This window comes from Anabas testudineus, chromosome 14 (genome assembly GCF_900324465.2).
Source record: "Anabas testudineus chromosome 14, fAnaTes1.2, whole genome shotgun sequence".
In the NCBI taxonomy this organism is placed as follows: Eukaryota; Metazoa; Chordata; class Actinopteri; order Anabantiformes; family Anabantidae; genus Anabas; species Anabas testudineus.
In genome coordinates, this window is record NC_046623.1 from 13,260,175 (window position 1) to 13,390,319 (window position 130,145).

The 130,145-nt window shown below is 40.7% G+C and overlaps 7 protein-coding genes across 10 annotated transcripts; 2 read left to right on the top strand and 5 right to left on the bottom strand.

Moving 5' to 3' along the window:
• Window positions 1-1,170: 1,170 nt before the first annotated feature.
• LOC113169901 (tyrosinase-like) lies at window positions 1,171-3,935 on the bottom strand. The gene is made up of 5 exons (XM_026371677.1): window positions 2,992-3,935; window positions 2,509-2,725; window positions 1,899-2,046; window positions 1,624-1,805; window positions 1,171-1,450 (listed from the first exon to the last, which is right to left on the bottom strand). Exons 1-5 carry the CDS (start codon window positions 3,811-3,813, stop codon window positions 1,185-1,187), a joined length of 1,635 nt encoding a protein of 544 aa, XP_026227462.1. The 5' UTR covers window positions 3,814-3,935; the 3' UTR covers window positions 1,171-1,184.
• A 1,552-nt stretch (window positions 3,936-5,487) lies between these two features.
• Window positions 5,488-21,566, top strand: grm5a (glutamate receptor, metabotropic 5a). Its single transcript, XM_026371675.1, has 18 exons — window positions 5,488-5,584; window positions 5,857-6,150; window positions 6,242-6,375; window positions 6,778-7,039; window positions 7,243-7,357; window positions 9,513-9,762; window positions 13,300-13,535; window positions 13,683-13,804; window positions 13,882-14,006; window positions 14,089-14,257; window positions 15,111-15,237; window positions 15,672-15,789; window positions 15,877-16,063; window positions 17,014-17,172; window positions 17,252-17,377; window positions 17,538-17,720; window positions 17,840-18,009; window positions 18,762-21,566. The coding sequence occupies exons 2-18, from the start codon at window positions 5,935-5,937 to the stop codon at window positions 19,663-19,665; spliced, it is 3,603 nt and encodes a 1,200-aa protein (XP_026227460.1). The 5' UTR covers window positions 5,488-5,584; window positions 5,857-5,934; the 3' UTR covers window positions 19,666-21,566.
• A 1,348-nt stretch (window positions 21,567-22,914) lies between these two features.
• rab38b (RAB38b, member of RAS oncogene family) lies at window positions 22,915-27,272 on the top strand. Its single transcript, XM_026369995.1, has 3 exons — window positions 22,915-23,300; window positions 24,633-24,910; window positions 25,759-27,272. The coding sequence occupies exons 1-3, from the start codon at window positions 23,072-23,074 to the stop codon at window positions 25,906-25,908; spliced, it is 657 nt and encodes a 218-aa protein (XP_026225780.1). The 5' UTR covers window positions 22,915-23,071; the 3' UTR covers window positions 25,909-27,272.
• A 2,429-nt stretch (window positions 27,273-29,701) lies between these two features.
• LOC113170245 (transcription regulator protein BACH1-like) lies at window positions 29,702-34,805 on the bottom strand. The gene is given in 6 exon segments (XM_026372262.1): window positions 29,702-31,206; window positions 31,314-31,520; window positions 32,410-33,042; window positions 33,044-33,907; window positions 34,278-34,526; window positions 34,618-34,805. Coding segments are annotated over 5 exon segments (2,328 nt in total). The 5' UTR covers window positions 34,618-34,805; the 3' UTR covers window positions 29,702-30,831.
• Window positions 34,806-36,033: 1,228 nt separating this feature from the next.
• map3k7cl (map3k7 C-terminal like) lies at window positions 36,034-43,574 on the bottom strand. 2 transcript variants are annotated; one of them, XM_026372617.1, is made up of 5 exons: window positions 43,287-43,574; window positions 42,400-42,481; window positions 40,581-40,639; window positions 39,705-39,820; window positions 36,034-36,820 (listed from the first exon to the last, which is right to left on the bottom strand). In XM_026372617.1, the coding sequence occupies exons 2-5, from the start codon at window positions 42,473-42,475 to the stop codon at window positions 36,640-36,642; spliced, it is 432 nt and encodes a 143-aa protein (XP_026228402.1). In that variant the 5' UTR covers window positions 42,476-42,481; window positions 43,287-43,574; the 3' UTR covers window positions 36,034-36,639. The 2 variants fall into 2 exon arrangements, with proteins under 2 accessions (XP_026228402.1, XP_026228401.1); XM_026372616.1 differs by having other exon boundaries at window positions 42,400-42,510.
• Window positions 43,575-47,401: 3,827 nt separating this feature from the next.
• grik1a (glutamate receptor, ionotropic, kainate 1a) lies at window positions 47,402-71,295 on the bottom strand. 2 transcript variants are annotated; one of them, XM_026371981.1, is made up of 17 exons: window positions 71,214-71,295; window positions 65,100-65,267; window positions 64,659-64,916; window positions 63,231-63,412; window positions 62,583-62,636; window positions 62,191-62,361; window positions 61,938-62,081; window positions 60,388-60,495; window positions 60,104-60,148; window positions 56,315-56,431; window positions 55,850-56,053; window positions 55,187-55,410; window positions 54,448-54,566; window positions 53,126-53,343; window positions 51,356-51,581; window positions 50,234-50,484; window positions 47,402-47,662 (listed from the first exon to the last, which is right to left on the bottom strand). In XM_026371981.1, the coding sequence occupies exons 1-17, from the start codon at window positions 71,293-71,295 to the stop codon at window positions 47,495-47,497; spliced, it is 2,739 nt and encodes a 912-aa protein (XP_026227766.1). In that variant the 3' UTR covers window positions 47,402-47,494. The 2 variants fall into 2 exon arrangements, with proteins under 2 accessions (XP_026227766.1, XP_026227767.1); XM_026371982.1 differs by lacking the exon at window positions 60,104-60,148.
• Window positions 71,296-73,805: 2,510 nt separating this feature from the next.
• LOC113169708 (T-lymphoma invasion and metastasis-inducing protein 1-like) lies at window positions 73,806-118,395 on the bottom strand. 2 transcript variants are annotated; one of them, XM_026371322.1, is made up of 29 exons: window positions 118,179-118,395; window positions 104,515-104,609; window positions 103,105-103,760; window positions 102,242-102,528; window positions 100,821-101,093; window positions 100,490-100,721; window positions 99,707-99,879; window positions 98,928-99,152; window positions 97,569-97,754; window positions 95,425-95,571; window positions 95,261-95,335; window positions 92,536-92,706; window positions 91,718-91,822; window positions 90,816-90,897; window positions 90,491-90,577; window positions 88,543-88,755; window positions 87,499-87,632; window positions 79,884-80,108; window positions 79,509-79,577; window positions 79,258-79,383; window positions 78,909-79,017; window positions 78,289-78,468; window positions 78,057-78,175; window positions 77,868-77,976; window positions 77,142-77,200; window positions 76,726-76,822; window positions 75,941-76,028; window positions 75,651-75,823; window positions 73,806-75,543 (listed from the first exon to the last, which is right to left on the bottom strand). In XM_026371322.1, the coding sequence occupies exons 3-29, from the start codon at window positions 103,751-103,753 to the stop codon at window positions 74,885-74,887; spliced, it is 5,052 nt and encodes a 1,683-aa protein (XP_026227107.1). In that variant the 5' UTR covers window positions 103,754-103,760; window positions 104,515-104,609; window positions 118,179-118,395; the 3' UTR covers window positions 73,806-74,884. The 2 variants fall into 2 exon arrangements, with proteins under 2 accessions (XP_026227107.1, XP_026227108.1); XM_026371323.1 differs by lacking the exons at window positions 87,499-87,632; window positions 88,543-88,755; window positions 90,491-90,577; ... (12 more) ...; window positions 104,515-104,609; window positions 118,179-118,395 and adding an exon at window positions 82,311-82,859.
• Window positions 118,396-130,145: the final 11,750 nt, after the last annotated feature.

Sequence of the window (130,145 nt, forward strand, 5' to 3'; positions counted from 1 at the left end):
CAGGTCCAATGATCCCACAGGTGAAATTAAAGATTTGCTTCAAATTGTTTTGTTATTTTATTTACATGGATATATAATGTATAATTTATACAGTTTGTTTCCAAGTCATCAATGCTGTATTTCTTTTTCTTTTTGTCAAAACTACATAGTACAGTTTTATTAATGAGAATGTACTGTAATATCAGAGAATTCCAAGTGCGAAGAGCACTGTATTATAAAAATGCTATGCTAGGCAGCATGTGTCAAGTAAAGTGGGCTGTAAGGGGCCATGAAAAAAGGGTTAAAGTATTAGGGAAATAACCAAAAAATAAACTTTTGTGTTAAACTTGTAAAACTAGAGTGCTATGTGTACATTTTTTAATCTTATTGTGAATATTGCTAATGCAGACATAAAGTATATGCCTGGCAATACTGCAGAACTATGAGTTTTATGAGAGTGGTATTAACGCCGGACTCTTCCAACTGCTGGGACCTGACCATGAAATGAAACACTTCTCATGAATTAAAGTAGTTATGACCTTTCAAGTGAAAAAGTTGAACCACATGCAACTTTGGGGATTGCAGTGACTTTTACAAATGTCAAGTTTTTTTTTCCCAACTATTACGTAACTCCAAGCTTAGAATATTAAGCAGCATCTTAGACCTTGATATCTAAGCAGACATTATCACACCAAACCACCATGAACATAAATCAATTTAAATGTGGTTTAGTGAACTCCCACATGAAAATAAAAACAAAAGCCCCCAGGGATTTAGTAAATGCATCTGAAGAGTTTGTGTCTTACTCCAGATGACAGTGAAGGGGGGGCATGAAGTAACCATATCTTCACAATAAGTGCCTGCGAACATGACTGATGCAACAAACCGCATAACCTGATCGAGGAGGTAATCAGCTAAAACCATGTTAACCCTGGAGAAAAAATCTGAAAAGTCATCGAGGAACATTTCAATGACGGGAACCATCAGTGTTACACACACCATGCCTAAAATGACCTAATGGGTAGAACTTGACAAGAATGTGGGTGAAACGTGCTGAGAAGTTACATGTTCAACATATCCAATTTGATTTCATGTCAATCATTCCTTTAATACAGTGTGAATACACAAAGATTATATACTCCTTAGAGTTAGTCGATATAATATAAAATTCATATACGTGTACGTGGCTTCACGGGGCTGTCTCGTCACATAACTGTTTGGTAGTTGGGGTGGCCAGTTTCCTCCTTGTCACTGCTCCAGATAAGTGGCTGCCTTTCGGGAAGGGCGAATAAGTGCTTCCACTTCCTCACGTGGAGCCAAGGCAACTTTTTGTATCGCCGTGTTCCTGTGAGAATAGCAGCGGCGATGGCCACAGCCACGACTCCTCCCAAGAGCGCTGAGAGCAGCAAGAAGGGCCACACGCCCTGCAACTCCTCCAGGTAAGGATGAATGGATTCTGATAGCCTCTGGTCTGGACAGAACAGAGGTAAAGGTAGGTGGTCACACAAACGTAAGCAGGTTTGACTTTATTTTTGAGTGACAAGTGAAACCTAAAGTATTTTCCTTTTAAAGTCTTTCGGGACTAATTTCTCCAGATGCAAACAAACAACGAAAATAGAAAACCCCACACATAAGGGCACTTACTGGCATCTAGCAGGTAGGAATATTCATATCCCAGATCTTTGCTGGAAATGAAGTATTCCCTGTTTCTGTGGAGAGGCAGGAAGGGTACCATGTGGTACCCACCGTTGTGCCCAATAGGAGCATTAGAGTCTGGAAACTGGGATGGAGATGGTCGATGCCTCCGGAGCCACTGCTCGTAAATACTTTAATGGAAAAAATTCAAACAATAATACAAATGTTAATGAGACTGTGGGTGTGTAAATGGATCTGAATTGAATGTGTGTGTGTCTCTGTACCTGTCAACAAAAGCGTGGTGGAGAAGGAATATAGGGTCATTTGCGGAGCCCTGCACTGAGGTCATGGATCCGTTCATGAACACATGGAGAGCAGCATGCATACCCCTACGAGAACTGTTTCCTAAGCCAGTCCTCGGATCCCCGAATCCTGTATTGAAAGAAGTGACAGTGAGGGAAGCATGTAGTAGCCAGCACAGTCTATGTAAAACACAGAATGATTGTTATGATTGAAGTAGTTTTCAATAAAAATGGAAATATACGAATGGGGTTTTGGAATTGAACCTGTCAAACTGCTAAGCAGAAAGGTTTTTATCACCCCTTCATCTACTATATAATTTAAGACCAAACAAACTATATTTATGTCAAATAAAGCCAGACATTATAGTGCAAAAAATCATTAACAGCATACAGAGAAACCTGTACTCTACATAAACCGGCACATTATAGGAACAAGCCTACTAGAATGAGATTAAGGGGTATTACTACAGAGCTGTATAGAATTTAAGTTACAGCAGCCAAGTTAAGTGACAGAAACTGTCAGAACCAGACAGTGTGGGGGCTGTGTTTGAGGTTGTGGGTGTGTGTACATAGGTGGTCCAGCTTATCTGACCTTCTAAAGTGTTCCTGAAGCTCATGTTGGCACTACGGTCCACGGGTCCGGTGTCATAGTTGGTCAGACTGAGAGTGAACTCCACCTCTGCAGAAGTCGGTAATTGCTCAACCAAGTCGTGATTGTGGTTCCCAGGGTTACGACGCAATGGACCTTCTTCCTTGGCATCACACAGCACACCTCGGTTATCGTACTCCTGTGCTCTGGAGCACAGGACCTGGTAATGCAGACACACAGAAATGTATGCAACACAGAGCTTTAAAGTCCCAGCACTAATCCATTAACGTGAATATTAGTCAACCGGTGTTGTTGCACATAGTTGTGTTCATGTTCAGTAAGTATTTTAATTACACACCTAAAGAATATCCAATACTTTTTATGTTTATCATCCTTGGAGGTCTTACTTTGGCCACTTTACTGCTAAATGTTGCCTATGGAAAAATAAAATAAAATAAAGTGGATGGGTTATTTTAGTTTGTTTACCTTCCAAGAGGAGAACACAGATCCTGGACTGAGTAGATTGGGATCCTGGGGGTTCCGGCCCCCCATCAGCTCGTCGGTACACACGTCACAACCTTGGGCATCCCTCCAGTCCCAGTACGGGATGCTGAAGCCCATGTCTCCCGTCAGCTTTCTGATCTCATGTTCCCAGTGCAGCAGATAAACACGATGCCACGGCAGAAACGCAGGGGCCCAGTGGGCAAAGTCCACATTGGTCCACACGTTCCCAGGCCCGCCTAAGAGCGCGCTGCGGGACACGTAGTAGTGCATCCACACAAAAATATCATACACGGACGCGTCAGCAAACATCGGATTGGAGCCGTTCTCCATCTCCCTGTAGGTCCCTGTGGCCACCACATAGTCTCTACTGAGGGTCTGTTTGGCCAGGTTCAGGTATGACACGAGTCTGATCCTCTCGGCCCTGGTCAGATGAAAAACATTCCTCCTCAGAGACTCTCTCCTCTCATTGCAGTTCACACCAAAGTAGCCAAACCTACAGTCCCCGCAGCTGAACCCCATGAAGTTCCCTGCGCACTGGCAAGTGCGGTTGTAAAACACCAAGGGCCATTTCTCTCTGTCGTCCAGCCCGGAGAAGGGGTACTGCGGCCCGTGGGGCTGGTCCTCCACTTGCACATCCTGACAGAAACCCCGGCCCGACCTGGCTCCGCAGGCCGATCCGTCTCCTTCCCAACGCGGGCAGCACTCCTTGGCGAGCAGGGCTTCACGGGTGGCGCACAAGCGAGGGAACTGCTGGAAGCTGGGGACGAAGCACACCATGAAACTAATTATTGTCAGTGGCCACATCACAGCAGCGTTGTATACTGCTGCAGAGACACCAAGCAACAACAGAGGAATGAAAAACAGTCAACTACGCCTCAAACACGGTGGGAAATCCATGTGACGCGTTCTCGGCCTTAAATTCTTCAGGATTTTCTCAGGCACCCCTTCGTCTGCGTTGAGCCAGTCACATGCCCCCTTGTCACAGGATGACCAGTGCTCCATGAGGGGTAAATTGACTACAAAGCACACATCCCGAGATTAAAGCCAAACTCTTTGCAGAATTTATGGTGCTCAGTGGAAGTCTGATAAAAGTAATCTAAGATTTACCATCTATCCTGTCCCTTAGATCTTGGATAACCATAGATTATTCCAACACAAACAGCCCTGTCACACCCTGCATGTGAAGGCCTGGGGACACTTGATGACCACACTGTTTAATCTTTTAAAATCATGTTTCTTTAACATCTATTTTGCTTTTGATCAGAAATAGGCAGATGATGATTCCGCAGAAGTCATGAGCGTGAAACAGGCGCTGAACTCATGATCTCTGTTTAGTCGCCCCAAGACATGTAGAACAAACCTCTCTGTGATTAGAGAAACCACAAATACAATCCTGTGTTCTCAATAAGAGAGAGCCATCTTAACCCATATTACAGTATACATACATTAATATGTGCATTCAAACTCTAATTTTATTACTTCATCATTATAATGATCACATTTGTGAGGTTTCCACAGACACTGTGGCCTTTGTCATCCCCTACATTGCAAACAGGGAATTAAAACAAATGATTTGATAAGAAAAAGCTTAGGGTCAAAGTATATTAAAGCAAACTTTTGTCTAAGACAACAATATGGGGCATTTACAGTATTTTCCCAGAATAAACCTTTGAAGTACTTGGAGATTTCTCCGTGTTGTTGTCTCACATGAGCTGCCCTTTAATGTTCAGTTCATTATGAGCTGTTTGCAGGGGCTCTCCACAGGGAGTTCATGTCAGTGAGTGAGTCACCACCAGAGGGCGTCAGAGGACCGTGTTTATTATTTTATTATTTTTTAACCCTTATAAATTCTGTAATCTGGCTTCTGTTATTTAATACAGAAACATCTTTGATCACATATTCAATCTAATTTCCAGACTTCCAAAGATATACAAAGTTTTTTTTTGTGACTGAGGTTTGTTTTGTTGTTTTTAGAGGTACTATAATTGATAAGCCAGTTTGCATCACAGATGGTGGTTTACTTGACAACACTGAATCTTTTTGTAAATGTGTCATATTTAAATCACTTTATGCTGTTTGCTCAATAATCCAAGTTTTATTTCCAGTTGGCTGCATAATCAACTTTAACGTTGATTATGAGTCAATCGGCCACAGACATGTGACGATTCTCCTTAATTAAGATTTATTGATTAACTCATGTCCATTGTTGCTAATTTATTTGCTTGTTTATTTGTTCCTTCAGTCTTTTTCACGTTAAACACGCGTCGGTGGTCTCTGTGGGTCGCCTCCCGGAGCTCTCCGCAGTTGGACCCATTTAGTCACACTGTTGATGCTCCATGCTTTCCACTGTTGGAGTAGGAGGAGGAGGTGGAGGAGAAGGAGGGGGCCGCCGTGCGTCACCAGGCTAAAACATGTTCCAATAACGGGCTATAATATCTGCTGCTATTTGCAGTTTGCTGTAGCCAGGCGCCAGATTGAGCCCGAGCAGAGACCTGCAGCGCATCTCTTGTTGCTCCTCTTTGATGGAAACTATCTCAACATGAATGACATCTGCGAGGCTGCTGGGAGAACAGAGGTAGGCTGAAGTTGTCAGTTAGTTTGTGCATGCTGAGCGCACATTGATCATGTATATATAGCGTTTATTGTTAGTTTACCCCACGATGCACTTCAAGCATTAGTCCAGCTTCATGGACAGAAGGGAGATGTCATTTTGAGGGAAGGTTATTATAGTGAACAGAACCCAGGACACGTGTTGACTTGATTGAGAATGTCTTCATTTACTGTCTGATAAACACATTTTAAGAAAGCACTGATGTCATTTATTACCTGTGTTATTGTCTTCTTCAGGAATCCAACCCCTGGCCCTACCAGAACCATGCCAAAGACCACGCATTCAGCTGAGCCTCACCTCTAAGAGGACAGAGGATGGCAGGAGGTGTGAGAAGGAACGCAGACATGGGAAAGAGACTCGTGTTATATGTGATGCTGTTGCTGGCAGTGAGTGTGTTGCTGGGAGCTGATCTGAAAAGCAAGACTGGTGTCAATGCCCAGAACAACGAGAGAAGGGTATTGGCACATATACCTGGTGACATCATCATAGGAGCTCTGTTCTCCGTCCACCACCAACCACCTGCAGACAAGGTACATGTTGTGTGTGATTACATGTATTTATTTCTCCACGTGTGTATATTAAAGAGATATTAGTAATCGTGCTAAGTGACACTTTGCTCAGGTCCACGAACGAAAGTGTGGTGCCGTGCGTGAGCAGTATGGGATCCAGAGAGTAGAGGCCATGATGCACACTCTGGATCGAATTAACGCGGACCCTGCTATTCTCCCAAACATCACCCTGGGCTGCGAGATCAGGTGAGAGAACAGAGGCTGGCTGCAATAAGCAGTTAATGATCCTTGCTGTTGAGATTATAATGGACCATGACATGAAGGAGAACAAAAGATGAGTTTGTTTGCAACCAACTGTGGCTCGTCCTTTTGTCTGAAAGCACAAAGCTTGGTCAGGAGGTGAAGGGACAGCTGTAATTGTCACTTTAAGCAAACGTTCATGGACTCAGCCAGGTGAAACCTCATATTAGCTTTGGCTAAATGTACGATTGCAGACTTTTTACTGCTCTTAAATTGTCTTAGTCAAGTGTTTTTTTGAAAGCATGAGATTCAGCCTGTGTTCTTAAAATGTTCTTTAAAACCATCCTCATCTTTTAATCTCATCTTTCCTGCCAAGACAACAATGTTACCTCAATCTTTCTACACCAGGGACTCCTGCTGGCACTCTGCTGTTGCTCTGGAGCAGAGTATTGAGTTCATTCGGGACACACTAGTGTCCAGTGAGGAGGAGGAGAGCCAGGGCAGGTGTACTGCAGAGGCAGGGAGCTTGCTGCTTCAGGGGAAGAAGCCCATTGTGGGTTTGATTGGACCAGGATCCAGCTCTGTGGCCATTCAGGTGCAAAATCTTCTCCAGCTCTTCAACATACCACAGATAGCCTACTCGGCCACCAGCATGGACCTCAGTGACAAGGTAGGAATGGTTAAAGACACACTTTGAGATTAAATAACAAGGCAAACAAACATACATACATCAATTACAAACATGGTAAAAATACCAAATCAGATCATAACAGGGGTTATCATGATGGATGCACATGTGATGGACAGGCTGTCACTTGAAAACATGTTTAAGCATACAGCCAGAATTTTGAACATGTAAATTCTTTCCAACAGAGCCTGTATAAATATTTCATGAGGGTGGTGCCATCGGATATGCAACAGGCCAGAGCCATGGTGGACATTGTCAAGAGATACAGCTGGAGCTACGTGTCTGCAATCCACACAGAGGGTATGTGTGTGTGTGTGTGTGTTGCTGCTTTATATTTGTCTTTCTTACACTTTCACATTCTGTAATTCAACTTTTACCTTTCTCTCTCAACCTCTATATTTACGCAAGGTTACTAATGTTGGACAGGGGACGGTGCCTGATTGGTTTCTTAGTCTTCTTCCTTTTGCAGCAAGCACACTGGAGCCAAAATAACTGGAGCCTGCGTCTTTGTGCACATACTCAGAGATACACAAATACACAGAAACACATACTATACTGATGCACTTTTTCTTTTTCCCTCTACTCTCTAACTTTTCATTTAAAGCGATAAATAAATATGACACACAAAAGACAATCCGCGTAAAACCTCAGATTTTAGGGGGATTTTACAGTAAAAGGTTACTATATGTGTAACACAAATATGACAGTTATATGAAATTTGTTCTGATTATACTTTCTCTGTAACCCTGTTCATCATTGGCAAAGCTTCTCAAGTAACATCTGCCATGTGCTCTGGGTATCACGGCTCTCTGTCTGCTGGTTACAGTGATGCTTTAACCACTGATCACATCCTCACTGCAGTTGCTCATTTTCAGATTTAGATTCTATTTATTTAAGCTTTTTTTGTGGTTGTTACAAAAGTAACATTGCACAAATGAGTTTGCATCTTGTTTATATCACAAATGAGGTCTATATTTTATGATCTCCAACTCTGTCTGTCTATTCCCAAACAAAACACATAGGATTGACATCATTGTCAGTATCAGTCCAAATATTCCGTGCTGTTCCTGTCAATTTACTGCTGCTTTTTTTTTACCCTCTTAGTGACTCAAGGCCATTATGTGCATAAAATAAATCCCTCTTGATAACAATATGCACTAAATCCTGACTGAAGCAGTCCAGTTTATTCTATGAAATATTAAGAGGAGGGTTAAAATAAACAAATCTTTCGCATGCCAAGTGTTGTATTCCAGGATAAAAAACCGTATGCCATGTGTATCTCATGAAAAAAGCCCTCTGCTGAAATGTTTATGTTGCAGACTATTGTGCTAGTTTAGTCCAAAGGACAGTGGGAGGATGTGAAAGTGAACATTTGTTATTCTGTGTATGTTATTATACACACACACTTAATATATTTATGCTTAATATACGTTCTTTACTTGATCTGATCTTGGTGTTTCTGATCTCTAAGATTGGTTAAAAATATATTGCAGCTTGTTTGTAATCTAACCCCTCAGTTTTAATACCTTATCTGTCAAATGCAGGTGCATCTTCCTTGTTACTCTGCATGGTATTTGCATAAATTAGTGATGAGGGTTACAATCCAATACTGTAAATTACATCAGCTCTCTTACATAAACAGCTTTTCATTTAGTTTCCATAGCATACAAAAGCTCAGTTCTTTAAAATCAGGTTTAATTTTTCGGAAGTAGACACATCAACAAATTCCACGTACTATATGTTGTGGCTATAAGAAAGTACCTGTATCTATATATCTGTGCCATTAGATTTCTTTTGGTTCTGTGGGCAACTAACCTATTCACAAGGCTGCCCACATAGTGGGTAACATTACCTCTTGGACAGTTACAAAATTACACACATAGAAATAATTATAATGAAACGAGAAATTGCAGCATCAGCAACATTAACACAATGTTTAATTGATATGAATGAGTTATGAAAGCCTTTTAAAAAATGCAAGGCTACCACTCAAGCTCACATGCAGGGAGGGATGCCTCAAACATGTCATGTACACTTGCAAAGCAACAGTAACTAGGTGACCTCATTTCCAGCAAAAACAGGGAAGTGAAACCCCCTCATAGTTCTCATAACATGGACAAAATTATCAGAATCTCAAGTGTTGTGCTGGTTTCTCACCCTGTGTGTATATGTATACAAACACATGTTGACGTGTTTGTGTATATGTGTGTCATGAGGTTACATGAGCGCATGTGTACTGGAGTGAAAGTGTGAGGAGCACAACAACAATAATTGCATAAATTGTTGCGCAACATAGCAATGTCAACAAAGACTCTGGAATAGCAGGAACTGAATCTTAAATAAAGAATAAAAGCAAATCCAGACAGGTTGGCTTGTTAAAAGTTTGGCTTTAAAGATCAATCATTTGGATGTGTATGAACATCATTCTATTGTTCACATGTGGTAATTTCCATAGGTAATTATGGTGAAAGCGGTATGGAGGCATTCAAAGACATGGCAGCCAAAGAGGGAATCTGCATCGCCCACTCTGATAAGATATACAGCAACGCAGGGGAACAGAGCTTTGATAAGCTGTTGCAGAAGCTGCGAGCCCACCTTCCCAAAGCCCGAGTGGTGGCCTGCTTCTGTGAGGGCATGACGGTCCGAGGCATACTAATGGCCATGAGACGACAACGACTGGTGGGGGAGTTTCTGCTAGTTGGGAGGTAAGTGGTGAACTTTGTGTCGAGTTTAGAATCAAATATGGAAAATACCATAGGTGCTTAAAGGTTTCTTAGTGCTGTGCATTCATTTTCAATCCAGACTCTCTTCAGATGTCCAGCATCATCAGACGTGTTTGTTGTCATTCATCATCATCCTTATTGTCATCTTCATGGCATCCATCAGCTTCATGGTGATCTAGGAAACTCAAGGTATTTTAAAATAAACATTTTATATGCAATATAACAATAATACTGTGATATGAAATAATATGATACACAAAACATTTTCGTTCCTTTTGAGATTTGGACAATTGAGAAGAAAAGGTGTATGAATCATCAATTATTAGTCTTTATATATAATTATCAAGTCATATTATATTGTAAATGTCACTGTTAACAAACAACTCAAGAAAATGAGGGAGAGCTGATAAAATGCTGGGTTACATCACACATTAAATAATGACATTTATTAAATTATCTTGCAGAAAGAATATTTTCACTGATTAATAGGTTAATTTGGGAAAATAAAATAAAAACTAAGCATATGGTGTGGGAGAGAAAATATTTAATAACACAAGGGAGAAAAAAACAAGTGGGAAAGTGGGGGTTGATTTAGCAGGAGATTTCACTCTTTCCGAGAAGGACATGTTTTATTTTAAGGTTTAGCTCTCTGGCTCATCTCGTCCCTGGTGCCTTTCCTCATTAGGAGCCACATATGTAGGCTGTCGCTCAAATCTGACAGCAGGAAACATAAAATAACCTTGAACTACATATTGCAAAACACCATTCTCTGTTAACCATATTAACAGATTTTCCATACAGCTTAAACGGTGAACTCGCCTCTGGAGAGTAATTATTTCAAATTCTCTCTTGTCTTGCTTTCATGTTGTCCAATTAAAAGTTCTGTCCATCTTGACGGCATATAAGTCACCTCTGTTTAGTTTATCACCTCTGTCTTCCTTGTGAGTTCCCTACACAAACTATCCATTTCTCATCAGCTCAGTGAATTAATCACTAGATGTGTTTATCTGTGCAGTGCATACATGCCATTTATAGAAAAAAGGAGACTGAAGGAACGGAGTGTGTTTGTGTTTCTTAGTTTGGCTTTGTTCTGTTGCCAACAGTTGTATCCAAGCTACCGTATGCCTTCAACAAATCATCATTTTTGCATGGATCAAATAAGCAGAAAGGTGCTAAGCAATTATACTAAACCATTGTGCGCCATATGGAATATTCCAACCATTTTTGGATGGATTGCATGAGCCACGGTGCCAACATTTGTTTTTCCCCAGAAGGTAACGCTTACTCTGTTTGGTGATACCCAGATCTTTCCCCTGCCACCAGGTACCATCTGTATTTCTCAGCGAAATATCTGCACAATTATCAAAACGATTATCATGAAATTCATGATATTCACAACCCACTCAAGATGATTCACATCATCTCTCAAGGCACTTTAGACAGGACAACAATAAGTGAACACACTGCCTGCAGTGTTTAGTGGCCTTTCAGACTGTCTTTAGTTCAGTACATTCAAACTTTTGTTAAGCTGTCACATTCAGCTCAGTATATAACAAGCCTTAAGCAGTGGTGGGGTTAATGACTCAACAGCCTATTCTTAAACAACAGAACTACAGGAAAGGTTTGTTTCTCTATAATGTTGATCAGTTCTGTTGAGATTTACTGAGGTCTGTATAGCACAGGTCACAAAGATAAGGCAGTGTGGCACTGTGTAACTTACTTTTAGACATCTAATCCATTACACATCGTCACCTATTTTTATTACATTTCATTTCCACCGATCACAAGGCCATATGTAAGATTATGTTTCAGTTTGTTTAATCCCTCACGGGTTACTATACATTGACCTGCTCCATAATCCCCTACTGAGTTTCCCCCTGCAATTACTGCCATTTGTGTTCAACACCTGAAGCAGTATCTCTGTTCTGTTCAGATTGCTATTTCATGTTTTTTCGCATGTCTTTTCTCGTGTTTCATTTAATTTTAGAATCAGGCACCTTTTCGATCTCGGGTTTGTACCATTGTACGGCTCTAAAGTGTCATCTCAGAAAAGGTCTGGCTGGAAGGTTCACCAGTATTGTGCTGTTTGAGGTGAAATGAGAGCACTGAGAATATGTCTTCAGGCTTGTAGGTGGTGTGCATACAGCATATTGCCCTCCCAGGTCGCTGTGTGGGTTTCAGAGCTCTCGTTCAAGAGTGATTCAAACCATCCAGAGTCAAAGCCCTCCATGCTTTTCATATCCATTCCTGCCTTTTTTATACCAGTGTACCATTTCTGAGCTCACTTCTCTAAGGATGTGTTATAAAATGATCTCCTACCTCACCCAGAGAACCAGGCATCATAAAAATAACCACCCACACTAGTGTTGTGTAACTCCAGCTTGGTTAGAGAAGTTTTCAAAATGACTTCTTTTTCTTTCTTTTTTTTTTTTTTGCCAGTCAGAAAAAAGAGTGTGAGTGAGGTGTTTACACGTATTCACATGTGGAGGTGTAATCAGCTTTGTGTTTGTTGATTGTAGACAATTGTCCAGAGGGAGAGATAATAATAGATGGAGTAGAGTCCAACAGTTCATTGATGAGACAGTGTTTTAGAATAAAAATCATATCAGATGTGTCTGTGGATGCTGTCTGGTGTGTGTTTGTGTTTGTCTGGTGCTTTAAGTTTAATTAGCATCAGGTATGGCTTTGTAACTAAAGTCAGATGGTGCTGTATCTAGTATCTCTATCTCTAATATGAACATATTATTAATGCCTTACATAAGATTTCCAAGTAACAAACTAATATGTTCTGCCTTTGTTAGAATTAAAAATATATTCGACTAGTTTACAAGTACAGAATGTTTCTCCAAAGCGATATCTTGTGTCTGCATTCAGGAGATATTTGCTCCTACATTTGTTCAGAAAATTATTATGCTCTTCATTACAAGTGTCTCAGTGGACTTTATGCACTGTCAGTCCACAGAGATCTAATTAATCAGCATCCAGATACAACACAAGCAAAGTTATGCACACTAAAGTATGTTACCATAGAAGTAATACATACAAAATGAAGCACACAACACTGTCCTATCCTATCTGGCCAAATTCTCGTGTCTTAGGCTGTTTTTTTAGTAACAAACATGAGTACACAAGAGAGGTCTAACTTGGAAAGGCCGGAATAAATCGTACCTTTTATTATTTGTTTCTCCAACGCTGGTCAGGTTTACCAAGTGTGGCTTACAGATAATGGACAACAAGACGTTTTCCACAAGTCTTGCTGAGGCGACAGTGCTGTCTAAACAGTCAAATCCTTGTGTGGGTTGCAACAGTGAGCAACAGCCACCAAAATGCTAAAATGGTTTATGCACAATGTTTTTTTTTTTTTTTATATAAAGCTATAACCTCTCAAGTAAATAGAAAGAAATCTGTATACTGTTATACGGCATATTTAATCAGTAGTTTAACTCCAGCAAAAGTCGAGGCAGAGTATAAAATATTATTTAACTGTTGTACTTTTGTGTCTACCTTTCTCCTGTCCAGTGATGGCTGGGCAGACAGGTACGATGTAACTGACGGCTACCAGAAAGAGGCAGCTGGTGGAATCACTATAAAGTTAAAGTCAGCACACGTGACCTGGTATGATGATTATTATCTGAACCTGAAGCCTGATACCAACCTGAGGAACCCCTGGTTCCCTGAGTTCTGGCAGCATCGCTTCCAGTGCAGGTTGAGGGGACATCCAAAAGAAAACACCATGTACAACAGCACCTGCACATGTTAGTACAACACAGTGATCGTGTCCCACGCGTCTCCTTTCACACATTCCACTGGTCGTTTAATTCAAACATTTTCACCATCAGTTTACAATATATTTATTACAGTGATTGGGTTTCTGCTTGTGAGCAGGTCTCTGTTCTCCACAGGGAGAGAGTCTCTGCGCCATCAATATGCCCAAGACACCAAGATGGGCTTTGTCATAAATGCCATCTATTCCATGGCTTATGGGCTGCATGCCATGCAGCAAGCTCTCTGTCCAGGATATAAGGTACTAGTAAACAGTATGCACATGTATTTACTTTCACATTGGGTGTGGCTGTATTGATACTGTTTGCTCTTTCTCAGGGTTTGTGTGAGGCCATGCGACCCATTGATGGCCGCAAGCTTCTGGATTTCCTGATGAAAACCAACTTTACTGGTGTATCTGGGGAGATCATCCATTTCGACCAGAATGGAGACTCGCCTGGCAGGTAAAATGGGGTAATTAAGGAGAGGAAAGAAACAATAAATGTGTGCACATGCTGTTTCATGCATACAGTAAATATTCCACAGGTATGAAATCATGAACTTCAAGCACATTGGCGAAAATGAATATGCTTACATTCACGTGGGAAGCTGGGATCAGGGTGGCCTGAAGATGAATGATGAGGAAGTCTGGAGTAACAACAGTGACATCATCCAGTCGGTCTGTTCTGAGCCCTGTCAGAAGGCACAAATCAAGGTATTTAGATAAATGTCATGTTAATGTTGATATCAACAAATTGTAGATTGTTGATTGATTGTAGTTTTTTAAAAAGGTTTCCTGTCTTCATACACACACATCACAGAACAGATCGTTTTACTGAGAAAAACTGCCAAACAAGACTGACACAACAGTCTTATATGAATTTCTAATGAGCTCTTTAAAATTGATCCAATCAATTATCTGAGGAATTTACACAAGGATTTGGCAACGCTCTTTGTTTAGGTTTTTTATCATCTCCCATCTGGGTTTTTCTAACTCCCACCAGTCCCTCCAAATCACGGAGAACACTGCAATCTGCCTCATCTCTACCGTCCCAAAAGTGTTGAATATGAAACCCTTCATACACACTGTCTCCCTGCAAGAGGAAAATTGTAGGGAATTCAAAACTTCTCATGCATGAGGTTTTGGGGAGATCAGCACGTCCATGCCTCCAAGCTCTACAACTAGCTTTGGCACAGTGAAACCACTCTTCTCTCTCTTCTCTGTCATTGCAGCACTAACACAAAAGCAGAGATGAAAGCGTCATTCAGATCCATCTATACATCTCATAAATGTTACTTACCATGTGAAGTAAATAACCACTAACCCATCACGCCTCCATATATGATTCATTTTCTGCTCTACTTCTATAGTGTGCACTGCTAAGGCATGTTTTTTCAAGGCTCTATACATCGTTTTCTTCTGCTCATCCCCTGATGAAGGAATCCTCATTTTCTTGCCCTACAGGACAGTCAGAGTGTAAGATTAGATACAGCAAAGTGCCATTGGAGCTTTGAGACCTTTCTGCCCTTTAATACTTGAGTGTGTGTGTGTGTGTGTGTGTCTCCAGGTGATCCGTAAAGGAGAGGTGAGCTGCTGTTGGACCTGCACTCCTTGCAAGGACAATGAGTTTGTGTTTGATGAGTACACTTGCCGAGCCTGTATCCTTGGCTCCTGGCCTACAGATGACCTCACTGGTAAACACACTTTGTTTATGTCTGTGTTACTTACAAATACAAGATTTCCAACAAGGCCAGTGGAGCTGCAAATGTGGGTCACACACTGACGGTGCACCCAAAATCCCCTTACATACCACACAGACCACAGAACACTCAGCACTGCGAAGAAATCAGCACAAATACACATGTACTGTACCCACACCAAGTGACTTCAGGTCCCTGCCAGGAAACAGGATTTGACTGAGGCTTAGATTTCTTAACTACAAAATCTACCAAAATTGAAACCATTTCCTTCTATTTAATAAACACTTACTCTGTCCCACTATGCAATATTTAGACATAAAGCCTTTATGTACATCCTCTTTACGAAAGCAGCAATGTGTTTATGTTATTTCCACTGTTTTATTTCTCTTTGTCTCCTTATGTGCCGGTGATGTCTTTGTATCTCAAAGGTTGTGAGCCAATCCCGGTGCGATATGTACGTTGGGGGGATCCAGAGCCCATCGCTGCGGTGGTCTTTGCCTGTCTGGGCCTCATGGCTACACTTTTTGTTACTTCTGTTTTTATCAAGTAATTAAAGCTTACAGTTTTACTAGCCTTGTGTCTTGTATCTTTTAGCAGATTTGAAACTCTAAATATAATGTGACTGATCTATAGATTCTGGGACACTCCTGTGGTCAAGTCATCCAGTCGCGAGCTCTGCTACATCATATTGGCTGGGATATGTCTCGGCTACCTGTGCACCTTCAGCCTTATTGCCAAGCCCCACATCATCTACTGCTACCTTCAACGGCTGGGAATCGGACTGTCCCCTGCCATGAGCTACTCCGCTCTGGTCACCAAGGTACTGCCTTTGCTGTTTTGTTGCATAAGAGTAAGAGGAACAAATCTACACAGTTCCAACAGTAGAGGTTAGAGCCAAGTTTCGCTTCCTGTGAAACTTTGCATGTTAAAAACCCATAGTTCATTGTATATGAAATTCTTTAATCCCACTGATACGTCTACTGTTACTGATTCACCAATTACACCTCCCGATTCAAGGTTAGATTAAAGAGCTTTGAGCTATTTTCTGTTTCTTTCATTTTTGGACACATGTCCATGTGAAAGAGGATGTTGGGACTAATATATGCACTTTAATAGTAGAATACGGAGTCAGCATAACAAAACGGTGAAATAAACATTGACTGTTGCTTTTGATAATCACTCACTTCTTTCAGGAGGAGGTAGATTAGAAGGAGGCACATACTGTATAGTACTCAGAGCAGTATCCTGTATATATTAGAGACTTCGGGAAAGGAACAAGCTGCTGTTGATGACACCTAAATAGGCTTTGGCCAGTACAAGTCAACTTGTGACAAGTTTCAGATGAGACTAAACAACTTAAAATTAATGTTTTTTCAAAAGTGGGATTATCTCAGGGTGATGGGTAATTTGTTTTAAGAAGATTTAGAAAAACTGTGATGACTTTCTCACTTCACCTTTGTACAACTACACTTCTTCAGATAAGTTGTCTGCTATGATAAACATGCCCATGGTTTTTGGGTTTCTTAGCAGAAATAACAGAGCATCTAAGGATAAGAGCGAGAGTAAAAAGAGCTACCTCCAGAGATTGGATGACTGCCAATTGTAAAGTATGGTAGAAGTTGAGGATCCATGTGTGTGGGCCGAGGTTGATGTTTAAGATCTACTGTAGAAACTGAAAATGGGATTATTGCTATGAATCAGTGCAAGCAGCATTATCCATTGTCGATGCAAGTGTAGCCTGCAAAACCATTTGATCTATTTTTGATCCAGACCAACCGTATAGCACGGATCCTGGCAGGCAGCAAGAAGAAGATCTGCACCAAGAAACCTCGCTTTATGTCCGCCTGCGCACAATTGGTCATCGCCTTCCTACTCATACTGCTGCAGCTGGGGATTATCGTGGCACTTCTTATCATAGAGCCACCACAGGTATGTTCATATTTTAAATTGTGGGGGATTTACATTTATGCATGCAAGCAAAGCGACCTCTCCTTTTGTCTCCCTTTAGGTGATCCATGACTACCCCAGTATCCGTGAGGTACACTTGATCTGCAACCTGACCACTCTGGGGGTGGTGGCGCCTCTGGGCTACAATGGCCTCCTTATCCTCAGCTGCACTTTCTACGCTTTCAAGGTATTTCAGCATGACAGCATTTAATAATAAGCAGCTGCGTTGTACTTGTGTAGTTAAATATGTATCTGCCTTCGCACTGCCTTTCTTTTCTATGTATTCTGTTCTTTTTACTTAAACATGCACTGCTGTAAAAATTATATTCTTCCTTCTTATCCCACAGACTCGTAATGTACCAGCTAACTTTAATGAGGCCAAGTATATTGCCTTTACCATGTACACCACCTGTATCATCTGGCTGGCCTTTGTTCCTATTTACTTTGGCTCCAACTACAAGATCATAACCATGTGTTTTAGTGTCAGCCTCAGTGCCACAGTGGCTCTCTGCTGCATGTTTGTCCCAAAGGTAGGAAGTCGAAACATTTATTCACATCCAGCATTAAATAGCATTACAATTAACTTTTGGTATGATATTTGCATCCCTACCACCCACATCCCTATTTTTTTTGTCACTTTCATATTCAGGTTTACATCATGCTCGCCAAGCCTGAGAAAAATGTCCGTAGTGCTTTCACAACATCCACAGTGGTGCGCATGCATGTGGGTGACGCCAAGAAAGCTGCCAAGTCTGGCAAGTCGTCCAGCAGCATGGCCAACTTGTTTCGACGTTGTGGTTCAGCACAGGACAACATCAGGTATATAGGAGACATAAGTAACTCCTTGCTATCTAGAGCTTACATGTTGCATCCACTCCCTGGGAATATTTATTATCTCTTTTGGTCTATCTTATAACGCTTCTTGTGTTTGCCTTCCTTTTTTGTTGATAAGGGTAATAATTACACGACAGTAAAATATGTTTTCAGGAAAAATACACCACAAGCATTGCAAGTAGAGGAAGAATCATGTTAATAATGGTACAAAGAAGAAGCCCAGAGAAGAAAGCTGCAGGCGGGATTTGACATAGCAGACATGGCAGAATAACTCCCTGCTAGATTTTATTATTGTTAGCCACTTCAAACAACTCTTCATACAGTGTTTTTCAGCTCACATTTAAAAATTAAATCTCTGCTGAGATATTTTCAAGAACACAAGTATCTCTCTTCCTTCCTAAACAGTCTGTGGTAACTCAGAGCTGAATCCACTGTAACGGGATGGATGTGTAGCCAAGAAAAACTGCTCCCTGTGCTGAGAAAAGGCTACCTCATTTGGGTTAAGTAATCCCAGATGAGACGCACAGCCTTTAAGGATTTCTCTTTCTAGGGAAGATAAAGGGAAAAAAAAGAGAGTGATGTAAAATTAAACAGATAGTATAAGATAGATTAGGGGATGGTTGAAAGACTAAGAAGAAGAAGTAGAACATGGACCTTACGTTGGATGGATAGAGTTCTTTCCTCAGATTTATTGTTATTAACTAACTCAGTGCTTCTCTTTCTTTCATGTCTTCCAGCTCCAATGGGAAGTCTGTGACATGGGCACAGAATGAACGCGGCTACAGACCAAACCTATGGAAGCGGATGTCATTCCATGTCAAGAAAAAGGATGCAGTGGAAGCAAACCAGACAGCCATCATCAAACCTTTCTCCAAAGGAGGAGATACGCCTGCAAACCCTGGTGTCAAAGAGCATTATGAAGAGCCACGGGTGTCTGAGACCTTCACCTGCTCACCTTCTCAGTCACCTCTGCCCACTATCAGCCAACATGCAGGGAAAACTAGGGGTGTCCAGGGAGGAGAAGATGGAGAGGAGGCACAAGCTTTACCCACATATGTACCTGAGCACCCCGCTGGGGTCAGAAGAAGAGGTGGTGATAACACCATGGTGATGGGTGACACTAGCATCATAGCTGTGGGGGACATTGGCATTGGGATGATTGGTGGCCAAACTCAGGGCACCACCATCATGGACCAAATCAGCTGTGTGGTTAACCGGTTCACTGCCAACATTAGTGAGCTCAACACCATGATGTTGCCAGGTGCAGCCGCCGTCAGCCCCACTTCCACCACGGCCCTGCCTGCAGCTACAGACACAACCCCCTGTCCTCCTCAGTACCTCCCGTCCAGGAGCAGACAGGCGCCGTCCACCGTCACCACATACGCTGAGGTTGCAGCTGTCTCTAATTTCTGCGAGAATCGCCCGGCGGGTAAGATTTACGAGCACCTGACAGGGACTTGTGTGAGTAGCAGACGAGCCAGGGATATGGAGGAGCTGGTGGCTCTGACACCTCCCTCCCCATTCAGAGACTCATCTCTGAGCTCCAATGGCAGCTCACCCCACTCACTTTCCCCAGCCTCTGAGGCTGAATATGACCAGCTGCTGCTGAGACACTACAGCCAGAGCTCCTCTTCTCTGTAAGCCTGCTGTCTCTACACACTTTTTTATTTATCCTTTATTTGGAGTATTTAAATCTCCATAAAACATAGCTTAAGACTGTACCAAACTGTTGGATGCCTTTCTACACGTGGATATTCTGAATGTTTAAGCAGTGTTTTTTTATATATATTTTCATTTTTAGATTGGATTGAATGCACCCACACATGCCTCCAGTGAGAAAACTAGTGGCAAGACTGCAATACCAAATGCTGAAAATAAGCAGAGTAGTGCCAGTACTTCATCTTTTAATTCCAAGTGACTAAACAACTTGGCAAACTGAAACACGCATATGGGCATTTTACTGGCATTTTTAATGCTACACTGACACACGTGTCAAACTCACTTTTAAATTTTGAAATTCCAAAGAAAATACAGTTTCATTTTAAATCATACGTGGGATGAAATCTCTAAATGGCTTCAGTTTTTTTAGGTAACTGCAAAAAAAAAACAAAACACTAAAGATACATTTCACTTGTGTATTTTGCATCATCTATTATCACAAACACATAAAATGTGATTTGCTTTAGTTGCTTATATTACTGCTGTACATGTGATGTTTTTGTTACTGAGAAATAGCCCTGGTCTTTATTTTGAGACCAAGCTGGATGCATATTGGATTTCAGCATGAAGAAGATGAATCTGTCTAGAAGAAAAATCCCATTTTTTTTTAATGCTGGACGACATTTTGTATCTTGATTCTAAGAGAAGGAGCAAGTGTGCAGATGCTGCAATGTGCAAATCAAGAAGCTGATTTTTTTTATATGTGGGGTTCTCAGTGAGCTTCCCTTTTCTTGGAAGAAAACATTTACAGAGACTTAAACCCTTCCCTTGCTAACATGACAGCACCTTGTTATGTTGCAACAGAATGTAAAACTTAGATGTGACTTAGCTGAATGTAAGATGACCTGTTATCATACAGTATGGAATGGACCAAAATCCCCTTCCAGTTCAGGATGTTTGTGAACCAAAATCCTTTCTGACTTCAACTCCTACCTGCTCAACGAGCGCTGTCATCTACTGGCTCTAAATGTTTTAAAGTTTGCATGATGTCAGGATTTGTTTGCACTCTTTATAGTACATATTTGTAATAAATTACTTTTCAATGCTGTACACGATTTGTAATCAATAACTTTTTTAATGCTGTACACGTCGAACCAGTTAAGATTTAAAGATACAGTACTGTAGCAAGGTAATGATACTATTTATGATATTGATGTGCTTTAGTAGTTTCTATGTAGGAGAGGAGTAGAACTGGACGTGCCAGATTTTTCAGACGTCTATTGCGAAACAGCTTGTTTCCAGCCTGGCTTTTTACCTACATATGTGTCTCCCTGCACCAAACTACATTGTTGTAAAAAAGCGTTTCTGTAAAGTGGCTCACTTTGAGACTCTCATGTGAGCCTTTTTAGATTAGCATTATAAGTAGGTTATTAGATTTTATATTTGGGGACATTTTGACCATATTATCTGCTCCGCCAGTTACAGTTAATATTTTTTTTTATTATTATTATTTATCAGCATTTTGCCTTCTCTAAGGATGTAGATGAGTTCTTTGTAAGGTGTAGATACATTTCAATTTCTAATTACAGTGTAGCTAAGCATATTCATGCGGGAGCTAGCTCACCTTTGTTTATCAGATCAGTCTGGTTTCATTCCTTTTTTTTCTGTATGCTACACAAGCAGGAATGTGTTCACAGTTTTTAAAATGTGCAGTAATTTTTTTCATTAGATTTCAGCATAAAAAACATTTTAGGCAATTGCTATATTTGCATGTAGGTGTTTGTCATCTGAAACTTTACAGGTGCAAAGAATTCACTGATATAATGTACATTATTAGTGGACATTAGTCGTGGAATTATTTGTCTTTATCTGCCTTTCACATAACATGGATTGTGCTGCATTAAAAGTTTTCATCTAAAATGCAATTCTTTTTTGTTTTCCAATGATTTTAATTCACTGGAAATGCTGATCATTTGCATTGTAAGTTTTCTGTTCACAGAAATTAATTTTATTGCAAGGATAAGCAATACCTTATTTCACATCAGATATTTCTAATCTAATTTATAACTGCAGCTGGAAGAAAATCTCTCCAAATGACCAATCTACCATTTAAAAGTCACAGGAACAATCTTCTAATGGAAATATTTGTCATGTTTTAAAGAGTCTTGTTTCTTTTTAATGCCAAGAACTGAATTGTATGCAGTGTTATTTTTACACTTCCTAAGTCAATGTTACTTTTGAACCTTTTCTAAATAAGAAGATAATTGTGTCAAATCACCATGCGATAATGAATAAACCTTATGGGAAATAGGGTTTCTAGGGCACTCTTTATTAAACGTGAGATGATTTCCTATGCTGTGCATTGCAGACCAAAATTGTTCAGTGAAATTAACATTCACAAGATGGTAGGCAGCGTTTATTCATAGTTAGAGCATAATAGCTTTGGTGATCCCAGGGAGCAAGTACAGCCACAGCGGACCGACTCATTGTTTATTGTTGAAATTGGATGGTGGTCGCCTTCATGCTGTTACAAACTTACTTACTGAGGTATACTCACGCTTCATTTCTGCTTGTTGTGTTGACTTTCTGCATCTTCTATTCTCTGGTTGTGTTTTTTTCTTTGTTAAATAGGCTAACATGTTTACACGGCTTATAATCCAGTTGATTGAAGCTGCATTAATATTGTTTGAAGAAGAATCTGATTGGGCACAAAGTTTCAAGTTGCCCTTTACATATTACTTCCCTGTTCTGCAGTATTCAACCTCAAACCATGTTTATAGTAACATTTCTGATTTCATAATAATCAAATCATTCTTTGAGGCTTTTTTACATAAGCACCAACCTTGTGGAGTCCTACATGCAGAGATGCCTTTCCTGCATCTTACAGTTGCAGGTACTGAGCATAACTGGCATCAACTGTAATGTCTGACTTATTTGCATTATGACTGAATATATGACCTGCAAGTAAACATTCATTTAAGCATTATTTCCTCTTTGGTCAGATAACCCTGTGAGGAGTTTCGATTTAGCATTTGAAAGGTTTGCAGCGCACAAAGACCTGTTGCTGTGCGTCACTTCACTGGAGTTCATGTTTCTAAATAAAGATATACATTTATTATCTGACTGTTTAGACATTGGTTAAATAGTGCGACAGCGTTTCACACTAAGGACCCACAAAGTTTCTCTGACAGGAACTACTGTAGCCTCAGTGCAGCGTCTCCAACAAACCACTGGTCTTGGGTGGCGAGGCGCGCTCCGAAGCACAGCCCCCGAGCAGGTCACACACGCTCCCACACGGAGGCGGCTCCTAAACCCGCACACAGAGGGCAAAGCGCCGGGACAAGGGGACGAAGACACTGACCGCTGCTGCTCAGAGCAGACAGGTGGAATGACCCATCAGCCATCACACTTCAACGGCATGCAGAGCCTCCGGAAGGAGCACCTGTACAAGGTGCTGGTGATCGGAGACCTGGGGGTCGGGAAGACGTCTATCATCAGGCGCTACGTCCACCAGACGTACTCCAGCAACTACCGGGCCACCATCGGAGTGGATTTCGCACTAAAGGTGTTGAACTGGGACTCTGAGACTGTGCGGCTTCAGCTTTGGGACATTGCAGGTGGGACAGTGAAGGATATGTTTACAGTGTTTTATCTGCAGGGTTTCATTTCTCTCATGTCTACATCTGCGCGTTCAGTGCGTCTCTGACGGGTAATGCGTCTGGACTAGACACAAACCATTTACAGCTTTTTACAGAAGAAAAAACATGAAAAGGTGACGTTTTGCAATTCTGTCTAAGTTCCGTAAAAGTAGATCATTAGAGGAGATAAGGCTTATCTTCAAATTGACAGTGATGCATGACTGGTGAAATGATGAAACATTCACAACCCAAAGATGCAGAGTCACTGTGGAGCGTTACTGTGTGACACAGACACTACTGTCTGTCTCTCTCTGTCTCTGTCTTTCTCTCTGTCTTTCTCTCTTTCTCTCTCTCTCTCTCTCACACACCCACACACACACACACACACTAACTTTTGCTTAGGGCAGAGGAGCATGCAAGCATTCAGTCATTCATTCAAGGTATGATGGTGCATCATGTGATTGGGCTCATGTGAGGCAGATTTTAAGGGCAGTCACAGGAGTGTCATTGTGGCCTAACTATAAAACAAAACATCAGTACCACACACACACACACATGATGCAGGCACATGCTTTAATTGTTTAATTTGGATCCATCAAATTAACCTTTAGTCTTGTTTACCTGCTTGAAATTCATTGTAGGGAGGAGTAGCAATAAACTGCGTAAGGACTTCATGCTTAATATAATTTATGTTTTTAAAGCTGTGTTATTTTGAAGTAATATAAATTGTGCCATCGCTTTATGGAATGACAGTGTGTCAAGTGACATGTGAGATGTGCGTGAGGATTTGTCGTAATAAAAATCATCCATACATTGTCTTGTGCATAAAAAGAGGAAGTCAGATTTTCCATTTCCTCTTACGCACAAGGCAACTTGTAGAGTTTTGTGCTTGTCAGAGTTCTTCTAGAAGAGGCAGAATTAGACTCTCACACATGAATATTTATCTACATAGGGGTAAACTTCTCGAACGAGAGGGCATTAAAGGGAAAACAAGCAGGATGCAGACAAACCAGTTCAGGTTTTGACTAACAAGTTCACTGCAGCTTGGGCAAAATACAGATTTAATTTAAGTATTTAGCAGATGCACAAGCAGATGCATTGACTAGTTAAGTGCAACGTGAGAGTAAGACCATAGGAATGTGCTGTTTCACGAGAATACAGGCGCTGCGAACTTATTGCAGTCTTGACTCCAGCTGCTTTTGTTGTTGTGCAGTGAAACAATGAGAATATCCCGTGAGGCGGATGGCTGGGAATAACAGTGCTGCCATACTGGTGAATGAAGCTCTCTGTGTATGTGTTTGTTCATGATAGGTCAGGAACGCTTTGGAAACATGACCCGGGTGTACTACCGTGAAGCCATGGGAGCCTTGATAGTATTCGATGTGACACGGCCCACAACCTTTGAGGCTGTCATCAAGTGGAAAGAGGATCTGGACTCCAAACTGATGCTAGCTAATGGACAGAGCATTGCCACTGTGCTGCTTGCTAACAAGTGTGACCAGGGTAGGGAGTTGACCAACAATGGAATCAAAATGGACCAGTTCTGCAAGGACCATGGCTTTGTTGGGTGGTTCGAGACCTCGGCTAAGGTGAGATCAGAGTGCAAGCTGCCTGTCCTGGCAAATGGGTCTCTAACAGTTGGTTTAGCAGACAAACATGAAATTATATTGAATTTGTCATATGCTGCAACTCTCAGCTCAACTTCAGTCATCAACCCGACTATGAGGAGGTCGACTTGCAGACCTTTTCAGTGTATAGCTGACACACTTCATTCAGGGTTTCTCCACTCACTTCCGTTAGTTAAAAAAAAACATCTGGAATTTCATATCCTTGTGGAAAGTGGCTCTGTGAGATATATTTACAGCAGGGTCGGAGCAACTAACTGAACATCTTCAAGCCTGATGTTCTCCATCTCATAGCAAGTTCTGCCTCCAGTCAAAGAAAAGCTTTCATCACTTAAATCCACTGATACGTTTTGAGATGCACAATAATTCATTTGAACCTCCTCCTGTGTACTGTTTCAAACACTCATTTGTGTTGACACAAATGTGTTGGAACAGCATAAGCGTGCTGCCGTTCTCGTGGCGTTGAGTCTCAAAATTCTGAAAGGTCAGAGGTTAGAGGGTTCAGATTTAGGTAGAAGTGTTAGAGGTGGGCTATGCAAACACACATCCCTTTTGGTAGCAGTTGCAAAAATGTTAAACAGCATTCATATGAAGCTGTTTTTCATTTTGGATCATTGATAACAGAACTTATTAAAGATGTTTCTTCTATATTTCACACATCATATGTTTCAGTGTAATAACATAAACAACATGTACACCTAAAAAAACTATAACTATACTATAAAACTATAAAAGTTAATGAAATTGTACAACAAGAAAGTGAAAACTAATTGTAGCACTATACCTAACTGCAGTTCATCTCTCTCCATTAGGACAATCTCAACATCAGTGAGGCTGCAAACTTCCTGGTCAAGCACATCATGGCCACAGAGAGTGACATACTGAAATCTGTGGTACCAGACACAATCTCACCACAGCTCTACTCCGACAGGCAGATGAGCTGCTCTGGCTGCTTCAAATAATTAAAAGACTGCGTGAAGGCGGGACAGAACAGGATAAAGACAGGCACAGGACAGACACATCACTCAGCCTTCCAAGGAAATCAAGGCACCTGTGAGGCAGTGCAAACCCGAGCTGAACTTTTTAGTTTGTTGTGTGTTTGTACAGCAAGCCAGAGCTTGCAAAGCGGAGTCACACAGACTCAGAATTTGCACAATTATTTAAGATGGTTTTAGAGTTAGGAGGGGTTTGGTAAATCGTCATACTGTGAGTGTAAAGTTTTTGACATCAGACAAACAGTATAACTTGGTGCATGGCTCCAGGTTTAATAACCAGTTTGACACCATAAGAGGGAGCAGTGCTCCACGATCCCATGACTTTCAATAAAACTGCACACAACATTAGCTTTTTGGCATTATGTTTTAGATTATTTAAAGTGTCATAACAGTCTGCCTTGCTTTTAGGCTCTTTAAAGTTACATTTTCTCTTCTAACAATAGACCAAATTCATTCAAAGGAGTAAATGTGCCTAACGTGGGTGATGCAACACAAAAGGTTTACAGTAATAACTGAATAAAAGCAGGATCTTGCTCAACTTATATCTAACCTCACATTGTGGTGTGTGATAATGTCCTAAGCTGGGCGTGAGACACACAGGTTATAATGTTTTTTTTCTGCAAAAGCCAAAGAAATGCACATACATTGTTATTTTTTTAACAACTTTAAGTTATTTTCTATCTGCTTCTCTGAGTGTAGTGCTAGTTGTTGTTGTTTTATGTTATGTTGCTTAAAATCCATCCTACAACTGACTATTGTGCAAGCCTTATTTAATGAAGCACAACACATTTCTATTTGTGTCAACAGCCTGGTTGGGGTGATTTGCTGCAAAGAAGAGATACTTTTAATGTTTACTTAATGTTAGTTAATGTTACTTCTGTCAAGTGTCCTTGGGCACAACACTGACCCCCCAGTTGCCCCCAGTAGATCAAGCCAGCTGGTAAACTACTATATCTGCACTTTTATGTGAATATAGTGTTTTTTACATGTGTCCACATGGATATTGAACAACCATATGGCATGCTGTAATTGATGTCTTCGTATTGCTGTGCTTAGACTCTTGGTGCATACACTGCAGCCTGTGTGGAGAGAGCAGCCATGCAGCATGCACGCAATTATAACTACAGATGGGAATAAAGTTGGAGACTTGCTAAAGATATTGTCATAATAAACATGAAATGTGTGCATGTTCACATGAATATAACTGTGTGAAGGTACTGTAGTAAAGGGTAATGTCAAAAGCAAAATGGGACACTTGGTAGGAGTTCTGCTCTGTGCAGTATGAGGATGTGCAATAGTCAAAATAAATAAATACAAATTACAATTTAGAACATACAGTTTATCCCGTTGTGCTAATTTTGTAATAAATGACCATAATAAGACACCAATGTACACTCATGCCATTTAAACCTTAACCCAGAACAAACCATTGTACAGCCTTTGGTCACTGTAGTTCTTTAGAAAGGGTCAAATCTCTGTATGAGACAGTGAATCAACTTCCTAGTTTAATTACTTCATGTGTGGGTGTATGTGCGTGTCAGAGCTTTCATACTGTCTAACAGTCCTTACACAACTGGACCAAATGGGACATTCAGAAGACTGTTTCTAATGCCTTAAATCATGGTATAATGAATCCCTCTGCTGAATTAATTTAAATTTTGCCAACAGGGACCTGCAGGTGTTAAAGTTCATTTTCCACACTGCCTCTGTCGCTTTTTCACACTTCTCCATAGTGTGAATGGCTTGCAGCCACAGACAGGCTTTCAAATTACAGGGAACTATTAAACACACTGTATACTGAAGGACACAGTCTCCTACAACACAATTTTTTGCTGTTTTCTGTTAAAAGAAGTTAACTTTATGGATGTCTTATGTTGTCCTGTGCTTTAGGCTGTAATAAAATTTAAAAGGCAGGGAAATAAAATAGTGTAAAAATGCAATAAAACCAAAAAAACAACCAGTATAAAGTCAGAAATAAAAAGTGGCAGCAAAAGATGATTATATTTCATTAAAAGACGTTAAAACATCAAAACAACGTGAATGCCATATTTCTGTTTACCTCAAGATTGCCACAAAAGGAAACAGTTGCTGTCATGATGACTATTTCGATATCTTTCCTGTGAGTTTTACAAACCATTAGAGTTTTATGGTGTCTAATAAGCTTGAAATTGGATTTCACAAATTGTATATCATTGTCTCAATTAAATTAATTGTTTTAAAAACGTATGAGCTGTACAAAACGTAATCCATACTTGGTAGGTGTAGACTGGTATGTTGTTGAGGTAAGAAAGTGTGTATGCATGTGCATGTGTGTGTCTTCAGGCTGATCCAGGACTTTCAGGTTCTTATTAGGAAGCCACATGCCAGAGTGGATTATTATCTGCCTGAAGGATTAGATTTGGTCGTCTGCTCTTGGCTCACATTGAGAGATAACCACCAACAACCCATCAAATGATCTTCCCTCTTGGAAGAATGTCATCTGAAATTCATAAAGCAATAAGTTGACCAATACATACTAGATAAGTGGATATTTGCAGATGAAAAAACAAACACACGTGCTTTAGGGAATACACTCATTGTAGCTGCAATTGCCTTCATAATTGTGTGAAGCCGCCATTGTTTTAAGAATTATAAAGGAGATAGCAACAAATTAAACAATAACATAAACATTTATTTTATTTCTGGGACCAAATTCTCCAAGTTTTGTCTGTTAACTCTTCCTGCAACAACAGCTGGCACAAATCGAACTATTCATTACTGGGATTATGAGCCTAACATATTGTGTTTGCTGTAGTTCTCAGGCTCTGCCAAAGAACCACCTACAGAAAAACACCCACATATTCTCACAGAGACAAAAAGAGATGAGGAGAAGCAGGTAGAAGAAAATGAACTGGGAGAGAACTAATACTTAAATCTCACAGCAACAAAAGGTTACAGACAGCTCATCAAGAGTGCGATCGGGTAAACACATGCAGACACATTAAAAAAGGTCATGTTCGACTGCCTTTGAAATATTTTCCAGATAAAATTAGATCAGAGCACATTCAGCCAGCTGAGTCACATGGAGACCAACAATCTTTAGGCAATGTGAAGTAATTCAGCTAAGAACTCGGATGATAGAAAACATATGATTTGAATAAATGTCCTCCTGCTGTCACCTGTGGAAAGTGCTCGTGTGGTGCCATCTGTTGTGAGATTAGTCACACTGCACGCAACTTCATTCACTTACATGCAACTTCAAAATTCAACTTCAAAATGTTACGATTACTAATCTGACTTTTATGGCCCTTTTGATTTTTAGGATCTCAGCTGCTGTTGGTTCACTCACAAGTGTCAAAATTGACGAGGTTGTGTTGTGTCTAAAGCAATTTGTATTCTGTTTTAATATTGATGTTACAAAATACAGCAATCCAAAAACATACAGTCATTTTTTCCCCCCAAATAAACAGAAAAGTGTGTGTGCATGTGTGTATATCTACAATGTACGACCATCGGTATGTTGACATGTTGTCATATTGGCCTGTAGATGCCACAAGGGGGCAATAAGCACCAGTGTTATTTAGTATTACCTTGCATGTGCTGTCTGCTTGGTGGTGGAGAATCTCTTGCCATTAACTATCGCCAGGCATCCTAACACATATAAACCTCACTGTCCTGGAAATACTATGTGGTTATTACTTCTTATAATATCAGAGTACCTGGTTAGATTTATTTTATTTAGGTTGTTTTCATATTTTACTCATATCATTTTAAAACCAGCTGCACTGTGATGATTATTATTCTCAAAATAGGCAAAATCAACAAACATATGTACATACAGTAAAGGTGGAATTTGAGGAACTCTGGGAGAAAATGTCCTGAGTGCCAAAGATCCACAGTAAAAATAGGTGAAAGTTGACAGGAAAGCCTTAGTACATGACGTAATGAATGAAATCCACAAACAAATAGGCTAAAGGAGACACAAAATATAAACATACATTGGCTTGTACTGCGTCCATTAATAGGTTATTGCTACATTGTTCAATTGACCCTTGACAGTAATTTAGCTCAGGGTGTTGAGAAAATGAGGTTGTGGGTAACCCATAATGTTTCCATTCAGTAATAACAGAAGCGTCAAGTGGTTGCTACGATGCAGGACAGGCACACAACATCCGACTTTCATTTCCTGATTTCTGTTGAACCCCGTGAGGCAGCATGATGTGTTCATTTATAATACAACACTGAGGCGCGCCGAGGTTTTTTTTTTTTTTTACAAACATGTAGTCTAATTTATAAGTTCTGGATTAGTCAGTCAAAGCAAAGCTTGAGATGTGCATATGCAACCTAGACAGACTATGTCACTGTGGTTAGATGAGGAGAAGCTACCACAATGACAGCGTGAAATATTACAGACAGACATGCGACCAGAAAGTAAACATATATCAAGTCCTTTTGTTGAGTTATTTGGTTTTGGTGCAAAAGGCAGTGGTGTGTTGTCCTCTGCATAGGAGCAGATCCAACACTGTGTGCAATGAATGTTGCATTTTCCTGTCATTACCTGAGAATTGTGTAATATCGTACTGTATAAAAATGCTTTTTGAACATGTCTTCTATCTTTAAACTTTGGGAACTTTGTGGTTTTGAATATCTGGAATGTTTTTTTGACCTCTTACTGTAAGTCTTGAGTTTTTAATCCAAAGTCAGCATGAGTTAAAACATGTGAGGTTTCTCATTATACAATAAATGCATTGTCATGTTAATATGAGATCTACAACTTGTTTGTTTTGCAGCCTGCACCAGGTGCACCATAGATATGGGACAATTAGCCCATGGTAGATGTTGTGCACCCTTACATGTGTATGATACAAAGTGGAAATTTTTTATTTAATAATCATTTTGATCCCATGACTTTCAATAAAACTGCACACATTGAGTGGTGGATGGGATGCGAGATGGTGAATACTGACCATCTCCTGTATCCCTGCTAGAGGTGGATGAAGTCTCCTCAAAAGCTGTGTACTTATTGGGGCACACAGAACAGGCAGACAATGAACTCTCAGACTCCAGTGGAAATCCAGGCTGTGAAAGGAGTGAGTCTATGTTTGGAAAGAAAGAGGCCAGAGGGCAGTCTGGTGTGGTGTACTTGGCTAACACCTGGAGTTGCTCTGGCTGCAGGTTGGCTTCGTTGCACACCTTCTGACACAATGCAGTGACAGTGTGACATGTTTTCAACTTCAGCTGGTTCAGTTGGCTCTTCTCCATCAGCAGCTTCTCCCTCTCTGTCTTCTGTGACATACACATGCAGTACAAACAATCTGATTAATATTTTTTTCAACAACAACAACAACTACAACAAAAAAGCGTTTTTTTCAGTTAAACACAAAAACCTTTACCAGTTTGTGGATTTCGCACTGCAGATTGTATATGCAGTCTAGTTTCCTCTTGCGGCAGCGCTGAGCTGCGAGGCGGTTTTTACTCCTCCGTCTCATGTCATGGACAAACTCCAACTGTTCAGCTGTTAAGACCTGTTGCTTCAACAGCTGCTGAAAGTCATTTCTACTCAGATCCACAATCCAGTCTACAGAGAACGGCAACTGCACCTGAGAACACCCAAACAGAAAATACAGATTACACAAACAGATAAAGGGACAATGAGTGGGTACAGTATCCCCATCACTGAAGGATCACCTGCTCATTATATGGCATGTCATGCAGTAAATGCCGGAATACACTTGACATAAAATAGTGTGAGTTTAAAAAATCCTAGGATTAAATTGAATCCCAATGAACAGAATGCAAGAATCTGTGTGGAACTGTACATAGAAGTGAGAAAAAGTCCAAATGTATATAGAGATGACAGTTATATTTTTACTAAGGTGTTAATTATTAACTCTAAAAACAAGCAGAAAAGCAGAGGTCAGGTTTTGGATTACTTCTGCTGCAAATGTGTGACAGGAAATGTACTCTCACCAGTTTATTGGAGCAGTATAAATCTTGTAGTGCTTTATCTAGTGTAAATAAAAGCACTGGTTTTATTTTTATCTAAAATGACATACTTTGCATTCTCACTACACTGTTCGTACTTTCAGTCAAACCCCAAACAGTGTCTGGACAGTGATATAAGAGATTCCTCAAACCTGTTGTCTGTGTCGACTGTTGTCGTTGCTAACACAACAGGCCGAGGTGTCAAGTTCAGCTGAGTTGGACTCTGAACCAATTAACAAGACACGTGCACATTGTCACAGTACACATGCGGGCGCCCTCACACACATACACGCACATTATCATTTCTATTTGGTGAATATTTAACTTGTAATTATGGTGTCTCTACTTTCTGTTGCAGGAACGCTCGCTTGGGCCTAAAATAAAAGTCCCAAACGTGTTATCTAAGACAAACATAGCAGAGAACCAATCTACAGTCGGAGTGATCTCACTGACGCAGGTTCATTTCAGCACTGCAGAGTTAAAGAAGAACAGAATGGAGCTCACCTGTCGGGCCCTCTCCCTTGCGTAGGACTCACTGTCCCCTTCTGTTTCCGTCTCTGAGTCTCCGTCCTCTCCGTCCTCTCCGTCCTCTCCTGAGTTTAGAGATGCTCCTGATTGAGATGCCCCCTCACACTCAGACAGCCGCGTTCCCTTCCATGAACATTTTCTTTGGTCCTGGAAATCCTCGAAAAAGGGACAACTGGAGCTGCTGGTGCTGATGTTGACGTGCTTCAGCCACTCTAACGATGTGCTCTGTACCTGTTTAATCCCTATCTCAGAGGAACTTCCTACATCAGGGTCATGGAGATTTGCCTGAAGAGGTTTGGCCAGGTTCTCAGCCACCTCTCTGGAGCTTTTGTCTCTCACATTATTTATCAGTAGGGTTACTCTCTCCACGGTACCTGTTTGTTCTCTATTCCCTCCTTCTTTGCGGGCAGTGTTCACTCTTTTCTCCTCAGCTTCTTCCTGTTCTTCTGACTCCTGTAGCATAGATACTGGCTCTAGTGCACCAGAGTCTTTAGTTTTCTTGTCCTCTTTAATGTCCATGACAAACCTTTCATGCCCCACTGACATTGCAAGTGCACAGCCTTCAGCTAAGGCCTTCAGGGGGCAATGGCTCAATATTAACCCAGATGACCCTGACACCCAGCACTGTGCTGGAGCCCACAGAGACTCTCTGGACACTGGATCTGCCCAAAGATCTAAATCCAGCAGTGTGCTCCATTTCTTCCTCTGTTCTCAAAATATCAGTTTCTCTTTCCTTCTCATCCCACTTTCCCTCTCTTTCATCTTTCATAGGCACATGAGCGTCCTCTCTCTTCGACTGAGCCTCCAGGGCTTTCTCCTCTGTTTTCTTATCATGTATTTCAGTTTTCCATGAATCATCAGCCCCTTCTTTGCTCTGTCTGGTGGTATCAGCGGTTGACTTGCTAGGGAATTCAATATCAGTTTCATTATTACTGCTTGCACGGCTGGAGCAGGGCATGCAGGACAGATTGCAGCCATCCCTGATTACTGACGACGCAATGACGCAATTTTCCTTCCCACAAGCTCGCTGGAACTTGCGGTACTTTGGGCACTGCATAAAAGTGTTCTTTATTCCTTCAGGTACAGGTGAGCGTGTATCTGTACTGCTCTGACTTCCCATTTCCCTGGTCACTGCTTTGTTAGAAAGCCAAGACACTTCCTGCTGAGATGGTGAGTCAGCAACTGGTTTTACTTCTTTCTCGCCCAACCAAACATCGTCAGCGTCAAGGCCACAGCCTTCCTTTGATAATCGTCTCTTGCATTTCTTTTTACAACAGGTCTTTCTAGAAAAAGGGCCAGAGGCTTTGCTGGTGGAGAAGAACTTAGGGAGGAGGAAATCAAAACATGCCTCGTCTAAGTCTCTGAAGCCGAGTATTGAAGCTGAGTTTCGTATTTCTAGGACATTATCTTTCCTAAAGTGTAATTTGGATGTGTAGGCAAACTTCAGCAAGGGCTCAAAGCCTGCAGCAGTCACCTGCACAAAACAATAAAAATAAAAACAACAAACAGATGTTTAGGGACATGGAAACGCTCCTGGCTCAACAACTAGCACATATATGATAATTTAACTTCTAATAATATAATAATCTAAAGTTAATATGTTTCCTTGTGACTGGTTGAACAGGATTTGTCAAACTTTCTGGCATCACATACAGTTCGTTTAAATATTCAGTGATTTTAAATGTTTTAAATGACTGGCAGCTAAAAAGAAGAAATAAAATGAAATGAAACAAATCAGCACTTGGTGTGGCAGCAAATCTCCCTGTTGTCACTTTCACGCCAACAACACCACAGCCCGAGCTGATCTCCTGCGCTCTCGGGCAGCACGTCAGGTGACGTCTCACCTCTTGTGGCAGGGTGATGACCGCGCCGTGCTGTGCGAGGCTTGAGATCCTGTGTGCGAAGTAGTCACTGCAGGACGCCAGCACCGAGCGGTGGGCTCGGAAACTCTGACCCTCCGCCGCCACTGTAACGTCGCACAGTGCGTCCTGGCGCCGCTGCTCGTCCAGGCTGCGCAGCACATGGGAGCAGTGCACCGTAGACTCAAACGTAAACATGGATGACTGGGAAGCAGACATGGCCATGAGGGACATCTACATGTAAGCCACACACAAACACATTTAGAGTTAACAAATGCCACCTATGAGCACACAGAGGTTAAAACAACAACAAAAACACGCCTACCTTACGCAGCTGAACTAAACATATCCAAAAGTGTTAAGAGTGTTAAAGAAAGTCCCAGCTGTTGAGCGCACATAGTTATTTCTAAACGGAATGCTGCCCAGTCTTCCCAGAAAGCTTTATCTCAACTCTGTTGCAAACTAAAAACTGAGCCTGACTCAGTCATATGGCCTGTGTGTGAGTATCTGAGAGGGAGGGAGGGGTAGAGGAAGAGTGTGTGTGTGTGTGTGTGTGTGTGTGTGTGTGTGTGTGTGTGTGTGTGTGTGTGTGTGTGTGTGTGTGTGTGTGTGTGTGTGTGTGTGTGTGTGTGTGTGTGTTGCAACCACTCTGGGTGTAACAGAGCAAGCGCTGACTCATGCACTCCTGCTGATAAAGGATGAGCAAGCAGTTTTCCCGGCCATACCAATCCCACCCTCGGATCAAGTAAACTAACTAGCTTTTCCCAGAAAATCCCTTTAGAGATTCACACCGAACACGATTTGGAGATTATAGTAAAGATCTGCAAAACAAACCCAGTGTGTACACAGGATTTCATCTAATGTGGGTGTTGTTAGATTTAGATTGGTGTGAACTGACTCCACTAAAAGCAGACAGTGTATTTTGAGAACAGGTTGTGTAAAAACAAATGAAACAAATGAAACTGACCTGGTTCAAGGAGGAGAAGGCTGTGACGTGAACCCTATTAACTTCTAAAGGTTAATATTTCTCAGTAGGTAATTGTAGGCGCATATCTTGGTGGTTTTCCAGGTAGCAGCAAATCTTTCTGTGAGCTCAGTTCAAGTGTTGTGTGTTTGTGTGTGTGTGTGTCAGAGAGAGAGAGAGAGGGGGGTAGAGAGAGAGTCAGAGTGCATAAGAGAGTGAGCATGCCCTGCTAGCAGACGCACAAACAAATATCATTGTAAATTTGTTCTCATATCAAAAATCAATTGGTGACTATAGAGGCTCATTAATACTGGCATAAAAAGGAATGAAAACAATTTGCATTTCGGTTTTTCTATAAAGAAAATACATTCACTGTAAGCTGAGTTGTCACTTGTACTGTTACCAATGTCACATGCTCTTAGGGAGAAATAGGGAAGCCAGGCTCTAGCTGGCCTATCAAGTGACTGTTTCATAATTCCAGAATGAGCTAATCTCCTCATGAAGAAAAAAAAAAAAAAAACAAAACAAAACAAAAAAACAAAACAAAACGACAATCTAGTTCCTTTTTCCATAGAAGTGGTGCAATAGCATGATAAAGCACACAGCCAACACTACAGCCTGGAGAAATGAAACTGCAGGAAGGAACTGATGCTGGTGTATAAATAAAATGCATTTTATTGTTGAATGAGCATGATGAACATTTTATCTTGTTGTACACTTCCCTTTCTACAGGTAAGTGAGACATGCTACATGAGAAATGTACAGTTCTTACAGTGTTGCACCGCAGCAGACTACAGACAGCTCTTCTGCTGTTCACAAATGGCTCTAATTTCCTGATCCCTAACACTGAGTTAAACAATCATCTCATTTCCGTTTTACCATAAGAGGAACTTGACAGGCTTAGGTTGGTAGTGTGGGAGTGGGAGAGCGGGAAAGGGAGAGAAATTACTCCTTAAAATACAACATTTGGACCACATCATACTACCTTTGGCTCTCTCCACACATCTCTGGTAAAAAATCTGATTCTCCACAGGGTCTGAGACAGATATCAGAATAACTGGTCATATCACAGCAGCTGACACTGAATAAATAGTTACGGTGAGGTGCTGCAATAATGACCAGTACATTTCTGCAAGCCCAAACAATAATGAAACAGTACTCTGAAAGGTTGCCTTTTGCCATAGCTTAGTAGAATCACTATCACAACTTCACACTGATGATGACAGAAGGTCTGTGGTTCAAACAAGTGACTCAGACGTGAACAAACACGGCTCCTTTCTGTGTAATTAGCTGATTCACACAAAGTTTTGTAGCGTGAGCACTTGCTGAGCCTTTATTTACGGACTGATGTCTAGAGGTCTCAGGTTCTGTGGAGATCGGAGGTCACGAGGAGTTCTGCCTCGTTTGGTTGGTCAGGCAGAGCCTCTCCAGCTGTTGAGCGCGCTCGTTGTGGACCGTCACCAAGTTGCGGTTCTCCTCTGTTAGATGCCGAAACTCCTCCTCAAGACGGGCAATTTCCATGGCAACCTTCTCATCCTCCACCAGCTCTGCCAGCAACTTACGCCTGTGTGGACGAGGGAGATTTTAGCAGGGGTGCACAATGTAATATTCATTATAAAAAAACAAAAAACAAAACTACAACATCAAAATCTACAGTTGATTGACTGTTGAGGTATATGTTTATTTTCCAACTTGATCTTTATCTGTAGAGAACAGTTGGAGACAGTCCCAACACACATTTAGCTAGAGGCAGGGAAACACCCATAAAGGGTTTCAGGGATCAGAGAAAGCAAATTTCCAGACAATCTTTCACATTTGTACCTATGAGCAATTTACAGTCTCTGGCTGTCTTGTTTCTGTGTAGGAGGAAACCACTGAGACCAAAATACCAATGGAAACAATGCAAACTTACAGGAAAGGCTGAACATGAACAGAACTGATGGTGCTTGTTGTTGGGCAACAAAACTCACCACCCTGGTAACAATAATTAAATAAGACACTTGGTGACTATGGTCAATTACAGAATAAAATGGAAGAAACCTGAGTACGTGAAACAGAGGAGGGAGATGAGGAATGGTACACAACACGCTGACTTAGCCTAACAAACACTGGTCAATCTTTGGACTTTGAAAGGCAGTGTAGGTATACACACACATGTACTGTATTTGTACAAGATGTGTGTCATGTGTGTGTGTGTGAATGTCAGCGTCGTATTACAGCCGATAAGTGCCAAGTCACATAAAACAGCAGCATCAACACAGAAGAAGAGGAGTCTCCGTTCACGCACATTCACATACACATATGCTGAGTTTGCCAATATGATGATGTCATTTAAACATCATCGTGTATCTGGAAACAACCTTTAAATAAATTTGTGTGTCTTGCATTTCCATAAATAGTTTATATGTGAAAAATCACATTTGTTTTATAATTATTTTGGCACCCAATATAATATGTCTAAACAGGAAAAGCTTCTTCTTTTCAAACATAATTTGTTGAGTTAGAGCTCTAAAGTCTACTCACTACTACTTTGCAGTCTTTGGTTACAATAGACTATTCATTCTATCTCTTCATGCTGAAACCAGAATTCATTTCCTGAAAGACCAGCTCCACAAGGAAGAGACAGTAAAACAAAAACATGAAATAACACTTTGATGGAAACTATGACATGCATATCTTTACATCCTCAAACTATTTTTAGTTTTTCCACATTTCTCTACCAAGTTCCAGGACTTGTAATTCCATCTGAAATGGTACAGTAACTGAAGAACATATGTAATCACCATAATGTAATGGTGATTATGCTACTGTGTTGTAAGATTTCACTGTTATATAATAGCTTTTAAATGTTTTTAATATGCAGCTTTAAAACCACCAAGTTTTCAACAAACCACAGTGTGACTTACTGTAAAAAAGATCTAGAGAATTCAGTGTGGCCTTGAGGTGATTTTTTTTTCCATTACTAGAAGCAAGCTGAAACATGTGCACATACTGTAGTGTGGGTTTGTGTGTGTACGCATGTGACAAAGAGAGCCTGAAAAAAAAAAGGGGAAGAGATCTTTTTCAGTTCACAAGAATTCATTCACTGAGCAGGGAATTCAGACTAAATGTGACATAAACTGTGCAAAACGACCTAGTTGTCCTTTTTTAATCTTAAAAGTCTTATTTATTCACCGTGCCTTTTCTGTGTATTCAAATGTGTGACTGTTTAGAGATTATGATGAAAAAAGAAAGAAAAACATTTGATATACTGTACTGACATGGTTGAAGGCGAAATAAAATGAAGCCACCTCACGTAGCTTAACCTATTTACAAAAACAAGCCTATTATGGACAGTGACGCTTTAAAAAATAGCCCTAGAGATAGAACTACATCTTCTTGTATCTGTTATGTTGGCGGAGTGAGATTGACTGAGATTAAAAGACAGATTGAATCTAGTGTATACCGTACACCTCCACACTAGGGTTCAAATCTCAGGTGTGGCCTACCTTCGCCTTGTACCTCGTAATTCGCTTTGGAAAAAGTGTCTGCTAAATGTAAATGTGATGTGATGTCCTCAATTTACTACTAGCGTGTCTTTGTGTCTGCGTACGTGCCAGTGGATAATGGTAAGGACGTCAGCATGAAAAGAGAACCAAGAGTTTCTGACTCATCATGTTCTTATCTGAACTGAAGGCTATACTCCCACCAGTCTGCCTGTTGTTCTCTACTTAGGAACTGCCAAGTGGTGTGGGTTGTGTGTGTGCGTGCCTCTTTGTGCCTGTAGGTGTGGTGGTGGGGTAACAGAAAAGGGCCGGCAAAATCCCTCTGCTAAGACTACCCACAGCTGCTAAGGACACAGGGGACAGTGGAGACTGTGTGTTATGTGCCCCAGCTTTTGTGCAAGCATACACTGTACAGTAGGCTGCATATGTGCATTCGAGCTTACAGCAGGTCGCACTCAATTACACCTGAAGGATCGCAGTTACTGTAATATACCCTACCCACCCTTACCTTTCCCACATGTCCAAGTATGATCTAGAGTAAACCAATATGCACAAGGCAGATGCTACTCTCACATCCACCCATTCCTGTACACAAAACATTACAAAACCTAGATGTTAAGTAATTATATTTAGATTAAACATCTGGAATTCAAGTCACACATAACCAGCTGTTAAAACACCATCTGAAGGGAAGTGCTCTCAGGATGTCATATGCTAAATGTTGAATGGAAGCTACTAACAAGTGCCATCTGGTGGACGGTTTTGTCCAATATACTTTTCATTATTTTTTTATTTGTAATATTTTTTGTTTGGCGAATTAACCTCTAAACCTTAATTATTATTATTTTAACAGATTCTCTGTTGGCTTCCTTGAATTGAATGAGTGAATGGACGTTTGATCTTTTAATGTGATCACATTTGTTACGGGTAAGAGAGCACATACAGACACATGTTGGGCCTTACCTGCGGTCCTCGAGCACGGCAATCTCGTGTTTGACTTGGTGGAACTCTCTGGCCATCCTGCAGTGTTCCTTGTACACCTGAACGCTCTCTCTCAGAGACACACATGGAGGTACTGGCTGCAAAAGATCACAGAGAGACTAGTATGTGACATGTTAGTGTAAGGGGTGTTCAGTGACCTTTTAGTCTTGAAAAATGCCAGAGCATAGTAAATAAAAATATCCATTGCAGTTTACCACAGTCAAGGTGAGATCGTTTTGTTGTCTCACTATTTTTTAATCAATCAACTAATTAGTGGTGCTGGAGAGCATGTGCTTTTCATGCACTTTGATCTGTGAGTATTTTTTTTTAAGGTCAAATACCTGAAATTACTGTGGCTGAAAATATGCCTGCTAAAACATGGGATTACTGTGCTTGAAGTACGACCTCAGCTTAATTCATGCTACTTGTATAAAAACAAATGTGTTACTCTTTTTAACACAGTGCAAAGTGTCACAGCTACCATTCATTGGTCTGCTACTACTGTTGTCATTCGATACTTTAAACCAGCGTGCACTTGGCACTGACCTGCCACTGACACTCACTGAAGGATAATTCAATGACAACACTAAGCGCAGACACACACAGTGAAAACATTGATTTGTTCATAGACCCTAAATAGAAAAGGCCTTATAGGAAACTCAGTCGTTGATTATCCTATCTTTAGCCTGAATGAATAAAATAATCATGTATATTATATCATTTTACTCAGGAGAGAGCACAAATGTTCAGAAATGACATGCAGGGCTATTCTCTACCAGCACTCCTCTACTCACTCATGCTACTTTGTCATGCGTTGTGTGTTCAGTGTAACGTGATGCTGCTGTGTGCACTGAATACCTGTAATCGCTGTTCAAGGTCCGGGAAAGTCTGGGAGAGGTCCTCCACATCTTTTACATCTATTGTAATAGAACACATTTTCAGTTACAATTAAAAATTTATAAGGTCATCTAATAAGGTTTGAGACAGGGGACACGAATAATAAGTACAATGAAAATGTCATACAGCCTCTGACACTGAAACACAACAGGTGAATGATAGCAACGATTTAACAAACAATTTTGCTTTAAAGGTGGGCTTCACTGTTAACCAATTTCCAAAGCACATTGTGTGTTTTCTGCAGTGGTGGAAGAAGCATTCAGATCTTCTAGTTAAGTAAAAGTTGCAATGCAAGCGTAAAAAATTCAGAATAGGGGCTTATGAGTCTTGCGCTTATTTCGCTATTTACCAGAAAAGAATGAAATCATTCCTTCTCCATTTGAAGAGCAATCTCAGCCTCATTTGGTAAATCAATACTGTGCCTAATGTCTTCCCAGTTTAATGTGGTTTGATGTATGCCCTTGGTGTACAGTCAAGTGACTTATCCTAACCTAAAGGCGGTCGCGTTAATGCCTTTCATAAAAGGCCCAGAATGAAACACTATAGGGGGCTCTTATATGACACGACAACATAACAACACTAAATGAGCCATGTCTCCTTACTGAAAAGCAGTAATGGCCTGTCAGGCTGAAACATATGAAGGATAAAAATAAAGATTGTGAGCAGACAGATAAACACAGTCAACAGAAGGAACAGACAGGCGGGATGCATGAACCGAAAGGGGATTCAGACAGATAGACAGAAACAGGCAGGTTGTCTGCACCAGCCTCTGCCTTGCCAGTAATGTCCCCCTGGAGTTGTGGAACACGTGGAGAATCCTGGGATGATGCAACCTTCTAAAAGCAGGAGCATTAGTGGCCCAGCCTGCAGGCGTGGGGCCAATTATGAAATGGAATAAATACAGTTCTTATGCTTAAAATGGACACAGCGTGGGGTTATATCCAAGTCTGGCATGAGGTCACAAAGGGCTTTAGGGATGATCCCACTGTATCAATCCCAACGTTCAATATATTTCTGCCCAGATTTGAGTGTGTTGTTTGTACTCCAGCCCTTCATCTCACTTCCTAAGAGAAAGACAAGAGGGGATCAGAGATGGGTGGAGTAGGACTGGAAGTGTTAACTGCTTATAAATATAGGCCAGTGTTCTAAAAGCTGAACAGTGAATCAGGCAGCAGGACACTGTTAGTATTAGAAGGGAAACCTGACTCTGCCATTGCATAGCTGCAGCTGCCATCCCAGTGCCTGGCCCCACTGCAGTAAAACATCTTGAGAGACAGCACCTCGCACTATAGGTAGGGCAGGGTGGAAGAGACAAAGTGAACTATGCATATTTTTACTGATGTTTTTAATAAGAGGGTGCCACCACAGTAACAGTTGAACAATAGGTTGTGAGGGTGCACACGTGCTTTTAGCACAGCTATCCACATGCATGTGCAGTCTGTTTATAATATGCTGCGGTCCCACAGAAATAGAGAGAACACCTGTCTTTGGTACAGCGTAGAAGAATGAACGCAGTTCAAGTGGTAGGATGCGAGGGGGAGGGCTGCTCCAGGCAAATTGTGGGAAGAATGCTGCGTATGTGTTCAGCACATACTGGAAATTTATTAAAAGTAGAGCTCCAAGCTTCCTTAAGTGTTACTGTACACGAGCAATTTAGTAATAGCTGTAACTACACTCAAAATAAGTAGATACCGAAGACAGGTGTGTCAGCATTTTCATATAAAGGGAGGTCATACAGTGTGTGGAAATGTGGGCAGACTATGTATGTGATCGTATTTACCTGATGTGTTGTCAAGGCTGAAGGCGATTCTAACTTCAGATTTATCAGGAGACACTCTTCTGGTTGAGGTGATCATTTATCCCTTCATGAGGCCACAGGCACAAAACACAGCTGTTAGCACAATCAAAAGGGTCTGATGACAGACAAGTGATGATGTAATAATGACATGACTAATGAATCATTTGTAGATTTCAGTAATCTATTAACAATTCAAGAGCTCTATCATGAAATAAAGCAGTGTGTATGGTGTCTTAAATGTGATTTAAACATATAAATAAATCAAATTTGATGCCTGAATGTATGCAACATCATTGTGACATCGGTGAATGAAACTCTGCAGGTGTATTATTCAGTTGGAATCATAAAGTGATGGGACTAAACCACACCTAGGAAAGTATGGAGTCTTATTAATACAGCACACACACACAGCCAACACTCAGTTTCATCATGCATTTAAAGCTGCAGTGGGATTAAATAATTAGGGAGCTTTGACAGACTGGGCCTGAGGTCTGGATTTTGTGTGCCCCATCCCCCCCCCGCTACCCCGTCCGGTGAAGGTACAGGCTTTTTATATCAGGGTATTTGTCTGCTTTAACCCCAGTAAACTCTCTGTCCCGCACAACATGCTTCAATGACCTTCTACACCACCAAAGAAGCACTTTTTTTAAATAATGTCACTGTCAGCTGGTGGAAAGAGGTCGAAAGATCACATGTCTGTGTTATAATAACTGATCAGACCATGTGCTGTATTAAAATATGACAGTATTAATAACTTTAATTCTATAATGGTGCACACACTGTAAGTATATATTTCATACATATGGACTATCTCCAGGATGCACTCTTTAGCTGAAAACGACCCATCTGAGTCAACAGGTTATTGTTACCTGAAGCAAAATGAACCGACCGAGGAAATTCCACACAGTGAAGTTTGAAATCAGGTAATGTTGTACGTCCCCAGTACTGACTGTTTGCTGCACCACAGTGGATTTATCTTCAGGAAAACGGGAAACACAGGATCTCTCAGCTGTTGCGTCCCAGCGCAAATCCAGCAAAGATGGCACAAATACTTCTCCAAGAGTTTACCTCCACTTCCCTCTTCAGTCTCCAACTAGATTATTATCTATTTAGACTAGGAGTCCACCACACTGGTGTCAGTCAGCAGCTCAAGTTTGCGTGTGTATGGACATGATACCCACGGAGTGCAGCCACGCGGAGAGGAGCAACACAACAGGGAGCAGGCAATGGAGGAATGCCATCCGCTGTCCCCTTGTGGCAGCCTGGGCCCAATTAAATGTCTCAGATGACATGACTTATGCCTGCAAAAATGCCCATAGCTCCAGCACTGTTTTCAGTGCCATGGTCATGCTGCTGGGATGGTCTTTGACTTTGCAATAGCTGTGCAATGAGGCAGTAGCTCAGAATGAACACCACACAAACTAAAACCCAACTAAATGCAGCTGATGCATTTTTTTCAATCTTCGTGAGATTTTCTTGAAATAGTCTGTAGAGACTGTTGTGTTATGACTGTGTGACTCCAAAGTTTCTTTCAGTTTCATAATTCATACATCTCTGGATGAACCAATAATGTGGAATGTGACTCATGTTAAGTTATCTTGATTCATCTTACTGACGTTTTCACCATTTCTTTTTAGTCAAACATTATGTAATATATAATATCAATATAAATCAGCACTGAGCCCAGTACCCAATCACCTGTCACCATCATATTTAAAACATATATTTATGTTTTTCTTTTTATCGTCTTACACCACATTGACTTTAAGTTTGTAACTGTACTCTAAATTATTTGAATTTTAAAGATAGATGAAATAATTGTGTGATCCTTCATGGACAGTCACAAAAACAAGTTCACATATTTAATCTCAATTTAAAAAAGGCATGAAGTTACAAGCTACATTAGTTTGACATTCATTTTAATCTAGAAACTAAGACTAACTTTAAGTCTTTGAGAACAGTTTCAAAAGAAAAAGATGTATCATATAATTAGGAGCTGTGACTCTCCTGTTCAGGGTTTTTATCATGGTCTAATTTACTGCTGTGAAGTTTTATATCTGCAAGAACATTTCACCTGCACGCCAGGAGATGGCAGCATTCCCCACTTAATTTTTTAGAGCCAGGATTTCAGCTGGCAGGAGAGAAAAGTAGAGGAGGAGGGAGAGTCAGGGAGACAGATAAATGATCTGCACCTCCAAGAGTCGTCCTGCTCTCCGTTTGTCTTCATTGACAGGCTGTTGACACAGAACCTGGCTTATCAGCCCCAGAGACTGTTCGTCTCAGTGTGATGAATGAGACACACTCAAATGCCTGCCACTCTTTTATACTGGAGTTACAGTGTAGATATGATTCTTCTGTATTTGTATGGTACGTGCAGTTGAGAGCTTTGTGTAGTGATATGTGAACTAGGATTTCTATGTGGGACATGAGACACAAAGATAGGTAGAAACACTACATGTTCCTTCTAATGTAATGTTTTTTTTTTTATAATGCAGCAGCCTGAATTTAGCCCTGCTGCGTTTTTTTAGTGCTTTGTTGACCTTTCCTCCAAATGAACTGAATAAGTACAATAAACCGGCCTTTTCGGGCATGTTTAAAATGTCAACAATTGGCTCCTTGAGTCATCTCTCATCCTCACTATCCCTGCATCTCTTAATCACATCATTTTCAACTGTGCAGGAGGTATAGACGTATAGGTATTAATTTCTGACCTTGTCACTAACAAACAGACAGATACTGTCTATTATTTATTTCTCTGTTTCTAAGTTGAATAAACAAAGGTGAAGGCATTTTACCAGTGTTCAGAAACACTACTCAAGAACAGAGGTGTTCAGGTGAGGTGATTTTAGGTTAGGAAGGAGAAAAGTCGTGCTCAGTCGTGCAGGATGCCAAGGTCGGAATTGTAATCCATGGCCTCATTCATGATGGATTAGATAATGATAAAAAATACTGCCCTTGGTTTTGATTAAGAATTATGGGTTTAGAAGATTAGAGACAACCAAACACTATTACATTGGACTGAGCCCAATCCCAGAATTAATCTGAATACAAAAAAAAGAGAAAACTCATTACAAGAGGAGATTAAGAAAAGCTCAGTCTACTTCTCTTAGGATGCACACAAACAAACGCACACACACACTCCACCGACACAAATGTCACAAGAAAACCTCTGACTTAAGTCATTTATGAAGTATTTATCCATTTATTGCTCTTGTCCTGTTTGAAATGTCACTGCATTAGCTGCTAAAAGCTGGGAGTCAGTGGTCAGTTTTGAAAGTCATTATTGATAAAGGACTGGATTGAGATTTCATTTATTCTTTCTTGGTCTCTACTGTTTGTTTCTGATAGATATTTGGTCATGGAACATGTTAAATTGTATTCTTTACTTTATTTAACTAATAACACAATTTCCCAAGTGTCAGGAAAACTGAGGAACAGCGTTTTGAAACCTTTTCCGAGAGAACACATAGTACACATCCAGTTCCCTGACAGAGTAAAGGGTAGGTGTGTAGTAAATCTAATAGGATAAAAAAAAAGAACAGGAGAATTAGTGAACAGAGCTGGTGAGAAGATGTGATTAAATAGTTTAGGCGAGAGGTGGCTAAGAGACAATGGGCATAAGTGAACTCTTACATTCTTTGTTGTCTGAATAATTTATTTTACCCGGAGGCCCTCTTTAGAGGACAGAAACAAACCTGAGGTTATATGGAATAAAAATAATGTAGCCGCAGCAAAGAACACAGAGGAAATTAAGAGCATGCAAAAAAAAAAAAAAAGATAAAACAATAACAAGCAACAGCACAGGTCCTGATTAGCAGAGTTCAGCCACTTTCCCAGGGGGGTGATTAGAAGTATACTATTATAATCTACATTTAAGGGAGGGCAGTTATTGACACTGATGCTCGATGCGTTAATGCTGCAGAGAGGTAACTGTGCTGAGGCTGCTAAGAACATTTTCATTCCTCATTCTCCCTGCCTGCTGTTAGCGGTCGTCCTGGTTTAAATTGGTGTGGTGGAGTGGTGAATACAAAAAACTTTAAGTTTTTCAAACTAAGTATTTAATCCTCCAACCTGCAATTCCAAAGATGTCACGTTAATACAGAATTATCGTTGTGTCTATGGATCACAATTCATTAAAATTCTTAAATCTGTCGTGAGTTACATATGGAACATAAAAAACTCAGTGTGGCAGAAGTCTTCTACTTTTCTGAATGTGCACATCCACTGGGATCCACTGTCACTATATGTAGACAAGATTTCCCTTCAGGCTTTCAGATTCGACAACTGCAAACTGAAAAAACTCTTGAAAAACGCGGCGGATACTGCCAGAGAACAAGGAAACTGTGTTTTGTCCTTGACCTCCTGAGAATTTCACACTTCTCACAAACAGCTTCTCATTTTGTTTTTTCCCTCCCTCTGTATCATATCCTTTCTCTGGTGCACAGACAGCAATATTTCATGATCACACGCATTTGTAAGATTATGTGCATGTGTGCGAGTGTGTGCGAGGGGTTTGATGTCTGTGATGTTGGTGCTTGAAGGGTATAAAACAGCAGGTGTGTTCCTGACTTTCCTTAGACGTCTTTATCTCTTTTCACTGGCCAGCGTTGGCTCGGCAATCTGTTCTGGAGCTACCTTTTTACCTGGCACACGCACACCACTGCCAAGCACAAACAACAACAACAAGAAATTGGACAACAGTTTAAAAAAATGCAAAAATCTTTTATACTCTGAAAATGAGTGAACTTGTCATACATTTACACACTGGGAGAATCTATAAAGTGTGCAGATCCAACTCCGCAAACTGCTCAGTGTACTACAGCCATGCGGGAACAGCAATGGTTTTTACTGCACGAGTTTTCATTCTGTTAATCAATCAGCTGTTTTAATATTTTCAATGCTGACACAAGGCAGAGACTTTATAAACTACATCTAAAGTATAATACTCAGTGTACAGTATTATCCATATGCATACAGTAATAAGTTAGGGGTGATGAGGAAACAACTTTTTATCATTCTGAGGCCCACGAATAAATCTGCGGGTCTGGAAAGCTGTCATATAATAGTCTCTCATAGCTCAAGTGCTGGAGTCTCGTCTCCTTCCCTCTCTCTTTGCAGCAGGTTTTGGTTGACAGAAGATGCAAGTTGACCTTGCTCCACTGTGTGGACGCGACCTTCTCCGAATGCCTTTGTAGCACTGCAGGGAGATGCCCAAGTCTTCCATCATGGTGCTTAAAGACGCACACTGACAAAGAGAACAACAATTAAACGCCTGGCTGCACACACACCAATAAAACTGACGTCCACTGACCTTTATGAAATGTGTTAATGAGTTTAAGGCTGTGCACATAAACATAAAAATTACTGCAGCTCTATAATTGGATTAACTACGAAAAACGTAACTATTTTAGGTTTAATCCAGAGGAAGTTTCATTTTATTTAGCCTTGAAAATTAGCAGTAGCTTCTAGAAGCTTGCCTGCAGCTGAATTTGAGCAGTCAGTTGTTGAATGCAAGTTAGCTCTAAAGTCTGAAAAACACCAGAAATTAGATTTATCTAAAAGGGTTTTTTTAGAAAAAAAACTTTAACATCTAAAACCTCATCAGAAAACCAAGTTACACAGACATGAGATGAAGGACAATGTCTGCAATGCAACATCCTCACGCAGGGAGCTATGAATTCATATTATGTTAATTATTTGAAATTATCAAAGAGTGGGCAATCTGAAATGAGAAGCCTTAGGCTTATTTGATTCTGCAGAATAATACAATGCATTGAACACATTAATCTTCAATCATGTTTATTTGCCTTTTCTTTTTCTCTCCTCCTCAGGGTGTGCTCACAAAATGTACAAATTATTATTCGCAGCACAGAGTCACCTCATTTTTTGGTCTTTACATTCAAGGACCACAGAAGGTCTTCCTCTTTTATCCTCACTCTTTGCCTAAGGCTTCACAAATGAATATAGATTCCTGCAGGGTTTCCCACGAACATCAGTAACACTCAGTACCAGTGAAGAGAGCCTACTAAAATCAGAAGACAACAGGAATCGTATCCTTGTTTGTTTTTTTGGAGGTGGTTGAATATTGTAAAAAGTTAAACTCTATGTTCTTATGTCAACTTGACTGGACAGTCAACTGGGCCTCGTTGTGACTGGACAACGAGGTCACTCCTGTGGTGCAGTGAAGACCTTGTAAGTCTGAATCTCTCTGCGATCCCATCCATCACTCCTTCAGCTAAAGTGGCCCACAGTCACAACCAGTTATTTGGATCAGTGTCGGGGGACACGTTAACCCGACATGTTGTTCCATCACTGTTATCTGAATATCAGCCAACCGAACCAGTCTACCAAAGAGATTAATGAGGAGGAAACTATACAAATAACTTTTCCTATCTTTTGATTTCCCTATAGACCTTTGAAGGCTGCCTCTTAAGTATACACAAATGCCTACTTAACCGACAATGAATGTTGGGCTCATATAAGAAGGCAACTTAACCACTGCAAGCAAAAAAAAACACCAACAAGGAAGCACTGTAGTGGTGCTTTGTTCTCCTTCTATGAGTTTAAATGTCACATATTGCAAACTTTAATAAAGTTTAATACATTTGAGCTAAAAACAAATATCATCAGTCTAAATATACTGTAACAGGAGCATGTGGATGAGAGGAGCACTACCACAGGATGCTACCAAACAAAAAGGACTTCTGAAAATGAATGAAACATTTAGTAAGGAAGCAACATGGGCCCAAGGATCAGCTGTTGATGGTAAAATGGTAATGTTAACTGGGATTGGCTGACACAGGTGCTCTGCCCCTGTTGGGGTATTTTTAACAGGGGCAGATATAAAGGACACCTCGTTACAAACCTATCGTCTAGAGAGTGTTTGTGATGTGTAGCCTTGGCTACTCTGTGTCATCCCCCAGTAGCCTGCCGCTCTCCAGATCAGTGGATAAGGACGTGCCAGAGGACGAGGTAGAGCCGCGGCGCTGAAACTGACGAGATTGTACCCCGTAAAAGAAACAAAAGGCCTGATGCAAGAATGCAAAGAAAAGAGGATAAAGACGAAAACACAAAACAAAACAAAAAAGTGAAAAAGTTAAATATCCTGATAAGAAAGAATTATAAAAACAAATAAGAAAAACAAAAGAAATGACAAACTAACAGTGTGGTATGGTACAACATGGTATTGTTTCTCTTAGGGGAAGGGGCAGTTCTTGTTTTGGCAATAATCAGGCAGACCTTCCACTAAATAACACTAAAATAATTTGTAGTTGTCTCATCACAGTAACTGCTGTAAATTCAGTGAAATCCAGTACTGACAGCACATTCATTAAAGAGTCATACTGCATGTGACATATAAAATAAAAAGGTGACACAAATAATAAGGAGTGATTGGTTTAGTTGTCTGTCAAATGAAGATACCAACTTATTATTCCTGGCAGACACTGATAAGTTATAAACCCATCGAATTGACTTATGTTGCAAATATGATTTTGAGGAAATTCATTTTTCATCAAGCAAACACCATCTAACATGTGCCTCTATAGTCAGAAAATATTAATTAGTAACGTACAAAGAGAAACTAAACAAAACATTGCTTGTCCTCGGTCTCTGAAGATGTGTCAGGATAAATTTGCATAAATATTTTTGTGTCTTAAAATAAAATACAGTTAATTAAACTACATCCCTTATTTTTCAATGAAACATCAACAGAATCGGTTCATTACGAGATTCCTCAGAGTGGAGAATAACTTTTAATCCAGCCATTTGTCATCATCCCTCAACAGAAGACTAACGGGGTCTTATCCTCACTCACCTCCTCTATGTCGGCGTTCTTGCGGGCCTTGTAGATGAACTCGCCAATAGCCACAAACACAGACAGGACCAGACCAGCAGCCAGGACAATGAAGATACCACCAATGTTTTCCACGCCCAGAGCATTGGCCTCCTTGTTGTCCTCCTCCGGACAGCCATTGCCCCTCCACCATTTCTCCTTCATCATGTGCAGCTTCCCTTCTTCCTGTAGCTGAAGAATGGCGATGGTCACTTTATCCCTGTATGGAGAGCCTGACGAGACGGAAGGCAAATAGAAGGACATATATATATACTGACACAATCAGGCTACACGGTAACTACTGGTCATTCTTCACAAATACCTTTAAATTTACCATTAACTAAATATGGCTGCCCTGTGGAGGGCTCCCATTGCTTTGTTTGTACTTTGTTTACAGGGTTTAAAAGAAATTCAAGCTTATGAGACAGTACACATGAATTTATGTGTATCTTGAGGATATAACTTCAATTTGCATTTGTATGCTTGCTGTTTAAAATGCAAAAAAACAAGCAAACAAACAGATATATATGACGTGAAGCACTCAATAAGTATACATCCAAAGAGGACGACTGCAAACACGGTCCTGCAGGTTGACTTGCATCCAGTGCTCAACTGGCCACTAATAGCTGTGATGCTTCTTCTTCATCTTCTCTTAGATGAAAATGCATTTGCATGTTGAGGATAGCAGCTCTGTACTTAAACTCCTCAAGTATAAAAATGCAAATTCCTAATGAATGGAAGCCTTCAAGTAAACTATTCTAGTAACACAATTTTCCAAAGGCCTTTAATACCTTTTAATATTCTCCTAACAGTTTGTATACGAGCGTGATTTATGCAGCATACTGTATTCTTGCCTTTGGCCTTTCTACAAGTCTAAATGGGTGCAGTCTATCAGAGTTGTATTGTGTTAAACTTAAACAAGAACATCTCTGAACTTCTCTCTCTGTCAATATCTATTTACAACAAAGCTTTTCAGTGTATGTGGAGTCCTAATAAATCCTCCATAATCTAACAAAATATTAAAAAGTGATATGTATGACTGTGGGTTTTCCTAATCGGTTGTTCTGCAGAGCTTTTGCTGACAGGTAAAAGTATTGTTCTTACCAATAGGAGTTCCCACGCCATAGCCCTTGGAGTCTATGAGACCTCCAATCTGTGTGAGGTTGCAATTTCTCTGGCTGATGTACTCGATGCTGGTGGACTCCATCAGCATGGCGTAGTCAGTGGTCAGAACCCGGGTGATGCCTTCCTTGTTGTTTTTAACCAATGCAGTGTTTTGCCTGCTGCTCATAAACGTCCACATCTTTTCATAGGTGGAGATCTTTGATTTCTGGCAAAGGAGCCAAACAGGCAGAAGTTAGTAAGATGAGCTACGCATTTGCATTTCTGGTGCCTGTGTTTGTGGCTGCACGCTCACAATACAGTGCATGTACTTCGTTATACATCAGATGGAATCGTAAGCCAGATGTGTGGGACCTTGTCTTTGAGTGTGTGTCTCTGTATTCATATACTGTATGTGTGTGTGTTTCTTCTTGCTCAGTCAGAGAAAATGGGACAGCTGTGTTCTAAATCTCCTCCAGCTGATTCAATTTGTTTGAGCCATCAACACAGCCTGCTTCTTCCTATCCAGGCAGTCGTAATCACTGGCTGCAATCTGGGAGGATAAAGCCCTGCATGGATCACCCCTGCTGAGCCACCAGGATGCAAGGAAAGTGGGTGGCAGTGGGGGAAGGAAGCGACAGCCCTGCCTGAGGACATCAGTACAGTGATAAATTATATAATACAATAAATTATATAATACAAACTAAGTTAACATATGTTTATCTTCTACACATACGCCTCAAAGCACAACTGCCCTGCAGATCTAATATGCACTTTTTAACTGCCTACATCTTTACATGTTTTTTTCTTGTCATGGGAACTTACAAAATGCAGGAGTAGCTCACATGACAGGACAAAAACAGAAGACCACACGGGAGGAAACTACACATTTTCTTTTGGATGTTGGATATTTACTTAAGTAATGCATGAACCACAAATGTATCACACACCTAGTATAGAGAAAGTAGTGTCTAGTAGTTTATTACCTCAGTGTTGGTTCATTAGTTATTGGATTTGTCAATCATTTGGACACTTCCATCCAAAGCAACTTATTAGTGATGAATGATCACACCAGGAGCAACTTGGGGTTCAGTTTGTTGCCCAAGGACATCTTGACATAGACTGGTGGAGCCAGGGATCTAGTCACTGAACCCTGCAAATACTGGATAACTTTTTCACCTCCTGAGTCAAAGCCGCCTCAACATCATATTTGGTATTTCAAAATTATGGAGAAACCACTGGTCTATTTTCAGCTTGTAAGCTTTTTATAAAACACCTCTCAGTTTGTACTTGACATTATATGGCTAATTATAGGGGGAAGTTAGGGATTTATATCTAATGCAAAGTGTAATTACCAGGGAAATTAAGCAAACTTTTCTAAGCAAACTAGCTATTTTGCTGAGCTTAACTCAAAAAAATAGGGCTTTATAACTGTCTTGGTTTGACATAAAGATAGATATTTCATCAATGATGCAAATGTTCTCATTTTTATGTGTGCATTAATATATTCAATATAGAGAAAATATATTGTCCATATATTAAAGCTTTCACTAGATTACTGCATCAATACTTTTAAAAACTTTTCACCAATATGCACAACATAATTTGATAGGACTTTTGAATACATTTAGAAGAAGCAGTTAGTTCATCAGAGTAATTTCACCTACTGCACTTTCCTATTTGTGTTTAGATACTCCTTTACTACTACTAACTACTTTAGATGCAGACACGCTTATACCGAAAGCAGCATGCAGGAGCCTACATCAACTTTACCTTGAAGAAGGTCATAGTAGATCCATCCCTCACTGCCCCGTATTCAATCCTGGTCTGTTTTGCCAGGTCGTCTGCTGAGTCGATGGGGGCGTCCATTCGTTCCACCGTGAGGAAAGCAGCCAAGTTGGCGGTGTAGGAGGAGATGATGATTAGGGTAAAGAACCACCAGATGCCTCCAACTATACGAGTGGACAGAGCCTTTGGCATCAGCTCAGAGCCTGGAAGCATTGTGTTGGAGAATAAAATGTAAAAAAAAAAGAGCCTAAAAGTTAAAGGTTTTTAATAAAGAGAAAGATTAAGGATTAGATTTAGGGAGGGTAGAAAAAATGTTCATAATGTGGTAGAGAATGTGTTAAGATGAGCAGGTTATAACAAGAATGGTATTACAGTTTGTGCTTTGGATGCTCTCCTAAAAAACAAAACCAGTGAAAAAAATCTTTTTTTCCAAAGTAAATTGAAGTACCCAATGGGGTTATCTTAAGAAATGGATTCACACCAGAGTCCCAACTGAATTTTCACCTCAGTTCAAAATGATAAATTGTACAGCTCTCCATACAGCGTGTCTATTTTCTTCCTCTGCACGACTTGTTTGGTGCAAAACACTAAGTTGCCAAAAAATATAAAAGAAAATTTGACCGGCGAGAAAAAGCAAACACAGGACAAAAGAAACACAATTAGTTAGAAGAGTGACAAACAAAAGCCAGTTGAATTTACAGAAAATGAGGGAACATGTCATTACTTTTTGATTATACTACACAAATGTAATGAAATTTACAACTGTAACATCACATAGCACCTTAATTTGTCTTCTTGTAATGTAATTGAAGAATGTCCTGGTTTTGTGAAGATTTATTTCTGCTTCATCTTTTTCACTTGGGGTGAGCAAATGTTCAATGATGCTTTTAAAGTAAAACACAGGTTCTGGAGGTTTGGTTTAATAGTCATGCAGTGGATTTAAGGCTGCAGTTACTCGTCAGCACCAGCATCTAACAGAACGCTCAAGGCCACTGTAAACCACCAAGCTACACACACAGATGCACTTGCTACACAAACATTAAGCATAATAGGCCACTCAGACGCATAGATTACAGTACAGCTTGTTTGTGATTCGGCCATGCAGTTTGTTATCAGTAAAATCATTGCCATTTTACTGTGGTCTTGGGTCACTGGGTTGGCTGACTGTCCAGTTAGAAATGTCAGATTTAACCAGGCCAAAATCTCATTACTAAAAAGTTGTTAATAACAATGCGATATCTTAAGTTTGGGGGGTAGAGACAAAATCAGAACAGAAAACACTGTATAGAGCAGGAAGTATTTTGTACCTTGCCTCATGAGAGCTCCTATACCAAACCAGAAACTGTTAAGTAAAGTAAAATTGTTCTGTATTAGGGTCGAGGATGGGTTGCACGGATGTGGGTTGTACCACTCGTATGGGGTAAACCTGCAAGACAAGAAAACAACAGAATGAGATTTATGATGAATGTACTGTAGCTGATCTCGACAGTAGTGAACACTAGTTATGCACTTCACATCATTGCAGGCTTCCAGTTTTTTTAGTGCAACCCACACTTCACCTTGATTTGCATTTTGATTTACGAAACAAATCAATTTCTCTTACAGGTTGCTAGGTGCTGCTTGCAGGGGTTTTATACACTATCTGAATGGTAGGTAAAGAGTGAGGTTGCAATTACTGCTGGATACTTAACCACCACAATAAAAGCCTAACTAGCAGTTGACACTGCCAGAAGCATATTTTTGGTTATTTTAGAATACTTAAAATTTGGAAATTAGCTGAAGTGCTGTCACGTATCATATCTCAAGTATTAATCTAGATCATTTGAAAATGCTCAGAGCTGGCCCTATCTCCCGGTTTTCTTTCCGTTGTACTAAACTTTTAATTCACATTATTAATAAGACAGGTTGTAGAAAATCTAACTCTAGCAATGGACTCTAGTAAGCAACCAACCTATACATCCTACTGTACACCCTCAGCAACCCCTATACTTTTTTATTCCATCATACATCATTTCATTATCAAACTGCATCAATCCATCCTCTTACCTTGCAATCACGAAGAGCACACAGCTAACTCCTGTGCAGGCTAGCAGCACATACATCCAGATGTCCGGGGAAAGAGGATTAAGGAAAGAGAACACTCCCGGGTTGGTGCCGTTAGGTTTGCGGTAGAGGATGCTGATACCTAAAGTCATGAAGGGCTTAGAGAAGTCAATGACTTTCTCTCTGACATAGGTGATGGTCAAGGGAGCCACAGCAAGGTCTGCAACCTGAAAGAGAGAAAGGCTCAAGTGTCGGTGTGTGAATATATGTGAAACCCTGGTTAATCTACTGGAGACACAAGAGAGACTAATAAAGAGCAATGAGAGTGAAAAAGAGATTTTCTTCTGGACTAGTGGCATCAAAAATGATTCATAACTCATACTTGAAGAGGGTGTACCTGGTCCACATGCTAACATCACCTCTTAACTGACATTATCAAAGAAAGCAATAAAAAAAACTGCAGGTAGATAAATGCATCACTCTCCATGGGTTTTGTTCATATCTGTGAACTCAACTGTAAACAGCCTTTTCCATTATTGTTTGTCTATTTAATGTGAAAGCAGCGATTCTGTCCCAGTAGAAATTGTGTACTTTACTTGAAGATTTCAGTTTTAGACATCATGCTCCACTAGGGTTCAGGAGTCATCGTTCTTTTCTTTCACTCACGTGATCGATCAGCTCTCGGACCATCCCGTTCCACTCCCCCTTGTCATTCTGAGCGCCATATTTCCCATCAGCCACCAGGCGGACTTCATATGTAAAACCCAAGATGTTGGAGAGCTCCTTCAACAGGTCCAGGCAGTAACCCTCGAAACGATCATTCCCAGCCAGCTCCTTGTCCGACTTTTTATACATCACATATGGATTTTCCTATGTGAAAAAAAAAGTTAAGGTATATTACTAAATCTAAACGTAGATATTTTAACCATAGAAGATTCTTCACTACTTCACCAGTTACTGATGACCCTTGGATTACTTACTTTTTGTGCATAATTCATTTGTGAATTTACAAATTTAAACTATTTAAAACCTTGTTTCCCACAGGTTCCCCCAGCATTGCATTTTCCTCTCCTCCCATATGTAACCCCCTCTTCCTCCCTGTGCTGTCCTCTGTTTAACCTTCCTCCTCACCAGTATAGTGGTGACAATAAGAGTCCTGTTAGCCAGAGAGTCTGTCACATTGTTATTCTTGTCTCGGTTGGACTTCTCCGTCAGGTTCATCCCCCTGTACGAGTTCCACACAGCAATCTGGAAAGACAAACACAGCTTCAGATTTATTGAACCACGTTCAAAGAAGTTATACATTTGACACTGGAGTCACTGTGGAAGACATCTGTGTGTCTGGTGTATACACATAAGCTGTGAGCACGACTGTATTTGTTTCTTTTTAGAAGCTCGTTTCTGATTGAGAAGCTGATTCTTATTATTTTCCATACCAATTATTCACAGGCCGATTTAGTGTCTATGTCTTAACAGGGAACTAGAAACTGCTCCAGTACACTGCATATTAATCATATTTTCTGATTCGTCGAACAGAAAAATGAAAAATAAGTACAAAGGTTAAAAGATCTGACTCTCCTGGCTTCTTTTCAACCTTCTGCTCCATTCACTCTATTCTACAACATTTCCTTTCGCTGAGCTTTGCTCTGATGATTCTGGGCAAAGTGCCGCAAGCTTTGTTTTATGTACGGTGAATATGAAAATGAAGAGGTGGCTTGTTCCAAATGGAATTGCTGATTGTGTGTGTCAGGTAAAAGTTTACAGCCATTCTGGAGAAAGCCAATATCATTTCTATCGATTTATCTGACTCTCAGGTACTGAACATATTGTGCCGTCTGAACAACAAAGCTGTTTTTCACAACAATTGGAAGACAGCAATTTCTTGATGATGAGTTACTGCTTTGGAGTGACATAGAGATATGTTAGCATTTATGTCTTATTCTGTTTAAACCTGAAATAAATCCTACTGATATCAGGAAAAATTGCAATTTAAATGCATTGTGCATAAAATATTAAAGAACGATAAATATATATTAAAATTAATAAACATTACTGTGCGATAACTTACTTTGGTGTATGTTATGAAATGATATGTTCATGAACAAAAAAGAAAATCATAATCTGCAATTATTTTTTATTTATTATCAATTGTTTTATTCATGTTTTAAGCAAAAAAAAAAAAAAAGGCCAAACTGATAATATTACTGATTAGATAGTTTTCAGACTGTACCAAATTATACTTTTATTATCCATCCATTCTCTTAACTGCTTTTCGTGATGAGTGTCAGAGATGCTGGAGCCAATCCCAGCTGTAACTGGACAAGAGGCAGGGTACACCCTGGACAGGTTGCCAGTCAATTACAGGACTCAAATCCTAAACTTCCACCTATGAGAAATTTAGAATCACTAACTAACCTGGAGTGAACCCATGCAGGCACAGGGAGAACGTGCAAACTCCACACAGAAAGGCACTAGGGTGACTCACGGATTTGAACAAGCTCTTTTTGCTGTGAACAGTGCTTATACCCAAATCAAAAATTAACATCAGTGGTGGAACCGCAGCGTGTCCTTAGTTGCACAGTAGCTTTAATGATATTACATCTTTTTTAAATCAGCTTTTTGTTTTATGTTTTTAGATTAAATAATTAATCAGTGTAATCCACAGTGTCAATAATAACTGTTATTAGCTGCCCTACTTCAATATGACAGTGAGGAGTTGATGCCAGCAGGGACAGTATGAATGAAGAAGGGCGGGATAATTCAGGGTCTGGGGGATAGTAAACCGCGAGGCGGTTGCACTCCGTACTGTCACAGTAAGAGTGTGAATGAGAGTGTCCGGTTCATCAGAGCGCTATAATCCAGACAGTTATCAGATTAGAACAGGCTTCTGGCAGCTGGATTTTGACCATTTCAAATCTCCTCGCTAGCTAAGAGCTGAGCAAAGGTCAGGTGGGTTCACACCAGTAATGCAATAAAGTTAAGTGCATTAAATGATCAGGATTCATTATTAATAGAACTGAAGCGAGAGATACTGAAATGCTTTCCCCTTGTTGCTATGCAGTAGGCGAACATAAAGGAATGAAGCTGAATATTTTAATTCAGAACCAATGGCCTGTTAATTCATCCACCACATATGAAGATGAGTGTTAGTGAACACGAGTTCCATCTGAGCTGCGCGGTACAGTCTCATTTTTCACAATTTATACATGAGAAAAGGGTTACGGCGGGCTACCTATTAGAAAAGATAATATTCTTTTTTTTATTCTGTTCAGCAAGCCAGACAGATAGAAAATGTGCTCACTTATAACCTTGCTAAAAGCACTCTATATATCCACTGTGACACTTTTCGCAAGGGTCCACTCTGTGCAGGAGTCCATAAATCTGCCTTATCTCTGAGCACACAGCAGATGAGGAACACAGTGAATGGGGCTGGATTTAATTAATTGCATTGTTCTCAATCTCAAAGATAAATGGACAGAATGAGAACAATATTTTTGGAAGTGTGGAGGGTATTTTAGTCTCACACTGCACAAAATCAAAAACCAAAATGTTTCACAAAATCTAGCTCACACTGTATGTTATGAAACATTATGTTGACAAATATCATTCTCTATCAAAAAGGTTTGAAGAAAAAAATAAAGTAATCCCACGAAGCCAGTGAAATCAATGCTAAAATACAGCGCGCAGCGTCACACAGCATGCAGTCGTCATCTTTTAAACGTCTAAGTTTACTTGGTAGAGCACTGAGAATTCATTGTGCATACCAGAGTAGCTCCAAACAACAAAGAGCTGACAGAAATTCTCTCTTATGCTGGGAGAAAAATGTTGTCTAGGAATCCTACAGCTCATCTCCATCCAGAACCAAATCAGGAAACGGTTACCATAGAGAAGGAGACCAGGGCCAAGAAGACTGAGAGGGAAGAAACCCTTATTTTCGGAAAGTCAACAACTTGAAGGGGAAATACTTTACTTCCCAGGAGACTTTGTTTAGTTCCATCAAGCTCTTCAGAGTGTATTTAACACTCCAGTGCCCAAGAACTAACACAACTGCAACGGACTGATAATTCATTTTTCATGACCATAAAGTCAAACGTTTTATGTGATGTGCTTACCATATAGCAGCGTTTTCTTTGAAGGGAAGCTTTTGAGGGCTAAAAGTACTGAATGAAATTAAAATGACATATTACACAGCTTCTGCACCTCAACAGCTGCCGCCTCCCTATATAGCTGCACATCTCAAGCAGATGGATATTAATGTCTGATATTAACTATGTATTAGAATATAAAGAAAAAATAAATGACCACTAAGCAACAATATCATTTGTGTGATATTAAGAGGTGATGTAAACCTCAGCAAATAAAAAATCTAATGATGATTATTAGATAAATAGACACAAAAAAAGTTTGATTTGACTATAAAAAAACGATTAACTTGTGCACGGGTCTATGGGTAATTCAACAAGCAATTAAGTAGTGGTAGCCCGTATAATTTCCATGACAGAATGAAGGCAGTCTAATAATGAAGTACATTACAGTGGACTGACAAATCTTTGTGAAAGTGAAGGCTCTGCCAGATTAATTGACTTATTGGTCACTTATGACTCACAGCCATGAGCTGTGGAAATGGAAAGACATCACATTCATACAAAATGTCCTATTTTAATGGAAATGTTGCCATGTCGACACAAACAAAGGAAATTTCAAATGTTTCTAAAACTGCCGATAAAGTTTTGACAAGTGTCAGAGGACTGCCAGGGCCCAAACACAGGGAAAACTGAAATGTCAAATACAGCACATGGCACCGCTGTACACAAAATCAGTGAAGAGGAACAAAGTTGACGAGGCAAGAAGCAGGGAGGTGCAGCAGAGAGAGGGGGGCAAACACCAAATGCTTGGACTATACAAGGTACTGGCACAAACCTTGATCCACCTTTTCGTGAGTCGACTTCCACCTTCCACAATACCCTTTTGAAAACGTGACAAAGGTAACATGAAGCAAAGACGTAGTAAAAAAATCAAATAAAATCAGTTGTTGCAGCATTCTTCACATCCATAACTCAACTAATATAAAGCAAATGAAATATGTGGATGAAAAGAGGAAATTAAATCTACACAGTACACACATGCCCTAATGGAATGAATCAGACAGCGTAGAATCAGCATGAGAGTGGTGTAATTAGGATGTTTCAGGCCTCTGTGCTCACCCTGGCAGTGCCATCCTCTTTGAGGCTGATGATGTCCAAATCAAAGTCTCTCCTCAGGCCATCTGTCTTATTAAGAACAATGTGGCCTGTCAATCCATCCCACTGTGCCTGCAAAGAAGGATAATAAAAAGAAAGAAATGGGAGACAGGTTCTTGTGAACAAAGTCCCTGGATGCACTGAGTGTGATAGTTGTTCTCTGTGGATTGTTAAATTTCATATTTGAAACCTCTATTAGGGTATTAAATGTAATTTAGCAACACATGTACTTTTAAATGTGTCTATGGTGCCTGATGATACATTTTAATTTTCAATTAATATTCATTCATCAAGGTTTTTTGTAAATAACTTACAGTATATTTGTGCATACTACTAATTTAAAACATCGGTAGTGCCAAGGTTACATAAAGGCACCTCCAACTTGTCCTAATTCAAGTTGAATTAGAACAGAAATGCATGAATTGCTGCAAGACAGATTTCAATTTTGGAACAAGTAGGTTTTGAACCTAAACACATGGAACATTGAGTCATAGCTAAAGCAAAAAGAATAGTAAGTTTTCTTTCTCATGCGAATGAAGACCTGTATTTGATAATAATAAAATTAAAAGCTTAAAAAAAGATCTGCAAAAATAAATAAAGTGAATCTGAGAAACATGTCTCTGCAGGTGTAGAAGTTGACATTTGACGATTGTTATCTGCCATAAAATGATGCACATTGAATATGAAACATGTTCATGTTCGACATTAAAAATAGAAATTCACTAATACTGTTCACAGAAACCCACTGACTATTGTTAACAAAAATAGCCGAGACAAAGAAATAACACATTACAGTGCCCAGGGTTTAATTTCACTCATTGAAATGAAAGCTGTGTCCTCATATTGTGCACTCTCTTGTCAGAAATGGTTTTTAATTGAGTGCTGCGAGAGACATATTACTGGTTCTTGCCATCATAAAGGCTCTTATCGAGTGATGAATAGCACAGGAGGACAGATGCTTCAAAGGATGGGCAGTGGCAAACAAAATGAAAAGCCGTAGAAGAGAGAGAGGCTGTGATGCAAAGAAGAAGAAAGCGAGAGAGAAGGAGGAAGTGAGAGGGATAATATAAGTGAGGGGATTGAATGATAATGTTCTCTCTCCATGGCAGGCAATGGTCCTATGCTGGATTTAAGACTTAAGAGATCAAAACACTCATGCATCAAAGGCCTCATTTCTGTCTGTAGGCATCCAGTCTGACTGTCAAGCCGGGCCACATGCTTTCAGCTTATAAGGACATAAATACCGTACGTTTTCATGTTGTGTACTTTCAGAAGCGAGGCACGGCCTGTCAGAAGGAACCACTAAAGCAAGATATCACATCAAATGATCAGACATCCAGTTGTGATGAATTTTACACGTGGGGAATTTAAAAGATCTTGTGCTTATGAAGCTGAAACGCATCATCAAAAATGCATGGCGGTTAAGTTAAAAGCCACAACGCTTACTTAAGTCATGCTTGTGATGCAACAGGGCTTGTACTTCTCTGTGATTCGAGCCCTTTAATGGCACTGACCTCTTTGAAGAGGTTCATGAAGCGCGGTCCGAAGCGCCACGGTTTGTGGCGGTGACACTGCAGGGAGCTGACGGTCATCTGAGTGGCCCGCTGAGATGCAACAGCAACCATGAACACGGCATCATACATCAAAGCTGCGTCTGTCTGCAAAAAAAAAGAAGTGTGATGAAGATGTTGGCATCCCTAAAACACACACACTCAAAAACTATGTGCATTACACAACTAAAGATCAAAATAACAGCATGGTGATTACAGTCATGACTCCATCCAACAGGCCACTTTCTTGTTTGGGACCCTGCAGTCTTTCCATGGCCCACTTGTCCATTGTAGAGGCTACCCAAGGGTCGTCTATGTTTAGCAGTCTGAAACCAGTCATGTTAACGCCGCTGTAGCGGTATGGCTCCAAATCTAAGGCAAACAAATCCTGGAAGGGGAGAGCATGTATGTGACAGAGAGAGAACGAGCAGGATGGCCATTTAAGCTGCAGTACAGTGTGTCTGTTCTCAGGCTTTCATTGGTGAGTCACAGGGAATTTATAAAGCCAGTGCCAAGGTCAAATGATAGACACTTGTTTATTGTCGTCTGCAAATAATACGTCTAGTTTCTTCAGCAAAACAACTCGGACTGTGTGCTTTTCCAACTCACCAAAGTCGTGAAGAAGAAATGATAGTACTCAGTCATCATTCCCATTGATGAAAGCTGAAAAAAAAAAAGAATGAAAAGAAGCAATAAAGAAAATGTCAGGCTGTGTTGCTTATTTTAAATAGCGCTAAAACTACTGTCTCGCATCTTCACTTTTCTTTGTTTTTTGCTTTTTATACAAACACAATGACAACAAACTAACACAAATTGCATGTGAGGTATCAGGCCTGCAGAAAACTGAAGCTTTTCTAATGATGCAAAAACTGCTTCCTTCAGGGTTTTAGAGTCACTGCAAACAAGAATAGCCACAAATACATTATTAAGCACGCCTGTTAATTTCATAAATCATCTACTGTACATTACCGTCTAAGTTAAATGAGCTTTGCCTAAATACTAGCGATGCATGTGATGGTGAACAAGCTGTGGATCATTTAAAATTGTCACTTATAAGGGAAGTGCTGTTTCATCCTGATGAGGCAACTCAACAACACTTCTTTTTCCTCTCCTTTAATGGCTGTTATATCAATCACAAAGTCCTAGTAAACAAGCTTTCAACATGGTGTTGAAAATGATCATTTAATATGTTCTCCTTTAAGGAAGGAAATGTGCAGAAAACAAAAACAAGACATTTTGATAAATCCCTGGACAAACCTGCTTCAGGAGCTCTGCGGCCATGCGATAGGAGCAGTCAAAGATAATGAAGAACTCCTTGTCTTTTTTCAGTTCCTTCAACAGTGGTCGAGCGTCTTGGTTACCCGGTGTGAGCTGGCGAATTTTGACCTTTAAGTTGAACTTTGCTGGAGCCTTAATCAACTCCTGCATCCGCATCAAACCTATAAATAAACAACAAGAACAACAAAAAATAGGTTATACATTTAATTAAACCTGTCCTGGACATTGTGTTTCCCTCTTTCCCTGCGGGAGGGATGTGTGACATATCACACTTTACGGCAAGTAACCGATCATGTCTCCTGAAGTTCAGTGTCTTTTTCAGGACACTTGAGGGAGTCATGTGCTTGCACTCATGGGGACCACTATCCCTAAACTGAGGGATGTTATCCCCATGCACTGTATCACCTGGTCCCCAACTTCTTGCATAACTTCCTACATTTTGTTCACAGATTCTGGTGCTTTAGTTTTTCAATACATCAGAGCACACACACACACACACACCTGTGTTGTATAATCTGTGTGCAATCTTCCTGTATCTTCAAAATGTGTAGTCAACAGTGTGTAATGTAACTGTGCAGGTGTGCGTCTGTGTGACATTTCAGAAAAAAATAAAGAATTTCTCATTGAAAATAAATGGCAAAAAAAAAAAAAAAAATCCATAAACTATGACATTTCAACAGCAGCGTTTCATATTCGCTAGGTCATGGGCAAGGGCTCTGTACAGGACACGGCAGGATTTCAGGCCATCGGTGTTTGTGTGGTTTGGCTCTCAGCAGTCTCAAGTCAGAGGGCAGGAATACTGGCAGATGTTAGATATGAGGCACTGGTGCCCTGCAACAGATTGGGTTCACTGGTCAGCATGAGGAAGGTGAACGTGAAAGACAGTGGACCTCTGTTGTGTAAGCAACTCTAACCATGACCTCTGAATATATTGTAAGGTTTGGAGAAGACAAGCCAGCATTTTTGACCTCTTCTACCTCCCTAGTTCTTTTCTGTTAAATGTCATGTAACTATACAGTTGATATGCAACAATAAAATCAAAAGAAAATATAGTCATTCAGTTATTGTTGTAGGTATTAAGAAACAGAATATTTTTGAGAGGGGTTGAGCATGGTGATACGTGGTTGTAAGATTGTTATTATAACAAGAGACAGGATTTCCAAGGATATGATAAATCTTTTAAATGTTGTGTATTTATTATTTATAGACTATATTACAGGTTAAAGATACTGTTTTTTTCACTGTTTTCAAATATTATTTACTAGAAATAAGCTCCAAAAACATGTAGAGAGGTGCTGTCAAATGTGTCTATGATCCAGAACAGCAGTAGCAGCAGTTCAGATATATATTATATATATAGATTCCTAAGTCACCAGGCTTGCAAGTGATAAAGACGTCGGGCCCTACCTGTACTGTCCTCATAGACCACCGTTAGCTTCCTCCATTTGAAGAAAGTGACAACATCCAGGATGGCCCTGGCGATGGCGGTGTACTCAGGATACAAGTTGATAAAAAAGGTGTCTTTGTTGTCTACTGAGGGGTGTTTCCAGCGAGTCTGGATGTGAGGAACCTCAAGGGCGTTGCAGATGGACTGAACAGCACTGACCGAGGAGCTGTGAGAAGGACCGAACACCGCAACCACCCCGAGGGCTAGCTGGTCACACACTGGTGGGAAAGAATAACATCATCAGATTTAGTGACAGTTACACATGAGAGTGTCTCACAGCCAATTTCCATTGCAAACCAGGTACCAAGTGCATTATAGTATAATTAAAAGCTGGTGTACTGCTTATAAATGCTAAAGTAAGTTCAAATGTTGCAGCTCACATGGTGTCGTTTATTTCATACCTCTCCTGGAAGCCTCAAAGCCATCAAAGAGGTTGATCCTCTGAATGTCGTAGGTAAGAGTTGTATTTGGCATCAGAGTCTTGTTGCGGTTTATGTTATTTACAGCAAACTTGAACGCCAGCTCGTCCATACTCACTAACTCACTTTCCCGGGTCTCAAAAATACCACCTGCACATGAAGATGGAGGAGTTGAAAGTTTAATAGAGAGAACAGAGGGAGCTGAAGCTTTAATAATAACTGTCACAAACAATGTAACTGCAGTCTTGGTGATAACAGATCTTAATTTAATAGACTCCGTGCTCGTGTGGGTTGAGGAATTCTGCCTTTCAAATCCCACCACACAAACCTAACAAGGCAAGACATTCACAAACAGAACATAATGTATAAAGGGCAACATGAAACATATTAAAAGACGAAGAGACTCCAGAAATGAAGATCATCATGAAAAAACATCTGAGAGCAGCTAGGATAATTATAAAATGTTAATTACCTCTCCCTATTAATGGACTTCACATTTCAATCAACAACTGCTTGTTCTTGACTCAGCAAAGTTGCAGCACAACTAACTTGTACTGATAAACGTCTCTTATTTTATCAAATGCACACAGTTTATCACTTTTTACTGAAGACAGATAAGTAAGTTAATTAAGATCATTAATAAATCCTCATAGGTATCTAATGTTTTGGAGCCTAAATGTCTTCACAGAAGTTAATTTACTTAGAAGTTATTAAACTGCTTTATTCATCAAGTCTGCAATTGGAAAAGTTAATAATATGTAAATAGGTCTGAATTGTCTGCAGCAATTTTCTATAAGGTCAGAGGTGAAACAAGTCTTTTGCTGGCAAACCACAAGTCATTTGAGGAAATGTTATTAAAATATAGATCTAGTTCCAACCCCTTTACAAAGCATGGCATATTAAATTGAATTAGTGCCATTTCACAAAAAGTGTTATCATATTATACAACAATACAACACACTGCAGTGGAATAAATGTTCATACAAATCACAGATGACAGCCATGGATAGGGCACACAAAAACAGTTGCATGGCTCTGCAGTAAGCCAGACAAGGTGTGCAACATTCTTAGATATGTGTTGTAAAAAATAGCAAAATAAAATTACAGCAAATGTTTGTGGCAGCCTGATGTAATGAGGGTGATTTCAGATAGTTCAATTTATGCAGAACAGCTCTGCCAGTCATAAACAAAGCTATAAATATGTTACATCTGCAATAAAAGGATAATATTTGTAGTTCCAATGCTTCCAGGTTCAATATTCCATAAGCAGAGAATTAATTTGAAATTCCCACAGAAGCATGCAAATTTAGATGAATATTAAGTGTACTATCACAATTTTTCCTCCGAGGCATAGTGACTATTATAAACACTTTACTACCCAATGTGGAGAGAAAGTCACACAGATTCGAAGGTGTCTTTGAGGCATTGCGCTCACTTTTACAGTGCACCAATCCAAGGCCAACGCAGAACACGTGTGCATGGACCAGCTGTCAGCAGGCTCTGAAGAAACAATGCTGTTCAGACTTCTGAAATTGCCCCCAAACTCCTCATCAACATCCTGTCATGTGGGAGCAGAAGATGTGAAGTGTAGACTCAAAGGCAAGAAAGGGCAGGAAATAAAAAAAAGGGCTTCAAGAGCTTCTTGTGAAGGTTCAGAACAGACTTTTGAAAGCTGAGTCAAAAAAAAAAAAAAGAACAGTAAATGGACAATTTCAAAGTGGCTTTTTTATGGCAAGTGGTCTTGTTGCAGCTTGACACTCATCCAGCTTCTAATTGCTGTACATATACAGCAGTATGGCCCCAGGAGCTCTGTGAGCCTTAGCTGAACTCAGCTTAGTCACAACGTACATGCTTGACAAAAAGTAAATGAGCAAACTGATAAAACATCTGGCCGTTTAAGTTGGGAAGCGTGATCAATGCTAATGCACGTCACACCCACAGAAGACACTAAATGACTTATCTGTTTGGGTTTCTATGCATGCTTAATGCATATTAAATTATTTCCATTCATTTGCACAACATACACGTTAGTGGACACTGCATACAGGCCTGACCAGTCTCTTCAACAACCCACAGGGGAGATATTGATGTCTGTCACTGTGTGTTTGTGTACATTGAGAATCTCACATCATCCATCTCACTTAATAAATAAATAAACTAAATTATGTTTGACATTAGTCAAGCTTCATCCTCTCCTGCAGAACAGTTTGAACTCTACTGTGGGTTGTGACTGCTGCAGTCATAAAAATTAGATTTTGTTAAAACAAGGTGTTTTTTTTTTTTTTTTTTTGCTTTCAAATGAATAAATGTACCTCAGAGCAGTAAAAGCATTCATTCATTCATTCAGCTGCCACATAATGAGGAATAATTTGCCTCCGGAACACACATCCATCTGTCCTACAAGACTGCATAAATGGACTCCATGGACTCCAGAAATGCCTTTTAACATGCACCTGGGGTTTGCAGGTAGATTTGATCTGCATAAAATACAACACTCATCATGCACCGAGGCTGCTTAAAACACAGAGTAGCTCATTATGGCCAAATTAAGGAAGAGTGTAAACAGAAAATATAACATTTTCCATCCTTTGCCTCAGTGGTGATTAATGTTTGTGTAAGAACTGTGCTGTTTAAAAGTGTTTTATAGGTTTTGTTCATTAGGTGGTTCAAAGCAGAGGAGAAAGCTGTTATACAGAAAGGAAAATAATATGTTATACAGATTACAGTACAGAGATGAAAACACAGGGCTGAGCTTTGGTGAAATGAAACAGTGTAAGATTCAGCATTTCCTATTTTACAAGTGGGTCAGAACAAAGACGACGAAAACAAAACCTCCTCAAAATGGTGATCACCAAAAAACATGCTCAGTGTATTATTTTTTATTTAGCACAACTTTTCATTAGAGGGCAAACTGCTGCTCAACACCTTTTAGAGCACACTGGTGTGGTTACTGTGCATTGTAACACACTTCTGCTTTTTGATGACAGTGACAGAAACTATCGATATATCTCTGAAAACGGGGATTCGCACGGCTTTCAAGAGCTAATGTAGCTACAGGCAGGAAGAAATGCATCTGGGAGGGTAAAAAGGGGGTCTCAGGTGTCAAAGTGAATGACAGACATTTCACGGCACCCTGTTGTTCTGGCTCCAAATACATGGTAAACATTTAGTTCCTGACAACATATCGAGGGGCAAACAAGGCAAATATGCAAATCAGAGATGTAGAGACAGATGTGAAAAGGAGAAAAATGGAAGCAAGAAGAGTCAGGAATAACTGACAATGACTGCAAAGGCACCAAAAGGACTTATCTCTGAAAGTCATTATGTCCTACATCAAAATCCTCTTAGTGTGCACTTAGATAAGTTAAAACGATGTGAGAGAAGAATGGTTTTATACAAAGTCTCGCCATAAGATGCATCTGGTTCAGAAATCAGCTGTAATGGTTTCTGAACAAAGGCTATAAGACACTTTTTCTTAATTGCAACATTTGATTTCAAATTCATCCAGAAACGAGTGTCATTCAGTCAGACAAATAAAGTCATAGGCAGAAGTGTTTCTCTCCTCAGCCGTAACTTAATCTGCATTTTACAAAAAAAAAAAGCCTCATGAGACCACAAGAACAATACATACAGTGAACAGCAATGTTATTCTTGCTGTTCAATGACACACTACAGCTCCCTCTCAACTCTCACAACAGGAAAGTTCTGGGCGTCCGCCAGCATGATAAATGATCACACTACTAAGGAAGCCAATTCCACAGTATGCTGTGTACATATCTTTAACAGAAGTGAAGCTAACTTTTCAAAAACTCTCGCAATTTGGCTGAGCAGAGTTTCATTTATTCTCCTAATGGCCAGTTGTTAAAGCAAAAAGAACTGGATTAAATTAAGCAGGCGCCCTTTTTATAAATGTAAACTGCAGCTCCAACTTAACTTAAGCAATTTGATTTAACAAAAAATCAACACCTGCTGCCCAGCTTTGTAATTCAGTGATTTTTTTTCCTCACACATACTTTAATGTGCCTGCACAGACACTGGTAGTAGCGTCTATGGATGTAAATCTTTCCCAGCTGTGTGAATGGGGATTGTTCAGTGGGTTCTGAGTTGAACCATCAAAGCTGAACGTATTGCTCTCGAATGGTCCTGAATATTAATGCGTGACCCAGAGCTAAACTCCAGCTCATAAAACCTCTACATGTGCAGTTGTGAACCTTACTCGATAAAAGGAGCAAATGCTGTCCATGCTAAAAAGAGACAAGCATACTGTACATCGAGATGTTTTCCAGATATACAAAATACAGTCTGCAGACAGAAATAGGACATTTTAAGAGTTCCAGTTTATAGAAAGACCCAATAGTAGGTGAGTGAGTTTATTAGAGATGAGAAACAGCAAAATCTATATTTAAATTCAGAAACTGTCACAGTTGAACAGTTTGTTGAACAGTTTCTTGAATGTTTGAGCTTCACAGTGCAGAATGATTCATATTCCGAATTTGACACTAAAAGGCTGTTTTGACATTCATTTGCTCGAGTGGAAAAGTTCCTCTGTGTTCACCTTATATTTGAGAAGTTGAGAGCTCCACATACAATTGTTGTCCAAAGGGAGACGTAGAGAGAGAATAGTGACGTGGAAACCAGAAAACATGGAGGATCAATGAGGTACGGGAGACCACGTCCATCAGTTAAACTTTTAAAAGAGGAAATATTGAATGCTTTGGTGTAAAATAACGTTACTGTATCTTCATTAATTCATGCATATATACACTTATTATCAGTGCAACAGATACAGGATGACTACTGTATGTGAACCTCCCCTAGTTTACATCTCTTCAGGTTAAGAATAGGTGGCAGTAACACCTATTCTCAATTTATTCAGGCAATTAGATCCACATATTACTGTTTGACTCTGGTCTGATTCAAAGCCTGAAAATGAGACGCTTAGATAATGAACACAGCCCACATTCCTCACCTGCCTCCCCCTTTCTAATCAAGCCTAGGTGAAGTTCTCTCACCGCAGTTAATACCACTACGTGGCCTATGACAGCAAGGCTGAGGACGATGACATCGCACTCGCTGCCTATATTACATGCGTCTCAGTGATGGATAGGTTTCAGTGCTTGTGACGATCAGCTGCTGGTGGACATGTTTTAAATAAAAATGCCCCAACAGACAGATGAGTCCTCAGGGAGGAATCAATAATCTATTAGTGTGCACCTGTGTGTGTGTGTGTGTGTGTGTGTGTGTGTGTGTGTGTGTGTGTGTGTGTGTGTGTGTGTGTGTGTGTGTGTGGGCATTTCACAATAAGCACAAACAGTTCTCTATAATGTAACTTTAAATCGAATTGGAATTTAAATGAGCTAATGCCTAATTCATAAATCTAGTATCCAACATTAAAAATTCTCCACTATCCAAAGTATATTTAAGAAAAGAAAAAGACAAAATTATCATTGCCAACAAAATATTTTCTGCTCAAGGTGAATCATCAATAAAAGATGATGTTTTTAGTACCATCGAAAAGGCAAAATTCAACATGGATCATCACAGATTTTAGTTGTAGTTACTCACATAGAGTTAGTGTTTCATTTATTTCCCTCACATATTTTCACAAGCTTTGTTTTCCACCAGACTGGTCTGTGTACCCAGTACGTGTGGGCTGAGAGGTCGCAGGTGCAGGCTCTGACCTGAACTAACCAGGAGACATAAGTCCTTTGTTGCAGGTCATCTTTGACACTATACTGACATAACCTTGCCTTGACTATAAACTCTTAGATAATAATAAGCGGATAAGTAATCCCACAATCAGTTTTAGTGGAACACAAATCTCAAACTACTGAACAAACATAAAAGGAAAATTACAATCACACGTTTGACACCAAACAATAAAACGTCACAAAAAGGCACAGAGATCATTTAAACAGGTAAAAACAGGTGGAGGTGCAGTCGTTTCCATTTTGGTGCCACACACCTGAGATGTTCCCCTGTCTCTGCATTAAAATGAAACAACTCCTGCAACGTACACTTCTGTTAGTTCTGTCTCAACCTAAATCCTGAATCCCTCACTCGTCAACACCGTGCGTAAACAGCTGTTGCGCTTACCGATTCTCAGGACTTGTGCTGAGCTCAGACAGAGCTGCGCCGCCAAGAGAAGAAAGAACAAAAGTGTCTTTCTTCCCTCCATAGTGCTCCAGGTGAACTCACCGCCGACACTGACACCATGACAGAAAGAAACCACCTTTATCCATGCGCCCAAACACCTGACGTGCCGTGCCAGCGCGCCGCTCAAGTTTTACTCCCGATGCCACTCGACATTGCTCCGTCGCACCAAAGAAGCGAAAAATGATGAAGACAAATAAATAACGAGGATCCGACTGTGCAACATCAATCCAAGTCACATCTCCTGAACAAACACTGGCTGCAAAAAAGTCAGCCAGAATAGAAACGTCCACTTTTTTTTACTCACTAATCCATGCGCCTCAAACGCAGCTGGAATTGGAAGAAGAGTGAGGTGAGATGAGCGCCTGGATGAGAGTCAAACGAGTGGAAATTTCAGTGACTTCCGGGGATTTCTTCAAAATAAAAACAGTCTGGGCAATGCTCTATACCTGTTCCTCATGGTATTAAAGAAAACAGACGTTTCTTTGTTCGTTATTCTACTTTTACGCTATTTTGACTTATATTAATCCACCTGGACCAGAGATTGAAATTGCGTTAATCTTCTTTGAGATATACATTATGTCTCCAAACAATGTGTAGGCCTACCTTTTCCTTTACAAACTTAGCAGAGAAGCTTTTATGCTGAAAGTACCCGCGGTCTAATTCAGGTTATCTCTGGCAATTTGGGCTTCATTCGGTTTGGATTTAGGAGCAGATGGATTGGCAGCGGTCCCCTCCACCGGTCCTGATGAGAGGAGAGTAATCTTCAGGTTACAGGGCAGATGCCAGATTATCTCTCACTGCAGACAAGCAAGGTCTTTATCTCACTGGCCCACTGGAATCCTTCCCATTCATGCCCAGTTGACTTGAAACTGTTCAAAATAACAGCTCCAGTAAATCAGCTGCTCATTCTTTCTATGTTTTGTCAATGATTTGTCATTCATTTACTGATTTATGTGGCATCTACTCACCACTGGAAACTCTCTGCAGTTTGTCGTCTCTGAGCTTGTCTTGCTGTCCTCAAGCAAAATCACGTCAAATCTGACATTTTGTTAATCAAAAATGTTCCTGAACTCTCTGAAAGCACGGAGCCAAGTGATGTGTGAAAACCTGCCAATTCAAGTTGGAGCCCTGACCAAAAGCCTATAGACAAACTTAATTAACTCAGAAAATGACCATCCAGTCTCTACAGGAGGAGTCCCTGGGCAGCAATCGTACGCCACACCAGCCTGATATGAATACAGAACAGAGTCTCTGTAGAGCTTGTTAAATACCGTACATGTTAATGTCTGCAAGAGCTGCAGAAATGTGGCTAAATGAATGAAACACAAACAGCAGCTCTACCTGTCCATTCTGCTCGGGCAAATTGAATTTCAAAGAGGTTTTGTTATATCCCTATATTTGTGTGAAATTGTTTATACTTGCATATTGTTTTTTCCTTTATACCATAAAACCACCTTATCATCTTGCAGTCTGATTTTCCACCACCGTCAGAATATTTACTGAGCTTTAGATTCTTTATTTGAGTTTTTCTAAACTTTAATAATGATGACATATTTTATTCATCCCCCCTGGGGAAATCATTGTTGGAACAGCTGCAGTAGATGACAAAATTTCTGTGGGATCTCAGTGTCTTGTCCAAGGACAGGTCGACATGTGGGCAGGAGGAACCAGGAGTTGGACTGCTGACCCCCACGTTTCATGGGCTGCTCTACCAACTGGATTGCATGCAGGACAATGCCTGTTCAGACTGAAATGACATCTGCAAATCGCTCATTTCTTTTTGTTCAAATGATAATAACCTTCCAGTAATCTCTGTGAGGACTGTGAGTACTTTTTGAAACAAGTTAGACCTTCACACAACTAAATGTAGAGAATTTATTTTGACATAAAAAATGATGATACTCCACAATTTTATATACAAGCACAGTTTTAAAAAGTACAAAGGGAGTAGTCAAGGGGGTTCTCCTAGGCTTTGATTGTACCTCAATCTGACTGGGCATCAGCACCCACTAAGCTGAAAATCTAAGAAACGAGTATCTTAATAAAAACACAATAATACAGTAGGAACACCCAAAGTGTATCCTCCCTCACATGTCAATTCCCCCCACCTTCGTCACAGTTGGGTGTTAAGTGCATGTTTAAGGTGCACATGAATGCAACCTTAGCAACTGCATGTTGTTGTGAAGACAGTGAAACAGCACAGCTTGGTGGATGGATGAAGAAATGCTGAGGCGTCAAGTGGAAACACAGGGAGTGATGTAAAAAGCATGTGAAGGCTGTCTTGGCCAGCTTCTTTGTGGTTGTGATGCTGCTTGATATGAAAAACGTCAAAGCTGTAGAGAGCTAAAGAAGATGGGAATCGGTCATTTGTTCTTTTTCTACGAGTTACAGTACGGTCACTGTCATGGCTCTTCTCAAAACAACGAAATTCAAGTAAAACAGGATTATTGTAGGAATTGTTATGCTAGTTATGAAGGATATGATTCATGAAAATGGCCTCTGGGACAAGAAAGGGGTCAAAATACTAAAGACTTTGAAGAAATCCATCAGCTTCCTGACATTTTATGTGAGCAACATATTAACAGATTGGACATTCATGTGAAGGGCACAAGTGTTTGCTCTCTCAAGCCTGTTTCTGGAACCAAACACACAAACGATGGTTTGTAATACTGGGCATTTATATATGTGGTGTAAACATCAAAGATTACAGTAAAAAGTTAATAAATAAACAATAGGTCGACTATCTGTTGTCCAAACTAGGTTTTAAAAGGATATGCGTAGAGACAAAAGTGAGCATCAAAATATTTCATACAAGAGGTTAACGGCACTCTATTGTACTCCTGACTATACAACAATGTGCAGCTGATATTAAGTTAAAAAGCACGATAAAGCTAGCTGGATTTTGCCATCGTTTACACAGCAGTCATAAGCCAAAAGCCCCTGAAGAGAAATTCAGTAACACGCAGCCCTTGTGAGTTAAAATACACAGTTTCCGAAAAATAAAACACCCACACTCCTGTGTTGAAAAATAGACATTTTTAGCCAGAAGATCACAGTTCATAAATGCCATCTGTTCAGTTCAATATGTGCATCGTACAGTAGCTGCCTAGAGTCTCTGTGTCTGTGCTTCTGTGTACTGTGTGCACTTACAGTATGCATCCACACATTGGTGTATATGCGTGTACATGCAATGCTGTTTTATTCATACAGTCTCATTCCACATGTGCGTGTGTAATGGCTGGGTGTATGTCCAACACAGTGAAGACTCTATTCTTTTAGTTCACTTTTAAGCAGCTCAGAATAAGAATTTAAGGTCTGGAGATACCTTAAATGAGACTGAGTACATTTTTTCTTTTCCTTACTCGCTTGGTATTTCAGTACTTTAGTCAGATTGTCAGAACAGGGAAGATGCAGGTGAAGTGGGAATAAGAGGGTTGTGAAGTGAAACAGGGAGGATTGGCTGAGTTTTAAAGTCTTCTCTACAAGTGTTCTCCCTTCAACTTCTACATATTTAAAGCTTATAACTAATCTCCAAAGTTTTCTTCCACTTGTAAAAAGTGCAAGAAACCAGCTTTGTCTACTGTCTTCGTCTTGTCTTCTCATATTTCGCATCAGAAGACATCGCTTTTGCATCCGTTAGCAAAGTCGTCCCGCCGCACCCAGATGTCCTCATGGTCCTTTGTGGCCCCTTCCACAGCACACTGCTTTAAGGGGGCAAGCTTTACAGTCGGGGTTGCACAGCGGGATAGAGAGACAACGCAAGAGGTGAAGGACTCTACCGAGCCTGAATCATCACCGTAGTTAACCTGGTTCTGCATAACTCCATGCATGGTATCACTTCTACTCTCTACCCGTCCATTCACGTTGTGGCTCCGCCTCTCGGCGCCCTGTAGGTTAAGTCCTTCCATCTTCCCCTCAAGTTCAGATGGTTCTGCCGACGCAGCTCGGACAGACTTGCAGTACTCATCATCATCACTTAAAATGTCTGTCTCCTTAACCTCCCCTATGTCAATACCCTCTCCCCGGTCTTCATAACAGCCCAGATCAAACTGCTCTTCCACCCAACGGTCTGTGTCCTGCCCCTGAGATTTGTGGGACTGAAGGAGGGCATGCTGGGAAAATGATGAGTAGGGAGTAGGATGGGAAGGGTGATGAGAGGAGTCCGGATTGTTGCTGTTGTTGTTGTTGCCATGGTAAATGAGGTCAGTATCGATGGTCAAGCGGTTCCTCACCAGCTTCCTGCGGGTCAGCTCTTGAGATGGAGCTGAAGCTAAACAATAAAACAAAAAGACATATTTTATCTTAATAACGTCCTGTAAAATCTTCAGAGTTACTGTCGTAAAATCTTGGTCATATACTGGACTAAAGCTTTGTCACCTGCTCTGTTCATAGAGGGCCGTGCCCCTTTGAGGGCACACAGGCGTTTACCCCCAAATGGGACATACTGCTGGTTAAGCGGCAGAGACTCCGTCTTGAGAAGCTGCCGTCGCTGCTTTTCCCTAAGGATGGACTGGACTGCTTTCAGGAAGTCCTTCTTACTGTCTGGTGATCTGCAAATGACACAAAACACAGGGTTTAAAATAAGAAACATTTTTACTAGAGAAGGCTCTGTTGTTCATCGTTTTGAACAGCTCTGTATAGCTTTTGAAAGAAAAACAAAATCCTACCTGAAGCACAGCTGGAAGTTTCTTTCTGGTCTTCCTTCAGATTCAGATCTTGTGTGAACTATCTCACACACGGCTGTACCCTCAGAGTCTGAGAGAACGGATAAAAACAGAGAAGAGAGATGTGATATACCTTCCTAAAAGCATCCAGTTAATTCCTGTCATCAATTCCTTTCCCTTTAACAACAGGCCATTAGACAAATAAACGATCATACTTGAGCTGAATTGCCAGAGGGTGATTTAAGGTTCATCTAGGACAGAGATAGGCTGCAAGGAAGATTGCATGCAGATCCACTAATAGGTATTTAACAGTTTTGTTTACAAAGTTTATCATTTATTTTCGGTGGGTGTGAAAAGCAGCAGCGCTGAGTGTACACCGGAGCCTCTGAAACTACTGTGAGAATTTACTGCGTCATTAGAAACAACCTCTGGTTTGGATAATCAACCTCCTCACATGCAAATCATTTTTACTATTACCTCAACAAAAAAAAAATGAATTTATTTACCCAAGCACAGCATGATTTGAGTTTATCCATACAGTACTTCAGTACAAAGTTCAGCACAACCAAAATCCTAATTTAAAAGTTTCTCTAACTTTGAGTAATTGCTGCAAATTTAATATAATGACCCATTATATTAAGACTCGAGATCAGTGTGCTGCTCAGTTCTGGCACTGGCTAATCCCTGAGTTACTCTGACAATTATTCCCAAAGTGCTTATTATATCTTACAGAGATACAAGATTAACAATTATTTCTGGTGTGTGTAACTGTATTAAAGTTGACATACTTGCAAGGGGACGGACTTGAAGAGAGTCTGTTGCAATCATGTGACTGAAACGGAAAGGGTCCCTGTCATCACTCACAGAAGCACGGTGAGAGGCCCCCTGGTAAAAGAGAGACTGGTTGAGTCACCGGTTCAGCAACGTGCAATACATCAACTGGACAGCAGAGAGCGCAGTGTGTTCAGTGATGGAAGCACAGTTTGGCAGACAACTACATGCTGTCCTAGGTAAGCAGGGAAGTGTGCATTCTTTTAATATTTAGTTCATTCAGCTACCAATTATATCCTTGTTCTATAAGTCAGTCCATTATCTCATGACGGATAACTACACCCATATCTCAAAGCTATTTTAAATCCTCCAACATAGTGTGTCTCACACTGACACTCATCAACTGAAAACAGGGAAAATAGCTTATACTTACAATTTTTTTCCTGTGCTTGGAGCAGTCTTTGTAGACAAATACAACCGCTGTTTTGAACACTAAATTAGGGCAGAGCAGAGATCAAGAGGAAAATGAAAGAAACCATTAGGGGTGGTCTGTGTTCATTCACTGCATAAATCAAAAGACATGTTATTGCCCTATTTACTACTGTGGTAAATTGATGTAGCATGTCAGTGGATGCTTTCAGCTACAGCTTCCATGGAAAAATAGCTCAGAGTCATGCTATATCCACAGCACACATAAAGATGGACTAAAGTCACGACATTGCATGCACAAAGCAACCATCTGTTATAGTATAGTTATGTTATGTATAGTTCAGTCTCATGTTACAGTCGGTGTTAAGATACATTCAGGAATCAACAATACAGTAGAATTGCTGAGAGCAGTATTTTACAGATCATCTGTCCATTTGAAATCCAGCAGATGTGATGTGATTTAAGACAGGAAGTTACATAACATTTTTATTAATGTTGAGCAAAAAATGTGAAAAAAGGTATTTCATCATCTATTATGTAAATCTTTATTTCAGTTTTTTTTTTTTTTTTACAAGACTGTGGCCATTTGTAACCCATCAAAACAATAAATGTACAGTTGTACAACCAAGCCCAACACCCGAGCAATACATGCACACATGATGTCTTCAGTACTGGATGTCAGTATAAAATATGACAGTGTCAGAATCAGTCCCAAAACATTCATCCTTACCAAAAGCAGCCAAGTCAGGGTCCCTCTTGCTCTTCACCAGTGTGGCTGGAGCGTTGAGCCACATCACGGTTGAATGTAGCAAAAGATCCCCCATTGAGAGGTCAGCCACCTAATCATTAAAAAATATAAATGTCAGTCAGTTGATTAAATCATTGGATTCATGAAACAAGAGGCATTATTCTTATTTACCTGTTTTTTATCTGCTGTCTGTTCATTGATGAGATGGTCGAAAACAGCCCCGTACTCCTCATGAAGCTTTTGCATCTCGTTGATGTGACTCGCAACTTTGTTCATGGCCTTCATTGCAACTAAATGGGACAAACATCAATCACCTCCAATTCATCATTCCTAACCCTATGAGCTATAGTTTCATGAGTCTAAAGCATAAGTCGAGTGTTTCATCAATAAGACACTGGCTTACCATCCAGGTGATAGTGTTCATCACTGTCAGGGTCAGTGAGAGAGTAGAGCTCCCTTAGTAACAATGGGTACTTCAGGACCCTCTGGATGGGTTTGATGAGATAAGACTCCAAAGTGGATGAATGTTGCTGTCTGGGATTTCTCTCAGCCAAGAAAGCCTTGAAATCTGGGTCAGTCTTTGCTGGAGGGTGCAGAAATACATTAATTTTGTATAGAAACAAAAGAAAAACAAAAAAACAACAACACCGTATATATATATAACAGCATAACAAAGATAAAACACCTGCAGAGATCTTTAGAACAACATTTAAATAACACAGAGGCCACTAAAGTCTCTCTTTAGTGGCAACTGTACTTGGAAATGTGTCCGGGCAGTATGATCACACACCATCAATTTCAAGTGTACACCTCACTATGTGCTATTACTAGTTGCAGCTTGCCCTCTGTGCTGCAAGGCATGTGACTAAAGCAGCATGCTGCTTCTACTGCACTTGCCCCTTAGCTATCACATGACAATGATGGTAGAGAGCACTGTACTGAGAGTACTGTACAAAAACCACAGCAATAGGTTGCAACACACTGTGTCTTCAATGCCAGCCAGTCATGTGTGCATGTTCTTACCTTTAGCCAGGACCTTTGGGACCTTGGTGTGGCTGGCACAGAAGGCGCTGTAGATTTTGAAGCGATCAGCATAATACAGAAAGGAGCCACCTAAGGAGAACAGCACTTTCTGTGGAAACAGATAAGCATATCGTGTTAGGTATCTTTGCTTTTGATCAAGGCTAAATGTTTCAACTGTGTTTGATTTGTTTAGCTGTTGAAGAAGTGTAACTATAGTGAAATTCAACACAGATACTGCCCACCATGTTTCTGACAGTCTGATCTCAACAGCAGTAGTTAGAGGTAGTAACCCTGAATCAAAACTAAATTATAATAGTATTAAAATGGAATGGATTCATGGATGCATCACCTTAAATTGCTCCACTCTTTCCAATCTGTCCAGATCTGGCACCAGTTTGATTCCATCTTCCAGCGTCCGAAGAAACTCCACTTGAAATTCCACCATCTCCCCGAGGTTTCCAAACAAAACATCCAGCTACAACAACGACAGAGCATCATTCTGACACTGCTGTTTCCTTAAGAGCATTCTCTCTGTTTAGACTTAGGTATTCACACACATTTCATATACACTGATTCTTTAAAAAAAAGGTTAGAAAATACCTCTTCTGGTGTGAGGAAGCTCTCTTTTTGCAAAGGTGTCAAGTAGCACTTTATTAGGCAGTTCAGATCCTGAATAGAGGATAAAAGAAATGAGTAAGAACAGGATCAGCCTGTGATCAGATGTTCAAGAACAATCAAGGCATCTGCTGATATTCCGGAGTCATTACTAAGGAATTTAAAAAACACAAGGAAATTAGCTTGCACGGGTATGAACATATCCCTTCATGACACCAAAAGCATGTTACCCCTCTGTATAGCTACTACTATTACACATATTTGATTCCTGACAGTCCATGTGTCCATTATCATCTAGTAGGAACATATTGTGCATGACTAAGACAGTTTAAACAAGTCAAACCCTCAGTTTGTACTTACTTTGACGTAAGTATTCTCCGTCTCCACTAGTTCATTGATAACCTTGCGCAGTTTGTCAGCGTGGGAGAGTTGCCTCTGGGTGGCAGTTCCTCCTGTGGGCGGTAAAGCTGACACAGGGCTCGGAGAGAGGGATGATGAAGAGGACGATGAGGAGGACGACATAGGGCATTCTGGGGGATTCATGTCATGGAGACTACGGCAGAAAGCAGCGACCTGCTCCGTGCTCTAAACAGAAAACACAGAATAAAGGTTCAGAGAAGGCTGCTACATTTTTAATATTTTACAAATCTGTCACCTAAGCTACAGTAAGAGTAAAGGGTAATGAAATACCCAATACACACAATGCTCATCTTTAGATATGTACAAACAGACTGGAAAATTGGAACCACCATTCAACACATTCTTGCATAACCTGCCATAATAACACCCACCTATACCTGGTATCAAAAATACCAAGCATGAGCAGACCTGTCAGGTAAAAGGAAGTCCAAATGTCCCCTCTGCCTCTCTGACTGTGGCTGGTACAAACCAATATTTATATTGCAAGCACTCTTCAAAAGTAAAACATCACATATGTTAGACATTCACTAATAATGTGAATGATATGAAACTCTGCTTTGCAAAATGAAACAACTTCAACTTCTTGGAACAGAAAAAAAAAACTCCAGTGAATCATCTTACGTACTGATGCACGACGGTTTGAGAACTACACACCGGAGCCCACACAGAATATAAGACGTTGCTATCAAAAGCTTTTATTCACGTCTGTTTATTTCAGAGTGCCAAGGATGTGAAGGTGAATGCATCAGTGTGTAGGCAAAAGGAAAAATAGAAAGTCAAAAGTCAGAGGCTGGATGTGTTGAGGCAAATCTGAAATGTACTATGAGTAATACTGCAGTACTTATTCCAGCTGTTCCAAAAACTATTACTCATCTTTGCAGCATATGTAAATATTAATTTATAATTTGCTAATTGTGATTAAATGCCTCTACTACCAAATGAGTTCATAAGTTAAGCGAGTCTGATCAGGTGAATGTGGTTTGTTAGGCTGTTGCTAAGATTGGGATGTCTGTTAAGAGTGGTTGAAGTATAATTACATTATTTGATTTAAATTAACACAGATTAAAATTTTAGATTAGAACATCTACATGAAATGAATGAGCTCAGTCCAAATGAACACTGTACACTAGCCCTAGAGATTGTAATCCCCTTAGTGTAACCATCATTCAAGATATATATACCTTCACATAAATGAAGATTATTGTGAGACATTTTAGATTGTGTTACACAAAAAGCAGATTTGAAGGTGACTGTTCTGTGATCTCATCATTAGGTTTGATGGGATCAGTTTTTCTTATTCAACCTTACATCATGATCATCAGTGTTTTTCATAAAAGTACTTCTGCAAACAAACGTCACACAAACGTCCTTCATCAGTGAAAGTGTTGATAATTTTATAACTGTGAGGATACACTGTACTAGCCTCTGAGTTCTCACTGATTTATTTAGAGACAGCTAATCAGCTGGTGGACAGGGTTTGTCTTTGGTGATTCCATGGTTTGTCTGTTGGGGTGCAGCAATGACAAACACAATTTTGCACAGTGATATTCAAACCAGTTTCACAACAATGTTGGAACCGCACGCAGAAAATACAATGGACATGTTGTGTCGATACTGAAATTCCTTCCATCAAGTCAAAATAAGCTCCTTCAGTCAATTATAGAAACCACAAACAACAAACAAACAATAAACCAAAGGAATGTAATGAATTTTAAATTATAATAGCCGTTAAACGTTTCTGATTAAATCTTTTCTAGTGTCAATTATCACTCACAATGGAGTATGAAAGTAGAAAGAGATGCAGGGATGAACAAGCAAACACAGATTTCCTATACACTTGTACTGTGATCTACTTAAATGCCACTGTAAACACACAAAACAGAGCAATGGCATTGAGAGTCCTGCTAATTTGTAACTGAGGTCTTGCCCTTGACAGCCAGAGGAATTAGTGACATCCAAGTGACAGATGGAGCAGTAACAGAGACGGATGACAGCATGAGATGGAGACAGAAGGACGAGATGGTAAGTAAGAAGAGAAAAGAGGAGAAACCACACAGCGTCCCAGTGACTTCTCTTTTGTAACGCTGCATCTTGCAGCACAGTGATGTTTAGTTAACAAGCGACGTTTGGGAGTTTTTCCATTTAGAACATGGTTCATCTAACCTCAACATGTGAACAAACATAGTTCACACAGACAAATGGAAGAATGTGTTTCTTCACTGGGAACTGAAACTTTACCCTTAGCTTTGCTGTCACATAATTGTTGATTTATGTTTATACCATCACACACACACACACACACACACACACACACACACACACACACACACACACACACACAGACATAGAAAGGACGGCACGGCTTACCAGCTGTAACATATCATAGATGGATTCGGTGGAGCGTTTGGATTTGGAGGTCCTGCTCTTCCTAAAGGCTGACATGCTGGCACGTGAGAGAGTTCAATAAAAAGTAAGGCTTTCTGTTTCCAGCTCAGCTTGTCCGGTCCACGTACACTCCATTCCTCTGTGTCGTTCACTTACAGAGACGCCGTTTTACCTTCCTCTAAAAAAGCCTGGTACACTGTGCACGATCACATGTGTAAAAGTAGATGCCTGCTATGTAACACTACTGTGGATAAACCCCTTACCATCACAGCTGTACAAATAGGTCACTATACAAACTGAATGGAACAGATTTCCACAAGCAACAGTGCTCTCGTGTCACCTTATCCTACAGTGTCTATCCAATCAGGCTCTCTCTTTCTCAATCCCCTGGCTGCCTCTGCATGCTCCTCCATCGTCTCCTAGTTTACACGCCCTCTTGTTCACTCTCCCTGTCCTTGTTGCCTCTCTCACTTCTGTCCAGGTGTTCAACAGCAGAAGCGTACAGTACAATCCAACAACATTATATCCTCATGAGAGATGGAAGAAAAGAGGGTGGGGGGGGAAAGGAGGGAGGAAGCAGTGGGTGGTCAGAGCCTAGCACTTCAGGAACACAACAGTAAAAGACAACAGACATCTGGCTCCTCTCTCTCTCTCTCTCTCTCTCTGTTTCATCACAGCTCAGATGAATGTGTGTCACCACATTTGAGGAGGACTGCAGGTAAATAACACAGTTTGAGTTTTTTTTAATTTTCAAAAATCAAACAAAGCAACAATCATCAACTCATTGTTAAAAGTGCAAACATTGGTTCTCATACCATAAAAAACAGTCTAAAGTCACAGTCACAGCAGTGACAAGCCAGTGATGGCCTGTCATACCACACCAGCAGCACGCTTGGCATTGCTGAGAAACAAAAGTTACATAATGCATTGAAGAATAAGACCACGCCTTAAATCCAACTGATCTGATCTAAGAGCAGAGGTAAAAATATTTGTTTGAGGACTTCCCAACATGAATACCTTGATATTTCCTGAAAGTTTGTTTTTAAGAACTGGTGCCGTAAAAACTTTGAGGAGAACACTTCTAACCTTTTGCTTAATGCAAATAGGGCTTTAAAAAAAACACACACCAAAAGGGCAGCAAATGAGTATCTCCATACACACCAATAGTCCACAGAAATGCAACACACAACACTCTGACCTGTGACGCTCAAAAGCAACAGCTACATAAGAAATAATATATTCTGGTTAGGCAGAAAGTGAATAAAGGCAGCAGTACCTTTTCTTCAGTAAGCCCAATACATGTATTCACTAATCTCAGAGACAAATCTTTACGTTTTTACAAAATGTACTACATCCTTAGAACAGGGTGGGGGGGGGGGGGGTGCAGCATAAGGGAGGAGCATGAAGGCATGCATAAACCTGCTCTCACGCCCAGCAGCTGAAACCATGCACAGTGAGAGCCAGGATAAATAGAGATTACAAATTTTCACATTGTCGTCATATAGAAACACACAATTCCAATCTCAGTATGTTGTGTTTTGACACACAGTATACACATGTTGAGTGTACACAAACAGAAGTATAGCAACTCTTATTCTGAATACCATGTGTGCCATAGCTCTCTCCTTTGGCATGTTTCTCAAAAAGAACAGGTATGTACTTGTTAATGTCAGAGAACAAAGACGGGGAAGAGAAGGAATGGGACGAGAAGGGAGGGAGAGTCTTAAAGTTCAGTTTCATCTGAAATCAGGAAAACATGCAAATCCACAAATCCTACAAGGAATGATGGGATATACTCCATGACGAGAGCGCGGGAGAGATTTTAATCATTTAATCTGAAGGGAGAGGATGAGCACGGTATGACATGAGTCTTCACAAATCTGCGTATAAACATTTAGACTATGATGTTGATTTGTGAAATGCAAAACTATAAGAAGTTCTGAATGTGAAGCGAAGTGTCAAGTGCAAGACATTTTCTTTTTTTCCCCCTCAAAGCTCACTAGTCTGCATAAAGAACACAACATTCATTTTTTACATTTATATTGTAAGAATAAAACTGACAAGTACCCGAATAGTGATTTAATTGCATAATACTAAAATCAATACTGATAATCACGCATGACGCCAAGAACAGATCTGTTGTTGGTTGTTTACTCTGTGTTGACAAACCCCATTGTTGTTTTGCAGGCTTCATAAACAGGGCAGTGGTCCCTCCAGTGGAAGACTGTGAAATAACAGCAACCACTGGGACAAAGACTATAGGTCTGATTAGAGGACAGTGAGAAGACAAGAGACAGTGTAATTTAAAGATTATTATGTTAAGGTTAAAGATTCACTTTACAGTGCTGAAATTACAGATTTGTAGCTGTCAGTAAATACGTTAAATTAAACAAAAAACACAGGGTGCAAAGTGCAATTTAACTGGAATTATACCACGAGGAGTCAATCAAAACAAATGTTAATGACAACGGTCCCCTCCTCCCATCACGTTCTGAATAATGCATTTTCCATTTCAAATGCCCTTAAGCCAGATTGACAGACGTCTGTAAATTACAACCAGCACTTGTCAGTGAGGTTGACTACACCTTGGAGAACACAAGCAATCACCGTCATCTCTATTATCGCTGTTATCCAAAGCAATCGCCATTTTATTCTCTGGTTGGTTTATCATACTGAGGAGGTGGTTCTGTGCTTTGTCTAAAATAATGAACATCCCTGTTTCCTGCGGCTAGCCAGACACTCATTTATCTCCACTAAATGATGTGAAATACTGTGGAGAATGAAGTAATTAGAATGTGGGCATAATTAAAATTGTCCCACTTTGCCTCTTTTTCCTTGTGTGACTGCAGGCAGAGGGTGAAATGAAGTGAAAAAAAGAGACATGATCCTCAGCACTTTGCCTTTTTGAACAGGAGCAGTGCAGGGAAACAAAAGCATAAACAACATAAAGGGAAAAAAAGAAACACACGACATGGAAGTTTGTTGTGTGTCAAATGTGGATCTTTTAACAGAGAAAACCTGCAAGTACAGTGAGGTCGGAGCTCAAAGTCGACAGCAGAGTTAGTGAAAGAGAGCTGCTTGAGAACCAGCATCAGCCCCATGTTTATGATGAACAGCAGGGGGTTAATGAGGAGGACAGCAAAGAAGGACAGGATGTCAGAAGGAAACTTGAAGGACATGAGAAAAAGAAAGGACCATCCAGAACAAAGGACAGCAGATAAGGACACAGATCAAAATAAGACAAATGGACATGTCACGTTCGTTGCTGCTCTGAGTTATGGAGGAAAACATATGACAACAAATGACATAACCGAGGTAGAAAACAGAGGTTGGAACAGGCAGAAGGTGGAAATTAGGACAGAAATCAGACAGTGCATGTTAGGCTGCAACAGAAGGTGAGAGACTGAAAGGTGAGATGAAGATCACAGACTTCCAGAGCGTCTGTTTTGCCCTGTATTGCCTTCCTTGCAGGGATTTGTTTTTCCTTCTATGTTCATGCGGAGCAGCCTCTGATAATGAATGGGGAAAAAACACATGGCAAAGCATCAAACACAAAGAGACAACATTACTGTGAAGGATGAGCAATATTCTCATCATTATAGTGTCTCCACAGGGATTACATTATTTCAGACGAGGGATCTACTGGTGTAACATCTTATCAACCAACCTACTGGTTGATGAATAAACATCATTTTTATTTTGTGCTGACTGAAGACTTGTGCCGTAGCCCCTTGTAACCTCAGGTCCATGTATAATTTCTCTTTACTTCTTAATGAGTCATACAAACAATAAGGTTCTCCATCTTTGCACCATCTTAGATGCAACACTTAGATGCAAAAATTGTTGTGCAGAAAACTGCATGCTGTCAGCATGTAACATCGCAATGAACCTAAAATAGCAAAGCCCTTAAAATGTTAATTAGAAACTGTCCAAACTGTTTTGTAAAGATTAAAATCTCTGAATGTTTTTGCCCACATCAAGTGCACTGAAAGAGACTTAAACAGGCCTCTCATCCCTATTCACCCATCCTGGCAACCCTATCTGTCGGTATTTCTCTCATCTTCTCATACTTTCCATCCAACTAATAATGGCACATTGGAGTCACAGACCCAGCACTGTCCAACAGGACCAAGTCTAGACCGCTCATCCATTATCTGTCCCTCGAGTCCGAAGCTCACTGACACATATACAAGAGAGAACACGGCACTGCCCTTTCCCTTTCCTAATCTTTTGTCTGGGCTATTGACAGAGAAGCACAAAAAAATGTTTCCGGTGGTTACTGGATATCAGACATTGCCTTGGTAATGGAAGTGACAACCGTATCCAAGGGAGACCGGCTGGCATACAGCGTGTCCCAGCAATCACTGTGCCGACCCTGATCGGACCAGACATAATCTTAATTACAAAGTGATGCTGTTCACTCACCTGTCTGTCTCCATCTTTATGCTGCAGCACACACACACACATACACATCCAGTATACACTGTACACACATCTGTTCACGTGTAAGGACTGACATTAGCACACACCACAATGCACAATCATATAATATCAGCCCTGTATAAAAACAAATCTGTTATTTATTTAAGTAAATGATTATGTAAGTACTGTGTTTAGCTATGTTATAGTGTCCCACAGACATGATCACATTATTGTGCGAACTACTGCATGTCAGACTTACACACTAGGGTTTCTTTCTTTCTCTTCGGTAAAGGTCACAAGTATCATGTGAGAAAAGGCCTCTGAACATCTTCCAGATATTCCCACAGTCTCTTTATTCTTTTGGCTATTTGCTACGCCCACATGCTCACAGAAACCATACTCTTGACACAGCTGAAGAAATATTTAGGTTGAGACCTGCCAGAGGGTTTCTGCGATCATAAACACCTGGACTGTGTGTATTTGTTTAAACGTACCGCCACAATGTTTGATTGTTGATCGCTTTTTCCAGGATCTTCCTTTTTTGACTAACACCCGATATCGGAAATGAATCACACAGACCCTGAGGACAGCAGGCTAAAAGACGGCAACACAACAATGACGCTAATGATCCACAGGTGGCTCTATTACACATGCACACATGGATACCAAAGCTGCAATACTACACTGTTAATGCTCCACTGTTGTCTGTGTATATTTTAAAACTGTATTTCTGCTTTTGATATCCCACCTTTTGTCCAGTTCCTCTGCAAGTTTTGTCTTCCTGATGATTTCCAGGGATCTGGAGGGTCAGCCGAGGTCCTCCATTCATACTCTGATTTGGACTCTCCACTGTCAACCCAGACACCTCATCCAGGATGTCCTCTATGGTCGGAGACACAGGACACAGCTCAGAAGACGGCATGTGTAAATTCACATCTCAACCTGCACCAACTTTTTAAATTCACTTAATCTACACTTCATTTAATGCAGTTAAAGACACAAATCCCTCCACCTTATATCATGATAAATGTTGTTTGATTTAACTCAACATCAAATGTAGAATCAAATTGGTATTTTTTTCATTTGTATCCATGAAAAATGTCCAATTTAATGTCTCCTCTCCTTCGAAGTCCTGGTGTACACTTGTCTCCTTTTAAGCATGATCTCTTTAATAACCTCCATCTGCCTACTGAAATGTTTTGACTCCCTGTCTGACCCTTTGCGTATGGCATCTCGTACACAATGACAGCTCAGCACTGAACGAACATATTAATATTCATACTGCTCTGAGTCCCTGTAAAAACAATGCCAGTTTGTCAGCCTGTGCACTGCGAGCCCCAATTCATAAGGAATACAAATGGTGCCCTTGCACGGATAAAGAGAGCAGGTCAGAGGAAAGCTGGCGGATGCCTGCAGGTTAGTTATCAGACAGCATTCATGCATAATTAGGAGATCGTCCTGTTCACCCTCTGCTTAAAGAGATACATCAGCAGCTAAATTCTTATTTTCTCACCACACAAAGTTGAGATTACATTGTGCAGTTTCCACAATCTGATCTGTAAATTAGACTACACCGATTAAATTACAGTATCTTTCTGCTACATTGTCAAGTTATGTGCACTGTCCATTACATCGCCATTATCCAGTGTGGATAATGGCGATGTGATTGATATCCCAATAGAAACTTTTGGTACCTAAATGTGAAGCACATAAGGAAGCTAGAGGACTAGAGGACATTGTACATATACATTATTAAATTAAATAACAATCATTTATAGAACAGGAAGTTTACCCTGGCTCTGGGAGAAGATGTCTGTGGCTTGGTCTTGCTCCCCATCTGAGCGCCGTGGTGGAAGTGAGTTCAGCACCCGGGGGTCCAGCTGGGGCAGGGTGCTGACAGTCAAGGTCAACACTGGGTTTGCAAATGCATTCCTCATATCGTCCATTTGGAGGGCAGATGCAGGTTTGCCATTCAGAAGCAAAATCTCATCCCCTGCTTTCAAACCTGGCACAGGAAAAAACGGCGAGGAATTTAAATTTCATGTTGCCTGAGATCTATAGAGTGCCTTACTTTAGGAGAGAAATACACTGCAGGAAAGGAAAATGTGTATGTATGTGTATGTGGAACAAAGCACCATCCAGCACAGTAGTTTTCCCCTTTTCTATTATCTCAGTGGTGTTAAGATGTCCAAATGATCTACACAAACAAACCTGTGTCACACTAATCACATTTGTTAGGACTCTTATATGTCCCAATACATTAAAAAACATCCCGCCTTGTGTGTTTGCCTAGGCAATTACTGATATAACAAGATGCAGTGGGTTTAAGGATAGAATACCTGTCTATTTCAGTCATCTTGTATACAATAAATGGTACTACATGTGGAAAAAATAGACCAACACAGCACAGCTCCAGCTTGAGGTGCTTTTTTCTTGCCCCTCCCTTCAACCACCTGTGCCCAGATTGGTTAATTGAGAATTAGCACTCAATCAGCCGACCAATTAACAGCCAACTTCACCCAATAAACCTGATTGTTTCTGACAGCTGTTGAGGAGATCAGACATCTACCCTGGCTACAGAATTAATTTAGACAAAGGATCCTTTGTTACACAGTCAGACACAAGCAAATCTTTGCAGTTCATCCTTTTACATCAGAGAAAAACAGCAGACAGTCTGTGCTATGGCTTCCTTAGCGTACTGCATGTTGCTGTGAACACACACAGGCACTCACACAGTTAAATATATAGACACACAATGCACACATTTAGCCTTAAGTAATGACCTAGTTGTCTGGGATGTGAAATGTCAGCTGTAGCAGAATCTTTATTGGACAGGGAGCGATAACCCCTCTGGCCATATACGGCTGTGTATACTGTCTTTGTGTGTCGGTTTAATGTCTGTGTGTGTGTGCCTCTGTAGGGGTGGGGGGGCAGGAATTACAGTGAAAAAGTGAAAAAAGCAATAGAGGAAAAAAAGCCTTTTGGGGCTCCTTGTCCAGTGCTGGCCTGGTTTCTGTGTATACCCTGCAGAAATTCAAGCGTGATATCTTTTACTTCCTATTCATTCTCCTCACTCTCAGTAAAACCCATGCACACACACACACACAGACTCAACCGAACGCACATGTGGACCTACTAATGTCGTGTCTGGCATACTTTATTCTGTGATTCAGCAAAAACGTACAGTGCAATATTCTACAAAGATGCATTGTGTTGTGTGGATGCCACAAGGCTTTTCTATCTCTACTTGCATACAAAGGAAGAGAGTCCGTACAGCTGTATCTGGCTGTTGGCAGCCTGCTCAGCTAGCAGCTTTTAGATTGGTAATGCACTGGAGGACGCAATCTCACACTTGAGTAACCTTGGCCTGACCTTAGGGCACGAGAGTATTATTTTCTATACATTAGTGTTGTATCTACACAGCAGCCGACTAAATCTTTCTGGCTCTTTTCACAGATAGTGACCAGTGAATGGGGGTTGACCTCTATACCTTGCTGGACAAATAGCGGTCAGATGCAAACAACAAAACCCTGTTTTTCTTCTGTGCTGTCAGGATGGATAAAAAGGCACAGATTCATAGCTACTGTTCTATCTCGTTTCATTTTTAAGTTTTGACACCTCATGCCTTTCATACAAAAGCCAATAATGGTCACACTGATAAATACAATGCAGAGGAGGACAGGTGATTTAATGTTCTTCATGTTAAGTATTGGGTTAATGACAAAATAACCTTTACATACCTTTAGCTGAGGCAAGTCCTCCAGCTTTTACTTCACTAATATGGAGCTGCCGCATCCCATCTTCATCCATAACGTCCACAGAAAAGCCTACAGACACCGAGACACAAAAATAAATGTTCATTGTTCTTTAAAATATCTCTAATTGTCAGTGTGCACAACACAACACACAGTGGTTTGATTCACTTAGGACAAAATGCATTCATCCTGGAATCACTTCACCTTCAGACATTATCAAAACATGCTATGTCTATTAAACATGTTATGTTACTATGAAGGGAACGTAGTCCATACAGTCAATAAAGATATACGTAAAAGTCGAGCATACCATATCCAGTGGTGCTGGAGTCGGCTTTGTCAAACCGGACCACTTTGGTAGTTTTGGGGCAAATCTCAATCTCTTTGTAGGGCTGCAAAGACAAGAAATGTATTTACAACTATGGCTAATAAATGGCAGGTCAACAGTGTTGCTGTATGGAGAAGGTCACAGTTATGTTATTGGTTTTACAAAAGAATAGATAGATGCATGTATTATTCAGGCTCTATAACAGAGCAATTCCATGTTGCGAAGGTTGGTGGCTCAAAATCCAGGTCAAATCTGTAAAGTGAGTGGGTGCTCATACAAGGGTTTGACCTTATGGCAGCCAAGAGCACAGACGCAGACAGGAACAGAAGTCTGCACTGTGCAATGAGCTTCACTTGGAGAAATAATAATGTAATATCTTAGACTAAGGATGAAAGAGGGTGAAATGAGCCACTGATCAAAGCAGCGGATAAAAGAGCTCTTGAAGAAAATAACAAGTAGTTATACAATGAATGTGCTTTGAGAGATTCAGAGTTCAGCAGATCACCTACAAAGCACCGTCACAAAGAGAATTCATTTTGGGGTTTACAGGGGCTGAATAATGTGGGGTCTAGATTGTGTGCAAAACACACAAATACAAATGGGTAGAGTTCATTGTGCACTCAATACACTCAGAGTACGAGTTTGCATAATTTATAGCATATGCTATGGTTCTTCGTTTGAATATTGTATGCATTGAAAATGAAATCTGCAACCCAGTCATGAAACATGCACAAGCTTGCATTTATATCTGCCAAAGATGAAACAAAAATGAATTAACAATAAGGTGAAGACCTCGAACTTTCTAATAGTTTCATGGTTTATTATATTACTGTCCAGACTGCATAATCACAACATTTTATAAGTTATATCACACGTTTTCTCACCACATCTGCGATGTCTTCCTCAAGTTTGGGAACATATAAAAGCTCTTGGTTGTCAGCCCTTACTTTCAAACGCAGGTAGTGAAGGGACGGGTCCATGTTATGGGTCTGTGGGCACGAAGACACGAAGGCAGTGAGAAATAAAATTTATACTTTTAAACTATACTATTAATGTGGAGACTGCTAAATAACAAATGACATAATCATGCCTTCCTCTTAGTTTAAGCCATGTCGTACATTTTAATCTCATATACCAAAACACCATCTGTATGCTATAGCTATAGCTACAGCATCCCTTGATAAAATAACACAGACATACAGTAGACAGACATGTATGTAAACATGAATATGTGCATGTATGTATCACATAGAGACCATGAGTTAGATGCTCCAGTTTTTTGTGACATGTTTACAGCATGCACACACATTGGTTAGCCTAAGGCGTGTTTCAACATAGCGTTCCAACATACGTATTTATATCATCTATTAGTGTCATTATTATTGTTGCTATAGTTATTATTCTAGTATGTGTCTTGCTGAGACCAATTAGGGAAAAGAACACATCAAGTGGAAAGACAATTGACAGTGTGACACCGTTATGTGTAGTGTACACTGTAAGGAAAGATCTGTGACACCGTCTGAGAGAAATGTGTTAATATTCTTCCTTGCCACAGCAAAAAATTTAATAAATGCATAAACTGTTTTGCTGTTTTATTAGCTTACATATATGGTTGTACAGCATGGAGTTCAGCCTTACAGAAGCAGAGTAAAATGAAATCTCCAGTAATATCACGTCTGTACTGCTGCTGCTAATGGCTCACCTTGCAGACAGTGTTAAGGACTTCCATGGTTGTCTCGCCAGGCTGTATGATGGCCAGGACAGGCTGATTATTCGGCAGACATACCCAGGAGGGAGTCAGGTAATCAGGAACCCAAATGTCACTGTCTACGTTCTGCTGAGGAAGACTTTTCACCGAGCTTTCACGATCCTTCTAAAATAAAAAAAAATGTAAAAAGCGTCACACATAGAAGGGTTCATGAATCTTTAAAATAAATATCTAAAGGAAGTCATCATTATTTCTTTTTTGTTCTCCAAACAAAAATCTCATTTGCTAAGATTGATTAGGCTAATATGATGGAAACTGGGGGGTGTGAAAGCAAACAGGATCTGATTACAAAATCAAATTCATTTGTGTTGATGAGAGCCTCTTGATGCTGTTGTCTTCCTGTGTGGGTATGTGTCACACACTGTGTGCACTTGTGTCTTCGTGTGTGTGCATCCTTTTAAAAAACAGAGTCCATAACCTTTAAGGCCATCAGGCTGACCTCTGACAATCTGGCAGCCCTGTCAGCTCCTCTCCTCTCTAATTCATCGCTTTTATTCCACCTCACACGGTCTGTCACTGATACCTTATCGCCTCTTATCAAGTAGCAGCATCAACATTTATACTTTCTCTCCTCTCTTGGAAGCCTTCCTTCCTGCACTAATCATTGCCTCTCCTTCTGGTGCCCCTTACCCTCTATCACTCCATCATCTCCCTCCTCCCCATCTTCCATTCACATCCCACAATCTGCTGTCAGTTAACAGTCTAGCCTGGTGGTCCCTGTTTAAATGAATTTAGACTTGGCTGTATCTCTGCCTGTGTGTGATCCTGTGTGTTGGCTGGAGACAGAAAGTCAAACAGAAAGGGAAACAGTGGGAGCAAACTATCAAGAGTACAATTGGTATGCATAAACAAACATACATGCACATGTTCACATACACAAACAAAATGCAGAGATACACACACACACACACACATTTTCTCAAACAGACTGGGGGGCCCATAACCAGTACCTCCCCCAACTCCCTGAACTCCCCAGCCCTGCTCAGCACCATCTGGCTCTCCTCCTGGTCTATCTTGGATGCCTCTGCTTGGCAGGGGTGGAGGGCGGGGGGGTTTGGAGGAGCATAGGCGGTACACTAAACAAGCTCTCCTCTCTCCTTCCCTTTTTTTCACTGGTAGGATTCCCCACAACTAACACAGAATTAAAGCTGAGAGAAATCTATCAGATGTCTATGATATGCATTTCTTTGTTGCATCTCCATGGTCTTTTAAGCTGAAGGTGGACATGGGTGGAAGAAAATCATTGTGCCACTGGGGGGCCTCCACAGTCAGAGTGAATTAGCACTGCAGAGTTTGTTTCTATCTGCTGAGTTCACACAGAGGCCTGCCTCCCCCCTCGCCTTCATCACTTATTTCTGCTTTCTTCTTCCAGTTCTCATAAAATATGAAGTTGGCATGCTTGTCCTTGCACAACCCATGGGTAATTTGACGTTTTTTCTTACAGCCTATATAATTTTAACATTCAACAGAGTTGAGGCTCTTCTTGATAGCAGCTTGGAAAGTCCAGTTATAGTGCATTATTTGTAATTGTCCATAAAACATGGTCCTTAATAACATCCCATGAATGCACACATGGTGTAAAACTACCATGTTCTTTGGTAGCAAATCTCTGCATAATTTGTTGAAACATCAGAAAGTTAACGGAACATATCCGATCTAATTTGTCTCAGTGGGATTAGCAGACAGAAATACACCCTCCAATAGAGTCGATGATGCTAATAGAGTTGGAATTGCCTGCAGCAAATGGAAAGAAGAAACTGGAATCTGTCAATAGTGATTTGTGAATTGTGCTTGATTTACTCAAAATCTAAGAATATAGTAAGTATAATGACATTATTTCTGTCCAATGCACAGAGTGGTAAATAGTAAAAGAAAAAAGGCAGATTCAGATCCAGAAAGAATAAAGAAAATTATGACATATACAGGAGGAAAAACAGATGAAAATAATAAAATAATAATAAAATGTTGAAAGAAAACAAATCAGCAAATTTCTCCAATCATGCTTGACTGAGAAGTAAAGAGGAGCACGTCTGAAAGCATTAAAGCAGGAGCTTGAAAATGATCTAAAAAAAATGTTCACTGATTCAGAATGGTGCAGGGATTTGTCTCACCCCAGATAACCCACCAAATGAAGAGCCACAGCACCAAAAAGACCTTAGTTAAGTGAAAAGAGGTGGAAAATCTAGCAATGCTGCTGGCCTCGGGGTCTTAAGAAGTCCATAACCCATTATGCAAGTACAAAGGTTCATCAGACGCCCCAGTGAGTTTTATGTTGGCTTATAAAAAAAAGTCAGACAATGACATGGAATTAGCCTCCAGCTACATGAGCTCTACTACTCGGTAGTGGATGCCAAACTAAGAAATAGAGGAGGAATTAATATTTAGCTCTAGGCAGATTGTTAATATATCAATATAAACGTTGACTGTATCTGTTTTGGCATTTGTCGTGTGGGTATAGTTGCAGGAGTGACATGGACCACAATATAAATGCACAAGTTGAGGCCGACTTTAGGGTTGTGTTTTAAGAGGAAAAAACACACCACAAAGGTAAGCTTTGTTGAGAGAGTCATGGGCCCAATTCAAAGGAGTCGTAACAAGTTGTTCTCATGCACAGTAAGTCTAACATGCTAAGATGTACAGTAGATAATTGAACTCTTACAGATTTCTCACTGGCAGAGTCTTCGAACATGCGTTCCAAGGGCTTTTTCACAGGCTCCATCCCGTCAACGAACACCTGCAGTCACACAAAGAACCACATATTGAGGCTGAATCTGTGAAGTTATTATCAAAACATGTAGAGTACATGTGTCACTGCACTGAGACCTGGTTAATGGATGGATGTCCCTTGGTCTTCCTCTTGGAGGTGGTGTCCAACCCCCAGAGGGAGGAGAAACGGCTTCGCCGCTTACTGAAGGTACGTGGCATGGCCTGGTTTCGCCTCCTGGTGCTGCTTTCTGTACGAGCCGACACCTGTGACAGTAATAATTACAAAAAATATGAATTTGTTCATTGTTAATCTGGCATACATGTATTAGCATGTAACAGCATACATGCTAAGATCTAATACATACAATACTGTGTACAGTGATTCAATCACTCTGCTGTTTATTAAATCAACAGTTATGGAATGAACAAAATTAAATGCACTTCCATTTTCCATCTCTGATACCTACTTACATTTACCCAACATCAACTACATAAAAGCTTTGTGTATGGACTACACAAAGTGTATATATGGAAAATAGTATGTACATATAGTATGTACTGTACATACATACTTAGGAAGAGCATGTGGAGAAGTGTCATTAATGCACTGTATGCACACAAGCACATATTGTAGTTGTGTGAGTGTGTGTTTGTTGGTCTCCTCACCAGTCACTGCTCATGAAACACACAGGCTCATCAAAGATAATAGGTCAAGCAGTCATCAAGACAGTTTTTATGTAAGATGAAAGCATTTTATTGCCTATTATATTAAATTGTTTCTTTTGGACATAGATTATAACAAAACTAATGATGAATGTATGAAATAATACAGTGTTTGAGGGCAGTTAGGATTTACTACAGGCAAGATTGGTGCTTTTGAATGTTTTGGAATAAAATGAATAAATTACTAAGTTCTAGTCTTTGTTTTCATTATATGCCTTTATATAAATAAATATGGCTATAAATGTTTATTAAAAAACTGAACAAAAGGGAATGAAGAGGGAAAGAAGATGGGAATAACAGAGATGGGCTGAGACATAGAGTGGAAAAGGGTTAAGAAAGACAGAAGACGATACACACAGAGAGAGACACAAAGGAAGTGAGGGTGTAGGCAGTAATAGGAGGGAGTGGGGGTGTCAACAGAGCAGAGAGTGCTAAGCCTGTTTGTGGGAAAGTGCCTCAGGGATGGCAGCTTACTAACAGAGTTCATATTGATCCACCATTCACTAAAAACACCACCAGCCTCTGATGTCGTCCATGTGCATGTGTGTGTTTGGAATAACCGATGGCCTGCTTGTATGGATCTGCCCTACAGAGATATTGTTCCCACCTATTTCTCTCCACTGTGCTCTTTGTTTCCTGGACATTTTTTTGGCAAAGCACACAGCTAAAGGACACACACGGCAGCATTTACAGTAGATCACTCCATCTATCGCAGTCTATTCTGTACATTTTAACATGCTGACAACACAAACGTGGTGCAGAAACCTGAGATTTCACATTTGTGAGTACACAAATGGGACAGTGAGTACCTAACTTCTTGTGTACAGGTACCCATATGAGGAGTAAAATCACACAGAGCAGTTGTTTAGAATATACTTTCATTTCGGGTACAGTGCCAGTAGAAACCAAATGTGTTTCAGCTGTGGTATTTTTCACTGTGTATTTGTTGCAACTGAAGTATCTGTTATTATAAATGCTATTATTATTATGCTATTATTGTATTATTCAGCTCGTGTGCAAAGCAAATATAAATATAAATGTGATCATCGTGGAGCATTCACATTCCTGCTTGCTGACTGCTTGTTCAGTTGTGACATGCTTTAACTTAAGGCTATATGCAGAGTCTATGAGTTTGCACATTTGTCACGCAAGCAGAAACGCTTTCTTTTAGTTGGCGTATGTGATAAGAACCCCGCTCTAGCAGCCAGAAAAAACACACCCACTCTTCAAGCTGGGCTGGTTTTGAGGGTGGGCAAATGAGAACTGATCACACAATACCTTTTGGAACATGTAGAGACATGTGAGTTTAGTTTAGTTTCGTTTGTGTGGCGTTGGAGGACTTTGTCTCCCAAGGATAACACAACTAAGCCTTATTTACATTATACTCCTTTATGTAAGACCATGCAGAGTTTGAGTTTTGGTTTCAGGATTACGTTAAAGAGTGAAAGCTGTACGGATATTTCACATATACAGTCCCGCATGAGGACTGAATGTGTATGTATTGATGTGAACGGGTGCATGGGCATTTGCACGCATACCAGTGCATGAAATGAAGAAACAGAGAAGATGCCCAGCCGTCCCATGGCCAGCTTGGTGGGACGCGATGCAAAACCAAGCAGGCGTTTGGGATTGGGGGGCTCGCCACCCTGCAGACTGGCCAGGTAGCACCGACAGCGGAATAGATCCATCTGAAACCGCTCCAAGTTCTGCTCCCACAGGAAGATCTAACATAGGGAAAGATATGGACAGTGAAAAGGATGGATTTGTATTATGAAACGTTTTGCTGATTATATCTGGAATGACTTACAAAAAACACATCAGTGATAAAATGATCTCACTGTATTACACGGTATTTGGTTGTTTCAGGAAGAGTCAGATGTAGGAGTGCTGAAGTCCCTGTGGAGAGGTATTACTCACCAACACTACCCCCACCAGTTGCCGACCTGCTGCGCTATGTGCAATGTATCATGGGGTAGGCCGTGGGAGGTGGAACACAAGGACACAGATTTGCAATGAAACACAATCTAGCCTTCACTTATTATTGCAGGACTTGATACAAAACTACTCTTTTCTCGAATCTTTGACTCCACATAGATTCCAGGTTTGCCTTGTTATCTAAACTAATTTCCTAGATGAATTTCGTTTCAGATAATTAAGTCAATACCTAAAACGACTGAGTGTTTTTTGCAAATGTTCCTTATTAATAGTTTCTTGTGTTCGTCATAGTTTACAAACCACTTCCTGGTTACCTTTCTGTTCAGAATGTGATTATTTCATTAACTATTGTCCCAATCCTTTACACAGAGACAAAGAGAAAGCGATTCAAACTAGGAGGCCTGTTAGTGAACACATATGTCAAGCCTTCTTGGAATGCTTACTGTACATGTAATGCTTTTACAGCATTCAGCAGCACCTCTAGACACGCACAAAGGGAGAATAAAGTTATGTGCTACGTTCTTCTAAAAGTGGACAAACTTGATCCTAACACAGCTTTGAAATGTCAGCTGGGCTTTTCAAACAGTGAATAAATATGCAAGCATTAGCAAGACATTGCAAGTGTCCACCTGCCTGCTAATGTGTGCACTGCATGTGTTTCAACATGTGTTATGAATATTCAGTGTTCTGCTGCACTTCTGCTGCATGAGCACCAGTCTGAAAATGTGAAAACATCTGTTGCTGCAAGTTCTCCTTTATCATTTTGGGATGACACCATGCAGGGTTAGGATTAGGGTGTGTGGGAACATCAGTGTAATTCAAAGGTAATCATTCAGTTACAGTAGAAGCTATAGATACACACATGCATCTCTTTTCTCTCGTGGGTATTCCTCTGTTGCCTTTAATATCTAAATTGCCCCCCACTGTATCATCAACAGTACTCCTCACGATCGTCTCCATACCTGCTCCAGTATGGTCTTCCTCTTCTTTGTGTCAGTGACGGTGGACAGCTGCATGTCTCCCATCTTCTTCATCTTCTCGTCCATGTCAATCTTCTGCTCGAGCTTGCGGATCTCAGTTCGCAGCAGCCTCACCGTGTCCTCCCTGTGGTGCTGCCGAGCGAGGGCTGCGGCACATGCCGAGTGGATCGCTGTGATCCAGTTCTCCAGTTCCGTCTGGCCGGATGTCTGACAGGAGGAAACAGGTCACAACAGTGATGAAAAGAAATTAAGCAAGCGAGAAGTGATAGCTAAAAGAATTGAAGCGTGAGGCCCATTATTAGCCTCTGGGAGAGGTTGGTCAGGATAATCTCATCATCATTTGATTACTTATCTTCACATTCAGTGACTGAATGTCACTGATGAAAGCTGCTTGAATATAAATAGACACATTTTAAAATTACACAATACTCACTGGGGTGGATCACTGTCACAGTGTGACAGTGTGGCCTTTAAACATGTCAGACATAAAACAAACACATGGACACACAGTACTGGCTTATCTCCCACACATGGCTAAATGTCATGTACACACACACACACATGCACACACACACACACACACACACACACACACACATGCACACACACACACACACACAAATCCCAAGAAATTCAGTCCCTTCTGATTCTGATCCATTTCTGTCTTTGCATCTGTGTAGTCCCCAAAATAAATGAAATTAAGAATAGAATTATGTGTAAAATCCTTTGTATACATCTTAAAATTACAGTTTCTATCTCACCTGGAAGAGGAAGGCATCTCCCACTGAGTTGCTGAGGCAGAAGACAAAGTCTTTCTTGGGGTGTTCAGGCACAGCCTGGACAATGCTATTCTCCACCCACAACGCATGTTTAGGAACACTGTTATGGTCGATACCCGAACGACAGTCTGACTCATACAAGAAAAGGGTGCAGCCTTGAAGAAGACAGAAAAGAATGATCAATTACTGATGTCACATTGTATTTACATTAGCATTTCATCTTATTTCCCTGGACAGAAATACAACAAAAGCTAGAGAAATACTATTAAATGAATTGTTTTTGAACTAGCATGTAATGTAATCCCTCAATATTAATACAGTTATGTGACTGTATAGTAAGATATTGGTGCTAACATGAGATCAGGAGGAACAGTGGGAGAATCAAATGTATTTATTTTTACAAAGACACATCTAAGGAAAGGAGGCAGGCAGGACTGCAGCTGCAGATGCTGTATCTTATGCATTTCAAGAGGATGAGATTGGATTAGACACAGATGCCACCATAAAATTAAATTGTGATGAGGCCAAGGAGAGAAAATGTAAGGCCACACAGAAGAGGGTGAGCCAGGACAGTGGAGGTGACAAACAAGGACATGGACTGTGTTACAACTGATGTGATTAAAGTCTAACAGGAAAGAAAAAGTGATGTGTATCTCAGTGTGACTGGATGGTTTTGTTTAAAATAAAAGTTAGATTTTCTACTACTACAACATATAACAGAGTGTCTCTTGTGATTAAAGGCACCAGCAAAACCAAGCGAATCACCTTTCAAAGAAACCCAATAGTGTTTCCACTTGCGCTTTGTTGCAGGTTCCACCTTCTTGTTTTTCTTATGAACCAAGAAGTTCTTCACAGCCAGAGCCCCTGCTTTCCTGACTGTGCCCTGTGCACAGCCAATCAGAGCATCTGATGGATAAGCACTACTGAGTGTGCCGCTGCTCCGCTCATCACTCACAGCGGAGCCCGCCTCCTCTGTGCAGTCCCGACCCTGATGTGTCTGATGAGAAAGTGATTGAAAGGCAAAGAGGTGAGAAACACAAATCTATTGATCACATATAAATATTAAAATACACAGTAGATACGCATATTAACTAACCCAGGCTTGATTATCCAGCTCTTTGCGGTAATTCTCATACACTCCTCCCCTGCCACCTTCACCTCCTCTTCCATCTAGTCCTCCTGCGCTGCTGCTCCCACTGTCACTGCCGTTAAAAACGCTGCTCTCAGTAGCAGAGTACACTGAGAAAGAGGCCGACATGGCCTTACAGCGTCGTGACACCAACTCTCCATCCCCATCTATCTCTGCAGTGACGCCGTCAATGCCGCTGTCGCCATACTCGCTTCCCTCACCCAAAACACCAGAGATGTCCTGCCAGACAGAAATACACAGTGACGAATGATAAATATAGACACACAAAGAAACCATATTTACAGACAGTACATTAAAACAACAATTTGCCAGTTTACATAATAAAAGAGGTCATTTTTTCTCCATTTGCACAAATCAACTTGACAGTTCAGGCTGCATCAGGGGTTTATGCTTGTGTGTGTATGTATGTGACCATACATGTATGTATATCAGCGTTGTATGTGTGTGCATGGGTGCATTAGTGCATCAAAATGTATTTCTGTGCATGTTTAGTGATGCATTTCTGCAACAAGAAAGCTTTTTAATTCAAGCAAGGGGTTCTCTGTGCTTCCACACGTTGCCTTCACCAAGTTGAGTCTCCCTCTGTTCATTTTCTCTTTGTTTTCCTCTGTTGTTAGTCTATTTATATCCAGATTAACGACCCCCTCAGCCTGGCTAGATGAATTTATAATGAGTACCTAGGTTGCTCTGCTATCCATGAGTGATTAGGGGTTCTGGAATAAGTTGAAAGAGAAGCCTGGTTTGCTATATTTCCTTCTTATTTGGCAAATGTTTTAGCATCACATGAAATTGAATGAACATTATGGACTTTTTTGGCACTGACACACGTCAGTAGAGAACATAGATGCAGTGTTGTCATCCACTGAATCGCTCCCTTTAAGTGTAAAATTGTAAGAAAAGCCTCTAACATCTATGCAAAATGTCACTGTGAGTGTTTGAGTGTCGGGACAGTGTGAATGCGGTTAATGAATGAGACGTGAAAGATGACATCCTTTAATGCTTTAATTACTGGAGGGCGGATGCAAAAACCAGGCCAGCAATTGACAAGTAGCCTCAAAGCTACTTTCTATCTGACTCCATGTAATCCCCTTCCCCGCTACATGTACATATAACATGTACACACACAAGTGCAGAGCTCGAGTGCACACAGGAAATGTCTCTGGTTGTCAACAAAATGGAAATTGCTGGATTGACTACTGTCCTCTGTCTTGCCTGTGACACCCCCCTCAACTTCCTGGATACTACTGGTAAACAAAGTCCTCTATCATTCTATGTTTGGCGCTCTGTCTTTCAGAAAGGACACAGAAGAGAGTATAGAAAAAATATGAATGTTATCAAATATATATATTCATGAAATGAGGCCTAACCTGAGTAGTTTGTGCACGTCGTCCCTGGAAAGCAGGTCGTGGTGCAGCTGGGATGCCAAGCCCTTCCAAGCCCTCAGACAGGCAATGAGAGCGTCTGCATGGGAGTGTGAATGCTCCATACCCACCATCATCCTCCTCTGTTGGAGACAACAACTCATCCTCCCCTTCTCCATCTCCATCACACTCAGCTTCTCTTCGGTTTTTAACATAGCGGCCCCTCTGCACCCTGAGGCCAGGACTCTGCTGGCTGCACAGATGGTCCAGAGATGATGCCCTTTCAGCTGCGCCTGTAACATACAAACATGCAAAGGCATCTATTGCAGGACAGTGTGTGTTTTTGTTTGTAACTGAAGTGAGGTTAGTATTTTCTTAATAATGTTAGTTACATTTAGCTATTTCCCAGCATTTGACATGTAATTTATGTGTGTCAGTGCCGCTCTGTGTATGTGTGTGCAGCAAGCCCATACATTATTCTAAGCTAGCCGACCACCTGGAGTGGTACTTACTTCCTTAGACTTTCAGCAGCAAGGTTAACAGCTACCCGCCTGCTGTCACACTCCAGAATCACCTTCACAGTGTCAGTTCAGCTGACAAACTCTGTGATCGTCTGAACTACTGGAGCTGGCAGCAAACCTTCAATCAGCAGACTTTCCCCAATCATTTTTCCTACTCAGAGAGTATCTGCAATTTCTCCCACTACTTCTCCCTCATCACATGTAAAGTGAATGAAATCAAGCTAGTGCATGCATATTGACATGCATATTTCTTAACATTGTCTTAGCCATCAGTCTCTTCTTCCCTATTCATGGAGTAAACTAGGAGGATTTATGTCTGTTGCCTCAAAATGTTTTTACTATACTCACCTGCACTGCCTCTGGGGCGTGTGAACCGCTCTTCTTCCTCTTCTTCTATTCCATCTATCATCTCCTCAGTGCTGGTGAGATGCTCCTGGCTTAAGTCAGTCAGAGAGAACTCCAGGCTGTCTTCTCTCCACATGTCCGCTGACTTTGACCGCTTCTTTTTAAAACTCCCTCCCTCCCGGGGGTCCAAAGTCATTCGCTGGACGTACCTGTCTCCTTCTAGAACATCTCCTTCTTCCTCCCCCATAGAGTCCTCGCCATCATCCTGAGCAACAGTGTCCGCCTCTGAGGTTTCAGGAGTTGGTGTGGCCAAAGGGTCATCATCTTGCTGATAGGACTCAGGCCTCATTGTCATAGCAACACGCTGTGTCCAATGTGGGTTGATGCCAAAGTCTTCAAACGCATCTGTTGTGTTGAAAGGTTCCAATCCGCTCTCCGCTAAGGATTGTGGGATGCTGGGCGTGCTGGAGGAACGAGTTGAGGCTTCTGAGTTTCTGTGTTCCTGCTTGACTGAAGAAGAGTGACGGGCACGGCGGGTGATCGACTGCTTGCTGGAGAGACGCAGAGAGCGAGACGTGTGTTTACGGGAAAGATGTCCCGTCACATCGCCATAGAAACCAATGTCCCCATTTTGACTCTCCACGTTTCCCATGATTCAACTGTGAATTAAGAGGTTTCAGTGAAACATAAACATATTAGAAATGGTCACTATACACTATGAATAGTGACTGTAAATTTAGACAATAAGTGTTTCACAGAGGGAATAAAAGGAAAGTTTAAACAGCTTTTTTATCTAGAATAAAAATATCATTAATTATTTAATGACTACAAATACTATAAAAACTTGAAAGTTGCTTTATCATGTTTTTAAAAGTCTTAATCACTAGACAGCCGTTATTTTTCATCCTATACATCCACAAATTGCTATCATCTTTGTTAACACAATGATGGATGGTCTAATCTGACTGCAGCACTCTCCCTGAAAATTATGCAGAACTGACTCAAACGATTGAAAATGTTTTTTTTTTTTTAGCTGTGCTCTAATAATAATAATGTTATTATCCCATCCTGCTCCTTTAACTCAGGCTCCATGTTATATAAGCACGTGTAGCTGCTGAGTCAACTGCTGTCAGATCAGTTGGTCCTCTGTGACTCACACATTATCAAACCCACACCATCAGGTTTTCAGAGTGGGCTCAAACTGCAGAGAAAGAGATTCATAAAGATCTCGTTCAATGAGACAAAATCTTTTTAAACTGTTGTAATCTTGTACTGAGCATTTTAGCTAAACAGCAAATCCAACATGATACTGGATTGAGTATGTTGTTTAATAAACTAAACTACTAAACATCTAAATCATTCTGTGCATATTTTTACAATGCAGAGACACCGAGGTGTGAAAGTTGTGGCTACCTGTCGTTAAGCAGCTGCATCACCAGCGTCCCCACATCAGTGCAGTGTCATCTTTCACTGACCTCATGGTCCTCCCTCAAGCGGTGGTGTTTGTTCTGAGAGGAACAAGAGGAGAGCGAACTGTTTCAGGACAGATCTCACAACTTCAAAGTGGCCTGATGTCTCAAATGCATACAAAGGAGGAGAGAGAAGACAAGAAGAGGAAGGTGCTTCTTTAACTACTGCAGGGATTTCTGTCAGGTATGTCACATAAAGTTGAACAAAGCTGCAAGGACACTACAGAGGGAGGCTTTATGATAAAAGACAGTATACAGGATGAAAGGGAATAAAGTACACCGTGGTCAGTAAGACTGAAGATAAGATAAGGTGTTAAGGCAACATAAGCAGCAGACAAAGAAGAAATACGTATTCAAATTGACACATACTGTAAACAAACTCACAGATCATCGGAAACAAAATGCAGAGGTATTGTCTGAGCCTGAGGGAAGAAAGAACCTCACAACCACACTTGCTTTGAACTGTACCCTGAAACTCATTGGCAACCCAAAACCACGCAGGCATGCACAGGCATGTGCACAAAACATTTCAGGAAAAAACCCCTTGTTTCCCTGCAGACAAAGAGACGTGCACGCGTGCACACACACACACACACACACACACACGCACACACTCGGTACAATGACAGAAGATAAAACCAGCTATGAAGTATGATTTTCTGCTCAAGACTTAAATGATGCTTGCCAACACAACCTAATTTTCTCTAATACCAGCCCTGAGCTGCTTAGTGTAGACCATGATATCCATAATGTGCTAAAATGGTGTGAATGTATGCACTTGCCAACATGCTTGTGTGTTTAGATTTGTACAAACATTATTTTTTTTTTGTATATATAATGTATTGCAAATGATCCCCAGCTGTCCGGTTTAGGCACTCTCAGACCCCTGGCAGTCTAGTTAGGAGAATAAATGTTTTCCATTAATCCTACAAATACTATTGCGATGGTATCTTTGAATTCCAACAAGCACGTAAGAATGAAAAAAAAAGGAAAATAATCTATTTCTATTACTTTTCAGACAAAACAGATCAGATCAATCTGCAAAGGGTCTTTTTGATCCTTCACTGTTGGTGTAAAATTTAATTTAGCCTTTTTTTTGTTTTTCTAAATGTAGCATGAACATTTGTTCCCATTGTTTATACTGTGAGTACCGGTATATGTGTGCTATTACTAAACTACAGCTGCTACTTTTATATTTATTACTACATATGATTCAATTATTTATTTTCAAATAAAATGTGATAAATCAACCACGCTTTACTGTATGCCTGGGGAAAAAAACACAGAAATGACAGTTGGATATGGTCACTGTTGAAATGTGTGGAAAACCCAGTGTTTAGTTTCACCGGAGAGCTCTGTCATTGCACAATGTGTATGTATTTAATGAGAATTTAAACTTAGTCACTGCAGGACATTTCATCCCAGTTGCATGAAGCGGTTGCATAAAAGAAACTTGACCCTTCCTATCCATTCTCCTTCCCAGCTGGCCAGATGAGACATAACCCAGCACACAAGCCACCCACCTACCCAAAAACAAAGAAACACATTACCCATACACAGTGTTTAACAGTTCCTGGATATTAAGTAAATCCTGGTAAACTTAGAGAAGCACTGCTTATTTAATACTGAGAATCATTAATTTACCCACACATTGCTGCTGCCAAACCATGTACAGTAGTGCATCTGTATGTCTGTCTGATTCAGTGCAGGGGTTAGCTTCAGCATAAGCACAGGCCAAACAAACAAAATAATCCTGTCTGACACAACAGGGGAAAGTCAAACCACCGCCTTTCCTCTGGCAGTGTACAGTCTAAAATGTTTAGACTCTTCGTTTTTCCTCTCCCTGTGCCCTGCAGCAAGGCACTGGAGAAAGAGAGGGGTAACAAGGAGAGGAGGGAGAGCTCGGGAAGCCCGCGTAGAGCTGAGAGGTGAGGCAAGGCTTGGGGGGAAACACATGAGGATGGAAGGCGCTGAGGTTGGTACAGACAGAGAAGAAAAAACATACTAGGTTGCTATGAATAGAATGTAGGTATGGAAAAGTGAGAATAAAAAAAAACAAATGGAAGAAATGTAGACTCAGAGCCAGAGCGAGGGAGAGGTAGATAGAGGGAAATTGGGGGGTCCTATTGTTGCTGCGCTTTAAGTGGATAAGTAGGCATGTGCTCTGGCTGCCTCTCTTTGGGCTTAATTGAGGGAGCTGAGACAAGAGGGGAAACATAATTATTTCCTCTCTTTCTCTCAGTCTACCGTTCTCGCTCTCATTCTCGCACTATATTAACACACTGGGAAAGTGTATTAACACAATGGTTTGAGCAACAGCAGCCAAAGCATCATTACGCTGCAGACATACACACACACACATATTGAGGACAAAGAGTGATGTTGAAATAAAATTGCATACAGGTCACAAATATTACTGAAAACACAACTTTGCTTCACGGTACAGTCGACATCGGATATTTATTTAGGGAATCTGTTGTTTGAATATCAGGTGTTCAAACACACAGTTGAAATCTCTTCTGCCTGAGTATAATCAGATCGAGACAGTGACATTGCTGAGCATCGTACTGGGACAGGATGTGCCACTTAACTACACTGTCAGAACCAACGCTCTACTGTAGCTGTCAAACGTACACTATATTGCCACAGTTGTGATAGAAAGATGCTCAATGCCTGTAACTGTAGCCTCTCATGTCATGAATGCAGGCAGACAAGCAAGCGGGTTATTTTGCATCGCATCCACTGGAGTACAATAGAATAAAGATAGGCAGACTTCCAGTCGTGCACACCTGCACAATCCCATGGGAAATGTGAACAGGTTTTCCGACACACACACACATGTTCTCACCCTCTTTGGAAAAATACCAAAGACCTGTCAGAACAGAGATGGAACAGACACACCCTACTTCCCCTCACCAATCTTTTCATCTCTGCACCTGTCTCACAGCTCCGCCCTACATGACACACAGCTCAGCTCTCCAGACTCAAACCACACATGACGTGGCTACGCGGTGCCGTACAACACCACGCTGTGAATGAAGCCACACAAAACCTGTTTCATTGCTTTTTTTTTAATCTGTCATAGTCTAGACTACATTTTGGAGCGGCCGTTGAAATCACACATTTCAAATTATATAATCTCTAAACACCGCCTTATTAAATACTCATTAGATATGCAGTTGCTATAACATAATTAATCACCAATGCAAAACATGCCACTTGTGTTTCACATTCAATACCCAATAGTAATTTGCTATAGAAGTGACACTTCTAGTGACACTAAAGGATATCCATATTGTTTTTTTGTCATTCCTGACTCCCCCATAAATTGTTAGAATAAATGGATAATCCAATCTAAACAAGGCAATGAAGCACCGTCCAGTCTAGACACTGCTACAACCACAGACACACAGCTTGACTGACCTCTCCGACCTTTCCCTGCACTCTCAAACCACAGCTACCCCCCATCAAGCCTTAAAACACATGATTCAGTCTTGGACTCACCCCTCCCTTAACCCCCTTTTCCCGTACATTTCACATACCTTACCCCCACCCTCAAGGCAGGGAGTGAAGTCACTCAGGCTAACACTCTCTCCGGGGGGTAAACAGAGGAATTTCTGGCTGAGGCAAAGTGCATTTTACGTCATTCAAAATAGACTGCCATGGGAATCTGAGAGACGCTTTCATCAGGGCATCTCCACGCTCACCGATTTGGCATACACACCTGTATACACTTACAGAAACACACACTTGCAAACCTGCATGTGTGTGCACGGGGGCTTCTTTGTTGCTGTTTAGCAAATCCCCCTTGAAAGGTAACAAAGGCATTATGAATAACATGTAATTCAAGACTAGGTGCAGGAAGATTCAACGGTCCGAACAAATAAGAATCATGAACTTATCTATGAGCGTGTGTCTGTATGCACACCTAGGTCTGTGTGCATTGTTCACATTTGAGGAGGAGGACTGTGTCTATCCAGAGCTGAGATAACAGTCAGATATCCTCTGAAAATATTCTATTGTAAAGATGGGACTGCGCACTCCACTGCACTCCCACAGTCCCTGTGAGACAGGACTGTCTGAGACATCACTGTTGAATTCCATGGAAGAGGGAGATTAGCTTCGTATTCACCCTTTCAGGATCTGACAAGACACGCGCCACCTCCCCCTCTCTCTCAGCTTAAACACACTCACGCACATACACAAACAGTGCGGCTTCATTTTTTTTTTTTTTCAACTGGTGAGAGACAAATTAGAATTCCTTCTCGAGGAGTTCTTTTATTTTGACGCCACAGACGAGGACAACGCAGAAAAATAATAGAGCAAAGTGAAAGGGGATGATTGTTATTCAGTCACTGTGGTCCCCTCTATTTGTCATCGCCTATTTAATACATGGAAAAAAAAGGAGTGAACAGTCAGTTCTCAAAAAACAATAAAAATAAAAAATACATAGCTGTAAGAGCAAAAGTGAAAAGTAAGATACAGGAAAATAAATAGTCGTGTTGTTAGATTTAGGTCAGTGTGGCATCAGAGGATCAAGTAAAAAAAAAAGATAAAGGGCAGTAGATTTCAGTGTCAGCAAATTCACTCCACTTTACTCCTCAAGTGTCACTAACCTCATTAAATACGCTCCTCCGTCTTTCTAGGAGCTTACGCTACACGCTCCTTAACTCAGATTTCAGCTGACTGTTTCTGCAGCATGGTGCAGTCAGGGATTACCATATTTTAAAAGGAAAATCCTTCCACCACAAGTCCTCCATTGAGTGAGCGGCCTGTGAGAGTGAATGAGTGTGTGTGTGCAGCTCTTGACGCTCCACTCTGTAGTGGCTGCTACTGAGAGCAACCTCAGCAATCACAGAGTCTCCCGTATGAATTCAAAGACACAAGACCCCATAGATTTAAACCTTGCATTATGATCTCTCAAGATGTATATTTGTGTGAGGCTTTTATGCTGGATGAGCTCTTGTTCTGAGATGAAGGAGAAAATCAAGGCATGTCTGACTAAATTAAATCCTTTCCAGACTCCTGTTGTAGATGTCACTTGAAATCCTCTTGTTGATAGAGTATAGGGTGCAGCAGGTCGAACGACAAATAGGAACTATCATCTCTTTTTTGTTATGGATCTGCTCCCTGTTTCACCCTAATACTCAACTTGCAACTTGTTTGTCCTGATGAAATAGTGATTGCACAGACAAGTTATTAAGAGCAATCATCATCAATATTCATGTGGTGATTTGCAATTCTGAAAATGTAAGAGACAGTAAAAGAAGTGTTGTATTAATTATCTAGGAGGAACGGGATCAGACATCGACTGTGCTCCAGATTCACTTGGTAACCGTAGAAACCCCGCAGGGCAAGACGCAGCCTGAGGAGGGGGAGCGGCAAGGAATGTACGAAAAAAGAAAAATTAAAATTAAGTTAGATTTGCTGACATGGCAGCATATTTTAATTTCTTAAAATCACATTTGGGAAGTAGTGGGAAAAGTATGCAAGTACAGTTTTCTTAAACAGTAGACATCATCCAACCAGTGTCTATGTCAATGTTTTAAAAGCATCAATATGCAAGATTTCCTTTATGTATTTTATCTGTGCAAACCAATGAACAATGACGAAGACACAACTACAGCAAACTTATTACTTGCTTTTTTATTAAACACTGTCTGTACACTTACAATAGGTCACGTCCACATGTGCTCCGTCAGAACAGCCAGTTTCCAATGTGCTTGCACATATTGTCCGCATTTAGCTCAGTACTAAACATAAACATAACAACATGAAAGATTGATGACAGCGACTGGGATCAAATCTATTCAACATTTACGTAGAATTCATGTTCAATATTAGAATTTCACCTAATTTATTCACTGAAATCCTGTGCTATTATTTTCTCAGCTTTTATTGACGTGGCCGTAAAGTAATGAAGTGGTTCAGGTCACGCTACCATAAGGAGCTGAAAATATACTTCCTGGCCACAAAGAGCCAACATTCGTAGGCTCTAATATTTTCTTGAATCGCCTTTTTGTTTGAACACAGCACGCATAAGGGAATAAGGTTTGGACTCTGTGGCGACCAATTCATGTGTGAAAATGATGTCTCATGCTTCCTGAACCACTTTTACACAGTTTGAGCCTGATGAATCCTGGCATTGTCATCTTGGAATATGCCTGTACCATCACGGTTAGGAAAAATTCATCGATGGAAAAACCTGGTCATTCAGTAGATTCAGGTAGCGAGCCAACCTCGATGGGTTGCCAGCTGAAACATATTAATCACTGCTGTAATTATCCAATGAAAGGCTCTTCACTATTTGCTTAGTAAAATCCAGGTGGTGACTCTTTTGGCCTGGCAGTGTATTAGGTAGTACTGTAGCTCCCACACTGCCTTGGAAAGGGAATTCCCTCCCATTATTTCAGTAACCGACCTATTGTTAGTTTCCAAAGCACTGTGATTCATCAACAGGACCTCTCCACTAACCAAAAAGGTTCACACTGTAGTTTGCATTTTGGCATCAGATTCGTATGACTTCAACTTTGGCATAACCACAAATTCAAGCATTGACATGTACAGACACCCTGTGACAAACACAGACTGGTGTGAATGAAAGGAAACTGGCAGGTAATACTTCCTATTCCACTCGGAGCAGTCTGAAGAGACAGTGAAATAACAGGGTGGATGAGTGGGTCAGAGAGAGGGATGAGAGGGTTTCAGGCAAGGATAGACTGATTGAGGTTGGGGGTTGAGACAGGGTGATAGGATGAGAGCAACAAGAGGGTCTTAGAAAAAAAGATGATGGTGTTGAAAGGCGGATAAGAGGTTGTTAGAGCAGTGGGGAACTGGTGGAATTAGGTGGCAGGCCACAGGTAGACAGACAAATGATGTGTGCTGAGGTGGAAGGGGATGTGAGAGGTAAAGGGTGGAGTGGTGCTGATAGGTCCTGAGGGGCTGATAGAGATAGATGTGTCAGTTCAAAGTGGGGCAGACGTGAACAGGCTCTATTTGTTGTCTGTAACGATATGACTGGAGTAAGACTATGTGGAGAGAGGTATCAAAGAGATTTGTTGTCCCTGTTGGTGTGCGTTTATGTGCAAAGGAGGGAATAGATGGCTTTTATTTAGTATTTCTTTAGTGTATTTGATAGAGATTGCTCACACACAACACAGTATGACAAAGAAAGCATGGTTGATACTATAAAATGACTGAAAATCCTAACTGTTAATTAAGTAAAGTGCTGCAGCTCTGCAAAACCTTTGTACTGCTACCTTAATAATTGCCAGGGAGCTTTAGCATGACCACACAAGGGCAGGTAAAAGGAAGGAGAAGGAAAGAACAAGATAAAACACTAAAGGAGGCAAGTCACAGACACACTGTGGCAAAACAAAGAATAACAATACAAACCTGACACAGGAGGAAGATGTTAAGAAAGAGGTTAATGGCAACACACGGGAGGATCGCAGGGAGATGGGGGAGCAGGAAGGTAAAGCTGTCTTAGTGTATCCCTGCACCTGAATCAACAGCAGTGCTTGCAAACAAAGTACCTTCATGAAGAAGACTCAGGAGATAACTGTGAGGAATGGGGGTAAGAAATGTTCAGCTAGAATGTGGCAGACAAACGGCAACTCATCGTTTTGTGTGTGTGTGTGTGTGTGTGTGTGTGTGTGTGTGTGTGTGTGTGTGTGTCTCTCAGGCCAACAGAGGACACAGACCTCCAAAACAATGCAGTACAGTCCTGGGATGCAGAAATCTATATTAAACTGAAATAGGAAAGCTTAAAAAGGCTTCTATAGACCAAAAACAAAACACCAACAGAAACTTATAATATACTGATACATGTAAACGATGTAACACAACTTTGTATTTACAGCAATGTGTGCAGAATGTACAGTCATTATTCAGTAACTATTCACTAATTATTCAAGTTATTTTTATCTGCAGTTTACTGAAAAAGAAACTACCCCACCCCTTGCTACTTCTTCATTTCACACACACACCCTCGCACACAGCAAGGTGTGACAATTTCAGAGAACAAGAGAGGCCCAACGCCCGTAAAAGTTGCATCAAAGTTCCTGCAAATTTTTATCAACAATAGACAGACTGCTTTAGACATCTTGGCACACAGTGGTCGGTCAGTTTGGATACCTGGAGGCAGGCCAGGTTAGCTATGTTTCAAGGGTTTATGGTTTGTATAGCAGTATATAGTAAAATATACAAATAAATATAGTTCAGCTAGAGAAACAACATGGAAACAAGCCGGTGATGCTGTGTCAGATTAACATATGACCTCTAGGCTGTGATCAATATCAGGCAAACAGCCACCATTTAAACTAAAAACCTGTATTTCAACACAGAAAACTAAATTTACCAAAGCAGAAATTAACATTTCTCACTTTCTTTTCCATCACAGACATCAATAGGAGGAAACTCCAGTCACTATAAAGGTTATAAAAGTTCACAAACCCTCATTAAATTCCTGACTCAGTAATCATGTTCCTACCCTGTAGGATTTCAATCATTGTTTTAAGGTGACAAAATAACACAGAGACAAGGACATCAACAACATGTCAGCAATGTGGCGTCTCTTTAGTGGACACGGCTGGATTTAGGTTAATGGGTCCATTTCCTGGGAGCTGAGGTCTCGTGCACACTCAAGCTGGGAGTTATTGTTTGGGCTCTGAGTGGCTGCAGTGGATAAAGCCTCCCCTGTTAGTGCATTAGTGACCTGCATAAGCTCCACACAACTCGCTGACATCTGAGTGTAGGCCTGGGGGCACAGAACAAAGGCAATTTGGCCACACACATATGTGCACACATTCACGTGCCTAAAAGCCAACGGATCACAGGACAATAACAAAAACAGAGAGAGTTTAATAGAACCGTATACAGTACTCACCACAGGGTTTTTATCCACAAAGAATTTAATCCAAAGAGTAAAAATCCTCCTTTCACTTCCACATACATAGTGAAGCATATTAACATACATATTTGCACATGCACACACTTACAAAAGCGCACATGGGCTTTTGAGACCGCCTTGTACGATCTCGCCGTATCACTTCCAGGTCAACAAGCAGGAACGTGAAGTGTGACGATGTGATGAGGACTGAGATGCTGGCCAGGTCAGCGCTCTTTTTTTTTATTTTTTTTTATATAACTACTGTACTGTAATGTGGGGGTTGAATGGAAAGATGGAGCGAAGGACGAGAAGAGAGAAGACACAGTGGCTAAGTGGTCTGCTTCCTCTGCTTTAATTACACGGTCGCGTAAACTTGGACAGAAAAACACAGTCGAGGTGCACTAACACCCATACACATACACACACAAAGTAGGGGGTGTAAAGATCTCCAAACAGAGATAAGAAGGAGATCCCAGGAAGGCCAAATCTCCCCAGCGCAAACACAGCATAAACACTATCTTTGAAGACATTCTTTGCACTCCCACTGTAATTCTTCCCTTAAATCCCCCACTCAGCACTTCACACACAAACACATTTCCACTCTTTCACTCTGTCTTTAAAGCAAATTCCTGTTCAGGTGCATTTTTGCACTAAACCACACTTCTTTTCAAATTGTACTAGTTTCAAAATGACAGATATAAACTTCACAATGCATAATTCCTTGACAAAATTATACATATTCACTTTTCTTCTTCTTCTGTATAGAGAAAAATCTGAGGATCAAACCGTATCAAATAAGATGTACATGCATGTACACACACATACATTATCTTCAATTGGGAGACAGAGTTGATGTGTGGGCTGGAACGCTACACTGATCAGAGATAATGGGCAGACATGACTGGGATGGCAATGCTGTCACCCCAAGTGAGGAAGGAAGGAGGGATGACGGGACAAGAGACAGAAAGAATGACACAAAAGGAAAGAGAGAGCGAGGGAGGGAGCAAAGGAAGGAAGGAGGAAACTCCCAGTACATCAGCAGACACCAAAGAGACAAAAGGGAGGAAATGAATGAGGGCATGCCAGCTCATGTCAGCTCTGAGACACCCCTCCCCCATCTCGACCCCTACTGAAATTAGAGGCATCCCCTTCTGCTTCTCATGCTTTTGCATCATTTCTTCTTCCCACCAGGGGGGTTGATATTGAAGAGGCTGTCATAAAAGCATGTTCTTCACCTGATGTGATGCACACACCCCAGCTAAGAACTCCAACAGCCCTGCTCAACCAGACGAGTGACATTACAAGCGAACACACACACACACACACACACACAAGCACGCACGTCAGTGTGACATAACGTTCGCACTGACTCATTAGGCCTCTCTTGTCTTGCACAATTTCTCATCATTTCAAAAGCTCATGCTAAAGCCAGGGGATACAGACACAGAAACACATCCACACAGATGTACAAATCTTTATCTCCATATTTGACCCCTTAAAGATAAACAATGAGGGATTCTCCCTAGAGTAACCGTAGCAGAACCGACACATTGACTAGACACAGTCAGTGAAAGCAGAGAACAGGAAAGTGTTTCTCCACCTACAGTTGTGAGTTTTGTGTTGCTTTTCTCAAATCACACTTCAACAGTGCCTGTTTGCAAGTGACAGTAGCGGAGGACTGGGTGAGTGAGAGATACGAACATGCACAGAGAGAAACCACAGACAGGCGCACAAACATTTAAACAGTTTAATTGCATGTGGGGAGGTGGGCACCGGGGGCTGCCTAAGCCTTATATTTGCTCAACAGCAGACTGCAACTGGGCCACTGAGGAAGAGGAGTAAAGAATTAGCCAAGCTACTTTTAAAAAATGAGACAGGCAGACAAAGAAAATGAGAGTGAAACAAAGATCATCCCTTTCGTGTTAATTGCATCATCCTTTTTTCATGCCCACCACGTGCTTGCCAAACTGCATCTTGTGTGTCTGTAATCATGAAGCCCAGCATTCATCTGTTCTGCCACAAGGTCAGAGAAGACGACTCTACTTGAAGATGAGTAAATATATGACAATATTTGTAATAGGTTTGAATTGAGTGTGAATTAGTGGCATTATAGTTCTACTTATTATCCTGACTGTGCAGAATATCTACCACAGTGTGTATCTTCTGTGTGTGTTTATGAGGCTGAACGTGACCTGCCTACATATATCCGAGGCTATAGGTGAGCTGACTTGATCATAAATTGAAAGCGGGGTGTAGCAATCTGGGTCAGCATGTACACATTTTCACACAAACACACAGAAATACAAACACACACGGCTCGCTGAATGGAGCGCCATGCCTCCTCCTCTTTACACTCACACACTATGTTAGCTCGAGGTGCGCAGATGGAGCACAGGGCCGCTTGGAAGCACACACACAAATATTTGTCCTGTAAAGCTCACGCACATAGTAAAGGGGCACACATAGACATAAACCTGAACGAGTCGAGTGTAACAGAGTATGAGATAATAGCTCCCTCCACCTCTCTCCACAGCCTCAGGCTTTCACAAAGTCTTTGTCAGTTTTGAAAAAAAAAAAAAAAAAAAAGTGTGTGCACATACACACACAGGCAACAGTTTTTATCTGACGCTATAAATCCTTTCACGGATCACTTCCTCAAAACGCCCTGCCAATATTCAACTTCCCCATGGCAGCAGATGAAGTAGTGAACTGTAGCAAGAAAGATAACACAAAGGGCAGATAACAAGAAAGAGGACGAGGGAGACAACAAGTTTGTTAGTTTACTTATGACCGCTAACACTAATATTAAAGGTTAATAATATAATGAGGATTATTCTCAAGCTTAATGGCAAGAATATGCAGCATTTATCATTTATATTAAAGTTAAAAATCCATTATGAGCTTATCTGTGTTTTGTGAAAAAGTTGCACATTGTCTTTAAAACTGTTTAGCGCTTTGTTACAGGACTGACGTAGGAATAAATCACAGCTATTACAACTTTTTGTAATGTGGAGACGGTTAGATGACGGTTAGAAATTGGGCTGTGCCTTCATATGGAAGCCCTGTATTCAAATAAATTATGCATTAAACTGTATGTTCATAAATTTACTGGGGTGCATGACAGACAAGACCAGGCTCTAGTTCTAACCTACAGTATCCTTAAACTGACCGTATACAGTACCCAGGGAAAGAGTAAATAGTCAGCAGCTTAAACATGCCTTACATCTACACTATATCTGCTTAGGCTAAGCCGCCATGGCCCGGTGGCTTGATAGGCAGTTTCATTTGAATGCCATGGCCCGCTCATTCATGCAGGCGTTATCCCTGCTTATCTAAATAACAAAATGACCCACAAACCGAAATCATTCATCGTGCGATCCCTACCGACTTTTCTTGATGGAGCCTTGTACCATTTTATTTGCTTCTCTAAACTGGAAAGCATGAACGTGAGGAAGTAGAAAGGACAGCAAAGGGCTTGTGCTCTTTGACCCCTCAAGATCCTCTGTCTGAATGCCTGAAGATGACCCTCTGCATAGCTGACACCCGACACCTCCACTAATATTCACACACAGTAGTCAGTAGAAGGTAAAGGTGCACTTTAAAAACTTTTCTCCTTTATTTTCCTCCTTTATCCTCTTTTTCCTCTTCTGTCTTATTGGCTAGTATCACCCTCTGACAAGTCTTCAGTAGCATTCGTGCTTTAACTGCTGTTCCCTCAAGACATTCAGTCACTCTTTAAGTCTCCCGCTTTATCGGCCTGCTCTCTTTTCTTCTCTATGTGAGCTCTAGCTGGTGTACTAGCTGTTATACTGTTAGTATTTCCACACAAACCAGCTCTCTCTCACACACAAAGAAGCCTAATGTCATAATCAGATCAATTTGTGATCCCTCTTTATTCATTTTGCATTGTGTACCCTTGATGGTGTAACCAGAACTTTGTAAACCCACCTCCACTTGTGTCAAGTAGATCTCTAACAAGCCTTTGACAAGTCGTAGGTACGGCAAAGGCCACCTGTGTGTGTAATCTAAAAAGTAATCTCATTTTATCTCATGTAATAGCATAAGCCCTGTACTTCTTACATAAAAGCACAACAATCAAACATACACATAGCAACAGCATGTATCAGTGGGGAAATGTCAGAAGGCTGCTGAGGTATTTCGTTATCACTAAATTACTTTAAGTAGGAAACTAGGCAATGTCCCAGTGAGATTGTTAATCATTGATAAACTCCTTTTATCAACACTCACAATAGCTCGTGCAGAATGGCTCTTTGGACAGAATGTGTCCAAGGTTTTTTGTGCATTTCCATAAGATACATTTTATATTTATATACATTTATATAAGTAAGTGTGTCCGGGGTGAGAGAGAGAGAGAGCGAGGAAAGACCCACCAAGAGAAATGAGCCACCAACTCACAGTGCTATACTGTACCAGCATAGGAGTAAAGTCACACTAATACACAGAGGCACATTGTGTAAGAAAATATGCAGTGAGTTTGCTCGCAGACATTAACACACCTGTACAACAGAAAGCTTGTGCTCATGGAAATCACAGAAACATTAACATTCATCCAAAGGGTTCACAAATCTAAATCTGTCTAAACACAGCGTGAAGTCAGTTAGTGAAGTCACTAAAGCAGCCCCAGTATTTCTCCTGTACTGTCTCTGTCCGTCACAAAGCTCCAAAACATCCTCAAAACAAGACAAATATATTTTTACCTTCACTTAATCTCCCAGAGTTTCCTGTGTGTGAAACATATAATTCCCTGTGGTGGTTAAAACACTGTCAGCACGTGTCCTCCTTAAGAGCAAACAGGGGAATCCTTGAATCAATGAGACGTCTGCCACACTCCAGCGCAGCATTCGACTCTATTCACACACACACACACACACACACACACACATCACAGCACATAGTCACTCATGCTGCCTCTTACATGGCTAGACCAGACTGAAGGCTGAGGAGAGGGTGTGTGAGTTGCCTGTGTCTGAGCCCGCCCTCTTTTCTCTGGCTCTCCTGTTCTCTGCCTCATTCACTCTCCCTGCCCTCCTCCTTCTCTCTGTTCCCTCTCTCTCCAATTTCACCTCCCCCGGCTTGCCAGTTGACTGCCAGCATGTGTGCTGGGTCTGTGCCTCTAAGCCTTTAGATGTCCGAGTCCTCTTTTTAATTGCTGGATCTCTGGTGGAAAAAGTTCTACACACACAAACAAAAAAAAACAAACGCACGCACATACAGTGGATAAGCAAAGGCATGCACACATACAAAAACAAGCCTGCAAGTAATATACTATATATATACTATATATACAGTTATGATTACTGCTGCATCCCTCTTTGTTTTCAATCATCTGCATCTTTAACTGTGTTTTAACCCACCAGGCTTTTTGAAACGCAGGGTTTGGAAGTATCACTGAATCATGCATATGCTTGAAATGTGGCTATGAGATGTTTGTAGCCTTTCAATGACAGCAGTTTTCTCATATTCAGACTTGCAATTAATTCCAACGTGACCCAGTTTTATGTCAGAAAATATTAAGACGTCCACTGAAACTACTTAAACCATTCTTGCAGCACAATTCAGTCCTTAACTCTTTTAGGCCAAGCACGTTTTTTCCGTGCAAGGAAGCATCAATGTTTTTGCCAAAATAAATTCACAGCTTTATAATGCTTCATGTACCAAGGTTAGCTATTTGCTTTTGTTACCAGTATAAGGAAACATATGGGCAAGTGACAAAGGTAGCACACATTTGGAAACATCTTTGTCACATAGTCAGGGTGATCATATTGTTCCATAGTGCAGTGAAATGAACTTATATCTCATGTTTGGTGGAAGTTAAATGGTTGCTCTTATCTCTTATCTAACCTTTGGCACTTCTTTCACCTGCACAATGCAAGAAGTAAAGACCCTCATTCTTTCAAAGAGACTTATTATCACACATTATTATCAAATCATTTACCAAAATGTTTGGTTATGAAACAGGGACAATTACATAATAGACTCATGATCCTTATTGTCTCAGTCTGCTGCACAGTGCAGCTACTGAAATAGCTGGTGTTTGAGAGTATTTAACATTTATAGAGGCAAACATGTCAGGACAAAGGGCAGGAAAGGTAACAGACCTTGCCAACAAAAGGACCTGACAGAGCCTCCACGGGGGAGACAGTCACAAGCACAGAGTAGCTAACATTGGTGCACAGACAACACACACACACACACACACACACATTCCCAGTGTTTTACCCCAAGCACCTGATGGTATTTCAGACTCACAGAAAGGCATTGCTTCTTTTCGTAAAGCATGTTTGTTTGCACACGCACATATGGTGTGTTGTCTTTCTGCTCCTCACACCTGTCTACTCTTCCCAGTCTGTCCCCGTTCCTTTCTGTCTGTCTGTCTGTTTGTTTCTGTCTGTGTGATCTAACAATATACGTAGCCGGAGAAGGTCGTGTCCTGCTGGGAGCCGGCTGGAACAGGAAATAACCAATCCAGGAGGATGAACTGTGTCTTAGATGACCAGTTCTCATACTCCTACCCAAACACAGCTTTATTGAGCTGTAATGCAATTATCCCAGGGAGAACTGGTTAGTAGTTTAACTCAGAGCAATTGCTGTAATGACATATTGGCAGAAGCTGAATAGAGAAGAGGTAACAGTAACAACAGCAGGTGGCGGATGTTATGTAAGCACCGAGGAGGATTTGAAACATCAGGATGTTGGGGGTTTCTTTTTGTTTGCTTGTTTTCCCCTGTCTGCACTCATCGTTTGGCGGGCTGCTTTAGTAATAAGAACAAACTGTTTGTTTGTTGTCATCTGTGCAGTTAGTCTCCGGGATGCGAACAAGTAAATGAATATCAAAGCCCATTTACCATGTTGTGTTTTCATGGTAGAAGCGCTGTAAGTGTAGCTGGTTTTGTTCTGCTGTCTTCCTGCACACCTGAGCTGTCCTCAGCACAATAGACTCCATCTTTCAATCCTTATCAGACGTTTTAGCAATGTGCACGTGTGGTTGGGGGGTGGGAATATTAGATGAGACACAGATTGGTTTCCAATTTCGTGCATCCTGCCATGTCTGCTGCTAAATATTATTATATTGAAATTCATGAACATACTGTATTGGAAAAGGGACAGAAAAAAAAAGATATACACAAAGTCAGGATGCACATTTCCCCCACCCAACCAACATGCACCTTGCCTGATTTGATAAAATCATTATCACCAGCCATGCGAGTAAAGCTGATGAATTATGTATGTACTGCTGGGCTACAGTAGCACGTCCCTTCTGGCCTGCTACCTTTCTCCTAAAGTCACAATAGCTACTGGTAGCTATTTCCTCTGCTTACAGTCGTATCAGCTCATCTAGCATGATTACATTTTCCATTAGCATGGGCAATATAGCAATGCATGTGCAGTACGAGCACAGGGGTATGCACACAGAGCTGCTAAGGTGCTAAATGCATGCATGCACACACACATAAAGAAAAAATACATTGATTAGGTACAGAAAAACATAACTGCACTCATTAATAATAATAAGAGATGTGACTGACAGGTCCTCATCCTGGAGCAGAAGCAGGCACCAGGTGTTACACTAAACCGCTTCATGGTCAACACAAAGAGACAATAACATGCATCAAGTGTTACACCATGGTGGAAAGCTTGGGGTTGACATGATAGGTGAGATGTCAATGAATCAAACATGGATCGAACCCCCTCTCACGCCATCAACAACACAACCACACACATGTGTTGTCATACTTTAGTTTACAGTGTGTTTTGCTTTAATGTTGTAGTCCTGCTAACAAAAGTTACCGTGTTACACATAAAACTGCAAAGCTGTAGTTCAGATGAGGTAAGTGGCAGAAAGTGAGCAAGTCTACACTCAAGTTAATATTAACATTTGCTAATGGGCAAGTAGATTCATATCCTTAGACTTCAAGGTCACACAACACACATCTGTGCAACATTAGCCCAGAGCTATGAGTGTAATGAATATTCATGTGGGAGATTTTAGCTCATTACTTGCAGGGCATTTATATACTGTAATAGAAACAGTGTATACTGTACTATTTATTTTGGTCACTGTTCCATGACTGCTCACAAACCAATGCTGTATTTGTGGTTTGTTAACATACTCTTACAGTACAGAGAAATCTGACCTTCAACGCTTTGCATGTTTTCATGCAAGAACATCTGGGTTAGTTACGTACACATATATGCATTAAACTTTGCTGTTTTTACACAATATAACATTAGAGAACAATTTATTTATTTTAGTTTTGGAGGTTACAAATAATGCACAACTAATTTCAAAAACTCTTACAGATTGTTATGCAGAGTTATTTTAAAATTAGTCTGCACAATAAAAAAGTCATTTGACATTTTCATAGTAATAGATGTGTGTTTTGTGATTAGATGGAGATCAACAGTGATGCTGTGGTTAAGTAGGTTTTTTTCCCAGAAAACCATGTAAAGCAGAAAAAGTGATAATAGGCACTATTTGATTATTTGTAGAGCTGCTAAGAAAACCCCACATGTGATTCAAGAAAAGGGCAAAGTTGTTTAATATAGTGTTTGGATTGGTCACTTATCAACTGACAACACAATGGACCTCACAGGGAATGTAAACCTACACAGTTTTTCTAGTTGATTGATTTGCTGATTGATTGATCTACTGATATGACTCAACTGAGCTGCTTAGGTTGAAAGTGGGCTGAGCAATGCAGAGAATGATCTGAGGTCAGCTGACTGTATACTGAAGGGAACTGAAAGAAGAGGCTACGATATATAGAGTATATTATACTATATAAATACTGTATATATATATATAGTAAAACCAAACATTTGGTCCACAAAACATGCAAAGACCATCACAAAAAGCTCAAAACCACTTTCATGTCTGTGTGTTCACATAAGCTCACTAATTCACATACGTTATCCAGCTTCTTTAATCCAACCAAAACGCTGATGTGTAAAAACAACATATTGATGTTTGGTAGGGGGGGTTATGTAGCAGATTATGTTTTGCCTCTAAGGCAAAATTCTCAATCCCAGTCATAAAATAGTTGTTTTTAGACTCTGGCTTTTGTGCAAAGATAAAAGATACAGCTTTTAGTCAGCTTCGAGTTGCCGGTAGGTAAAACAATTTTTGTGCTAAAATAAGACATCAGCAGCTTTGTGCTGTATTTAGTGTACAAATGCAGACACATATTAATCAAACAGAGTATGCAGAAACCAAGTTTTAGCAACAATGGTCAGCTAATAATAAGTAAACACACTGAAACTATGTATGGACACATACAAGCAAACAACAGAAATGCTCAGCTCTGAGACACCTACACAGTTACTACTGTTTCAAACTCGTGTACAGTATATATCTTTTTCTAGCCTGTGCTGAAAATAGCAAAAGCATGAATTAAATACAAAGCATATTTTATTTCAGGATCAGCTGACTTTAGGACATGACCGTCACTGATGTGATTTGAGATTATGGCAATAAATAATGCACATATATGTCCAAAGGAAAGAAAACTTATACTACTATACACGCACAGTGCCTGTAGGGAATCCCCTAAACTGTTTGTAATAGGAGGAAAATATTAACATAAACATAGCACGGGTACAGACTTAATATGTATTTAAAATTGTTTAGGCTGGATCCACATTTGTCAGAAGCAGCAGTGTCAAAGATCAAGTCAAGCATGTATCCTTAGTAATATACGCAAACACTAATTTGCTGTGCATGTTTGGTATGCATAACCAGCATCAGAGAAAAATCACATGTAATCATAAAGACAAAGTATCAGATATAAACGTATCTGCCCTCCATACGTGTTGGTAGCATCCAGATCAATGGAGTAAATGCACTGTATCAATCTCATCAATCATAAGCTCCATCATCATTAATTACGGTGCTGCATTCGACGATGATCATCTGTGATACGAGCACACGAGAGGGGAGCGAAACCGTGTTTATGTCTCTTTTATTTTTAAGGCTCAAATTCCATCTCACCTGTAAAAGCAAAGAACAAACGCAGTAAAACAAAGAAATGCAGCAAAGGGATAAAATGTGTGTTTGTGTGGGTGAAGGATAGAGTAGGAAGTCGTCGGAGGGAGGAAGATTGAGGTACTGATAAGTCTACAGCAGGGCTGAGAACACAAACCGCACGACCCGCTGACCTTGTCACAAACTCATGAGCACAAACTGCGCAGCCCATTTCATTACTCACACAGCCCACTAACCCGGCGTCTGTGCAGACACCAAGGCGCACACATCATTCTGCTCTTTTCTTATTAAAGCACGCTTCAAATACATCAGACACATAGTCTTAAACACTTATGAGGCTGCAGCCAGAAACGTCAAACAATTTCACTGCTCATCAGAGACTCTTGGACAGAGATGAAAACAGATTCTGACATGGCATCTTGGAAAAACCACTGGCCTAAAGCACTGACATCACACATAACACGGACGGGAAAACAAACATATCTGTACATGGGAAAGAAGTCAACAATGACATAGAAAACGTGTCTTGGCACTGCAGTAAAAATGATTTCGAGTGTGCACGTTAGCATGTCTGGAGACTTGATGATGGATTCAAATGCTTCTTTCTTTCTAGGCCTTCCTTCACCTCATGCGCACATAACACTCCCGCATTCTCATTCACTTCCTGCTCATTTAAGAAATTTTTGTATGTGGGTGGTTTCCAGGTCAAACAGCAGAGTCAGAATTAGACCCTTTTATTGTCCCCCAGTTGTGCTTGTCTCGTTACATCATTCCCTGTTTGTTAACACACATCCATCTCAAACTGTCATCATCTGTCAGCAGCTCTCCAGCTACTGCTGAGTTTTTATTTGCAAAACGTTGTGCGTCGCTAATGAAATTATTTCTTTTCATTATTTTTTTTATTTTCTGTTGGTTTAGATGATTTAAACAACTCGAAAGCACAATGTTCTCATTTATAACAAGAAGAAATAACAGCAACATCTTGGTTCTGCTGCATCTTCTGAATTTTAGCCACATCAGCTGAAAGTTGACAACACCAGCGAAAAGGAAACGGGGGAGGAGAAAACGGGAGACGAGGTTAAGAGTTTGAGTGGAGAGGAGGAGAGGGAAAAAGGGATTAAAACATCAGAAGGTATAGTGTTCCTCTGAAAAATGACGGGCTGATGGCTGCTCCCCCAGGACTGACTGGAGGAGTAATCCTACCAAATGGAAGAGTTTAACAGTTACCACCCACTGAGAGAGATACACAGAAACGGTGATGAGACACACTTGCACACAAATACACATACACAACTATGTGCACAAGCATTCACACGTGTGTGGGCAGTAAAAAACAGACAAATAATAAAAATTACCAAGTTTGCACAAGCACAAATGGTGAAGTCCTACAGATGTGTCAGGGGAGGACACCTGACACCTCACTGCAGTCTCCAAATCTGAAGCTTTATGTGTACATCAGCAAAACCGAGGAACATTGTGCCCTGCTATGAAATATCAGGACAGAGTGTTTTGCTCCCGCGTCTGAGGCGGATTTGCTGTGGTGTGACCTTGCTAACACATCAGTGCTTTCACGCAGGTTTATGCTGTGTTCACTGACGACCTTAAATAATTAGCAGCACAAAATGGCCAGAAAGGGACACACAACAGGACACAGAGAAGGACAGGCTTTAGTGGGGTTTAAAAATGCTGCCAAGCTTGTGGCTGGGGTTTTAGTTTGCCTCAGGACTAGCTGTGCTTCATCTGGCCATTTTTTAGACATTAATTGCAGGACTAGCATGAATCAATTTGCTAGTTGATCTGATCAGGACATGTTCACAGGGTTTATTTATTGTTACAATATATGTTGCCATCATCTACATATTAAAGGTTTTGTGCAGTAAATGTTTTTCTGTAATTACTGTGTCACTTCAACAGCATGTCTGATATTGATTTGGTGGATTAGGGAATAGATTTTCAGTAAGTAGATTGAAATGTTGCACACTGGTCATATGTCTCAATTATACACAATAATAAACAGACAGGATCTCCAGTAGAAGTAGATGAAAGCTGTTCCTGCCTCATTTAACACTGTTGGTCATTTAACATAAAACTCAGGACTAAACAAAAAATATTCTAATGCTATCCTGATTTTAATCTTAATCAAAGACCTTTTCTCATCTTAAGAGAAGAAAATGATGATGTTCCATAAACAAAAGCTGACTCAGTTACTGTTAACTCACACAGCTGAGAGGGAATTATTCACAAAACCACGCACCAGTCAATTTGTCTGTTGTTCATTACACCAGAAATAAACAAAGTGTCGCCACTTAAAGATTAACGTTTAACCCCATAAGGAAACAAGGCACAGTAATTACTCTAGTAAAGGTGCATTCACATCATATTGTTGAGCCAAGTGGGAAAAACATTCACAGCAGCTTCCAGCTTGTAATCCTGAGCCTGAATTTCTGATGCCTTCTAGAAAGTATTATAAACCCAACCAACTGATGATGGCACCAAATGTGATCCAAATATTTTCTTTTGTATTGACACTAATTCACCTGCTCTTCACTCTTTACAGGAGGGGTCATGGGAGTTGGAACTTTGTTTTGTTATACTAATCATGACAATAGAGCTTAACCCAAACCACAACCCGACAAAATCTCTATCAAAACATTGCCTCATCGCGAAGGTCTGGCTATTTATTTAGCACCAGCTACTGGTAGCAGACAAATCACTCTCACTCTAAGCTTCTGTGTAATTGAAGGTGTTGCTGTCTCACCTCCTCCAGCAAACCCTCACTAGTTAAAACAAGTCAGTTGTTGTCCAGGTGTAACTTAGAGCACCATACATGAATTACAATGATAACTTTTGCTGTACCCAAACAGGAGTGGCTTTGGCTGATGCAAGCCAGTTGAAAGTAATAGTTCGCTCAGGAGCACTCAATTATTATTGGCTAATATCATGTGATTCTGAAATGGGAAAAGAAAACATATCTAACATGATCAAGTGCCTTAAAAGACATAAAATCCATCCCTTTCCCATATTTTACTTTTCAAAAATGTTTTCAGAGGTAGATGAATAATTAAGCAAAATGTGGAGTGAAGTGCATAATTTTCGTGCTGGGTAATTCAAAGGGATAGAAATATGCGTATATTAGCATAGTAATTCCCCCCTTCATCTGAAAGAGTGTGAGGGTCAGAGCGCAGACTCTCTCCTTCATCTGTAATGAACAGAGATGAGAATGATAGAAGAACAAATAAATCAGAAAAGTGGACCAAGGAGTGTGAGACAGAGGACAGTCTATAAGGAAGTAGAGTATGAATTCATTTTATTCTAGCTATACACTGTTTAAAATATCTATTCTCTAGGAGATGAGACCCTCTCTCCCTCTTTCCTGCCCTCCTTCTCTGTGATCCCTTCCCCCGTCTTCCCTCGTTCTCTGACAAGATACGAGTGTGCAGCAGACTTCATCCTGATGGGAACCGTGGAACACTTCACACCTGAACAGCACATTTCACACAAACCTCTGAGAGTCTTTAATGGAAAACGCACCAGCAGACGCACTAAGTGCACACGATAAGCTTTCAAGAAGGAAAATAATCAAAAATGTATGACATTAAACAGGATGAGTAAAGACAGATCTATCCTTCAGGTTCAACAATCAGACCCCTGAGCAGAATGTACAGTATCTGTGACACACTCGGTCCGATTCCCTCCTCTCCTTCCTATGATTTTAACGGGCAGTGTTCGGCAAACTGGTTTCCTCCTTTTATCTTGTTCACATATTTCCTCTTTCTGCACCTCCCTGCTAAAATATTTGGCTTCAGTGTACATTTAAATAGGGAATTGATTTCCACAACAGAACTCAGAGTCTGTCTGCAGGGAAAAATCTGCATGCACACGCTCTGAGGAAGTCTGAGCTACTGGCACAGCTGAAGATAGTTATTCTGCTTAGGATGCGAAGTACACAAATTGTACATTTAGGACGATGCCCCATCTCTGGGTCACACAAGGACACATCGGACAAGCTTCTCAGTGTGCTTTCTTACATTCAGCAGTCTTCTACACTGTGCTTACATTTCCACAGTCATTCATCTTCGAAAGAATAATAAGCATTTTCTCTGGAAAAGGTGAGTTCAAAGGTCAGACCCCTAGACTGCTGTTTGACTAAGGATGACAGGGGGATTGTATTGTGTTAAATAGCCCTTTGAATCCCTCTGGAGTCCCCTCTATGCTGCCTAAACACAGTGTACCCCCATCCTATAGCCTGTATGGACATTAATCTTCACAACTGAAAGGACACTAAGCCATTTTTACACAAATGGCTACAGGATTCACCAACTTTTCCCTGTTGATGGGTGTCAAGCAGAATAAATGTGTCAGAGGAGAAAGTGAACAGCAAAAGAGAAACTCGCCATCAAATTTAAGGGCACCTCTGTGTTCTCTGTGATCATATGACACAGAGCTCAAGGGTCATAGGTTAGGTCACATGGATCTTGTAATTAGTCTGTCTACCAACCAACTGTGTCTCATGGGACAGGCACCATTTATGGCATCTCACCCCTGACCTATGGCTCCTAGTCTCTAAAATATCCCCACAATGTCAGTGGTAGATGGTGCACTGAAGGTTGAACTCTCACCCCAGAGAATGGAGGGGGGTTACAGGGGACTCAATAGGAGCATTCAGGCTATGAGTAGAGCATAGGTTCCTGCGTTTGTTTCAAAACATGTATCTTTGTGCATTCAGTCACCAGACTGTAAGCTACTCCTCTAGAGACACACTATTCATTTTGTTAGTGATGCCTAGAAAAATAGCTCATCACAGCTAAATCACCTAGTCCTGGGATAGACTGGTCACCTCATGGATAAGTGGCTATACATAATGAATGGATGGGTAATAAATCACCTATACATGTCGACAACCGGTGGGAACATAGTATGTACAGAATGCAGCTATAAAACAAGTAAAAGCCTGTCAAAAGTGTTCAGTTGGAGCACTGCACCATACATTTAATGCTGCATCCCTGGGGCAGTTGGAAGACATCTCCAGAAATGTGACCACACTGGTTCTTGTCAGGAGTGCTATGGAGTGCAAAGCTGGATGCATTTTAAGAACAGCCATAATCCTGTGAAACTCAGAGACAAAGCAAACCTACTTACAAAAGTACATGTAGGTGTGGACAAATACAGACACGCACAGAAAGCGTATATTCCTACTCTTGATTATAATCCTACTCTATAATCTTTCAGTGGACACAACACAGACCTCCTCACCAGGGACTAACTTGGTTATCAGTTAATAGCTACATTTATTGTTTTTCCCTTTCTCTAGTTTCTAAGACTTGTAAGATAATAGTAATGTTGGGAGGAATGTACACATTTACTGTGCCATGTAAAACCTTATAGCATTTGTCATTAAAGGACAAAAATCCCTTAAGCGTTACCTTTCACCTGAAAGCTTGTTGTCAACATATAGCAGCAGTTTTGCTCCAAGCCTTCTATATATATATATATATACACTGTGTGCTTTGCATTGGCTCATTTTGGATTTCAGCTGACGTTGAAGGTCTCTGCTGTGATGTAAAAGCTTACAGTGAGGTTTTTGTTGGCTAGTTTGAGAATTTAAAAGTCTTGCCAGACATTAAGCAGTAATAACAGAGTTGATTCAAGTTTTTGACATTTTAAAAATGTGACATCGTCATCGTCAAGACAGAAAATAGAGAGCGAGACTGATTATTAGCATGACCTTCCGTCAACAGCTGGCTAGATACTTCTCATTGTTTTTCTCGTTTAATTATATTCTATTATTTTCTATTCTGCTTGCTTTCATTCCAAGCTTTGTTGAGCTCTCCTGCTGTCACAGCCTCTCCCTCACTGTCAGCTGCATCAGTAGTCTCTATTATTCATCACTTCCACTCCCAAGCTATTTATACCAGCTTTTACAGTCAGTCAGTGTTTCCGCTCTGCTGGCTTCATCTGTCTACACTAATATAGCTATTTTAACATGTATATATGCAGTTTTTGGGCTGACACAGTATCACTACAGGTACCCAAACACAGCAGAAAACATATGCATACACTGCCTTCCACGCATAAAAACTATTACATCCTGCTTTTTCAACAGAATAAAACAGAATTGCTGTGTTGGAAAAGGTTACACTTTGCACTCTAAAAAATTAAACGCCGTGTGCTAGAAGTTCTCTCATATTTATTCAGCACTGCCACCATTACTGTTTCCTGACTGTATAGACAGCAGAGGGACACATCCCACGCGTTATTAGATTTCCATATTTGATTATTTAACTGTGTTCACAGCTAAACATATGTATGGTACACACATGTATGAATTTAAACTACACACACTCTGCAACTTGTCTCCAACCAACTTGATTTGCTTCCTGAGGTATTGCCTCCACTGAAGGGCATCTAATCTCTCATTTTTCCCCAGGAGAAGAGCAGAGAGTGCCAAGTCACTTCACATGGGAGCATCTGACTGAGAGAATACAATTTCAGCAGCCACGCTCTGCATACTGTAGTGTGTACATGTGTTTTACTGTGCATATGTGAGTCTCACGGCAGGGCACAGCTGTTCAGTTTAACATCATGGATGAAGAGCAAAGATTCCACTTTCTACCCCAAATTTCTAATAACAAAGTGTAAAATTTTAGTAGGTTGTCTCTCATGGTCTGTCTGTGTTTGTATG

Excerpts from the sequence above, each read along its gene's own strand:
- LOC113169901 (XM_026371677.1), bottom strand. The coding sequence starts at position 3,813 with ATGTGGCCACTGACAATAATTAGTTTCATGGTGTGCTTCGTCCCCAGC. Across the intron at positions 2,726-2,991 it reads CTGTGTTCTCCTCTTGGAAG|GTCCTGTGCTCCAGAGCACA; the intron begins GTAAACAAACTA and ends CTGCATTACCAG. Across the intron at positions 1,806-1,898 it reads CACCACGCTTTTGTTGACAG|TATTTACGAGCAGTGGCTCC; the intron begins GTACAGAGACAC and ends TTTCCATTAAAG.
- grm5a (XM_026371675.1), top strand. The coding sequence starts at position 5,935 with ATGGCAGGAGGTGTGAGAAGGAACGCAGACATGGGAAAGAGACTCGTG. Across the intron at positions 13,805-13,881 it reads CTCTCTGTCCAGGATATAAG|GGTTTGTGTGAGGCCATGCG; the intron begins GTACTAGTAAAC and ends GCTCTTTCTCAG. Across the intron at positions 14,258-15,110 it reads GTCAGAAGGCACAAATCAAG|GTGATCCGTAAAGGAGAGGT; the intron begins GTATTTAGATAA and ends GTGTGTCTCCAG.
- rab38b (XM_026369995.1), top strand. The coding sequence starts at position 23,072 with ATGACCCATCAGCCATCACACTTCAACGGCATGCAGAGCCTCCGGAAG. Across the intron at positions 23,301-24,632 it reads TCAGCTTTGGGACATTGCAG|GTCAGGAACGCTTTGGAAAC; the intron begins GTGGGACAGTGA and ends TGTTCATGATAG. Across the intron at positions 24,911-25,758 it reads GGTTCGAGACCTCGGCTAAG|GACAATCTCAACATCAGTGA; the intron begins GTGAGATCAGAG and ends TCTCTCCATTAG.
- map3k7cl (XM_026372617.1), bottom strand. The coding sequence starts at position 42,475 with ATGATCACCTCAACCAGAAGAGTGTCTCCTGATAAATCTGAAGTTAGA. Across the intron at positions 39,821-40,580 it reads ACCTTGAACAGCGATTACAG|CCAGTACCTCCATGTGTGTC; the intron begins GTATTCAGTGCA and ends GATCTTTTGCAG. Across the intron at positions 36,821-39,704 it reads GCCGTGCTCGAGGACCGCAG|GCGTAAGTTGCTGGCAGAGC; the intron begins GTAAGGCCCAAC and ends TCGTCCACACAG.
- grik1a (XM_026371981.1), bottom strand. The coding sequence starts at position 71,295 with ATGGAGGGAAGAAAGACACTTTTGTTCTTTCTTCTCTTGGCGGCGCAG. Across the intron at positions 62,082-62,190 it reads TGTTGGATGGAGTCATGACT|ACAGACGCAGCTTTGATGTA; the intron begins GTAATCACCATG and ends TTTTTTTTGCAG. Across the intron at positions 53,344-54,447 it reads AGGAGCTCTCATGAGGCAAG|GCTCTGAGCTGATGCCAAAG; the intron begins GTACAAAATACT and ends CAATGCTTCCAG.
- LOC113169708 (XM_026371322.1), bottom strand. The coding sequence starts at position 103,753 with ATGGGAAACGTGGAGAGTCAAAATGGGGACATTGGTTTCTATGGCGAT. Across the intron at positions 102,529-103,104 it reads ACGCCCCAGAGGCAGTGCAG|GCGCAGCTGAAAGGGCATCA; the intron begins GTGAGTATAGTA and ends TGTATGTTACAG. Across the intron at positions 95,572-97,568 it reads TTTCTTCATTTCATGCACTG|GTGTCGGCTCGTACAGAAAG; the intron begins GTATGCGTGCAA and ends TTACTGTCACAG.